The 141,826-nt window shown below is 47.0% G+C and overlaps 3 protein-coding genes across 10 annotated transcripts in view; 2 read left to right on the top strand and 1 right to left on the bottom strand.

The window, feature by feature from the left end:
- Nucleotides 1-5,043: 5,043 nt before the first annotated feature.
- Podn (podocan) lies at nt 5,044-44,730 on the top strand. 4 transcript variants are annotated; one of them, XM_013358951.4, is made up of 11 exons: nt 5,044-5,364; nt 12,134-12,450; nt 13,324-13,417; nt 14,729-14,793; nt 16,021-16,130; nt 16,705-16,861; nt 17,211-17,326; nt 17,862-18,519; nt 21,801-21,949; nt 22,996-23,215; nt 44,431-44,730. In XM_013358951.4, exons 2-10 carry the CDS (start codon nt 12,139-12,141, stop codon nt 23,186-23,188), a joined length of 1,854 nt encoding a protein of 617 aa, XP_013214405.2. In that variant the 5' UTR covers nt 5,044-5,364; nt 12,134-12,138; the 3' UTR covers nt 23,189-23,215; nt 44,431-44,730. The 4 variants fall into 4 exon arrangements, with proteins under 4 accessions (XP_013214405.2, XP_040144619.2, XP_013214404.2 ...); XM_040288685.2 differs by lacking the exon at nt 44,431-44,730 and adding an exon at nt 25,312-26,276; XM_013358950.4 differs by lacking the exon at nt 44,431-44,730 and adding an exon at nt 25,326-26,276.
- Nucleotides 27,718-71,471, bottom strand: Slc1a7 (solute carrier family 1 member 7). Of its 4 annotated transcripts, none has more exons than XM_005326050.5 (11): nt 71,134-71,470; nt 63,698-63,777; nt 46,875-47,090; nt 38,594-38,636; nt 35,983-36,205; nt 32,976-33,075; nt 32,086-32,319; nt 30,560-30,754; nt 29,859-29,993; nt 29,274-29,379; nt 27,718-28,782 (listed from the first exon to the last, which is right to left on the bottom strand). In XM_005326050.5, exons 1-11 carry the CDS (start codon nt 71,308-71,310, stop codon nt 28,564-28,566), a joined length of 1,728 nt encoding a protein of 575 aa, XP_005326107.1. In that variant the 5' UTR covers nt 71,311-71,470; the 3' UTR covers nt 27,718-28,563. The 4 variants fall into 4 exon arrangements, with proteins under 4 accessions (XP_005326107.1, XP_077882394.1, XP_077882395.1 ...); XM_078026268.1 differs by lacking the exon at nt 71,134-71,470 and adding an exon at nt 70,725-70,787; XM_078026269.1 differs by lacking the exon at nt 46,875-47,090 and having other exon boundaries at nt 71,134-71,471.
- A 52,624-nt stretch (nt 71,472-124,095) lies between these two features.
- The window catches only part of Cpt2 (carnitine palmitoyltransferase 2), a 17,764-nt gene continuing 33 nt past the window's right edge, over nt 124,096-141,826 (top strand). The window contains exons 1-5 of one of the 2 annotated variants that reach the window (XM_078026291.1): nt 124,096-124,391; nt 130,132-130,212; nt 132,237-132,343; nt 138,560-139,875; nt 141,222-141,457. In XM_078026291.1, the coding sequence (XP_077882417.1) occupies nt 124,240-124,391; nt 130,132-130,212; nt 132,237-132,343; nt 138,560-139,875; nt 141,222-141,323 (1,758 nt within the window). In that variant the 5' untranslated portion in view covers nt 124,096-124,239 and the 3' untranslated portion in view covers nt 141,324-141,457. Of the gene's footprint in view, nt 124,392-130,131; nt 130,213-132,236; nt 132,344-138,559; nt 139,876-141,221 lie in introns of both variants that reach the window. The other variant, XM_013358943.3, reaches the window with a different exon arrangement.

Below are 141,826 nucleotides of genomic sequence, written 5' to 3' on the forward strand. Positions count from 1 at the left end.
AAAAGATCATCTGAGTGGGAGGAAGTGCTATCTCATCGACAGCCACTTGAGGATTTCTCTTTTTGCTTTATCAAAATATTTGTTTGGTTTTTACTTGTTTATACCCTGACTTGTTCATAATTTACTTTGGAGCAATATTCAAAAGCTTTTACATTTTCATAATGTGAAAAAGGCTTGAGGTGTGTTTCTGTTTTTTTTTTTTTTTTGGGGGGGGGGTGTTGGCTTGGTTTTGTCCTTTTTTGTAGTTGGTTTTTATTTGGCCTAACGTATTATAATCTTCAAGCCATAGAACCCTAGCTGAAGCATTGAAGACCATGCTCAATGGAGTTGGAATGTGAAGACAAGTTTGAACCCTGCCCCAAGCACTCACCAGCCAGGCCACCAAAGCAGGTTTTGAATCCTCCCTGAGCATGCTTCCTAAAATAAGGGGCAGGAATAGCACCAGGCTTAGAAGTCTGATGGTATTCACTTGGTTTCTGTGTTCTGGCTCTTTCTCAAAGGCTGAAGTGGAGATATTGCTACCCTGGGCTCCCATCTGGAGGCTGTGGAGGAAAACCTGCTCCTGTGCTTATTTGGGATGTGGGCAGAACTCAGTTCCATGCTCCAAAGGACTGAAGTCCCTGCAGGCAGCCTGAGAATGTTGCAGCTTCTAGAGCTGCCTCATTCCCTGGCTCATGGTCCCTTCATTAAAGCTAGTCAAGTATGTCTTAATTTCAAATTTCTCTGACCGACCATTCCTCTTCAGCTCTCCTACCTCCAGCCACAGACATGCCTCTGTTTTTAATAGCTCACATGATTAGACTAGGCAAATCTGGAAAATCCATGACAAACTCCCTATTTTCAGGTCCATAACCTTGGATTGGTAGAATGCTTGCTTAGCATGTCTGAGACCCTTGGTTTGATGCTTAGCACTAGGGAGGGGGCTCTGTAGTCTTTAACTATAGCTCCTAAGTCCTTGGTGTCATGTAACATATTCCCAGATTCTAGAATTAAGTTGTGGACATCTTAGGGGGCATCTTGTGATCTACCTATCACAATGATGTTTTTTAGGCTAGAAAGGAGACCCCACATGAAATGAGGTTCTTGCCCTGGAAGGCTCATAACCCAGTGGAACAAAGTTGAAAAATATAATAATATGGCAAGAAAAGTTCAATAATGAAGAGTCTTCATAAGATGTTGTCAGAGTCCAGAGACTTTGTGTACCTGATGGCACAAAGTGGCTTTTCCATCATTCTCTGCTTGTTCCTTGGTGAGTCTTATCAAGATCCTTCAGATGGAATCATACACCCCAAATGACACCATGTGATTTCATGAAGCCGCTGCTGTAGCTCTCAGTATTAATAAGGAAAGGTCTTGGGCCCTCAGCTCAAGGTGAGACAAGTAATCTTCTCTGATGATGAAATATAACAGCTCATTGCTCCTTTCTCCCTTTTCTTCATCAGACCCTCTTGAGAGCTTTCCTGTTCTTCGGCCCCAGTTATCTCTACAGTGTCTGTCTTTCCTCCCTTCTGAGTGTTCTTTGTTTCTGTTTTGTTAGAAAGCCCTTGTCCCAGGTAGTGGCAAAGTTCTGTTTGATTCTTACTACTTAACATTACTGTTTTAGTATCTCCTGAATGCTTGTTAGGTGTGGATGATAGTTATGTAATTATTACAGCTGCCATTTATGGAATACTTATCATGTACCAGGTGCTTTACAGAATCCCATACTTGCAACATCCCATTTAATGTAGACATTCTGTGATGTGTAGGTACTATTTTTATTTTCATTTGAACCCAGGTCTACATTCAAGGCTTGCATGATACTATGTGCCATTGTAATATCAAAAAGGACCTGAAATTGGGGAGCAGCATGAAGGAGTTGAAGTAGCAGGTAGAGTAGGAAACCCAAATTTCAAACTCAACTGTCTTTACAACTTATTTATTTATTTATTTTTGGACCAGGGATTGAACCCAGGGGCACTTAGCCATTGAGACACATCCCGAGCCCTTTCTCTCTCTCTCTCTCTCTCTCTCTCTCTCTCTCTCTCTCTCTCTCTCTGTGTGTGTGTGTGTGTATTTTTAAATTTTGAGACAGAATGGCAGTTATCAAGAATGCAAGCAATAATAAGGATGTGGGGGAAAAGGTATCCTCATATATTGTTGATAGGATTGCAAATTGGTGTAATCACGTTGGAAAGCAGTATGGAGATGCCTCAGAAAACTCAGAATGGAACCACCGTTTGACTCAGCTATCCCACTCCTCGTTCTATACCCAAAGGACTTAAAATCAACACACTATAGTGAGGCAGCCATATCAATGTTCATAGCAGCACAATTCACAATAATTAACTGTGGAACAACCTAGATGTCCATCAATAGATGAATGGATAAAGAAACTATGGTATCAAAGGTCTTAAAAACAGCATACTACAGGGACACAGCCACATCAATGTTTATTGCAGCACAATTCACAATAGCTAAACTGAGGAACCAACCTAGATGCCCTTCAGTAGATGAACAGATAAAGAAAATGTGGTATATATATACACAATGGAATATTATTCAGCAGTAAAAGAGAATAAAATCATGGTATTTGCAGGTAAATGGATGGAGTTGGAGAATATAATGCTAAATGAAGTTAGCCAATTCCAAAAAAAAACAAATGCCAAATGTTTTCTCTGATATAAGGAGGCTGATTCATAGTGGGGTAGGGAGGGGGAGCATGGGAAGATTAGATGAACTCTAGATGGGGCAAAGGGGAGAGAGGGGAAAAGAGGGAGCAAGGGGATAAAAAAAGAAGGTAGAATGAGATGGACATCATTACCCTAAGCACATGTATGAAGACACAAATGGTGTGAATATACTTTATATACAACCAGAGATATGAAAAATATGCTCTATATGTGTAGTGTGAATTGTAATGTGTTCTGCTATCATATATAACAAATTAGAAATTTTTTTAAAAAAATAAAATAGTACTCAGCATTGAAAGAGAATAAAACCATGGCATTTTCAGGTACATGGATAGAGTTGGAGAATATCATGCTAAGCGAAGTAAGCCAAACCCAAAAAACAAAAGGCCGAATGTTTTCTCTGATTCGTGGATGGTGATCCATAATGGGGGAGGGGCAGAATGGAGCAACTTTGGATTGGGTAAAAGGGAGGGTGGGGAGGGGAGGGGGCATGGGTCAGGAAAGATGGTGGAATGAGACAGCCATCATTACCGTAGGTACATATATGATTGCATGAATGGTGCAACTCTGCATAATGTACAACCAGAGAACTGAGATATTGTGCTCTATTTATGTACAACAAATTGAAATGGATTCTCCTGTCATGTATAACTAAGTAGAACCAAAACAAAACAAAACAAAAATTTGAGGCAGGGTCTTGCTACATTGTTCAAGGCCTCACTAAGATTCTGAGGCTGGCTTCGAACTTGTGATCTTCCTGCTTCAGACTTCTGATCTGCTGGGATCTTTACAACTCTTCTAAAAGCTAGAAGACTTGTTTCTGGAGCACCAGGATTGCCTCCATTTTCCCACCAGAGACCCTCAAAGGGTCTGTGCCTCAGACAAATGATTGTGTCCATAGCATCAGGCAGCCATAAAGCATGCATGGACATTGGCTTGGCAGTGCCTTTTTCAGTCAGTGGGTGATGGAGAACAGTGAGTGGTGTGCCAAGGGGCTGGCCCTGGCAATTACAAATGTAGAGCCTACTTTCCCCTGGGTTGGGATGACAGGATACTTAAGATTTAGGACAGTGCCTGTGGGCACTCAGTATATGCTGGCTCTCACTGTCCTAGATTTTAGTTCATGGATATTCAAGCTAATAGAATCCTGTTCTTTTAGCTGCACATGAATCTAGGCTCATTGTTCAGAAGACACCAGATGTATCTCTCTGATGGCCCCAGTCCAATCCTGTGAGTCACACCAACTCCTAAGTTTGGACCCAGAGATGACTGGAACTTGAGGCCAAAGAAGGCAAAGTATTTCCTTTTCCCATTCTGCTAAGTTCTTGAGTTAGTGGTGTAATGGAAACAGACAGCTGTGGGTTCAAATCCAGGCTCTACACTTGCCTCTCATGTGTCTGTTTCCACCCGGAGAGGGCAGTGAAGAGGGGTAGATTTGGGCTCTTCTCCAGTTCTGCCAGTTAATGGTCTTTTTACTCTGCCACTCACCCGTTTGGAAGGATGCCGCAGGTGGTGGTCTTCATAAGCTTGTGAAAAACGGAGTGATGCACTTAATGCACGGGGTGTATAAACAGGATGTCCTGGTGGGCAGCGGCAGGAGTGAAAGGTCTGGAGCATCTTTACATGAGCTATTCATTTTTCAGGGCCTACGAAATTTAGGTGAATAAATGGTCCCACGATTGACTTATTTATCCAAGCGCCAAATGAAGCAGCTATGGGTGCCCTGCCTGTGGGCCAGAGTAGGTATGAGGGAGAGGCTTGTTCCGCAGCAGAGGTGCCAAGTACCACCTCAACCAGCCCCACTGCCCTCCACCACCGAAGTCCCTGGCTCCAACAGTGTTGCTTCAGCTGCTAGTAGTTAATGCTCCTTTACTTGGAAACGTTTTCGAGCTCCTGGGAGCAATGTGATGCCGCGAGGGCTCACTGTTCACCACCCGCCCGCCTTGTCTTCTTGCTGCGACCGGGATCTGCAGGCATCCTCTTCCCAGCCCAATTTACCGTCTTTCAAGGTTCACCAGGTTGTGGGCCCAGGATCATTGGAGGATGGGGGCGGCGGATGGGGTAGAGAGCTGGGAACTTTTCCGGGAAGGGGCCCAGCAGGATCTTGGTTGGCGGCCGCGTTAGCCACGGCCGGAGACCCCAGGATAGGAGAGTGAATGGAAAGGTAGTCATGCCTGGAGTGGTCGCAAATCCTCCGTCATGAGGAAGAAGCTGCGATGGGAGCCCCTGAGTGGAAGGAGCCCTGTCCCCCGCCCTACTTTCAGGTGCGAGGGCCTAAAGAGGGTCGAGTTCCAAGGTGGAAGGCTGGGAACTAGGAAGCGTTGCGGGCTAGACACCCCGCCTTCCCGGTCTGGGGGGGCGTGGTGCGGCGGCCCGCGGGGCGGAGGGGACGGTGAGGCGGCTCTGCCTCCCCGGGAAGTAAGGCCCCGCCAAGCACAGCGCCGGAGGGTGCAGGCCCTCCCCTCCCGCGCCCGGGGGGACCCTACGCCTGTGTCCAGAGGAGGCCGGCGTCCAGCTGATGCACGCGGGGTGGGGGCGGGGAGAGGCGGGGAGAAGAAAACTCACAACAAAACTTGCGTCGCGGCGCGCACGGCTCGACTTGAATGGAAGGAGCCCGCGTCCGCGGAGCGCAGCCGAGACACGGGAGAGAGTGTTCAGCCGGCGGGACGCGGCACCGCGCGGGGCGCAGCAGGTACCAGGCGCCGGCAGCCGGGTGGGCCAGGGGCCGGGGGTCGAGACTGGGCAGCAGACGCAGACTTCCCTTCCTTCTCCCGACACCTCAACAGCTGCCTGGGGCGGAGCCGCCGCACTCGCCCCCCGGTCGGAGCCTGCAGGAGAGCAGAGCCGCAGATCTTCCCCTCGGGTGCGACTCCTGAGCCATCCCGACCTGGGCAGGGAGGGGCCTTTTCTCTGGTCAGGCTAGTCCTAGACCCCAGGCCCCTCCTGCTGCGCACATCTGGAAAGAATCTGTGAGCGGATGGGGCGGAGGGAGATAGTGGAAGGACGCAGGAGGAGACTGGGAATGTGGGGGCAGGTGGAACTCGAGAGGGATGCGGACCCCTATATTTAAAGCCCGGGCCCAGAATATCCCGGCGTCTTTTCTTCAGGTTCCGCTGGGCCCAGACTCCAGCCTCATTACTGACCGAGAAACTGAGGCCCAGAAAGATGCAGAAATATGCCCCTAGGGCAAGTCGACAGGTGGGGCGCACCCCGCGCGCCTGCCTCGGGGTCCTGTGGGGCTCGGCTCTGCGCCCCTGTGCCGCACCAGCCCAGCGCCGCGCACTAGGGGAGCCTGGACTCAATCTGTCTAGGCGGCTGATTCCCGGTCAGGACAGCGGGACAGAGGTAGGAGCAGGAAGAAGGGAAAGCAAGGAGCAAGGTCCGCACTTTACAGCGAATGCAGCGGAAGCCCCAGGTTGTGGGTCCCCGAGCCACAAGCATGGCCTGAGAGCGAGGCGTTGGAATACCTGACGCACCGTCAGGTGTAAGAGGAGGTGGTGGCGGCAGCAAGCTCCCGGCTGCGTCCAGGGCTGGAGCTGGGAGGTAGCGGCAGCCTGAAGGAGGTACTGCAGCAGGGGCGATCTCTCGGGCCCGTGCTGCTGCGGCACCGACCGCTGATGGTCAGCAGTCTGAAAGTACATAGGGACCAGTATACCAGACCTGAGCATTGGCCCTTTGGCTTTGGGCCGGCTAGGGAAGATGAAGTTGCGCTCTGCCTTTGGAAGGCCAAAGCCAGGTAGGAGGGGGCCCATCCAGATCCCGGGCTCACAGCACTCCAAGGTAGAAAAGCCCACCACTCAAAATAGTCTGTGGGCTGTCCTGGCAAGGATCTGTGGCTGGTCTGAGTGTTCCTGTCCACGCTGGGGTTCAGTCTACTCCTAGTCTAGAGTGGAAGTTAAGAAGTGTCAGATTAACATGACTGTTTTCATAATGATATTGCATACTTTGTCCATTCTGTCTGAATCTTGGGAAGGGAAGAAGTTGCTAATGGTGGAGCCTTTAGGCCTGGTGGAATCATGTATAAGATCGCTGATCACCATCTGTTTGGAACCCATGATAGCTCCCTATCACCATAATCTTTGCATAGTGGCCGATGCTCTTGGCAACCTGCCCCTAGCCCCAACTTCTATTCCTATGGATTCTCCTTAAACACACCTCCCTCTTCCTCCATCCCCACTCCTTGCCTTTGCTCATGCCCTTTCATCTGCCTGGAGTGCCTTCCCTTTAATTACTTGGAGAACTCCTACTCAACCTTTAAGAAAAATTTTAGCCCTGGCCTTGTTTTATTTACTTATCTATCTATCTATCTATTTATTTATTTTTGTAGTTGTAGATAGACAGAATGTCTTTGTTTTATTTTTTAATGTGGTACTGAGGATGAAATCCAGTGCCTTACGCATGCTAGGCAAGTGCTGTGCTACTGAGCTACAGCCACTGAGCTACAACCCCAGCCCCCTGGCTTTGTTTTTAACATACTAATCTGTAAACTGAGGAGTCAGACCAGATAATATTGCAAATCTTTTCCAGTTCTGCCCTTCACAAATTCATTCATTCAACAAACATATTCCTGAGTACCCACTCCATGTCTGGGGAGTCACAGGAGGCTTCACTGAGCTTCCAAGGACCAAGCTGGCAGGGTGCTGTGAGAGCACCCAGGGAGCACCCTAACCTAGAGGAGGGAGCAAAAGAGGCTATCCAGAGTAGGGGAATTTGAGGAGGAGATTTCCGGGGATGGGCAGCAGTGGGGTCCCCTTTGTGTTTGAGTTCTGAACCTGCAAACTAGGAAGGTAGCATCAGTAAGATGTTGCTGTCTGGCTCAGAACAGAGCAGGTAGGTGATCACTGAGTATTTACTTCACTGACCTTGAATGGAGGAAAAAGGTGGTTCTGGGGGCCCAGGATCTGCCCCCTGGCCTTTCCCTCTTCTTTTCTAGTTCTGCCTTAACCCCACCCCCACTTCTGGCCTTGAGGTTTGGTTGGCAGCATGTGCCAGTTACTTACTCAGTAATAGTGACCCTGTGTATGGAAGACCTACTTGGTGCCAGCATCAGGCAGGGCCCATCCTGTCATTTAATCCTGGGGAGTAGCTCCTTCTGTTTCCTCGGCTTGTAAATGGAGGCTCAGAGCAGTGAAGTGAGTCCTCTGGGCTCACACAGCAGTCAGGTTAGGACCTGTGTTCCCCTATGTCTAATGTTCTCCACCCAAGGAAGAGATTGCCATAGACTAAGCTGCTTTAAGGGTTTGAGTTGTCCCTCCCCAGGTAGACTTGAAGCTCTTGGAGACCCGGGGTCTGCTTCTCTACTGCTCTTCCAATGTGGCCAGGCACTCAGAAGGAGCCTTGGGGGCTTACCTTGCTCAACATTCTTATAAGAACAGATGGGAAAATTGAAGCTCAGATGGGTCATGGTATGCCCAAGGTCACACAGCAAATCAAGTAGTAGAGCTGGAGCTGCCCAGGCTTCCATAGTCCTGAGGGTGGCTTGGAAAGTGGAGGACAAGGAGGTGCCACTGCAGCCACCACTCTTCAAGACATGACTATTCTTCCTACCTCTCCATGGAATCCAGTTCCTCCTCTCCATCCCTGAAGCCCAGCACCTCCCTCTCTACCCAGGGTAAGCTTGTTTTCTCTCCCCTGTGCCATTCACAGCCTCACAAGCCACCCCTAGCCTGCCTGCCACACCCCTGTCCCTCCACAGCCCATCTTCCAGAGATAAGGCTCATACTCCCTGGCCTTACCTGGCCTAGACCTGTGTCCACTGCCTCCACCCATATCACTCCCAGTCCCCACCTGTCACCAGACAGTCTAGTGAGCTTTGTAGATCTAGTGCACAGCATGGACTCTCTTGCTCCAGGCCTTCACACACACTGGCCCCACCCTTGCCTTATTTTCCATTGGCCTGATATTCATCCTTCAGAATGGCTAGACCAGGCTTCAATTCTGGGAAGCCACCTCTAGCAATATTAGGCTTCCCCTGGTCCCCTATGTTCTCTTAAGCGTCCCTCCATCCTATCCCTGAAGATACTGGGATCATCAGACTCAGTTTACACATAAAGCTCTAGGTCAGCACTATCTAATAGAATTGCAAGCCACAAATGCAATGCAACATAGAAGCCATGTTAAAGAAGTAAAATGAAATAGGCAAGTTTAATTTTGTTTAATATGTCCAAAGTATTATCCTGTAATAGGTATAAAAATAAATGTGAAATTATATATATTTACATTCTTTTTTTTTACTACATCTTTGAAATCCACATATACTACATTTTATACTTACAGCGCAGCTCACTTTGGACTAGCCACATTTTAAGTGCCACATGTGGCAAGTGGCTACTAGAGGGGACAGTGTGAGCCTCTAAGGGGAGGAGGCTGCACCCAGCTGGGCTTGTCCCAGGCAGAGCAGCACAAGACAGCCCTGAAGACATAGGCTGGGAGCTCAGCTTGACCACTTAACAGCTATTATAATGGCTGACCCCCATGGACTTCAGCTCCCCTATCTGTGAAGTGATGGAAACATTTTCAGTATGGTTCAGAATGCTAATATAAATTAAATATTTGTATAGATGTAATTTACAGATTTTTTTTAGACACAAACAGAAGATAAGGGAGAAAGACCAGACTATCCAGTCAGTGTACAAGGTATGAGGCACCTGAGCTCCTTCCCCTAGACCCTTTGTCCCTGGTCTCCTGCCCTGAGTGAATTTAGGGCCCAGGCTTGGACCCGCACCCCTCTCCCAGGGACCTTGTCTGTGGTGGGGTCAGACAGCAGGGAGGGGAGGCTTGCCTCAGTCTAGTGCTGGCAGCTCCTGGGCTGAAGGCTCTGGAGCCAGCTGTAGGGTTCATAGTGAGCCATGGGAGTGGCAGTCTGTGGACTGGCATTTGGTGAAGGCACTGAGGCAGCAGAGAGGAGGCAGGGTGAGCATGGGTCCAGACAGGTGTCACTCACTGCTGCCAACTGAGCCCAGGAGCTGGGTATGTGCTGGGCTCCCTTGTTCTCTGCCTGACTGTGGGGCTGGGACCCAAGTCTGCCTGGACAAGTGGACCTATGGGTGAAGGAGTCCCGGCTCTTCTCTCTCCTCATGTTTTTTCCTTCTAGGACTTGTCATCCAAGGGATCCCTTTGCACTGCCATCCCAATATGGGTAGGAAGTGGTTATTGGTACTGGGGTCCATTGCTTCCTGCAAAAGAAGGCAGGACTTTATCTACCTTCACCTGTGTCTCCAGCACCCAGTGTCAGGCTGGGTGCAGACAAGCCTCACCTTGGAGAATTGGCTGAGCCAATGAGGATTGCAAAGCTGTATCTGAAATCCATAGCAGCCAGCTGCAGGGCTGGATTTTGTAGATGGCCAGCATGTTGGCAACATCTTCTGAGAGCAGGTGGGCTTCTCTGACCAAAAAGCCCAGGTGAGGTCTAGACAAGGGGAGGGAGGAGCAGGGGATTCTGGAGTGGGCAGTGGTGTGGCTGGGAACAAACCACACCATGGAGCATATGAATAGTGACAGGGAGGACTGAACTTTATTGAGCATTTACCGTGTGCAGTGTGTGCATCTCGCTGACACTCTCAGTCTCCCATGATGGCAGTTCTGGTATCATTCCAAAGACAGATGAGAAGCTAAGGTTTAGACTGTTTCAAAACTTTCCTGAAGCTGGATGTGGTGGCACATGCCTGTAATCCCAGTGGCTTGGGAGGCTGAGACGAGAGAGAATTGCAGATTCAAAGCCAGCCTTAGCAAAGGTGAGGCACTAAACAACTCAGTGAGACTCTAAATAAAAAATAGGGCTGGGGATGTGGTTCAGAGGTCAAGTGTCCCTGAATTTAATCCCTGATACCAAAAAAAAAAAAAAAAAAAAAAAGTTGCCTGACGTCACACAACAGTTAAGGACCAGAGCTGAGATGACAGCCCTGGTTGTGTGCCTGCAAAGCCCACTCGGCCATCTGTGTGATTGTATCCCCATTTCCCAAACTCTCCCAGGCCCAAATTCTGGTCATAACCTTATAACCCTGATGTTGCCATGGGAGCGTTTTACTGGGCCATGTGCTTGTGGCTACCCTGCTCCAGACTGGGATGGGAGCATAAAGGGGCCCCAAGGAAGATGAGGCCGAGGAGGTATGAGGAAAGTGGGGCAGCCAGGCCTCCTTGACTACCCACTGGTCCATGTGACCTAAGCAGACTTGGGCCCCAGCCCTTGGCTTGGATGTGCTGAGGCCTAGACACTTGTTCCTGCACCCCCTGCCCATTTATTGGGGCAAGTCGCTGTGCCACTCGGTACGTAGCAATGGCAGCTCTTCATCACCTGACAAGTGCAGGGCTCTGTGTTTAGACATATCGTCTGCACGGTACAGATAAGGAAGTGGTGGCTCAGTGAGGTCCAAGCCCCTAAATGGTGCAGATGGGACTCAAACTGGGGTCTGTGTTCCCTATCACCTGACAGAGCTTACCATATCCCAGTGACATTGACATTTCTGAGTTCCTGTCACAGTGACTCAGAAACCCAGATCTAAGTCAAGCCCAGGTCTCGGCACTGCTGGGACAGTGGCACTCCAGCTTCTTCCTTAGTCTGCACCCTCTCCTTTCTGCAACAGGGGACCATGCTGGGGAGGGACCTCCTGAGTATGGCAACGGCTCTGTGAGCCCATTAGGCTCTGGTGAGGGCAGCCGAGCGTGTGAACACTGGAATGGGATGGGGTCACAGGGCAGCAGCAGCTCCCCTCACTGAGGCCTCCTCTGTGCTAGGCTTTGTGCTCCGTCTACAACAGACACTGGGAGTTGCTCACAGCCCCATGTGTGACAAAGACACAACCCAAGTCAACCAAGCCCTGGACCATCTTGGAATCTCCCCCTCATCATAGCATTTAGAGTTGGTTCTTAGAAAAGAAACTACTGATTGGACAAGAGAGGGGAAGGGCATTCGGGGTAGAAGGAACAGCAATGTACAAAGGTTGGAGTTTGTGTAACTGGGATGGTTGTGGGAGAGGCAGGGTCAAGTCCCAAAGATCCTGAATGGCTAGCTGAAGCTCTGGGATGCAACTGCTGATCCTGGACCACCATGGCTTGCAGCTGTTGGAGGAGGGACAGTGGCTCCCTACACTACTGGTGCCAGGGCAGCAGGGGCTTAGCAAAGTTCAGATCCTGCTTCATCTTCTTTTCTGTGAGATGGGGATACAATTCCTTAGGACCCAACCTGCTGAGGGTTGAAGAAGCTTTTGCAGAACTGCCTGGGGACAGGGTCTCGTCTCTTCACCTCACCCCACCCCTCCAGAGGGCAGCCCCGATGGAGGTTAGGTGGGGAGGGAAGGGTGGCAGGACAGCAGGGTGCCGAGGACGGGAACCAGAGTGGGTCCTGCCTTGTGCCACAGCAGGCCCTGTCATGTCTTTTGAGGGCCCAGGCCTTGTGCCCAGTGCATCTCACAGGCCAAGTCAGCCCTGACACCAAGGAAAGCCTGACTCAGCACCTCCCCCAGGTACCATGGCCCAGAGCAGGGCACTGCTGCTCCTGCTGCTGTTGCCACCACAGCTACACCTGGGACCTGTGCTCGCAGTGAGGGCCCCGATGTTTGGCCGAAGCAGCACCCACAGTCTGAGCCCTGAGGAGAATGAATTTGTGGAGGAGGAGCCTGTGCTGGTCCTAAGCCCCGAGGAGCCAGGGCCTGGCCCAGCTACTGTTGACTGTCCCCGAGACTGTGCCTGCTCCCAGGAGGGTGTTGTGGACTGTGGTGGCATCGACCTGCGTGAGTTCCCTGGGGACCTGCCTGAGCACACGAACCATCTGTCCCTGCAGGTGAGGCTGATGTGCCAGTGATCATGAGGGATGCTCCCTGTCTCTAGATTCAGGGTACAAGGCAGATTAGACTTGTAGAGTCCTGGCAGCTGTGAGTCCTGGGCCAGGGTGGCCAGTAATAAGAAGAGACAAGTAGAGGACAACTCTTACATAGGTTCGCTTACTCATTCACATATAGACTATCTTTTGGGTTCCTGCTCTACACTTCCGGTCATGCGTGGGATGGTGGGCACAGAGGACTTGGACATGCCCTGCCCTTTAGGAGCTCACAGTCCATGGGCAAGGTAGAGACCAAAACAGAGAAACCGCACAAAAAGGACTCCCACTGTGGTGCCCAGAGCAGGCTCCTAATCCAGCCCCAGTTCAACCTAGGAAGGCTGGGGAAGGTGGAAAATGACCCAGGTTTTATAATGTTCTAAGAGGAGAGGGGTCCATGGGGCTTAGAAAGGAAAGCAAAGTGGTTTCTGCTTGGGGAACAGCTATGGATGCCTGTCACCAAGTAGAAATACCCAGGGGGTGGGTCTAGAGGGCAGATAGCCCACTAAGCATGAACAGCTGTCTGTAGATGTCTACATGTGGGTTCCTTCTCCCCCACCCCTGTTCTTGGGATTGGAGTCTCAGTGCATGCTAGACACGTGCTCTACCACTGAGCTACATCCCTACCCATACCTGTGGGTCCTTTGAAAGGCTCATACATCTCTGTGGTCACTGTTGTGCCCCCAGTACCCATATGAGCCAAAGATTCTGTTTGCCAAGACAGATGCCCAAGAAAGGAACTGGCTCCCAGGACTGGGACTAAGGATAAGTACAGGAGTCCCATGCAGCACCCCTCCAGACTGATGCTGCTTCCTCACTGCCCCCTTCCACTTCTAGAACAATCAGCTGGAGAAGATCTATCCTGAGGAGCTTTCTCGGCTCCAGCGGCTGGAGACTCTGAACCTCCAGAACAATCGCCTGACTTCCAGAGGTGAGGGGTCACCAGAGCCATGGGACACCAGGTGGGGACTCAGGGGCCTGGGCATTGCTGAGTATCCATGGGGAAAGCTTGGTCCTGCAGATCCTGGGGTGTGGAGGAGTAGGGCTGGGCTGGGTTGGTAGTGAGGCTGGTGAGGATGGGCTCCACATGTTCCAGGGGCTCCGTGATGCTGCCTGAAAGCCAGCTGTAGGTCTTTCTGAGACCTGGGACATGGGTTGGGGTGGGGCTTTGGAGTAGCCAAGCTTCCCAGGACCTTATCATAGACTCTTCCATTCACAGGGGCCTTTAGAATCTAAGAGCAGTCAAAAACAAAACAAAGAGCCATAACTCAAGCTTTGTTTTTTTTTCTGATGACAAAAATTGTATGTGATTAGGATAGAAAACTTAGAAAATAAAAGTGGAAAGAAAAAATCACGTACAGTTCTGCCACTTTGAATTAATCACTATCGACATTTTGGTATATTTCTTTCCAATTTTAAAACAGCCTTATTGAGGTGTGATTTATATACCATAAGGTGAACCCAACTTAATGGTACAATTTGATGAGTTCTAGTAAGTTTATGCAGATGTCCAACCATCTCACAATCCAGTCATTTTTTTCCCTAGTGTTTTTCAATTCATCGCTGAATCCTACTTCAGATGTGATAATCAGCCTCTCTGAGCAGTCTGCCTGGTGGTGTTCCCCATGTTGCTGCAGCTCTTGCTGGCCGGCCTTTTACACCAGCCGGGTATCCGTGGAGGGACACTCCAGGGTTTATGTAACTGTTCCCTCTCATTAAAAACTTGGGCAAGTCCCAGCATCTGGGGGTCCTGGAGCTTAGAACTGAGTGTCGGAGTCTGGCCTTAGGGCTGGAGAGGGGCCAGCCTGGCTGGGCTCCCAGCAACACAACATCTGTCAGAGGGGCAGGGGCAAGCCAGGTGGCTGGAAGATCCAGAAGTGGTAGCCCTGCCCTACACGGAGCTGTCCCAGCTTGTCCCCCCACCAGTGGAGGGGTCTGGGTGTTAAGAGAGGCTCTGACATCTGTGGCCATCCCAAGGGGAACATTCCTTCCTGGCTGAAAGGGTCAGGCTACTTCATCCTTCAGTCCCTCAGCACGCACTTAACTGCTTGCTCCTGTGCTTGGGCCACGTGAGCAAGGAGAAAGGAAGTGGGGCTGGGCAGGCCTGTTGGGACTGACCAGGAAGGGATCTGAGTGGCCTGTCTCCCCGTCCAGGCAAGTGGTGGGTAGGGTGAGGGTCGGGTGGCTCGCGTGCTTCCCTGCAGCGTCTCCTTCATCCAGGGCTCTGACCTGTCCTTTGAAGGGCTCCCGGAGGAGGCATTTGAGCATCTGACCAACCTCAACTACCTGTACCTGGCCAACAACAAGGTGAGAGCCTCGGAGGGCGGGGTGTACTGCCCTGCCCTCCAGACGCTGTCTTCTGCTAAGTTCCATGAACTTCTACCAGGCCATTTCCTGGCTGGCTGCTGGGTCTAGCTTGCTGTTCACACATGACCCTGGAGGAGGGGAGGGAGACAGATCCCACCTAAGATATCAGAGTGTCAGATAATGAAGATAAGCTCAGGCCTCCAGGAAATAGAAGAAAGAGACCCACTGCAGGGTGCCTGGAGGGCTTGTTGTGGAGATGAAGTGAGGCAATAAAGGGTAGTCAGATTCCAGTGACCGGCCTGAGGAGGGCACTGCAGAAGAAGGGTCAACAGCTGGTGTGGAGGTGTGTACCTGTGGTACCAGCACTCAGGAAGCCGGACACGGGTATCACTTGAGTCCAGGAGTTCGAGACTAGCCTGAGCAACATAGTGAGACCCCCATTTCAAAACAGAAGAAATAAAGGACCAGCATGAGCCAAGCTCAAAATACACAGGGCCTATCCTAGCCTCTTCTCCCTGAACACTCTGGAGGCACCTTGTCTCCTCCAAGGCTCTGACTTCCATCTGCAATCTGGCCATGTCCGATGGCAATCTCCAGCCCTTTCCACTCCTGAGGCTTGAGACTCAAGGTCTGCCTGCCACCTCGACATCTCCCTCAGGTATCTAATGGAAGTGGAACTACTGCTTCTTGCCCCCAGCCCCAAAATTAATCCTCTATCTTTCCATCTGGGTGAAGGACATCTCTAATCACCACAGCAGCACTGGTGTGACCACAGATCAGGAGTCTTCTAGAGCCTGGGCATCCCTCACCCACGTCCAACCCTCTGTAGGCCCTCCACCTCTCTCAGGCACCAGTCTACCACCCCTCCCTGGATGCTCCTCTGCCTCATTTGCTTCTCTCCTTTCTCCTCAGGGCAGCCAGAGCAACATTTAAAATCTTGTCCACTTCTACCCCTCCATCTACCTAGGATGAGCCCAGGAGGATGTGGGGTGGGGGCAGATTAGAAATTGCTAGCAGACAGGCAGAGCCTTGACCATCAAGCTCTCTGGGGAGCCAGAGATACTTTGGTTCTGCTCTTTTGGGGAAGGGTAGAGGTTTCCACTCTAGAAAGGTGGCGCTGGTTGTAGAGAGGAGACTTTTGAAGGGACCCAGATGAATAGCTGGCCATGGGCCCAGAGCTGGCCTCTGCTCTCTATTGGTCTTTCCGACGGACTCTTCCCTTTTCAGCTGACATTGGCACCTCGATTCCTGCCAAATGCCCTGATCAGCGTGGACTTTGCTGCCAACTATCTCACCAAGATCTATGGGCTCACCTTTGGCCAGAAGCCAAATTTGAGGTCAGAGGGTGATGGTCCTGGACTTGGCAGGGGCAAAGGGAAGGGCTGAGGTAGAGCTGCCTCTTCTGTGTGAGGCACAGACAAGACCCTGAGAGGGATGTGCTATGTAGTGGGGCATCAAGGGCCATGCTCAGAGCTGTGGTGGAGGGACACCCAAGGCCTGGAGGAGCTCAGGGTCCAAAAGGATGGACCTAGAGGATAAGGAAGATGTGTCCAGGGGGTGAGAACACTGTGTTCGGGAATAGTGGGGACAGGATGAAGGGCAGCCCCTTCCAGCAGGCAGAATGGCCCTGTACTGGAGCTGCTTTGGGAGGAGCAAATACCTCCAGCACAGGTGTAGTGTGGAGGGGGTCAGGAAATCCTATTTCTTCCTGGTGGGGTGCTGACCCTTTTGGTGCCTGGTCCAGAAGCTGTGTAGGTGAGGTCTGAGGCTCTTTAACTGCATCCTTGGGTTAATATGGGAGGAGGAGAGCACTCTGGACACTGGTCCCAGCCTCAGCAAAGGTTTGAAGCCTCATTGGGAAGTTGGCCTCGGGCCCCTCAGGTTGGGTGAAGACTATGCCTTGACCCCCAGGTCTGTGTATCTGCACAACAACAAGCTAGCAGATGCCGGGCTGCCGGACAGCATGTTCAACGGCTCCAGCAATGTCGAGATCCTCATCCTGTCCAGCAACTTCCTGCGCCATGTGCCCAAGCACCTGCCACCTGCCCTGTACAAGCTGCACCTCAAGGTAAGGAGGGGAGAGAACAGGGAGGGGGAAGAGCAGACCCCTAGCTGGGGCATGAGAGTAGGGACTGCAGGAGAAGAGCTGGCCCAGTGGGCACAGCACTGCCAGCAGAGGCTATGGTGCTGTGGGCACATGATGGAGATCAACAAGTCACTGTAGGAAAGCAGGGAGACACCTGGGCACCTGACCTTTGGTGTGGGTTATGTGGGGGGCTGTCAGCTCACACCCAGATGCTCTGAGTTTCCTCTTGGTGGTCCCCTCTCCACAGTCCCCTCTCTACACCTTATCCTGGGCCCTGTCCCTGTCCCTTGCATCTCCCTCATTCTTCCCTCCCTACTTTCCCACTCTCTAGAACAACAAGCTGGAAAAGATCCCCCTTGGGGCCTTCAGTGAGCTGAGCAACCTGCGAGAGCTGTATCTGCAGAACAACTACCTGACTGATGAGGGCCTGGACAACGAGACCTTCTGGTGGGTCCTCCTCTCACACATCCTCAGCCTCACTGTTGTACCCAGCAAGCTCCTCCCAGGGCCCACCCCCAGCCACACACTTTCAGGCATCCCTTGCAGATCTCCCCTGGCCACTTTCCCTGTAAGGCTTGTGCCTCAGTTGACAATGCTGTCCCCAAGAAGAGTTGATGTGTATAACTAAGGGCTGCCAAGATGGCAGGGAGTCCAGGAAATGTTGGTGGAGGCTGGCTTATTGGTACCAAATACATACTTGAACATTATTGTTGAAGACCAATATATTTTCATTTTGGGGGACCCAGGGTAGCCACAAAAGGCTAATATAAGTTTCCACTGTGGCCCTCAAAGCTCTCATATATCAAAAACTTTGCACTGATCCTTCCCACACTGAGCTGTCTCCCAACCCCCATGCTTGGGTGAATTAGAGACAGCAAGCCCCCCCCACACACACACACACACATACACACTCCCTTGGGAATAATGGTGGGATCAAGCAGATGTGGGTTCCTGCCAAGTTCTAATTCCTTCCTTCCCCCAGGAAGCTCTCCAGCCTAGAGTACCTGGATCTGTCTAGCAACAACTTGACGCGGGTCCCTGCAGGACTGCCGCGGAGCCTGGTCCTGTTGCACCTGGAGAAGAATGTCATCCGGAGTGTGGACGCCGACGTGCTGACCCCCATCCGCAGCCTTGAGTACCTGCTGCTGCACAGCAACCAGCTGCAGGCAGACGGTATCCACCCGCTGGCGTTCCAGGGCCTCAAGCGGCTGCACACCGTGCACCTGTATAACAACGCCCTGGAGCGCGTGCCCAGTGGCCTGCCCCGGCGCGTGCGCACCCTCATGATCCTGCACAACCAGATCACGGGCATCGGCCGTGAGGACTTCGCTACCACCTACTTCCTGGAGGAGCTCAACCTCAGCTACAACCGCATCACCAGCCCTCAGATACACCGCGACGCCTTCCGCAAGCTGCGCCTCCTGCGCTCACTTGACCTTTCCGGCAATCGCTTGCACACGCTGCCACCGGGCCTGCCACGCAATGTGCACGTGCTGAAGGTCAAGCGCAATGAGCTGGCTGCTCTGGCACGCGGGGCGCTGGCAGGCATGGCCCAACTGCGGGAGCTCTACCTCACTGGCAACCGACTCCGCAGCCGGGCCCTGGGTCCCCGCGCTTGGGTGGACCTCGCCTATCTGCAGGTGAGGAGGGCTGGGCCATGCCTGTGGGGTGCTATTGGTATGGCTGCCCTACTCCATTCGTCTATGGGACATGGTAAGGGCTGGGCCATGAGGGAGGATCCTCTGCTATAGCCAGACTGAGCTCATTTACTTTCAGGTATCCATTGGGGAGAATAGGGAGGCAGAGGCTGGGCCTTAAGGTAACAGGGAGGTGGCCATGCAGAGGACATGACTAGCGTGCCTGGGTTAGCCCAGCCCACTTTAGGCAGAGTACAGAAGTGTTTGTCTGGAAGGGCCAGGTCAGGCTCACCACAGGTAGTTAGAGGTTTAAGGGCTGTGGAAGTAGGAGCTCATGCCTGCAGGTGGGAGGCCCACAGGACCACTTGGAGGCAGTTCAGGTAGCTTGGGAAAGTCCAGCTCACCCCACTGCAGGTACAGTGGTGGTTCTTAGAGAAGGCTGGGCCTTGGGTTGGGAGGGTATTGCTCATGTCATGGGCTCATGTCACCATACTGCAGAGTGCTAGGGGTGGGGAGTCTGCCCAAGGCATTCTGAGGTTGGCCAGTGAGTGTGACTGCTGTGGCCACATGGTCAGAGTCAGTGATGTCTGGGCACATGCACTGAGCTTTTTTGAGTAACAGGTGGAACCTCCCAACTTAACAAGTATAGGCAAACATGAAACTTTACCGCAGAAGCAGGAGGGTGCTGCTGAAATGCTGGGTGGTTTCCCCCTGAACTGGCCACAGCCCCCCTACTGCCATACCAGAGCCCCTTCACAACCAGACCTCAACCTGGAGGCTCTGGGCCTCCACATTGCTGACCCCTCACCCCAAGACAGGGTTCTGCTCAAGTGCTATCTCCTTGAGAGGCCTTCCTTTGTTTTGTTTTTCTTCATACGCCTGGTCCCCCGAGACCTCAGGTCCTCTGCTTGCTCTCCTTGACTGCCCTTCCAGCCTGAATAAGCAGCAAGCGTGGGCTTCTGGTCACTTCCTCGGGAGGGATGACTAGATAATTGATCCAACTTTATAGAACTTGCTATCTGGACTAGGGTGTCTGAACAGAGTGCAAGGGAGAGGTTGGGGGAGCCCTGAGGCAGAGCAGGGTGGGGTGTGCCAGGCAGCTGATCTTGCAGGTCAGCTGGGGTCTCACCTCATCCAGACTGCCCTGCTGAGTACCAGACCCCAGCATCTAGTCCTCTGTGCTGCCCCTCTTGACTGTCCCTCGGGAGCTTGTTCTTGAGGACCCAGAGCCCATATCTTCTCCTCCATGCCCATTCTTCCTGCTGCATTTTCCAACTCACTGAAGGGACAAGACAGCATCCATCGGGGGAGACCTAGAAGCTGTCCTTAGCATCCCCTTCTGCCCTACTGACTTCCCTAGAAGCCTAGCAGCACCTGACTCTGCTGTGCTACCACCATATCTCTGTCTGTCCACTTCTCTCCAGCCCCACTACCCACACTCCAGACCAGGCCATTGTACTTTTTGCCTGGGACCCAGCTCCCCAGGAGCTCATCACTTCAGTACTCCATATGCAATCAAGGGTATCTTTAAAAACATGTCCTCTCGTACTCCTGCCCTGATTCCATAGCTCCCCCTAGTCTTTTGGGGGCCCAGGACAGACTCCTGGCCATGGCCTTCAAGGCCTGCTCTGCCCTGTTACCAATGCACATTGGCTCCTCTGCTTGAAGTACCTCTCCATGCTGCCCACCAGTGATAGCTACTCAGTCATGACTTTCATCTGTTCCACCAGCCTACGTGCAGTCCCTACTGTGTGTCAGACTGTTTCAGAACTGGGGACCTGTGGGGGCTAAGACAGATAGAGGGCCACTACTACCTGGAGCACACACCTAGGACTCAACTAGGACATTGCCTCCTCTAGGAGGCCCCTTCCTCCTCTACTACTCATGGCAGGTCAGCTGCCTCCCTGAGCCTGGGCGAGCTCAGCCAGGGATGTCTGGTGGACAGAGGACTTTTCCTCACACTGTGATCTTTCTACAGGCAGTTGCTCCTGCCATGAGTGGTAGAGGCTCTGCCTCAGAGCCTACCCTGGAGAGCTTTCCCTGGCCCGAGGCTGGTCCACGCTCCCCCCACCACCACCTCAGCATAGCCAATTCCACTGACTTGTCCTTCTCAGTTTGGGTCCATCTGTACAGCTGGTCTGGCTTCCTGAAGGTGGACACAGTGTCTCAGTGGAGTCCGTGTCCCCTGAACCCATAGGCACAGGATGTTTGGGATGCATGAGGAAATGGATGAAGTGGAGACACATGGAGGGCACTGAGTACTGTGGGGACAGCAGAAAGCAGGAGCCCTGTGTGTAGGGGTGATCCGTGAAGCTCTAGCTTCCCTGGAATCCTGATGCCAATGTGCCTGGCTGTCTGGATTCATAGCACCAGTTTTTGACCCTGAGGTTGGCCTCAGGGTAAGGAAGGGAACTTATTGATCTTGGGGTCCTGCCCTGTGGCTGTACAGTGTCCCTCATAACAACCTGAGGGACAGTGAAGGTGGCCACAACAGCACATGCCACAGCCTCCTGCCCACTGCAGGTGTGTTCCTCTTCTGGGCAAACCCATTCCCACTTCCCTGGCTATGGGCTTCTGGCACTTGATGACTAAGTCTGACCAGCCTGGTATAATCCTGGCTATTGTACCAGGATCACTGTAGGCCTCACACCCTTGCTCAGGACCCCTGTGCATGTGGCCCTTGAGGTCCACAAATAAACACCCCACTTGTGTGCCCTCTAGGGCCAGTGGAGCAAAATTCAAAGACTGGAGGACCCTTGGCCCCTGCCTGTCCTAGGTCTTTAATCTGATAGGAGAAGTGTGTTAAGAATTAAGGACTGTAGGGGCTGGGATTGTGGCTCAGCGGTAGAGCGCTCGCCTAGCACATGTGAGGCCCTGGGTTTGATCCTTAGCACCACATAATAATGAAATAAACATAATGTGTCTAACTAAACTAAAAAACAATAAATATTTTTAAAAAAGAATTAAGGACTGTGAAACCCAAATATCTTGGCTATGACTTCATGTGTGAAGGCAGAGGTGCTGGGTAGGGCCTATATCAATTAGAACAAGGGCTTGGAGTCAGGCACAACAGGTTTCAGCCTCTTACAGGCTGTGTGTCCTTAAATCACCTACCCTCTTTGAATTTCTGTTTTCCCACCTGGAAAATGGAGATAATCATAGACCCCCTCTCCTCAACAGGATTATCATTAGATTTAGATAGGCTGGGGTTTGGTGGGAGTTTTGTAAGCTGTTAAGTGCTTTGCACAGGTGGGAGTCCCTGACTCCCATGGTCACCTCTGCAGCTGCTGGACATTGCTGGGAATCAGCTCACGGAGATCCCCGAGGGGCTTCCCAAGTCTCTCGAGTACCTGTACCTGCAGAACAACAAGATTAGCACCGTGCCTGCCAATGCCTTCGACTCCACACCCAACCTCAAGGGGATCTTTCTCAGGTAGTAAGTCCCCCATGCCCTGCATACAACCCTTGGCACTTGCCCAACTCCAGCCAGACAATTGAGACCCAGGAGTATCTCATATGAAGAGACCAGTGTTCAGAGCCTGGTTCCACTACTGCCTGGCTGTGGGACCCTGGAGACATTAAAGAACCCCATGAGCCTCTGCTGTCTCAGCCCTGAAGGGTGAGGACAGTTCTGGCCAGGTCTGATATGCCTCATAAATGGACTTTGGAAACTTTAAAACCAATGCACCATAGTGTTTTTGATGTTAATGTAATGGGAAGGAAACCCAAAAAACATCTTCCTGATTTATAGTTGGAAAAACTAAGGCCCAGACAGCACAGGTGACTGCTTTATCCACAGTCAGCCAGACTGAGCCTGGGCCATAGAGCCACGATGTGAACATCCAGGTCCTCACTGGGCTCTAGGGATGTGGGACTGGAGTTTGCAGTGATTCCGAGGACCTAGCTCCTGGAGGATATGGCACTTCCATCCAGAGCCAGTGTAGTTCTTCCCAACACCCCCACACCCCAATCCCAACCCTCAAATCAGATTTGAAACAGAAGAGAGTAGAGCAGAAAGCCAAGAGCTTGGTGACATTGGGGTGGAGTGACATATGTTTAGGCTTCTACAGTGAAGCTGAGGTGCAGAGAGTAGGGGAGCCTGAGAGTAGTGCGTCTGGCTCATTTCAGCAATGGCCTTGCCTGTGTGCCTGCTCAGGCTTTGGGGTTAGTGCAGGTGGGCAGGCAGAGAGGCATTCCCAGGTCTTCCACTCCCAAAGTCGTAGTGAACGTGTGTGCAGAGGGAGAATTCTTGCTTTATGGATGACCAGCCCAGTGCCATTCCCTGCCCCCAAGCCATTGTTACCCTGAACAACTGAGACTTCCCACTGTGCACCATGCTTCTCCACCCCAGGCCTTTTCAACTTGATGTATCATCTCCTGGAGGGCCCACTCCCTCCTCTTTTACCTTCCAAGGTAGATAATGGGGAGGGACCCCAGAAGTGGGCGCCTCTGCTGACCCCCATGTGGATGACTTCCTAGGTTTAACAAGCTGGCCGTGGGCTCTGTGGTGGAAAGTGCTTTCCGGAGGCTGAAGCACCTACAGGTCTTGGACATCGAAGGCAACTTTGAGTTTGGTGACGTTTCCAAGAACCGTGGCCACTTAGAGAAGGAAGAAGAGGAGGAGGAAGAGGAGGAAGAGGAGGAGGATGAGGAGGAAGAGGACAGGAGATAGGGACAGGATGACACAGCTCTGGCCTAGGTAGGTGGCCTCTCCTAACCTTGCTTTCCTGTTCCTACCCCAGTCTAGGCTGTCTCTGTCCATTCTTCATTCTCTGGCCTCTGTTTCATCCCTTCATTTTGTAAACCTACATGCTCATTTTGCAGATAGGGATGCAGCAGGCCCTGGGTTGGGGTATGACATCAAGCCAAGGAGACCAGTCAGTGCCAGGGGATTCTAGTCCAAAGTGATAGGCACTGTGATGGCAGCAGCCCAGAAGTGGACTGGACTTAGGGCCTGAGGCTTGGGAATAAGGTCTAGGCTGGAGATGGGGATCCAGGCATTTTGAGCTTTGAGACAGGCACTGAAGCTGCAGATGGCTGATGCTTCCCTAGGGTGAGCAAGTAGGGGGCCTGCAGAGGAGGCTGAGATGGAGCAGTCAGGAGAAGAGGTGGGAACCACAGACTAGCAAGCACTGGGGGGGGTGCCTAGCTGACCATGGGGCATGGAGAAGATGGACAATTGGATCATCCATGTCTGGGTTTTGCACACGCATGTAACACAGGTACCTGCACCCATGCACATGCACAAAAACGCACACCTGTGTTTCAGCATACATATACCAATGGACACACCCATGTCTAAGCATGTACACACATTCACAAAGCACACACAGAACATGCATGCCATTCACGTGCATACAGAAACACACATATTCCATGACACATTCATAGGCACAGGCCATGTAGTAATAGCATTCACAAGTGTGCCTGCATGTGAGCACACACATGTACCCACACACTCACGCCCTTGCATGTGGACACACATGTGCATGCATGATTCATACAGACAGGCTTCTCCAGAAGTGGGGTACCCAGCCGGGTCAATACTGCCGAGAGGCTGAAGGAGCTAGTGGACTTATCCACATGGAGTCATCTATGACTTTGTAGCAAGTGACTACAGGGAAAAATGGGAGTGAAGAAGTGGATCCAGGAGTGTAGATACCCTCAGGACGTCTGGTTTGAAGAGATGCAGGGGCAGTAGTGGGCGCATGTGAGCTCAGGAAGGGCTCATTTCATTTGCTGCTCCTTTAGGGATGAAATTGGTTTGGCTGCTGGTGGTGGCCATGAGGAGTGTGGTGCAGTCATAGGCAGGCTGATAGTGGTGGCTGGATCTGAAGTCACATCAGCCAATGAGTTCAGCCTTTCACCTTCTCCATGCAGTAGGGGGTGCTTAGCTGACAACGGGGCACAGAGAAGAGGGACAGTTGGATGGGTTTTGACCAAGGGTATGGGACCAAGAGGACAGGGAACAAGGAAATAGAGTATATTAACAAGAGGATGACTGAAGTCATGGGTCCTGAGGGCCAGCCTAGGTAGGGAAGGCAGTAGAGACCCTGAGGAATCATTATGCATAGACATTGGGGAGGGTGTTAGAACTTGGGCACAGTGACAGTGGGTGGTTGGAAGGAGAGGCAGGTAGTCGGGGAGATGTCAGAAGTTAGTTAGGAGTTGGGAGTGAGTCATGCAGGGGTCACAGGGCCAGGGTATAGACATGGGTGGGGGCTGCTGGGCCACTTAAGGATGTTGACCTGAAGCAGGGTCTGGGGCAGAGAGGAGCCTGCAGGGCTGTTGATGGATGGCTTCAGCCCGGTGGGTAGACAGAAGGAGTGGGGAAAGGGGTGGGTCCCTGTTGATAGAAGCAGGACTGGCAGGGCTGTCTGAATGTGAAGGTGCAGACCCAGAGCCAGTGCCCCAGAGTCCCTGGCCCTACTTTTTGGGCCAGGTGTGAAGGTGGAAACCCTTCTCCTGAAGCACTGTCTTCATGTGGAGCCAGCAGCCAGCAACAGGGGTGACTGGCCATTCAGTGAGGACTTTGTGGCCCTCATAAGGAGGGTTGTGAAATCCTGAAGTAGGGGATTGTCACCTTAGAAGACATTGGACATAGTCAGCATTTGAGGACAACCCTGGGAAAAATCTTAGGGAGTGGCCAATGGGACCCAAAGGCTCTCCTGCCCCACATTGGCCTGGACACTTCCCTCTGGCTCCAGGCTTCCAGGGGTGACTCCCCCTCCTCATTCAGAGGAGCCTGGCCTACCCAGAGACCCCCTAATCAGGGTCATCTAACCTAACCTCTAGTCCATCTCTCCCAGGATGGTTGTGGCTGGTAGCTCTGTCCTGGGCTGGCCCCTGACCTCTCCTACATGTTCTGCAGGACGATGGACCACCGGACTCCTTTCTGCAGCACATGCCTGTGCCCTGTGAGCCCCCATCTGCCACGGTCACATGGACACAGCCAGCGCTAAACCACGGGGCATCCCTCACACCACAGGCTAAACGCAGTCTCATATCCCTGCCCCTTCCTGCAGTGTGCCTCACAACCAGACACGTGCAGACACCACGTCACACCCCCACACACAGCTCGGCCACACACACAGCCAGCTGCTGCACATCACCCTCCAAACCATCCCACTCTGCCCAGGCCCGCCACTGCTGCCTTGCCTGCTCCCTGAGTCATGCAGACTTGGGGAAGGATCTGGCCTATGAGAGAGCCCACTCCCTCCTGTTGACACACACACACACACACACACACACACACACACACACAAGCAAATATACAAATCACTTGCCATCTGCCCCATCCTCTGTCCATCAGTCCCCTGGAGAAGACACAGCTCAGCTCCTAGTTCTGTGGTGGTGGGGTACTTTCCACTCTCTGGAACTCACAAAAGCTGGCTTTTGTTCCTATTCCTCCCTTTGCGGACAGGAACCTTTTGGACTTCTGCCCTGGCTCTGCCCCTGCCCCCAGGTGCTAGAGCAGTCACCCTGCTGAGAGCCCCATCCTGCCTTGCCCTGTCAGGCTGCAGGCACTTTCTGATAGACAAGCCCCACTGAGGGAGCTTTGGGGCAGGAGGGAGGCAAGGCCCAGAGGATCCAGAAAAGGCCCAGCTGTGCCTCTAAGACACTCTTGAATCTTTGGGCCTGCAGGGAAGTTCTGGGTGCTTTGGGTGTTGTTTTTCAAGGAAAAAAAATGATAAAAATCTCAAAGTTGATTTTTCTTGTTACAGAAAATCTAATATAAAAGCATTATCCCTGTCCTTGCAGCCGTGTCTGCGTCTGTGTGCTTCCAGCCATGTGCTGGGCTGGCGTCAGCGTAGGGTTGGCAGCCTACATGCAAATCTGCACTTTGGCCAGGCCAGAAGGAATCAGGGCAAAGTTCAGGTCTCGGGCTCCCAAAGGAGTCACACAGGCAGAGAGCCAGAGAGATGGGCTTAGAGGTAGGTGAAGAGGCCTGGGGATTCCCACAGCTGGGTGGGAATCAGCAGGTAGGCCCACACTGCCTGCTCTGCATTCTCAGGAGCTGAACTTCAAGCAAAGGACCTGTTGGGCTTCGGGCTACTCAGGGCTCACCTGGAGGGTTGCCTTTATACTGAGGGGCTATTATTGATGGGGTCAGTCCCACAGAGGTGGGAAGGGAATAGGACGCAAGCCTAGGAATGGGAGTAGACCTGACTTGGGGGCCCGGTCTCTGCAGACCTTCCCAGGGAAGAGGTAATAGACATGCCTTCCCACGGGGACAGAGTTAGTCCCACAGTGGGAAGCTGCAGAGAGGTGGCTGTGAGCAAAGAAAAGCTCTGACAGGCAGTGCTACCCACTCGGTGGATTTAGATGTCCAGGAAGTAGTGACTTCCCTCCTTCTAGAGGTGTGTACGACATTTCTATCAAGCTTGCGAAAGAGCAGACTCCTGCCTTGCGGGTGGGGGCAGACTCCATTACTCAAAGGGTCTTAGAAGTGTGCCCCAGGGAAGGGGCAAATAACCCTGTCCACATGAAGGTAGGAGTGACCAACAGCTTGACAACTGACTTCTCCTAGGTGGCTAGGGTCTGACAGAGGATGGTGGCCCTAAACCTCTAGCCCTGCAGTGGGAAGAGTTCTGGGGTGGAGGCCCTTCCACCTCTAGCTGTGACCCTGGGAGAAGAATGGAAGTAGTTCAGGAGCTGGAGGTGGAAGCAGGTGCCCTCCCAACTCTCCAGGTGACCTTGGGCAATTTTGTCCCCTTTCTGGATTTCAGTGTCTTTGTGAGCATCCCGGTGTAAGACCTTCGTAGACCACAGAGCCATATCTTCTCCCTGTCACACATCTACAACAGGTTATGTGGCCAGGGCCCTTTTGTGTGCCCTGCAGGTCTCCTGGAATCATCCTGTGACAAGAGAATGAGGAACTCACTAGAAGTGTCCTCAAGCATGTCCCCTCTCTAAGGCAAAGCATTCACCAAAGGGAGCAATAGGGACTGATCTCGTTGCCCTGCCTTCGGTCAGGGTAGAGAGGTCTGTCTGCACTATAGATCCCTGAACAAGGCCCAGCCACAGACAGGCCTATTGAGGTAGGCCCCCTGGGCAGGCTGATTTGCACCGTTTTCTGCATGTGACAGCTCAGACAAGCCTGTTTTCACTCTGGCCACCAAGACAGGCTTATCTGCATTCTGATAGCCTGTGTTAGCCCAGCAAAGAAGTGCTGCTCAGAATGTGTTCTCTAAGCTGTAGGACTTGAAAAACCAAACATCTTTATTTAGTTATCACTGAATTTACAAACACAGACAGGGTATGAACTCTGACTCCACTTTCCCACATAGGCCTTTGTGGAGTTCTGACCCAAGGGAGCCACTGGCACCTCGGCCCAAGCACTTCCCTTCTGGAGGCCTGGCCTGGCCCACCCATCCCATGGGAGTCTGGCCTGGATGTGTCCATGAGGCCGTCCAACCCTGCTGAAGACATCTGTCTCCACATCAGATGAGCTTTTTGTGACATGTGGGCAGAGACAGGGCAGGCTGTGGCCCATGGAAGGCGGTGGGTCTGGCCCTGTGATGGGCCCGCCCTTGAGGAGAGCCGATTAACTGAGGCCACATGCTCTAGGGTGGGATAGGGGGCTGGCCTGGACCTGGACACAGCTGGGGCAGAAACCAGGACATTGTTATTTTGTCTTCATATATTGGAAGCGGGCCACCCTCTCCTTCAAGAGGTGGTGGCCAAGCCCCGAAAGACTTAAGTTAGTATCTTGGCGCTAGTATTGCTTGTTTTAGATCTTGAGCAAGTGTTTTCAGCTCTCAAACCTGTCATCCAGAAGGTGGGGACAATAACCCCTGCCTGGTGCTCTTTCAGGGCAGAAGTGGTCACAGCTAGGGCTTGGGCTTTGCAGGCCATTGCTCCCTGACTGGGGTTCCTGTATACACCTTCCCTTTTGAAGACCCCATTTTCCACCCATAGAGCCAATTCCAGCCCCTCAGCAAGGGGAAGAATGTGTGAGCATGTTCTCTGTGAGCTGTGAGTTAAGATCCTGCCCCTGGCTCCTGGCCCCAGGGGTCTTGCCTGGTCCCTGCAGCCCCTGCATGCTCAGACATTAGTCTCAAGCTCACTGATCTCAATGGTGCAATGGTCCAGACTGGTGATGGCTGGCTCCTCATCCTGCTCCACCTGTACAGGGACATGGTGGGGGCAGGCAGGACCCAAGGTCAGCTCGGAGGGCTCAGCCACACTCTTCACACAGCCGTTCTGCTGGGTTGCCACAATCTCCTGGAGGCTCATGGGCTTGGTCTCGCAGGGTAGCAGTTTCTGGGGGAGGGAAAGAGGCCTGGTATCAGCAGGAGGGACTGAGGGTAGGTGGAACAGTGCAAACACAGGGCTGAGGACCGTGATGGGGACTTTTCTACAGACATGAGTGGACCAAGCAGGTCACTGGACACCGGTTCCCAAGCTGCCTATAGCACACATGCGTTAGGGAGCTCTGAAGACCCTGCAGCCCCACACAAAGCCACAGGTGTCAAGGTTGTTGAGCAGGACAGCCCCATCCTGTCCTGGGATATGAGTCTCCCAGGGCAGGGATTGTTATATTCTATTCCCACTGTCTCTCTTCTGTCTAGATCAGTGTTGGCCCTGGCAGGTGCTCAATAAATAAATATTAGAGGAATTAGTCACCCTCTGTAACAGACAAGGAGACCAAGGGCCAGAGTCAAGGGGAGACTGCTTGAAGGCTGCCCAGCTGGAAGGCCTGTTGCTCTGCCCGCCCCTCCCAGCTTCACCCTGCTAGTGGTCTCTGTTCTCACCTCGGTAGTGCCTGTATCCCGAGCAAAGTCCTTCCGGCAGATGTGGGCCATGATCCCTGCAGCCAATGCATCACCCAGCACGTTAATCATGGTGCGGAATCGGTCCCTGGGAAACCAAGGTGGGCGGTGAGTGGTGGGCGTCTTGAGGGAAGCTGGAGAAGGGCCATGTTTAATTCACAGGCATAAGGCCATTGCAGCAGCGGCCCAGGCAGTGCTGGGAGGCAGGGCAGAGCGCCCAAGCCCGCTCCTTGTGGGTGTTGAAGTGAGTTGGTGCAGGGTGGCTCCTGGGCATGTGGCTGTGTGCTGCACAGGACCCGGTGCTTAGGTGGGCCCAACTTAGCTTAATGCTCTGCAGTCACTTTCTTGAAGTTCTTGATAATTTTTGAACAAGGGGCCTCCTGTTTTCATTTTCGAACTCTGCCCCCTCCTCCCAAATTATGCAGCCAGCCTGCAGGCGAGTAAGGCACTCCTACTGTGCTGAGCACAGCAGCTCCCTGGCTCTCTGCCCTGGGGAAGGGACTTGGCTCCCTGTCCTGCTGCCTGCTGCCCTTGCCAAGGGGTGGGACTGAGGTTGGGTGAACTCACAGAGCCCAGTCCACAGCGATGATGAGGTTGATGTCGTCGGTGGGCAGTCCCACAGAGGTAAGCACGATGACCATGGTGACAAGCCCAGCCTGGGGGATTCCAGCTGCCCCGATGCTGGCTGCAGTGGCTGTGATACTGCAGGGGGAGCAGTGAGAGGAAGAGGAGGAGCAATAGGTGGGTATGGGGGGCTCATGTCTGGGCCTAGCTCCAAGAAGGAGGCCAGAAGGCTGGGCCTCTGAGACAGCCACGTGGGGCCAAGGTTGCTAGGAATGCCACATTAGGTTGTTCTCATGTCCCTGCTCATGGTCCTATGACCCAGGGTCCAATCTGAGGCAAGTGTGGAAACTAGGGTGTGGCCCTGCACAGATCCTGTAGGTTCCAGAACTACCCACAGGTTCTGATCCTCCATCAGCATAGCTCTGCCCAGCTTTGCTGTGGCATCTGGTCTCCAGGGTGAGGCCTGCCCCACCCAGTGCCTGCCCTTGGCTCCAGCTACACCAGTGCTCAGTCCTGTCCCTGGCCCACCTGCAGTGTCTGCCCCTCCCTCCTGTCTAGGCCCAGGCCCTCTTCCTTGCCATACTCGGGCACCCTGAGTCCCAGAGACCAGCTCACTCCCAGAGCCAGTGCTGTGTGGCTTGGTGTGAGTCCTTCACTCTTGCTGAGCTCAGAGACCCCTCCAGGGTGTGGGTGTCAGGACGCACCTGATGGTGATGATTTGGCCAAAGTCCAGCTCATAGTTGTTGACCTGGGCAATGAAGATGGCAGCCACGGCCTCGTAGAGCGCAGTGCCGTCCATGTTGATGGTGGCGCCTACAGGCAGCACAAAGCGGGCAATGCGCCGGTCGATGTGGTTGTTCTCCAGCAGGCACTTGAAGGTGATGGGTAGTGTGGCTGAGCTACGGGCAGAGGGGCCAGAGTCTGCCCACTGCCCTTCTCCAGGGGCAAAGACAGGCAGCTCATGAGAGGGGAGAACAGGTGCCCTGACAGGAGTGTGCAGGCACCCATGTGGGGCCTCCTTGGGACAAGAGGAGGAGCCACCACAATAGGGCACCCACTGCACCAAGGCACCCACCGTCCTCTTACTTGCTTCCTCCTGGGGCTGCAGGGAGGAGGGCTGGTGCAATGCCACACTGCTGGGCCTAGAGATTCTGAAGTGGCGAACCATACAGGCTCTGCGCCAGACTTTGGGCCTGGAGTCAGCCTCCTGCCAGGGCCCTGGCGAGTGCCTCAACCTGGGTGCCTTGGATTCCTTCTCCCACCCAATACTCAGAGCTCAGAACTATTGGGAGGATCAAGTCACTTGGGGCCCAGAAGAGTGCTTGGCACTGAGTCTGTAGGAGGTGCTTTGTCCAGGGTTGGGGTTGTGTGTCTGCCAGGGAAAGAGGCCTGTGGGCTTCTTGCAGACTGAGGAGCTGAGGCCTAAGGAAGAGAAGACAGCAAGGGCTCCAGAGAAGAGTGAGGCCTTTGGGACAGGAAGATGGGCTTGGTTCCGAGCCTCCTCCATGGAGGGCATGGACACGTGCTGTGGGGAGCATGCCCTTTTCTATAGGGTAAGTGGCTCAGCAGTGGCTGTCACCTTCCAACCCAGCAGCCTGGGTTGCACAGCACTCTCTCTCCCTGGGGTCCCCCTCACTCGCCAGCCCCTGAGTGGATTATCTCACTCTCCACACCAGCCCTGGGAGGGAGAGCCTCAAATGATCCCAGTCTTGAGTATGAGGACACTGAGGCCCAGGGAAGTCAAGGGGCAACCCATCACCAGCCAGTGTGAGAAAGGACTGTGATTTGAATCCCCCTGCCTAGCCTCACTGCCAAGGTTGAAGCAGGACATCCAGCCAGGACATCCCAGCAACAGTGGACAGGCAGAGCCCCTAGGACAGTGTGGGGCCTGACTCCGGCAGAAGTACCCGGGGACTGGTAAGCCACTGGTGATTTTCTTCAGACTCTACAGCTCTTTTTCCCCTGAGATGTGGAAGCAACCCCCATTTGCATCGAGAGAGTGTTAGAGACCGTGGGCAGGGGAAGGCCAGATGAGTGATTCGGTGAAGCCTCAACCTTGAAATCTCTATCCTGGGTCTTGATACCGCAGCACCATTGCCATCCCTAGGTTGTGAAGTGGGCCATATTAGCACTTTCTATGATTCTGTGGCTGTAGACAAATGATGGCTGGACAGATGGACAGAGCTGTATTCCATCCACCCCACCTGCCCTGCTCATTCCGTGTGGCTACCTGGAGGAGGTGGCCAGTGCGATGAGCAGGGCCTGGAGGACACCGCGGATGAAGACGATGGGGTTCTTCCTGGTGATGAGGAAGTAGAGCAGGGGCAGGATGAAGAGGCCGTGGACCACGAGCCCGCACACCACAGTGATGGCGTAGAAACCCAGCTTCTTCCTAACAGCCTTGGGGTCATCCATCTCCAGGATCTTGCCAGCGATGAGGAACACAATGCCAAAGGGGAAGTACCTGGGGGTGGGCAGCCCTGGGCTCAGGCAGGCAGGCCATCCCGGCCAGGCACCATGTCACTGTGTGACCTGATCTGTGAGCCTGCCAGGGCTCACAGGTGACTGAATGAGACCCAGCCTTGGACCAGGCGCCCGGCATCCCCAGTGTCCTTTCCCTCAACCACCCCACCCTGGGCAAGCTCTTGCCTCTGAGAAGTATCCCTGCCCTCAGGAGGCCCCCATTTCAGCCCCAGCAATGGTACAGCTCCTTGGGGGACGCTGGGCAGGCCTCTGCATTTCCCCTCTCATTATAGGATTCCTAATATCTGAATTCTGAACCAAGGATTGGCAGCTGGTTCTCACTTCCAGTGTGTTCTCTCTCCAAAAGTAGAGCTAAGGAGGCTCCAGGGTGAGGGGAAACTGAGGTGAGCAGCAGAGCCAGGCTAGATCTCCTCCATGCCATGCCAGAAGTAGCATGCCCAGGGCTGGAACCAGGCCTGGTCAGAGCTGGGGGTCCAGGCCTACATGATTAGCTCTGGAGGCTGAGCCTCCCGTGTAGCCTCTGCTGTGCTCCTAAGAGACCACAGGATGGGATGGACTGTGGTGACCCTCCATCTGCCCAGGACTGGAGAGGGTTGGGGGGAAGGTTGAAGAGGACCCTCCCTGGAGGAAGCTTACCACACAGCCAAAGCCACAATCTTCATGACAGACTCATTGAGGCACTGGCAGAAGCTGACCAGTGGAGCCCCGCTGTCACCCATGCGGCCCAGCATGATGCCTGTGGGGACACACAGCATATCACAAGTGTGCCAGCCAGGGCACAGGCATGTCAGTGGCGCACGCACGTACACGTACACACACACACACACACACACACACACACACACACACACACACACACACACGTCCCAGCCCTGGCTGCCTCTCCAGCAGCTTTGACCAGCCAGAACTGCCCCCAACTCCCTTTCCCTTTGGCCTCCACCACTGGACCCGACAGGGTGCCCCCCCACCCCGTCTCACCCCTCTCTAACCTGTCTCCACATGGCAGATGGCATCCTCTCAAGATAAAAATGCTCCTGCCAAACACCCTTGACATCCCTGTCCCTGCACTTAGACCATAACCAAGTTCCCACAACTTCCACTCCGTATCTGACCCTGTTGTGCCACCCTCTTCTGCCCACCCTGATCTTCCCTTCCTCACTATCCCCCAGCCTTGCTGGCCTTCTTCAGGCTTCTAGAATACATGGAGGTCTGCTCTGCCTCAGGGCCTTTGTTCATCCCTTCCCCTCTCATCTCTAGCTGTGTTCTTTCTGTTGCTTATTACAACTGATAACTTTGTTCCCCATTTGTCTGCTTTTTCTCCTTGTCCCTTCTGGTCGGTTAGCTCCATGGGGGTGAGAACTGGCTTCTCAGCTGGCACACAGGAGACACCTGACAAAAACTACTGAATGACTGATGCTGAAGCCATCCCTGAAGCCCCGGTGCCCCTGGGGTATTCTGGGTTTCCCTTCAGTGCTCGAAACACACTTGGAAATCACACAGGGGCAGACTGTACCATGGGGTCAGGTCCATGACACTGGGCATCACCATGCCCGTCTTGAAAAAGTGGCTGATGGTTGCTTTCCTGGTAAGACCAAGATGGGGCACAGAGCACACTCCCAGGCTGCCCTGGGGAAGCTTATGTCACATGCTCAGAAATCAGTGACTGGCTCAGCCAGTGGGGGACAGAGTGGCATTACCATCCTGGCCTGTGGGACTCTCCCTACAGTCCACAGAGCAGCTGCCCTGTGGTGAAAAAGGGGCCCTGCCTGGTTGGGCAGGAGAGGCTAGAGTTGGAGGTGACACTGGGCCTAGCCCTGCCCAGCTGGCCTGTCACAGCGTGGCTGATGTGGACCCAGGTTCCTTCTGCCAGCTCCATCCCTCCCCAGGCTACTCTTGCCCCTCCCAGCCTCCACCTGGATTTCTCTGGGGACATCCAAGGACTCTGGCTGGATGGGAGCTAGTGTGCAGGGATCTGGGGGTGTGGCGGTGGGGCGCCCCTGCAGGCAAGGCCAAGGAGACCTCAGCACTAGCTATATCCCAGCACTAGGGAGGGTCAGAGAAGGCTCAATTGAGGAGTCAAAGAAAACCCATTCAGAGCACAGTATTAGCACTGACAAACACGGGCACCAGCAGATGTGGGCACGGACAGAGGTGGGCACACACTAACGCTGGTTCACACTGACTTGATACACACACACAAACATTGATATGTAGACAGTTACACCTGTTCAGTAATCACCAGGTGACTGGAGTCACAAGGGGTTTTTTTTTGGCTTTGCTAATAGATTCCTTCTTCCATGTCCCCATCCCTAAGAGAGACTCCAGGTGGGGAAGGGAAGAATGTCCAGGACTGAGGACTGAGTGCCAGGGATGCTGAAGGGTCCTTCCAGCACCAGCCTGCCCCACGCTCACCAGCCTGTCCTGGCCCCTTCACATGCCAGATGTTATGACCCAGATGATCAGAGCCTTGTCTGTCATCGTCCATTCATTTGGTCATCTGTCACTCATCTCTCCAACAGGTTGACTATGCCCAAGGACCAGGTCATAGGGAGCTCTGCAGCTGGCTTGGCTTCTTTCTAAGTGCAAAGCATGTCCAGCTTTGTGACCCTCTGAGGAGGACACACCAAGAAGGGACAAGAGAGGAGGATGTGGGGGACTCTTTAGGCAGCATTTGCAGGAACCAGGTGGCCTTGAACCAGGGTGGTGGTGGTGGGAAAGGGAAATGCATGAGTAGAGGGAGAATCTAGAGGCAGACTTGACAGGATTCAAACGTGGGGCTAAGGCAAAAGTGAGGGAGAAAGTGAGCCCAGATGTCTTGCATGAGCAGCCAGGAGGATAAGGAGGCTGGTTACTTGAGAAGAAACCCTGGTGGAGACATGGGGAGCAGGAGACGGCTGCCCAGGCCCCACAGTGCAGGTCAGTGCTGAAGGACTGGGAGTTGTCCTAAGAAGGAAAAGGGTGTTGTGGGGGCACCGCAGGCAGAGGCACAGCCATAGGTTTTGTGGAGACTGAAGCTATACACCTTGGGGGCTCTCTTTAAGTACAAAAAATTTAAAAATAAAAAGGTCTAGGCCTGGGAAGGCTCCTATACAAATGAGGGGTCCTGAGCCTTGAACTTTATGGCTTCATGGTGATTAGGGGCCTTGGGGACCCAGAGAAGAGTAGCTGGAGATGAGTGTGGTCAGGGAGGACACTGTGTGGCCTAAGAAATGGCACAGACAAGAAATGGCTCTGAAGAGAGAAGTGGCCAGTGAGAAGCCCTGGGGGTGGGGTGGGGTGATAGACCTTAAGTAAACAGTGGCACCCCTCTCCCCCTCCCCATCCTCTCCAGGCCTTAGTGAAAGGTCCAGGGACAAGCTGCTGGTCGGGACTGGGGACACAAAAGAAGAGGGAGAGCCAGTGTCCCTGGAAGAAAACCGGCCCTCAGGGATGGGGATTCTGAGCGAGGACCCCCTGGCTCGCTGTGGGGGTGGGCGGGTGGACACCCTCAGTGAGGGAATGGGGGCTCGAGCCACTCTTTGCCTAGGAAAAGGAGGAAGGGCCTGGAGGGCTAGAGGGCTCCAGGTTACTTAGAGAGCTGGATGGCAGGATGCCGGGAGGGGACGGCTGCTGGGCACTGTGGGGGTGGGCAGGTAGCACCTACCCATGGTGGCAGAGAAGATGACGATGCCCAGCACGTTCATGCCATCGCTGGTGCCTGGCTCTGACTTGTAAACCACCTCAGGTGCCGGGGTCAGGTCCAGGGCGAAGTTCTGCACACGAGAGCCATTCTCTTCCTGGACTCCATAGATGAGGATCCTCCGAGGAGAGGCTTCCTCTGGGGTCACCTTGGGGGACTTGATAACTGGAGTGCTCTTGGTGCGGTACTGGTGGGTGACATTCCAGCCAAGAAGGAGTCAGGGCCCAGTATTATGATATCAGCCACAAGAAGAATGTCTCAAAAGCACATTTGCATCTCCTTATATCCTATCCAATTGACGTAAGTAGCCTTGTGAGGTAGGCAGGGCAGGGGTTATTATTAATACTTTATCCAAAAGAAACTGAGATTCCTTCATTCATTCACTACCTGGAGTGCCTGCCTCCAGCTTTCCGGCCTCTTCTGATATGCATCAGAACCCCACCTGGTTCCCTGTCTAACCATCTGTCCATCTACTGAGATACGTCTCCCCACAGTAGCCATCCACCTACCCACCAGCCAGCCTGCTTCCCACCTGGTGGGAGTGGGGGCTTCCCTCCAAGACAGCTCCACTTGCCTTGAACCTGCCTCTGGTCCTCCTCTGTCCCTAGAGCATTCCTGGATCTCTCCCCCTCAGGCCTCAGGGGCTGGGAACCCAAACAGGGAAGCCCTCATCCTCTTGAACATCACAGTATCAATAAGATAATCCTTCTATGGGGTAAAAAGAACCAGGCAGGAAATATATGGGACCTAGGTCTCTGAGCTTCCTTTTACCTCATCTACTTAACAGCATCGATCTTGCTGGTTAAATAAAACTGTACACACATATATAGTGTCAACAGCAGTTCTGGGCACATGGCAAGGCCAATGTACACTTTACTGCTACCCTCAGCAGCAGTGAAAACAGCACCCAAGGCTGAACACTCTGTGCTGGGTGCTGAGATACAAAAATGAACCAAATATGAGTTCTGCCCTGAGAGTTTGGGAGAGGGAGTGACTAATATGACTAGCTCTGCCTGGAGGAGTCACACTGCCTTACAGAGAAGGGACTTTTTGGTTTAAGTCTTGAAGCATGAGTAGGGGTTTGTTAAAAGAAAAAGATTACTCCAAGAAGGCATAAGGTACAGTGATATTCTCTTTCTCTGTTACCTTTAATAATTTCCTACCATAGTTGGCAGCGAGACCCTGCATAATCTGGCTAATTCTGAAGGCAAAGACCCAAGATGTTAGTGACTTATGCAAACTCCTCATTTGGAGCTCCCTTCCCAATCCTCAGCCATCTCCTTTGTGTCCCCAGCCCAACACAGGGCCCAGCCCCAGGAAGGGGCTAAGGACACACCTGCTGGATTGAGTCAACCAACCAGCTGACATGAGGAAGGAGAGGAGAGCTGTTAAAAGTGCAGACAAAGATGGAGGTGCAAAGAACTTTACCACAATTTCTAAAAGAGGCAAAACTTTGAAAGCAACGTAAAGGAACACTGAAAGAGGCATGGGTCAGTAAATGACAGTCCAGCCTTCCCATGGGCTCCTATATTACCACTCAGTGTTGTGCTTTTAAGGATCAGTTAGTAGCCAGGGAAAATACTCATGTATGATGAAAGGAGGTCGGGGAATGGGACATAAACCATGCATGTAATACAATCCTTATTTAATTAAAAAAATATAGATAGATATAGATATAGATACAGATATAGATATAGACATACATGGACTAGAAACATACTGTCTGCTACCTCTCCTGCTGGTACTGCCAGGACACACTTTCTAGATGAGTCAACCATCTAGAATTTTTTTTTTACTTTAATATTTTCCTAATTTTCTACAGTGAACATTATAACTATTCTTATTAGGGAGTAAAAGGATTATTTAAGAAAAAAAAAAAGGAAGAAGTGGGCTGGGGTTGTGGCTCAGAGGGAGAGCACTCTGCCTAGCTTGTGTGAGGCACTGGGTTAGATCCTCAGCACCACATAAATAAAATAAAGACATTGTGTCCACCTATAATTAAAAATAAATATTAAAAAGAAGAAGAAGAAGAGGAGGAGGAGGAGGAGGAAAGAGACTTAGCAGGGCTGGCGTGTGGCTCAGTGGTGGAGCACTTGCCTCGAACATGTGAGGCCCTGGGTTCCATCCTCAGCACCACATAAAAATAAATAAACAAAATAAAGATGTTGCGTCCATGTATAACTAAAATATATATATTTAAAAAACAAAAGACTTAGCAGACAGCTGAGCCTGAGTCTGTCCAGCAGCTTTTCACCTACTGGTGGCCTAATTTGGGGCAAAATCATCAAATCCTTCTGAGCTTCAGTCTCCTCAGCCAGAAAATGGGGCTGATCTGACCTCAGTGTGGGTTCCTGTGAGGACAGTGAGGAGGTGTGTGAGCCTCTGTGTGCACCGAGGGCCTCACAGGCACTCAGCCAGGCTCCCCTCCACCCAGTAATTGTTCTTCGTGGGGTACAGACATGGAGGCTCCGAGGACCTAGGTCCCCCCCACCTCTCCTCTGGCATCCTGCCTCCTTAGGAGCCTGGGAGGTTCGTAGGGCCTCCCCCTCCATCACCCAAGGACCCACTTGCTCACCTGTTTGAATGTGGCTTCCACCAGGTTGGCTGGGAACATGTTCCTGGGAAGAGAGTCAGCGAATGAAGAATTGCAGAGCCCAGGTCTGGAGAGCCCTTGAGGTCAGGACCTTGGGGTCACCTCAAACCTCCCTTGGCAGCCCAGGTCCTCCAGGAGCCAGCCCCTCTCCCTGCAGTCTCCTCTCCCCACACGGCTGGCCCTGCCGCCATCACCCACAGCAACCTGACCAGGCCTTTGCACTTTTCCAGCCCCAGGCCTTGCTCACGCCGTTCCCTCTGCCTGGAATGGCCTCCTGCTTCTCTGCCTGACCAACTCCTGCTCCCATCAATCATAGTCAAGCGCCACTTCCTCTGCCCAGGCCTGTCTGACTCACTACCTCTGTCTGCCTCTCTTTGAAGGAAAGTCTCGGTTGTTCACATCCTATCTGTGGGGCCCGACAGAGGACCTGGCTCAACCGTGGGATAATCACATCATCCCGTGGGATAGGGATTGGTCCCAGGACCGCCCCACATGTGTCAAAATCCGAGGTTGTTCAAGTCCCTTGTATAAAATGATTTAGTATTATAACCTACACAATCCTCCTGTATAAAGCATCTCTAGGTTACTTATAATAGTTAATATGATTTAAATGTGGTGTAAATAGTTATTGTATTGTCTGGGGAATGATGACAAGGGGGAGAAATGACACAAGTGCAGTTTTCCTCCAAATAGTTTTGACCTTCACTTGGTTGAGTCTGTGGATATGGAACTCATAGATATAGAGTTGATTGTGTTTTCATTAATGTTTTATTATAAAGCTTAAAATGAAGCCAGTCTTGTCCTGCCAGCTTTAAAGAAGTAACTGTCAAAACACGTGTGACACAGACAGCCATCAGTGGAAGGAAAAAGATGGCAGAACCTCAGCCCAGAAATAGAACCCAGGACCTTTCACATTTCACATCACAAATCAGTGAGGAATGGGAGGGCTCATCATGGATTGCTGCATAGCTGGCCAACTATTTGGGAAAATAAACGTTAGATCCTTGTTTAACACCTTTTACCAAAATAAATTACAGATGGTTTCAAAACATACATAATTGGAAAAAAGAAAGAAAGAAAGAAACCAAGACTTTATCTTAAATAAAAAATTAAAAAGGACTAGGGATGTAACTCAACACTGCTGTGTTCAATCCCCAGTACTAATGAATAAATAGTTAGAAGAAACAAAAGTTAATATTTTATCATCTCTCAGATTATGAAAGGACTCTCTAAAAACAAATGAAGCAATTGAGGGGAAAAAAGTTACTACACTAAAAATAAGAAATTCCTAAGTGCACTCTGGTATCCTGGATTACATCCTGGAACAGAAAAAACAAATGACATTAATGGAAGCTGATGAAATCCAAATGAGATCTGTAACTTAGTTAATGGTGTTGCACTCACTTAATTCCTTAGTTTTGATTAAAGGACCTTTCTTTCTTTCTTTTTTTTTTTAAAGGACCATTTTTATATAAAACACTAACTAACATCCAGGGTGGGGTAGGGGATCTTTTCTTTGCAATCTTTTTTTTTTTTTGACAAAATGAAAAGCTAAAAAAAAAAAGCAGGTCTATAAGAAGGATTACAATACAAATGAGATTATAAGGCAAATGACCAACTAAGGAGACTAGATGACCAAGCGTTATTTAAAAGGTTCACAAATCTTGTCCTTATTCCTGTGCTCCCAGTCAGTCTCCTCTCACCAGAGTACCAGCTCCCTGGAGGGCAGAGACCTCTGTTTTGATTCTGGTGGTGTCCCCAAGATGTGGAAGAGGGCCTGGCACACATCAGGGACTCAGCAACTATTTGCTGCATAGACAAACAAACAAAAGGACCCCCAAAACAGTAATGCCTCCACAGGCAAATGATTGGAAGATAGGCCCAGGCAATTTACTTCCCAAAAGAGATGCACATGGGCAAAAACACTTTTAAAAAATGTTTGGCTTTATCAATGCATGAAAGACATTTTTATCTATGAAAATGACCATGTGTTTTTAAAAATGAAGTCCACATGCTGGGGAGATGGGCACCCTCAGGTGGATCTGGGAGTGACCTTTTCTTTCCCAAAGCAGTTTAGCAATTCATGTCCAGAGTCTTAAAAGAGTTTATATCCTTGTCTTTATAGGAATTCCCCTTCTAGGAATCGATTTGAAATCAGAGATGCTAAAAAGACTCTTGTTCCAGCTTGTACATGCTGGAACAGTCCATGTGCAACACACTCACACTGCTCTCCTCCTAGATCACCCTCCCACTCACTTTTGTTCTTGGCAAATCTCTTCTCTCTCAAGACTCAGTTCACACATGCCTGGAATTAGACACGTGGACGTGAGTGTGCACGCTTTCTAAACCCTACTCCCAAGCAGCCACCGCTGGAGGCAGACACTGTCATGTTTTCACTGCTGCCAAGACTCTGGTTCAGTGTACATATTGGCCAGAGGAAGAGGGTCAGAAGGAGCTAGCAAAGCAGAAGGCTAGTCATGGGTATGTTGTGACCCAACCATCATTTACCCATTCCCCAGGAGTTTCAGCTTTGTCACAAGGGAGAGAAGAAGCAAAGGTCAGGAACTGGGATCTCAGAGGTTTGAAGAATTTTTTTTTTCCCCATGAGAGATAAGCAGATCTCTGCCACCAGTATGGGAGCAGCCCGCAAAAATCTTTCTGACATCAAGCAGACCAGAAGCACAGTACCTGCATTTGTGCCAGGAACATGCATGTACAACCTGCTGGGGTACATGGTCCACCTGTCCTGGGCATCTGGGCATCAATAGTTTGAAAATCTCTCCCAGGTTTAGCTCCAGGAGATTCAAGTGACTTAATCAGAGGTTGTTTTCTAATGAAATTTGAAGGGAAGTCTGCTTTTAGCTTGAGCAGAAACTAAAGAACATGTGAAAGATCAGGAAAAACCAAATGGAATTTGTACCTGGTATGTACATTCCTTTGAACCTTCCTTTAATGTCAGCACAACGTCATCATCACGCTGATGATGAAAGCCAAATGCTAAGCATGGCAGTACACACACATGAGCAAGCATGAGATCCTGATGCGTGAGAGTTGCCCGCCTCTGGACCACTCATTTAGGAGAAAATGCAGGGCTTTATCCCGCCCCCCCCCCCTCGGAATCAATCGCCTAACCTCTGCTGTTGCAGGTTTCTCTTAACTAGCAGCCAGGAGCAGTTCCTGACTGACATGTTTGCTCATACTAACATCAGGGAACTGCAGATTTAATCAAGAATTTTGCTTTGGATTATTATTTGGGGAAATGTAGAACATTTTCTTTTGGCTTTGAATATCCATGGGAGTCGTTCCTGCATGTCTGGTGAGGCCTGTGCTTCTGGTGGCAGCTACAATGTGCCTGGAGACAATTGCCATGCCTACAAATACCCACACACTCCCTGTGCATTTCTGTGGGCAGGGCCAAGGTCCATCTCCAGACTTTGTCCTCATTTATTATTTGAGTTCTCACTGTGACAGTTTCAAACTAGCCCCTAGTCACTTGTCTCCAATCCAGGCCCCAAAGGTGGAGATTATTTCTTTTCAAACACAGCTTCTGAGAGTTTTGTCCAGTTCCTGAGATGGTAACTAGGAGCTATAGAGCCAAGTCATTACTCAACCTCTGTGGTGTTTTAATAAGATTGGGGGGGGGGGAGAAAAAAAATAAGAAAAAGAAAGAATAAGGGGCCAACTCTGATTAGTGTTCCGCATGGGTTTTTTCTGTGAGCCTGCACAGGGATCAGACGTCAGTTTTCTGGAGCCCCCACTTGGAGCCTTGGGAAATGAATTCATGACTTGGCAGGTCATCCAGGGACACAGCCTGTTGCATTCCTCTGGAATCATCTTGACACATGAACACAAATCTTTGCACCCCTGGAGGTGAGCTGTGTGGCTTCTTTTCCCCTGGGTAGTCAGCCCCTGCATCTTTCTGGCTTTTCATTTGTCATATCTGCCCCCACATCCCAGTTCCCTGTCCCAGTTATACATTTTCTTGTTCTGTCAAAAACATTTGCAGGCACCTGCTCTGGACCAGAGCAAAGGGAAGGAGACCCCAACTACCTTCAGTGCCAGTGTCCCCATTGTCCTCACATCCTCTCAGAGGATGACAGTGGCATCCCTCATACCCTTCTTATCTATAGATGGGGAACAGTCCTATTGCAGAGCCTTGTATTTACTGCCCCACACCCAGTTCCCATTACGATGCCTTTTCTCAGAGCCGGTTCTTAGTAAAGGTGGGCTGCTTTTGGTGTAAGTGACCACACCTGCTCCCTAGGCATCCCTACACCAAATTCTGTCCACTCCTTCCTTCTCCAGCTCATTCTTCCCAACCTCACCAGCTTCTCCTCCCTCTCTTTTTAATTTATTTTGCTGTGCTGGGGATCAAACCCAGAGTGTCAAGAATGCTAGGCAGGCCCTCTACCACGGAGCTGCCCTCTAGCCCCAGCTTCCCTTTCTAAGGCCAAACAGCTAACTGCACCCTGGGGACATGCAAGGTCCAGGAGGTTGGGCTGTCCTGTTGCTCTAGAATCTGCTTCCAGAAGCTTCAGCTCATTCTCTGCAGCTTGTTCACTGGCTCGTGGGCCTTGGTTCGTAGAACCACAGAACCGGAGGCATCGTGAGAATCACTGGGAACTGAACTGTGGAGAGAGGGCCTGGCCTGGTCAGGGTCACACAGTGGCTTATTGCTGGCAATGCTGAGATGAGACCGCAGGTCTCTCAGGTTCTGGTACTCCACCCCAGAAAGCATGTGACCCCCTCCCCGCAGCCCCACTCTCTGACCAAGAAATAGTGACAGTGATGCCCAACCACCCAGTTTTGCAAAAGCCTCAAAGCAGAAAGATCAGTTTTCACCATGTGAGAAGCAGCTCTGGAACATTTGACTTTGACATGTGTGTCTGATCCAAAGCTCTGCAGCCCCTGATCAGGGCAGGCTATGCAGGGGGACGAGAGGTCTGCTCCAGCACCCACCACTTCTTCTACCACGTGGAAAAGCTGTTTGGAATCATAGAATCCAAGAAATGATGAGTCATAGGCACCAGATCCTAGAAATAATGATCTTAGAAATGAGGCTTCTCCAAATTCTTTCTGCCTTGGCTGCCAGGACACTCGATCTCCTCCTGTCCCCACTTGTGTTCCATTTGCTCCCACAGCCTCCAGCATGGCTGTGCACCAAGGCTAGTCCTGAGCCTCTGTGGCTGGCACACAGGGTGTTTCTCCTGGGTGATTCCAGCTCCTCCCATGGCTTCAGACCCCAACTCCACTGAAGACTCTGTGTCCCATGTATGCATTCAGCAGACACCTAATACCTGCTCTGTGCTGTTCCAGGCTCCATGAAAGAGCAGGGAACAGATATGTAGAGATCTGGCTACAAGGGGCATATAACTGTTTATTCCAGTGGAGGCCACAGAAGAAGAAATAAAGAAGTTCATGCATGTGATAGTGTCTGTAGTCATGAAGGCTGTGACAAGAAGCCAAGATAAGGGAGGGAGAGAGAGAATGGGGTGGGGAAGGGACCATGAGGACCTTCTGAAGGTGATACTGAGCAGAGACATTGACAGAGTGAGCGAAGGGGCCATGTGCTCCCCCATCAAGGCCATTCAGAGAGGCACCAATGTCACCAAGACAGGAGCACACTTGACATGGAGGAACAGCCGAGGCCAGTGTGGCCAGGGTCAGGGGAAGGAGGGAGAGTTGCCTCTCCCACTCTGAGTCTGGGCTTGGCCGTGTGATTTTCTTTGGCCAAGAGGATGCTCGTAGACTTGCCAAAAGAAGAGACTTGAAAACATACTCACAAGCTTCTATTTCCTCTCTTTCTTCTCTACCTTCAGCATAAAAGGATGCCCAGACAAGCTCTCTCCTAGAATCCTGTTGCCACCCTGAATGAAGCTGGACTGGCCTGCCAGAGTAAAGACCACACACAGCCCTGCTGAGCCATGTCAGCCAAGCCATCCATTCCACAGTGGGGCCATTGGCCTCCTGCAGGCCATGACTGAGCTCAGCCAAATCAGCAGATCCTCCCAGCTGACTGTAGACTCCTGGTGGTCATTTCAAACACAAAAATCTTAGGTAGTTTGTTACACAGCAGTAACTGACTGACACAGAGGGTGAGAGTTTTTTTTAAAGAGGGGGAGAGAAGCTGTGCTAGGCATGTATCCCCATGGGGGATGAGAGGAATGCTTCTCCCTAAACTGAAGTCAGGAGAACTATTCAGAGATCTTGGCTCATGTTCCCCAGGGTTTGAGGAATGTAGGGGCTGGTGCCTGACTCATGTCCAAAGGCCCTGGGAAAGACCTGCACTTCTAACAAGAATATGTATTCTTTCCCATGGGCCAGTCACAGAAGGGACTCTGCCCAAGAGCATCACCTAGAGGGGTGAGTTGACCACAGCAGAGGGAAAAGCTGAGATTAACCAGAGATCAGGCCTGAGGAGGGTGCTTGAAGCAGACAGATGGAAGAGATATAAAGATGTAGATCAAATGAACCCACAAAATTATCCCTAAAGAATCTCAACCAGGGAGCCCCACTGCAGCTTACTCATCCCGGTAAGGGAGGATCTTGCAGTGCCCCCAGCCTCCCCTCTCTCCTTGCTGCTCCAACCCCAGTGCTGGCAGTAGAGGAGCAGACAGAAGAAGAGAAACACTGGCGATCCCCTTCCCACTGCAGCTTCCTGAGCTTGATCAGATCCTCAAGGCTAGGACAGGATTAGTTTTAAATTGAATGAGTCTGGAGTTTTAATATTAGACAGGCCGAGACTCCTTATATCCTAAATTGGCTGGAAAATGAGAGGGACAAGGAGGACTCCACAGGGCAAGTTTAACGGGGTAGCAGGTCAAGTCCACCAGGCCATTCCCAGGTGTGTGTGCTTCTGCAGGCACCATCTAGTCCCTCGTCCACACTCACATGGTCCTGGGAAAGACACCATCAGGGCCACCTACTGCCTCTACTCTGGTACTTTCCAAACCTCCATCTCAAGCTCACTCTCTCCCACAAGATTGAGATCCATTGGGCAAACACCAGCTGGCATCTACCCTGGGAGGTCTGTCCCTGCACTGGTACCTCCTGTGTCTTGGTGTCCACACTGCTGTCCACTTGGATTATCAGGCCAGAAACATGCATGTCAGCGCCATCCACCTCCTCCAGCCTCACTTCCATTTCTTCTTCCCCCTGCTGATGCTACCCCCTGAGCTGCTGCACAGTCCCCATCCCACCCCCAAAACCATGGCCGCCAGTCCCTGGATCTGCCTTCTCCTCCCACCCTACCCCTGCTCCCACCCAGAGCCACTCTCACAGCCAAAGCCTTCTGAATTGGATCATGCCACTCCTCTGCTTAAAACCAATTTCCTGGGACCCTTACGGGCCTCCACCCAATTGCCCAGCAACACCTTCCATGTCTCTCCTCACATAAATGCTGCAGTCAGGCTGGATGGCTGCGGGCCCTCCCTCCCACACCATTCCCTCCCATCTCTGGACCTGCATCCACCACTGCCCTCCATCCACCTCCCTGCCCTCCACCACCTCCCCATCCCCTTCTTTAGACTTCTTTTTGCTCCTGCCCCATCACAGCACCCATCCCTGATATAGTCTCTACCTATTTCTGTATCTTTCTCTCCTAGAAGGCAGGGTGAGGGCCAGGAGAGGTGCTGCCTGCAGGGAGTCTGTGGGGAGGTGTCCCTTGTGGCTCTATGGCTGAGTCTGCAGTATTTTCCTGGGGACAAGGGCTCAGGTCCATGGCACATGGTCAGCAGAGCTGATGCAGCACCATAATGGAGGCCAAGAGCAACATCCTGGGAGTTAGACAGGACTGGCTGGAATCCTGGTCCTACAATCTACCTGCTGGATACCCCTGGAAAAGTCACACCACCTCTTGGAGCTACATGTCTTCATCTGTGATAAGGGAACCTTTTCTTTGTTAGAAGAGGAGGAGACCCATCCCTTCAGGCCTCCAACCTCATAGGTTAGGTGCTCACAGCTGCTTATGGAATCAGCAAGGGCTCACTGACCCTGCTCTGACCAAAAAGCAGGCATGGGAGCAGGCCTGTCCTGCCCTCCTGCTTCTGGACTGATGGGGCAGGTAGCAGCAAGAGCTCATTGACTTCAGGGTCCCAGGAGCTCAGGGCTTCGGCAGGACCTCCATGCCTACTTCTTGTTACCACACATAATAGAGCAGCTCCCAGTAGCCCCCCAGCATCTACCCTATCCTGCCCTGCGGAGGCCATGCAGGACACCCCTGGCCGGGTGTGCACTCCTAAGCAGGGCATCAGTAGCAAGTTACCGGATGAGGTCCAGCAGGGCGTCCGCCGAGCTCATGACAGGCTTCCCACTCTGCTCTGTTATCTCCTTCTGGGCTGCACCACCTGGGTGGATGATGGAGACCATGATGATGCCCACGATAACGGCCAAGAAGGTGGTCCATAGGTAGTATGCCACGGTGAGGATGCCCAGGCGGCTAGAGGTCTTGGCATCCAAGGAGGCAAGGCCAGACATCAAGCTGGGAGGAAGAGATAGGTCAGGTCTATGGGGGGCACACACCCCCTGGCAGGCACTCGGGTGTGACCACCCTAGCCCCCTCCTGGCCGTGCTCAGCCCTCTGCTCCCAACCACCCCGCATGCTCCAGGGAACCCTCTTCTCAGTAATACAGTCCTGTGGCTCCTGCTAACCTCTTTCCATTCTGCTCTCCTCTTGACACCCAGGGTCACCAGCCCAGCTGTTCACACCTTTGCCGGTGCTGTTCCCTTGGTGTTGTACCCTTCTTCTCAGAAGCTTCTCTAGCCTAACTCCTACCCACCAGGCTCAGTGTCATCTCTTCAGCAAAGTCTTTTTAGACTACCTGCCTGTCTCCCACAGTTAGGAGCCCATTCTGGGGCTCTCCCAACCCCCCAGCCTCCTCTATCACGACCCTGGTTATCACCGTCTGTTGACTTGTCTCTGTCTCTGGATTGAGTGATATGAGAGGGACAGGTCTATTATCTGTGAGACCCCAGTCCCCAGCACTAGCCAAGTCTCAGCTTTGCTGAGTGAATCAATGAGTGAGAAGCCAGTGAGCCCACTGGTGAGAAGTCGGTGACCTGGGCCTAGCTAGAGTCCTGCCAACGTGTTACGTGACCTCTGGAAGCAAGTCATCCTTCCATGTGGGGGCCTCAGGAGTCCCATCTCCAAAATGAGAACAAGAGTGGTCCCCCTCTCAGAGAAGAGCCAGTCTGGGCCATCGTGGGTTGGTGCCTAGACCAGATCTCCCTCGTGGGAGGCCGTGTGGAGGGCACTTGCGGATCGCTCGCCGCTCAGTTCTTCCCCATTGCTGACCACCCCCATCTGACCCCTCTGTCCACTAGTGCAGGTCAGACCCAGAGAGTCTGTGGCTGGTGCAGGGGTGTGGAGAGGGTGGGGAGGGGGAGGGACAGAGATTAATTAAGGAAATGCTTGTGCTTTGTTTTGCTGCCAAAAGGATTTTTTCCCCAAAGCCCTTTCATTCTCTCAGATAAAGGAAATATTTGTCTGGTTTTAATCATGTAAACAAGAGCAGATAATCCCTCCCCATCCATCCACGCTCTTCTTATCAGACTACACACACAGCAGCATCCAGTGCCAGGCCAAGGCTAGGACAACAGGCCCATTCCCTGGCCTGAGCCCTGCTGTCCTGCTCACTGCCACATGGCTGGCCTGCCATATGAAGACACAGGGCGTGTGCATGGACTAATATGTGACAACAATCCCACCATTATGTACAACTGGAATGCGCCAGTACAAAATGTGGAGAAAAAGAAGTAGTTGTTATTAGTTTTCTTAACATAATTATAAGATCTTTCTAGGCTATTCTTAGCAGTCAATAAACTGTCTAAATGTTCAAACAAGAATAAACTGGAAAAGTTTGGCGGGGCGGAAACAAAAGAGGCAAGGGTCCCTCCTCCTGGAAGCCCTTCCTGATCACCCTGCTGAAAGGAACCCCTTATCTGAGCTCCCACAGTCCCCACCTCACTGAATTACTGACTGTTTTCTAGAAGCACCTTCCAGGCCAGGTTGGTATCCGCTGAGTCCACCCAGAGCCAGCCCCAGCCTGGTCCAGTAGCTTGTTGCTTAATGAATGAGTGATTGAATGAATGAGTCAATGTTTAGAATTGCTGTCATCTTCCTTTGCCAGGATGCCATATGTTAGTGATGGGCTTAGGGTGGGGCTCAGACATAAATCCTGAAGGGCTCATAATGGGATTGTGTAGCTGGAGGAGCAGGGCTGCTGTAATCATTATCCAAGAGATTACCCCAGGCCAGAGCCAGCACATTGACTCCAAACCAAGCAGTCCTCTCTCCCTACAGAACACCACAGTCAAGTCCAACCACCTCAGTTTTTAGGGAAGCTGTGGCCTTGAGAGAAGGATCAGACCAACTGGATCAGAACTCGAGCCCCAAATCCATACCTGTCTTTTTAAAATTTGTGCCCACTCTGTGTCATGCCCTGTGCCCACAGAGAGAAGTCAGCACCCGTTCCTGACTTTAGGGAGCTTCTACTCCTGCAGTGAGTAGGGATGGAGACAAAAATCTGGGACAGAAGGGGACATGAAATAACCACAGGACAAGGTGGATACATCAGTATGGCAAGGAAAGAGACAAGAAGGACTATCTATCTCTCTAGGGGATGAGGGTTAACTCCAGCTAGGGCTTAGAAGAGGTTCTTAGAAGATAAGGAAGAGTTGGAGGTGGGGCTGATGTGCCAGGGAAGGGGATAACAGAAGGTAACGGGGAGGCTGAAAGTGTGGGGCCACTGTGCTGTTCAGTGTGGACAGAGTTCAGGTCATATTTGAAGTATGGTGATGGGACAGAAAAGACCAATTGAATGCAGGAGTGGGTGGCCTTGAATGTCAGACAGGGGGCACTGAGAGCCACCAAAGTGGTGCACAGAGTGGGGAGCAAGGGCCTGGCAGCACTTCAGCATAATTCATCTAGCAGAATTTGCTGGATGTTTGAGGAGGAGAACTAAACACTCCTTACATTTGAGAATATCAGAGGAAAGTGTACCTGGAGGGTACCGGAATGGTCCCTTTAAGGGCAAAGACCTTAGATCAAAAGGTACAGCAAGTCCGTGTGCCAGAGTTCTAAGCAGCCTTTACAATGAATGGTATCACTGAGAAGATGCTCCTAATCTAATGCAATGGAGAAAAGCAATTTACCAACTTGTTATAGCCCTGCAGGAAGCCCTAGAGGTAAGTGAGCCCTCTCTAGCTTACTGGGCAGAATGTAGAGAGACATGATTGAGAGATTGTGCTGTAGAGGGGTACAGATAAAATCCAGATTTCAGAAAGGGGTAAAGAGCCCTGAAGGAAAAAACAGCCCTACACAGGGATGGTGCCAGCTCAGAGACAAGCAGCTATGGGAGGCAGGAATTACAGGCTCTGGACAGAACAGGACCTCCACCCCCAGCCCTGTGGGTCCCTCATTCCTCTGTAAAGGAGAGAGAGGGCTGCTGCAGAAAATGGAAGGAATTCCATTTCCTGGGACCCAAGCAATTCTTCTCTGGAACCTCCCTCCCTCTACCCCCAAAAGGGAAATGCTTTCCTACTTCCCGAAGGGAGGGGGTGCAGAAATAGGACCAGGGGAGTGGGAGCTGCTGGCAAGAGCTGACCCAGAGGCTGCTCCCCAGGCAGGTGCAGGTGGTGCCAGGGTGGCCGCAGGCAATGGCAGCAGCCAAGAGCAGGGAGAAGTACTAGGGGGGGCACTGATCCCAATGTGTGACCCATGCCACTCCTGGAAATCACAGTAACAAGAAAGGAGGTGGAAAATTCTGCAGTGTGTCCTTTAGGAGGCTCTTTCCAGAGCAGGGCTCCTCAAGGTCCAAGAGTTATCTGTTAAAGTGACTTTTCTAAGAAATCTACAAGCTGGGACACAGTAGTGGTTGGGGGCGCTTTAGGCCATATGGACATGGTATGTATGTATACACACAAACTCTAGAAAGAAAAGTTAATAGTAATTTTCTTTGGGTGGTGGGCTCACAGGTAATTTGTATTTTGTTTTTCATTTTTGTCCATGTTTTCTAGAATCTCTAGAAAGAGCATCTTTTATGTGCTACAGAACACATGAGCACCTGGCAGAGGCATAAACCACAATTTGCTTTAAGATTTGCTGTTCCTCTAGCCCTGAACATCTAATCTACCTCATTCAATCCTTAAATAACTTGCTAAATCAGTGCTGCCCTATAGAGTCATAAAGCCAGCCAAAGCAGTCATTTAAAATGTTCCAGCCAGCCAAAGTAGTCATTTAAAATGTTCTAATAGTCACGTTGAAAAAATAAAAAGGAACAGGTAAAATGCATTTTTTGCAAAATTAATTTTAATAATACTTGAACTGAAATATTCCCTCTTCAAAGCATAGTCCATGTAAAATTTTTACATTGCTCATGTTTTATATTTAATTAAAATTAATTTTTTAAAATTTAGGATTTAGCTCCTTGATTGCACTCACAGCGTTTCAATTGCTCATTAGCTGCTTCTGCCTAGTGTCTGTTGTAGTGGACGCCCAGGTCTGAGTGAGTCACAGATAAGGAAAACAGACCTCTGGAAGGTGAAGGCAAATGGACCAGGCTAGTAAGTTCTAGAGTCAAAACTAGAACAGGGATTTCAGATTCAGAACCCTGGGAGGTTTCCTATCTTCCACAAGGCTTCTTGGCGGTACAGACCTGGTTTAACACCCCCACCCCCATGTTCTGGTTTGGACTGACCATGACTGTAATGATCCAACCTTTTTAGTTGAATTATCAGAGTTCTTGATTCGCCCATGGCTGTGGCCCCAGTGTTTGTGGTGGGGAGCTCCCCATATTGGGAGATGTCCAAGTGGAGCCTAGATGACCACCTTGGTATGCTAAACCCAGATAGAGTGGGAGGTCCCATAAAGATGACCTCAAATGTTCCTCCTGGCTCTGTGATTTATGGTGGGAGTGGGGAACAATAGGTAACCTTTTTTTTTATCCTACTCCAATCTTGGTGGGTGCTCCTGGGAGCCCTCAAGGCCCATGAGGGTCCCAGAGAAGAGCTCCAGGAGCCTAGAGGCCTGCAACTGCCTCCTAAGCCATCTGGCCACCACTCAGAGCCCAGGGATTGGGGATCAAGAGATTGTGGTAATGAGAGGCACCGACTCGCAGAGGCAGTAGGGAGCTGGCCAGGCTCCCAGGGCCCCGCCCGCCCGATGCAATCTGGTAATTGTTCCACTTGCAGGGGCTGGGGGAAGGGAGGCAGCCGCTGCCGGCTCCTGGTAAAGAGAGAAAAAAGCTGCTTACTGGCCTCACCTGGTTCTTACACCAACCCCCAGGTGGGAATTATGACCCCCTCTTACACCAGGTAGCTCTGGGCAGCTCAGCCATCTGCCTGAGGGCTGGTTACCGAGCAGTGCTGCCCCTATGTCCCCAGCCCAGACATTTCCATGGGCCTTTTCCAAGGTCAGCTTAGACATCACTTTTTCGGGGAGGCCTTCCCTGACTGCCACCATCTTGGTCACTTCTCAGGCACCCTGTGCTTCCTGTTTGTCTCAGAAAGCTCTTCCCTTCCTGTCCTCTCCTGCTGCTCACCTCTCAGGTTGCAGCACCTCTTTTCTCTGAAGGCCTGCCTGACTTAGGCTAGAAAGCTCCTGGGCATGTCTTACTAGCCAGAGCCCTTGGGCAAGTTCCAGAGCCTCTGCCTACCTCTGTTCCCAGTGGAGGATTAATGGCTGGTTTGTCATGAGAGCCAATCCTGGTTTAGAATAGTAAACACACATTATATTTCAATTCTTTGTGCTCCTGTGTTGTCAATGTCCTCTGACCGCCTGGCCCATAGATTGGGAGCTCCTCAGTACAGGGTTGGATCTAGTTCAATTTTAGGGCCTCAGAATCCCAGACCCTGGCATAGGCAGGCCTCGGGGCAGGTATGTGATAGATGTGATGTTAAACCAGGGGACGTTTGGGATCAGAGGATACCTTGTGAGTTCTGGTGACTGAGCATCCATTGTAGCTTCCCTAAGAACAGTCATCTGAACCAGCTTTGGTCCCCTGGCCAAGTTTAGGGAGTGCCCTGGCACTGAGTCTGTGTGATATTGAGGGAGTTGGCCCCAGGACTTCCAGAAACAGATGGTGAGTTGGTAAAGGGACAGAAGTTGAATGACTATTGCAGACAGTAGACATGGCCTCTAGAGGAAGGCTCTACTTTCAGACCTCTTCTTTCTGGTCATTTTTATCAATGGCTTGGCCAAGGCTGCTGACAGCATGTGGATCAGATTTATAGAGCACAGGAAGCCGGGAGGAGCCTCTCATGTGTCAGATGAGGGACCCCAGCAGGCTGGGACCATGGGCCAATTCTGACACGATGCAAGTGAACACAGACATGCTGGGCTGGAGTCGGCTTCAACAGCCTGGAGAATACAAACTCTGTGGGGGAGAGGGAGCCTGAGCCACAATAGCAGCCCATGAAGAGGAGACAGTGGGGTTTTGTTGGTTGCCAGCCTGGTGAGTCACCTGGCATATGGAGCCACCAAAGGGCTGATGGACCCTCAGCCTGTGGGGCCAGAAGCCTGGGGACTCATAAAGGATGCCACGGATCTGCTCTAAGACTGAGACCCTCTACCAAAGAGACCGGGGAGGGGGCTGTGTCCCACAGAGGGTGGCTGTGGTAGGCAGCAGATGACAGAGACATAGACCTGGGGGAGCTGCTGGGGACAGCACCACGGAACCCAGAGCGCAGTAGCCTGGGGACACCGGGAATGATGGGGAAGCCTTGGGGACCTTGGCTTGGCACTAGGAGTGACTATCCAGCAGAGTTGTCCTGCCCTGGAAGGAGCTGCTTTGAGAAGGAGTGAAGTTCCAGTCACTGGAGGTATGCAAATAACTTGCTAAAGCCACGTGAGAACACAGGTACCCTGGTCTGCCAGCACAGCCAGTCCCAACATCTTGCCTCTGGGAGACCTGAGGGACAGGGAGGAGCCTGAGCCCTTGGACCAGACCCATGGCTTCTGACCTCAGCTGGCCTAGTCACAGAGGCCTTCCCACACTGGCCCCTGGGACACTGCTGCAGACTCCACCCCACAGAGAAGGAGGCATCTGGGGCGGGGGAGGGTATCTCTGGGTGAGAAGGGTCCCTCCAGCCCTTCCAAGCATCTTGGGTTACTTTTTTGCCTTGGGCAGATGACAGGCCCAGCTGACGACTGCAAGTGCCATGTTAGCACAAAGGACTTACACTTCCCAGATGGCTCTGCCACACCCTTCCCCAAAGCCAAATCCTTCGAAGACCTGAGGCAGGATGCCCTGACTCCAGCTTGCTAAAATTTGGGCTTCCCAGACCTGGCACACCCTCCTGAAGACAGAAATTTCTCTACAACCTGTGCATATACACCTCAGAGGACAAAGACCCAGCACCTCCAGAGTCAGCCCTGCCATTGTGGGCTGATTTGGCTTCCTAAAAAGCCCTTCTGGTGCCAGGATGACGTCCACCTCCCGTGAGGAGAGCGCCCCCCACTGGGCCCAGCAGCCCTCTGCAGCCACACAGGCCACGCCTCTCCAGCTCCACTGTGATTCCAGGGAGCAAAGATGGCTCCCAGTGGGCAGGGGCCACTGCTGCCCTGGCATCCTTGCTGCCCTCTGAAACTCCCTCCTTCCCAGGCCCCCAGGCCCCCAGAGGAAGCTCCACTAGGACTTGTGCAACTGATAAACTTGAACCTAATCGCAAGCCACGGGGGCCACGGCTGCAGCCCTCATGTCTGACCACCATCATTCTCAGCTGTATCCTGCCGTGAAGGGTCAGGTCCAGTTCCACACTGTGTGAGCTGGCCTCCTACCTGTTTCTCTCTCATGTGGCAAAGAACATCAGGGCAGTGTCTCTAAGGAGGACCACCACACTGTTGTCCACCATGCGCAGGGATTTCCTAGGCCCACCTGTCAGGTTGGTCACCACCAGGCCATGGACAGGGAAGCCACTCCCAAGGAAAGGGAAGGCCAGGCCCATGCACATGGGAACACAGCTCTCTGCCCTTCCCTTCACCAGCGGGGTATCTAGTATCTGTCCCACCTGCTCAGGCAGGACCTGCATGAATGAGGTTCTCCCAGGGCAGTTGTTCTCCGTAGAAGAGCAGCAAGAGCTTTTTCAAAAACCCACTCATCTCCCCAGACCCTGGCACATGTTCCCATCCCACCCCTGATGAGCTTCTGCTCTGGGTGCCTTGGGGTCCTGGAAATGAATGAGATGAGTTTGTGGTCCTTGGGAGCTCCATCCAGGGGCTGGTGACACCTGCAGCTGGACAACACAAAGCTCTGGGTGGTAGCTGTAACTGAGAGAGACCAGAGCAGGGGCTGGCTCACCCGGGAACTGGGCCAGAGGTGAACGGATCTTCTGAGGAAGAGGAGGTCTCTAACTGGAAGGGAGAAGGGGCATAGGCATCTGGGACCTTGGAGATTTTCAGAGTCACCAGACTGAAGGTCTGACCCACCCACAGCCCACAGCTGGGCCATGTTTCCCTTTTGATGAGTAAGATTCTCAGCTGACTGGGCAAGAGGACCAAAGGCAGCTCCCTAGGGCTCCCATCAGAAGACTCCACAGAGCTCTGCTAGGAATGGCTGCCCATGACTTGAGAGTAGAGTTCAGAAGCACAGGCCATACCAGATTTGGCCCCCTGGCTGCCCACAGCTCCTGCCTCCCTTCCACCCACAGCCTGTCCTAGGGAACCCAGGGCAGCTGCCCCTGTACCCTGGCTTCCAGACCAGACTTTAGAGGTTGCTTGGCCCAGGACCATCTCCAAGAAGTCAGAACGTGGGTGTTTGGGAGTTTTCTGCCAAACTAGAGTTCCTCAGCAAGGGGGAGAGGGAGTGGGGGAGATTCTTTGGCCAAACAAGATTTCCTGACTCTAAGACAAGTAAGTTTTAAAAGTCTACAAGAAATAGGAAGAAAAACAACACACACAAGCACACACACACACACACACACACACACACACAGAGAACACACATTCAGCCCACACACATGTACAGACACACACCACAGATTCCCACACAAACCCACACACAACACACTTGGATTTCTTTGCTGTGATGTGGAGCTTACAAAACACTGCCATGCTCGGTCTCAGTGAATTATAAACACATGGATTGAGTTTTGCTTGAATGATGCCTGGTTTAAGAAATTGAAGAATGAGGGGAGAGGAGGGTTTGGCAAAAAGCAAGTGGAGAATTGGAGGCTCTAGCTGGATCCAGATGCTGGTTTAGCCACCCCTGGTTCCTTGTGTGGCTCTTGTCTGGGGATGTGTGAAAACAAGGCTCAGTTGAATTCTAAAGGTTAGACAAAATCTCCAGCCCCAGAGGGGCCATAATGGGACACACACATGCACACATGCACACACACCACCTGCTAAGACCTGCCTTGTAAATGTGCAGATGATATTGTGTCTGTTTTATGGTAGAGGCTGAAAGTGTTGTGAATCACAGAACCCGAGGTAACTCCAGAGGCCGGGGGTGCAGTGGTACCCCAGCAGTCTCTGCAGTAGCACCCCATGTGTCTAGTGAGGGGAAAAGGGCTTTGCAAATTCTGCTCTAGCCCTGAGCGGAAGAGTAAAATAGGATTCCCCAGGCAGAGGTGCTGTGTGGAAAGTCTTATGACATGTTGAATGAAAACCAAAAAAAGCAGGAGGCAGATTTATTTTTGTGGAAGTTAACTTAGTAAGGTAGTCTCCAAGAACTTAAAGGAGGAGAAAGTTATCGATATATGGGGAGAGAGTTAGGCTATAAATTAAAAGCAAAAGGAATTGAAGCAGTGGGAAGTGTCCTAATGGAAGGGACTGAGAAAAGAGGGTTGCTCGATCCCAAAGGCTGGACTTTTCTAGATGCAGAAGGTGTGATGATCATGGGATCGGTCAGAGAGGAGGTGCAGAGAACACAGCTGGGGGCAAACCACTTGGTGCCCATCTGAGCACGCCCATGGGAGAGCACCCCTGACTTAGGTACATGATGGCGCTGTAACACGTCCTATCCATCAGACTATTTGTTCCTTTGCCAGTGTCACGTGATAGAGAATTTTCTGAATTTTATCCTAGGTTTCTAAGCTTAGAAGTAGAGAGACAGCAAATCCTCCTATAGCCAATTTCATTTTGAGAAGAATCTCTGGAAGGGCAGGTGTGAGGTGAGAAGGCACACGGTGTCCAGGAGAAGAGAGACCCTTTTATGGTTTGATGGCAGATCTGCAGAGTAATAGAAAGGTGCACCAATGTCCAGGAGACCCAGGGGCCCTGAGAGAAATCAGGTCAAGGCCCAATCCCTGCTTTCTGAGGTTTGAAGTTAGTGTTGTGGTGCACCACAACACCCAAGACCAAGGCCTGTGGGCATAAAAGGCCCTCAGAGTGAACCCACAGGATGGAAAGGAGGTTGGGTCTCAACTCCCAGGGAGCTAATCTCCAGGCATGTCTGGGGTGCTTTGATAAACAATGATGGAGCATGGGGGTGTGATCTAGGACCAAAGAACCAAAGAGCGGGAGTCCCTGTGGTCTGAGCAGAGATGTGCATCTCAGAGGAGCTGTGTGCAGACTCCTGTCAGTCCTACAGGACCTGAGATCCACAGTAAATGCTGTGCATAAGGAACCAGAGCTGCAGGGTGGCAGGGCAGCCATTTTACTTCTCTTAGCTACTGAGCACTGGAAGGAAGCTTCCCTGAACAAAATAAGCTGACCTTGGCCAATGTGGAAGAGGCCTCAAGAGCAAGACACTGGACTTCCTGTTTGTATGAGGAGTTGGACTATACTAGACATACACAGTTTTCCAGTGTCAGTAACAAAGCAATAACCAAGCACAATTAAACGTGCCTTTGAAGATAGCTGGAGCTGCTGGTGACAGTCAGTAGGCATTGTGTCAGAGTGCCCTCCAGATGCTTATCCTCCCAGTCTTGGAATGGCTACTCTCTAATTAGATGACTACCAGATGAAGCAGTCAGTCTACATTCAGAGGCTACTAGCTAAAAATGTACTTCTCTCCAGAATCCCCAGGGAAGCTGGGAGCTGCTTGTACCTGGAGGGACATGTGGATGTAATCTAGGAGCACAGAGCTGAGTCCCCAAGAGACAGGCTGAGGACAAAGCAGTCCCTCCCCTGCAGGTCCGCTCCATCTGGGCACCACCCTTTGAAGGAGTCTCCTGCCTCATTGAAATAATATTCTCTCTTTTTCAGAGCACCTGTAACTGAATTCACAGAAATACACATATGATGAGGTCGGGGCCTCAGACAAGAACAGAGCTGGCAAACCTGGAGTCACACTGGTTCCACAATTAAATAATGAAATTGTCTCACCAGCAAACAGATCTAACCAGACGGTTCCCATGTGGTGAGCCTACAGGGAGAATGCTCTGGCCAGAGATTGTATGTATCTGTCCTCTTTGGCAAGTATATTTATCTCTGTGAATGAATAAATTAGCATTTGGTTTATTTGGTCATCTCTTGGCAGCATCAGAGAATTGGCTGACCAGCTCTGGGGACCAGGCAAGGTTGAGCCTCTGAACTAATCACCAAGGACACCCTGGATCTATGAACTCACTACTAAAAATGAGAGCAAACATTTAAAATAATAACAACAACAACAACAACAATAATACAAGAAGCAGAATTTGAATTGTGGAATGATGTTTTTTTTCCTCTGTTTTCCAAAATGTTTGTAATTTGTTTATGTATTTTTTAAAATGACAAACACATCTTTAAATGTACAAAAATAATCTTTAAAAGATGACTCCTCACCATGTCACAAAGGTTCAAATGTTGGACAGGAAACTTTCCTCTGCTCCAACTGAGCTCCTACTGCTCTTTATTCATTTAATAAACACTATTGGGTACCTCCTAATCCCTAGGCTAGATAATAAGGAATCCGATGAAAGAGATAAAGTGCATTTTTCAGAGTTCTTTCCACGGTAAGGGAGCTGTGCTTGTTCAAAAATTTCTTGATGAGCCACTTGGACTAGAAGCCAAGCAGCAGCAGCCCCCAACCCAGCCCTGTGCTCCAGGGACAGAGCATGAGTAGAAGTGATCCTGGAAGACAAAGGCAGGATTTCTGGCTTGTCTAGGGGCAAAATTAGAAGGAAGGTGAAGGGAGAGAAAGAAGTAGATATCCCATGAGGAGACCTCCAAGAGTCTGTGCCCAGGGTAGGCCTCTTCCTGAGTGCCGGCAGGTCTGTCACTTGCTTCTAATAGGCTATGATGGGATGTCACTCATATGATCATACTGTATAAGACTTGGTCTAAGAGGACTGGAGAGTGAGAGCCTCCCCAGCCCTGGGGAAGTGTGGGACCCTTGCTGCGAACTGCCTGTGAAGGGAGTCAGAAGTCAGGAACTGCAGGTGGCCTCTAGGAACCCAGAGTGACCTCCAGCTGACAGCCATTAAGAAGCCACAAGGAAATGACTCTGCCTGCAACCTCAAGGAGTTTGGAAATGGGTTCTTCCATGGCAGGGCCACCAGATGAGAACAAAGGCCTGCCGACACCTTGGCTGAGATCCTGTGAGACACTGAAGTGAAGGGCGTGGGCTTCCAAGCCACAAAAACCCTAGGTTTGTTTTACATCAAGTCTGTGGTAGTTACATAGCAATAGATAACTGGGGGACAGTCAGGAGAAAGCCGACAGCCTGTGATCTTTGTGAGTGAACCTTGTGAGGGAGCAATGTCCACATGACTGGGGAAATGAGAAACTGCTGGGTTATAGGAGTGTGAGGGCCAAAAGCAAGATATAGTGAGCACAGAGTTCATGGAAAAGGCGGAGGCTTTGGGGGACTGCCCTGGGCAGTAGGTGAGCACATCATGGTGAAATGGGAGAGAGTTTGTCCATACCTCTGCAAAAGGCCACCAGAGACATGGTGTATGTGACACAGGTGCTACATGCAGGTCTATATTGGTGTCGAGGGAGCACCTCGTGGGGCTCAGTTGGGGGGACTTCCCAGGAGAGGTGTCAGGTAAGCTCTAGTGGCCAAACCCCATAGAAGAAAGGGGCCATGCAAGGGGGCGGCCTGCTGAGAGCAGAAACAGAAGTGCAGGGTTTCATGAATCACCTGGGCCTTGGGGAAGCTTTAAATAATTAGCAGCATTTAAATAATCTGTAGCATTTGTAATGTCCTCAGAGGTATGCCGGGTCTTCGGGTATATCACTTTCTCATTTGGGAGAAATGTGTCTCTCCTATTTTACAGATGACACTGAGGCTCAGGTGGTCAGAGACTTGGTTAAGTGGGCACATCTAGTGATAAGAACAGAGCTCCTGTCCTGGACCTCCTGTAGGTCCTTGGCATCCTGCCTGTGCTGCTGGTCCCCTCCCTCACTGTGACTTACACAGCCACAGCTAGCAGGCATAGGTGGCATCCTGCAGGACAGTAGCATATCTGAGGGGCTCAGGCTAGGGGCTGGATTAGAATAGATTCTAGAAAGAGGCCCCAGAGTTAGAAGATGCTGGGAACAGTGACTGAGCTGGGCTCCAACTCAGCCCTGTGAGTCCTGCCTCACTCCCCAGGGACCTCCCTTCCCTTCTCTGGAAGAAAGAATCTCTGTGATGGTCTCCCTACCAGATGGCGAGGTCCTCTAAGGCAGAACCATCTCTCCTGTCAACCTCACTGCTAATGCCACAGCTCTTTACATCTCATCATCTTTTTATATCTGCTGGTCATGCTGACCACCAAAAGGGGATCAGGTTCTCCCCATCTTGTGAAACCAAGATGGGGAGAACCTGATCCCCTTCCAGCACACACCACCCTACCATGTGGGATCATGCCAACTGGGCCTGGCCCTTGGCAGGGCTACTTCTTGTCCAGCCAGAAGAGTGGTTACTCCAGATAGGAATGCTATTTCATTTACTCAAATAGATGCCACTACCCCCAAAGGATGCCCGTACCCCATAATGAGATCCATCAACTATGACCACAGATTCATTTACCTAACAACATCGGGCACATCCAGGGTTATAGTATTATCAGGAGGTGGACACAGGCTGTCCTCAGTGGCTATCAACAAACAAGGAGCTGGGTGGGTGGATTTCACAGATAGGAATGAGCTAGTAAATCGGTCATGAGCACAGGGTGAGAACTCAATAGAAGACAGGGCATTGGAGGGAGGCAGGGGCTCAGCAGGAGTGACAGTGTGCAGACGCAAAAGCTTAGAGGCAGATGAGGTGGCAGTTTATCTCCAGGGCTTGGTGTAGGGAGGAGGCAAAGGCTGTTATGAGATGAGATGGGAGCAGACATGGGTGCCAGTCTTTGAGCCCAGACTTGCCGCTTGTTGGAACCAGAAGCAAAGGAGCCTGAATCTGAACCCTCCCCACTGCCTGTGACCTATATACCCCCAAAGCCCCTGATTTCTGGGGCGCAGTGTGGAGCTACTGGGGATGGAAGAGTAGCCAAACTTATGCTGGGCTCTAGCTGCCCAGCCAGAGGACAGACCCCAAGACCATCTGTTTTTTTTTTTGTCGTTGTTGTTTGTTTGTTTTTTAATCATAATATTTGTGGGGCTTTAAAAACACAGTCCTACTCAGCCCCTTGGCAGTTTTGGTGCAGTAAGCCCTAGGTGAGGTCTAACACAAATTTGTCAAAGGGGCTCTGGAGATTCGTCTTTCCCTGAATGACAGCCACACCAGTGTGGGTGTTCTTTAGGAGCAGGGACACTCAGCCCTGGGGCAGCAGGAACAAAGCTCAGGAAACATTAGTGGATGCATGACGGGTTATAGATCCATTTGAGAACCAAGGAAGGAGGGTTCGGGAGATTTGGGGCCCAGAAATGCGTCATTCTTCCCCCAAGAAGGTTTAATTCTCCCTTGGTTGGAAAATGTTAGAGCATTTCCATTTTTCAGTGACGTGGTTGCTTTGCATCAGCCCAAACTGTATAATAAACAAAAGAAATGTATGAATACACTGGCTTTTCTCAAGTTAATACTCCATTCCTGTTCCAGCCAAGAGAAAGCACTCTAGCCCAGTGGAGGGGACCAGGGGCGAGAGCCAGGGCTCAGGGGAGCTGGATCAGCCCTTAGCCACAGGGAGCACAGGAGCCCATGGCGGGTGCCTCATCCCAGATCACACAACAGTGAGGGGCAGGTTGAGCACCCAGGCCTTGGACTTCTGAACTTGCTTTTTCCTCTTAAGCTGAGTAACTCGCACCAAGGCACATAGCTATCAAATGGCAGAGCAGGACAGGAACTCCAGTCTGACTCCAGGGTCCATGCTCTGTCTTTGCAGTATCTTCTGAGTAGAACAGAATGCCCAGGCAGCAAGGAGAGTCAACAGCAATGGAGCCCATCACAGCCTGGCGGGAGTCCTGGGCTCCCTCCTTTCATCTCCTTGCCAGTCTCCCCCACAGCCTGCAAGTTCCTTGAGGTCAGACAAGTGCCTGGTCATCTCTGTATCTGCAGCGCCCACCACAGGGAAAAGTACTCAAGAAGCATAGTGCATGGTTGTTGATTCATTCATTAGTTCATTAGACAAGTGTTATTGAGTATCTACTATGTGACAGGCACTTGGCTAGATGCTGACAACCCGGAATTGAATGTCAACAGAGTGCTGATGCTGCTTTACCATCCATTGGAAAATAAAGAGACAATGAATATGTGCAGAATGACAATACAGTGAGCACCAGAGGGAGAAAGGGCAGAGCAAGGGAGAGCAAGGGAGAGCAAGGTGGTGTGCTGGGATGGGCGGGGATGGGCTGGGTTGGGCAGGAGGGCCTTTCTAAGGGGGTGACATGTAAGTTTTGAGATCCGCAGAAAGAGGAGGAGGAAGAGGCGTAAGATACAGGGGAAGCATGTTCCAGGTGGAAGGGACAGCAGGTGTGGAGGTCCTGAGCTGAGGGAGGGTCTGGCCTGCCTAGGGGACCAAGGCCCTCAGAACTGGAATGAATGTGACATGAAATGGGGGTGAAGTGGATAGGAAGCAACAGATCATATGGGGCTTCCTAGACCAGGTAAATGATTTTAGGGTTTATTTTATTTTTATTGGTATTGGGGATTGAACTCAGGGGCACTTGACCACTGAGCCACATCCCCAGCCCTATTTTGTATTTTATTTAGAGACAGGGTCTCACTGAGTTGCTTAGCGCCTTTCCATTGTGAGGTTATCTTTAAACTTGTGATCCTCCTGTCTCAGCCTCCTAAGCTGTTGGGATTATAGGCATGGACCACTGCACCCAGCTTAGGGTTTATTTTAAATACATGGAAGCTATTGAAGGCAAATACTGAGCTCATTCTGCCACTGGGTGGAGAATAGATGGGGCAGAGTAGTGGGGGACAAGATCCTAGGTGAGATGACTGTGGAGTCAGGACATGAAAGAGAGAGCCCTGGACCCATGGGGAGGGATGAGCTGAGCTGAAGTTGCTATTGCCTGACTGTGGGGTACAGAGAGGGGTGACCAAGGGCCTGGGCACAGGGAGCTGCCTTTAGTGACAGTAAAAAACAGAAGGAACTGGTCTGCTGGGTAAAATCTCAAGTTGGTGACACTAAACTTAAAATGCTTGTGAAACATCCATGTGGAGATGTCAAATAGGTAGCTGGTTAATCAAGTGTGGAGCTCACATTCCTAACCTAAGAGCCCTGGGTCAGGGGTGGCATATTGAAGCCATGAGGTTAGAGCAGGAAAGGCCTGAGAGGCTGCAACATGTCAAGGCTGGGCAGAGGAAGAGAAGCTGAGGGGCAGAAGAAGCCAGGGGAGGGCAAGGCCACTGGCAAAATATCCCAGGAGGGTAAGAGGGACCAACAATATGAACTGCTGATGGAGAAATCATGCAGAACAGGAACTGAAATTGTCCTTTGGAATTAGCAACATGGAGGTCACTGATGACCTTGACAAATTCACCAGCTCCATGAATGACTCCAAGGATGCACAAAGAGGAGACAATAACCAGAGCAGGATGAGGAGTCAGAGGAGGAGTCCTGAAGGAGGTGGCTTTCAGCAGAGTTTAGAAGACTCGGTCAGAGATCTGAATGCTGCCTACAAGAGCGTCCCAGTAGGAGCACGAGGTACCACTGAGGAGCCCCTAGCCTGGGAGCTTCATTCCCACCTTACAAGAGAGGGCGGAGGAGCTGGCTCACTACTCAACAGCAAGGGAGCCCGGAGGCTGTCCTCGGGGGACAGAGCCGCCTCCCCCCACCCCACCTGCTTCTCACCTGGAGACCACCAGTGGTAGGATCAGCATCTTCAACATCCTCATCAAGAGCTCTCCAGGGAACTGGAAGTAACTAATTTCCTGAAAACACAGCAAGAGCTGGAGTTATAGCAGGTGGCACAGACTTCTTGGTCGCTCAGTTCTTTGCCATCTGCAAAGCGCTATCACATCTGCACCCTCCTATCTTGCACGCGGGCTGCAGAGTCCAGGGAGAAAGAATGGGTTTTGGAGCCAAACAGACCTGGGTTCCAATTCCAGCAACTCCCCCTTCATAACCAGCTGTGTGACCTTAAGCAGGTGACCTCACCCAAGTTTTCCCCTGTAACATGAAGATGATAACTGTTAGTTGCTGAGCAGGCTGAATGAATGTTAGCTGCAGGGTAGCCTGGACACTCGACCCCCATCCGTCTGGTTCCTTATCACTTGTTTGCCTCAAGGCTGGACACTCAACCCCACTCGAGGCTGAACACTTGACCCCCACCTGTCTGGTCCAATGGAAATCCACATCTGGCCCCTGCCCGGTCTGCCTGAAGGCAGAAGATGACACTCTTAGCAACTACTGCATGATCCAATCACTGTATGACAATAAGGCAGCTTGCAGACCCAGAGACCCCATTAGATTTTGGCTGCAGGGCTCCCCCAACTCGCTTTGCTCTCTTCCTCCCTCTCTCTCTCTCTCTTTCTCTTTCTCTTTCTCTTTCTCTTTCTCTTCTCTTCTCTTCTCTTCTCTTCTCTTCTCTTCTCTTCTCTTCTCTTCTCTCTCTCTTCTCTTCCTTCCCTGTTAATCAGACACAACTGCAATAAAGATCTCTTGGTTGCTCCGAGTGTAGTGGTCACTTTCCTTTCAATAACTACCTCAGACGGTTACTGGGAGGCTCAGTGAGAGAATGCACATAAGTACTTAGCACAGCACCTGGATGAGCAAATGTTCAGTACTACCAGTAAACAACATCTCTCCCCATTGACTCTGTTCACCAGCCTATCTGATCCATGGTGTAGAATCCATCTTCAACAGCAGACGTAAGTGGCAAGAGGGCAGGGCTGAGCATTGTTCCTGCAACCCACACTGTGATGGGAATCATACTAGGGACCCCAAAATAAATTAGGAATGGTTCCTGCCCAAGTCCCCAGTTTCATTTATGAGAAGAAGGACTTATAAGCAGACCACTGCCCTCTTGAGAGAAAGATTCTCCACTTGTGCTGGTCCACTCTCTAGCCTTTCCCTCCAAATGCAGAGAAAGGACCTGATTGGATGGTGAGACACCAATCAGCATCAAAGGTCCCTACTAGGCAGAGTTCTAGCATCCGCCCCTTCATCAGCTGTGGGCTCAGGCCTATCCCCCGATCTTTCCAGGGTCTCAAATCTTTGCCCCCTCTGCTCTCCTGATGACAAGTCACAGGAGTAAATCCCTGAAGCAGATGCAGAAGGGACCACCAAGCCCAGATAAATTTGACTTTGAGATAATAATAATCCATTCTTTACTTGTTCTAAAACATGATTTATTGTTTCTCTAAAAGTCTAACTTAATGGGGTGTGCTGTTTCTCAGGTTTAAATTTAATTCAGTTTTGCTATTTCTGGCAACCCTGGCTTGGGGCCCCTTTCTCCAGCGGGTGAGGCTGTGGGTGAGGCAGACAAATGGACTTTCAAACACCGTCCAAGTTACATTTTTATGCTTGCAACCATTTCTAAAATCTCAGTGCCAAACATGAGGATCTGTTAATGGTCTGATGCTTTTTAAAGCCTCAAATCATAGGATTTTGATGCTCCAAGGGGCTTTAAAGATCTCGTCCAGGCCACTCATTCTGTAGAGGAAGAAACTGAACCAGGAGGGGGAGGTGACTTGTTCATGGAGTGACAGAGAGGACAGAGAATCAGGCTTCCTAGTTTCATTCTATTATTTCCAATGCACCTGGAAAATTGGCTTTGTAAAGAAGTATACTCATATGCATCTATATATTTTAGATTAATTATAATCCACATGTGCATTTTTTCTATAAATTGAATAGTGCTGTAATTATAAAAGGTAGCCTCTTCCTCCCCTCTCTATCTCCACCCCTCAACTTCCCAGGAAGGAACACCTTCAACTTCTCTGTTTCCCCTAGTATGACTATTTCTAGCTAATGTGGTCACAATGCTATTTCTCATGTTACCAGTTTGACATCTATTAACTTCCCTGCCATGATGATGAGGACTTTGTCCCCACCTGCTCTGTTCCTCTTCCCATTTCACCATTATTTGTATGTCAATTTTCAGGTGAATCAGTAGTCGAGATTTACAAAATTTTGACCATCAAATATGTTCACTGCTGAGCCAAGTAATGTGCTCCAGCCTGGCCTTCTCATTTGTTAGACCTTTATTTTCCTCCTGAAGTTAGTAATTCACTGATGTTTCATTTGCTTTGAAATGAAAAATTTCAAAATGATTTTTCATTTGATGAACTACTCATCAATTTCTTCCAAATGTTCGAACTTGTCTATTAAAATGTCTGGTAGTAGGGGCTGGGGCTGGGGCTCAGTGATAGGGCACTTGCCTGGCATGTGTGAGGCACTGGGTTTGATTCTCAGCATCACATATGAATAAATAAATAAGTTAATTAATTAAGGTCTATTAGCAACTAAAAATATTTTTTTAAATATCTAATAATAGCATTTTCTATGCACGCATTACCTTGGTTTCCTTTACCCCTCCGACAGCTCTCTGCCTTCCCATCCCAGTTTGGACAGCCTGCTGTCTAGGCCCAGAGGCTGTCATGGGACTCTTCTGGCTGTCATTCTGGGACTTTATCCTGCATAGGATCCCTGTTTCCTGGGTCCCTTGTTTAGTTTACTTTCTTGTTTTTATGGAACATCTCCTTTGGTAGCTGAGAAAGACTGGGAGGAAGGGAAACTTGTGAATCTTTACGTGCAGCCTGGCCATTGGTAAGGTTCTCAGTTGAAAATAATCTCTGCTCCCAACATTGAAGGCATTTCTCCTTTGTCTTTAACTTCCAGTGTTGCTTAAGATGTTCAAAGCCATTCTTATGTCTCCTGCTCCTTACATGAGAACTGTTCTTATTTCCTTGGAACTGTTTAAAGACTATCTGTTTATCTTCACTTTTCAGTAATTTCATGGTGACGTGTGATAGTATGTGATGGAATTTTCTTTTCTTCTCTTTCTTGTGCTATGCCTCCTTGACACTGAGAAACTTGGAGTATTCTCTGCAATTTTTTTTTTCTTTCCTCCATTTTTACTGTTAACACTCTTTAAAATTGGCATGTTGGGCATTCCACTTTGCTTCTATTTTCTTTTTCTATTTTCATCTTTTTGTTTTACTCTGAGTGATTTCTACATCTGTGTCCCAACTATTGACATTTTTATCTTGGTTCTTCTATTTTTTGATTTCCCAAAGCTCTTTCTTATTCTCTGATGAATTGTTTCTTCTTTTTAGCATCCCATTCTGCTTTCTGCCTATTTGTTTTTGTGGTGTGGGGGGCTGAACCATGAGCCCTACTCCCAGCCCCCATATTCTGTTCTGTTTTATGGTAACTATATCTTCTCTCAGGTCACCAAAGATCTTAAGAAAAGATTTCAAAAGTTATATTCTACTCCCTGCATTGTCTTTGCTTCTTTTTTGAGAAAAGAAGATTTATTTTTCTCTTTGTTTAGTTTCTTGTACATTTGCAGCTGCTTTCCTTAAAGTTCTGGTGACTTTGGCTTTCTGCTCACATTAAGAGTAAAGCATTGGCAGGAAAGATGATGGAATGAGATGTATGACTGCACATAGGATGTGATGCTACATCGTGTACAATCAGAGAAATGTAAAGATGTGCTGCGGTTGTGTACAGTGAATCAAAATGCATTCTGCTGTCATATATACCTAATTAAAATAAATAAATAAATTTAACAATAAAAAAGAGTAAAGCACTGAACTTAGATGTATGTATGGGGCTTGTCAACTGATTGCCCTGTGGGCAGGCTAATGGGTGCAACCTGGCTTTTTAACTGGAGATGGGTAGAGTGGAAATTCTTTTCTATCAGGATTTGGAGATCTTTGCTCCAAGCCTTCAGTGAGTTCTCTTCCTCCCATTGTAGAAGGAGACTATGGACAGAAATCTAGTGCAGGTGTCTGTTAATTTGTTTGAAGCCTGTGCCTTACCACTGTCCCTTTCCCCAACACATGCAAGTGGGTCTGATATCCCTAAGTCAAGCTTCTGTTTCTTTGGACAGGCAGGAGGTAGAGGCAGGAGGATGGAGAGTCCTCTGGCCACCATGAACTGGAGGAGCCCTTGGGGTCTCATTACTCTAATTACAAAATTCTAGCCAATGTCCCTACTTTCAACTCCATACCTCACCTGGGCCTAGAACACACTGTGCACCTCCAAATCCAGAGCACTTCTGGAGTTCTGCAGGACAAGCTGCTTGGTCTCCACTTCTATAGACATTAAGATGTTGGCTTTCTGCGCATTACTAAACGAGATCATTCAACTCCATCCTCTTCCCACATGGCCGAATTTGATGCAGTCTCTCTGCTTCCTTTCTCAGCTATCTGCTTTTATATCCCCTTTGTTTGGGGTGGTTCATAGCCTCTAAAAATTCCATTATTATAATTTCCAGGAAGGAGAGGAAAATGAATGTAATTGTAATTCCCCGTTAACTGGTTTAACTGGAAGTCTCAAAACAGTCCATATTTTTTTTTTTACTAGCTATTCATATCCAAAGGTAAAAATCATATAATTTTGTAAGTTTCTTTTCACAAATAGAACATTCTACCATGTTCTAAATTGTTTATGATTTTTGCCTGTTGCATAAGCTTACAAAATTAGACGGGCTTAGTTTCTGAGTCACAAGCAAAGAGATCAAACAGAGAAATCCTGGATTTCAAAGTAAGATGCTAAGAAAGCCAATTCCTGCCAAGTAATTGTTCTAAGACTTCACATCCTTCCTTCAGTTTATCTGGCAGGTTAATATAGACGGGAACACATTTGCATGTCCAAACAGATGGGAAAGGCAGCTCTAGCATAGGAGGCCCCAGATGGGTTTGGCTTTTAATAATAGACATTCCAATTTGTTTTCACAAAATGATCTTCCTTCAGGAAATGTGTATTTGTTGCTGGAGAAAATCAAAAGAGAGCAGATTGCAAATTGTGCCATCGCTGGTTTAACACTGACAAAACCTCTACTCCCCACGCCTAGCACTGCGTGTGGCTCACATTTAGTTCAAGAGAACCCATGAGTTGTTCGGTTATTGCAGTCTATTGGGGGAAACAGACACTGATGGCTCTGAGCAAGCAACCAGCAGCTGGCCTGCCGAGGACAAGGCTGCAAGGTGTGATCCCAGGATGGACTGTACTACAGACAGAGACAGTTCTAGAAGACTTTCTAGAAGATACAGAATATGGGGTGGGGTTCCTGATGTAGGCAGGACTTTGACAGGTAGATGAGGAAAGGAAGGTAAAGTAAAATTCAGTCTGCACTTTCTATACGCTGGATGCTGGTGAATCCTCTTCACTCTTTACAGTAATTCAGTTCTAGAAGATATAGACCTCCTCCCACTCCATTTACAGATAGGGAATCAAGACAGAGAGGAGAGGATTTGATTTTTTTTTTATTGTAGATGGACACCATACCTTAATTTTATTAGTTTATTTTTATGTGGTGCTGAGGATCAAACCCAGTGCCTCACGTGTGCTAGGAAAGTGCTCTGCCATGGAGCCATAACCCCATCCCTAAGAGGAGAAAGAATTTTTTCCCAGCCATTTATTAGCAGAGTTAGAGTTCAAGTTCCTCTGTCTCCTGAGTGCATGGCTTTCCTTAGTCACTTCTTGAGGTTGACCAGGTTGTTCTAGTGACAGAGGCCCAGTGCCTGGAGAGAGGGCATTTTCTTCTTTCTTTCCTTTTTTTTTTTGGACTGGGGATTGAACCCAGGGGTGCTTAAATGCTGAGCTACATCCCCAGCCCTTTTCATTTTTTTTGACACAGAGTCTCACTAAGTTGCTGAGGATGAACTTGAACTTGGGATCTTCCTGCCTCAGCCTCCTGGGTCACCACTACATAGGTGTGCCACTGCACCCTGATGGCATTTACTTGTTAATGGAAAACAAAATCTGATGCCTGGATCCCAGTTGTAGAGAGAGTATTAGTATCAGTGAGCTGCAGGAAGAGGAATCTTATCAGGACTCTTCCAGGAGACCCTTGACCATAACTCTCTCATTGGCCAAACAGTTGACAGCTCCCTCTAGGCCCTCTATTCACTGAAGCCTTGTTCTTGGGCCTTTTCTTCCATTTGCATAGCACAGTTTTAACCCAAATTCTGGCAACTCAGCTTAGTGAAAATCCCTCATCCCTCAAATCCACCCTCACTCTGGGTATCTGGTCACCCTGGCCTGCCTTCAGGCACACTTCCCCACCTTTGATGTCTCCTCTTAGTAATTTCGCGGGGTGGGGGGGTGTCCCTTTGCTAGCTATTTGGCTATAAATCCCCAGATGTCTTTGTGGTATTTGGAGTTGAGTCCTTTCTGTCCCTCCAGGAAGTCTTGACGTCTGTCACAACAGTATTCAGTCTTCCTTACTATTTGAACAAATGTCAGAATAATTCCTTCTCTAAAACCATGTGAGTGTCCTCCCTTCTCTCACAAGAGCTGGAGCTTGAGAGGGAAGGAAGGAGTCAATGCATCTTCCCCAAGGCCGTTATCCAGGCTGGAAACCTGGGGCCCCCCTTGCTTCCGTCTCCCAACCCCATCTCTAAGCAGCCACTGCTCCCTGAAACCTCCTCTGTTAGGAACAGTTCTCATATCTACCCCCTTTCATCCAAATATCAGACCCCACCCCTACAACTGCCCCCTGCCCCCTGCCCCCTGCCCCCTGTGATCCCTGCCTATTTCTTTACCCCCCCCCCTCCTCTTCCTGGCACCCGGGCATTTCTCCAAAGCTCAGAACTATCTGCTTCATTTTTCTGTTCATAGTCTTCTTATGCTTGCCCCAAGTCCTGATCCAGCGCCAGCCCTCTGACCCTGCGGACCCTGCCTCCCACTGTACGTTGCTGCTCACCTGAAGTCTTCCACAGCCCGGTGCGTGGCTCCTGCTGTGACTGCTGCCTACAAATCCCTTCCTGGACCTCTAGTCATTGGGCTGCCTGTAGGAGCTGAGTGCTGAGCTCTTAAGAGACTCCTCTGTCTCCTCCACCAGAGTGCTAAGGCCCCCCAGTCATCCCAACAGGGCGTCCTCGCCTCCTAGTCACCCGGCTGTGCCAGATTTTTTGTTATTTTCTCTCTCCTCAACCATTTTTCTGTGTCTCCTCTAGTCCTGCCAGGCATTTATCACACCCATGTTACAGAGGAGAAAACGGGGACCCAGACAGGCAGAGTGACTCACTGGCAATCATGTCACTGGGAGCCCCAGATCCCTCCAGCCTGCACACTCCTCCTACAGGGACCCTGAGGTGCTCTGGGCGGCTCACCTGTGGGGAGAGGCGTTGGGTCCTCAGAAAGAAGCCAAGGAGGCAGCCCACGATGACAGACAGCACAGATAAGATGAGCAGCCCATTCCGCCTGCACACGTCTCTCCCTCGCGCCAGGAAGGCACTCAGCACCATGGTGAGCGGGGCCTTCTGGCACGGGGCACAGCACCATTCCATGCATGTGAGACTGGCCAGGGCACGGGGTCCGGGCTGCACACCGGCTCCTTGGCACACAGGTTGTCGGAGTTGCTAAGCACCAGTTGCTGGCCCCACAGCCATGGCCTGGGTGGCCGCTCGGGAGGGAAGCCACAATCCTATTACCAGCCGCATCATTAGGAACAAGGGATCAGATTAGGGCCTGGGAAATTAGAGCAGGCCACGTGGTCTGGGAGTTCAGCCTCAAAGCCGAGAGCTCCTCTAGAACTGCGGAGTGATGGGAGGAGGAAGAAGAGGAACATCTGCTTGGCTGGTTTGATTTTTACCCATTACTTCATTCCAGAAGGAACCGAAAGCAAGGCCATAAGATACCAGCAGTCACCAACATTAATTAGACATTTACTGGACACTGGGTGTCATTCTGGAAGCACACTACTCATATTGACATATTTAATCCTAATACCAGTCCCAAGGGAAAAGAACTATTAATATACCATTTAATACATGAAGAGCCAGAGGGGATGAGGAGCCAGTGAGCACTGGGAGCCAGGCCTGTTCTGCTGCTTTATCTACACTAATCATGGGAACTCCTCCCAATTACCCTCAGATCCCTACCTTCGCGTCACTGAAAAGGGAGACTGGGACTCCAGGAGCCAGAGTGCCCTGGTCATGGTCACAGAGCTAGCACGTGATGAAATGAAGTTCAGTTTCTACCCATGAACAGGTAGATGGGGCTCCAGGCACTTAGTACTGTGAGAAATGTAGCTTTGAGTTCAAGGGACCCGACTTCAACTCTGAGCCCGGGGCCACCACCCACTGCAAAGCCAAGGAAGGATGCACCTTCTTCAGGGCCCTTTAACCTAGAGCTGCTCCCACTGTGGGATTTGCGTACCTGTTAATTTTAAAGATGACAGAGCTAGGAGGTCTGTATGCAAGACCCAGTTCTGCCACTTACTAGCTGTTAGCCCTGGATGAGGCATTTCCTCCCACCCATAGAAATGAATTTTCCTAGGGCTGGTGCAAAATTCTGTACCGAGAGTATCCGGAAAAGCCGTGGTGAACGCCTGCGTGCTGAACAGGGGCCAGGGGGGTTAGGATCATCGTTATCACACCGCGTTCTAAAGAAAGATTTTCTTTGTAAAGTTTCTTGTGGTCTGTCATGTCATTAAAACCAGAGGAATTAATCCTCTGGCTAATTTCATCAGGAATCTGCAATCCCATTAGGGGCAGTCAGGTGGCAGCAGTGGAGGAGGGGATGTGACAGGCTTGAGTGTGGAGTGTGAGCAGGGCCTGTCTCTTGCTGACAAGGGGGTGGGGCCAAGGGTCTGCAGCAGAAGGACAGAGGGGTCTGGGGCACAGGCTCCCAGGCCACAGGAAGGAGACAAGAAGGAGACACTAGAACTCTGCCGATTGCCATCAGCTTATGGTCTTGCCCTCTCTGGGCTCAGTCTTGCCCTTTTGAGAATGAGGGAAATGGGCTACAGGCCTCCTAAGGAGCTTCAGTCCAGTAGACCAACCTTCTGAAGTCCCTGCTCTTTGCAGTCACTGGAGGTGGGGGATGGAGAGAGGAGTGGGGGACCAGAGGATTCAAGTCTGAGGGACCCCAACCAACTGCAAGACCCCAATCCTCCAAGGCCACCTCCTTTCCCAGCCTTCCACACATTGCCCATGCTATTCCCTCTACCTAGAATGTCCTTCATGAAAGAAAAGTGACCACAACACTTGGAGCAACCAAAAGATCTTTATTGCAGCAGTGCAACAAAGAGAAAAGAAAGAAGGAAAGAAGGAGAGAGAGAGAGAGAGAGAGAAGAGGAGAGGAGAGGAGAGGAGAGGAGAGATGAAGAGGGAGAGAGCAAGAGCAAGAGAGAGACAGTGCACGCAAGAAAGACAAAGAGAGCAAGAGAGAGAGAGAGCAAGAGAGAGAGAGAGCAAGAGAGAGAGAGAGAGAGCAAGAGAGAGGGGGGCCTGGCAGGAGGGAGTTTTTATAGCCCAAATCTAATGGGGCCTCTGGGTCTGCAAGCTGCCTTGTTGGCCCAAGGGAGGGTTAAGTGTTCAGCCTTGAGTGGGGTTGAATGTTCAGACTTGAGGCAAACAGGTGATAAAGGACCAGATAGAGGGGGGTTTGAGTGCATGGGCTATCTTGCAGCCAACATCTGTTCAGCCTGCCCTGCAGACAACACAGTTCAGCCTGCTCTGCACCCAACACTTCACTGTTAAGAAAGTCACAAGTCAGATGTGCCCTTCCTCGAAGCCTTCCCTGACTACCCTGGATCCACACCCCTCTCTTTCCTCCATTTCAGGCCTTTCCACAGTCACCAGCCAGGGATTAGCCCCAGATCCTCGTTAAGTGGTTCTGACATCAGAATAATAATCAACGAGAATAAAACCAGTCTGTGGGGAGCCATTTCTGACACGTGATTGGGTGGCTCCCGTTAAGGGTCTGAGGCATTCTGGCTGTGTCGGAACTTTCCCGGCCCTTTCCTGATGAGAGAGCCCATCCGTGTGGGGGTGTGCCTGACCACTGACCCCGGGGGCCCAATTACTGACCCTGACCTTGGAGTGCAGTCCCCCCTCAACCTTCATTGGATGGAATTCTCCCCTGAATCTCTTGTTCCCCAATAAAAAGCTACTCCAGGCGTGTTCACACTCTCTCTCTCCTGCTAGCCCTGAGTAATCCTTGCTGTCCTTCTGGGCAGTTAGAGGAGGGAACCAGAGAGGGGAGCCGTCTCGGACCTGGCAATATAAATAAGGTAACTGAGTCTGTGTGTTTTATTTTGATCTCTTCTAGCTAACTTTTATGCCAAGAACCTCATTAATGAAACCATTGCACTGGCCGTATGGTGGACCCATCTATATGTGTCACCATGTCATTTGAAAACCCCTTGGTGGAGAATCCCCAAAGCTGGAGGGTGTGTTGGTAGTTGGGTGTTTGGAGGCATCCCAGGGAGCAGGGGGTTGTCCTTCAGAGCAGCCAACACTGACGGGCAGCAGTACACCTGAGCTGCGGACATGTGTATGAGTGGGCAGGAGATAAGCAGTGCTGTCAAAAGTGAGGCCCTCCCCCCAAAAAATAAAAAAGTGAGGCCCAGTCACAAAGCATTAGGGGCAGCTGCCCAGCGAGAAGCTAGGGCTCCCAGGCCTGCCACCCTGAGCGGAGTGCTGTGGGAGAGAGCAGGGTGCCTGGTCAGCTAATGATTAATGACTGACGGTTCCCCAGGGCCCATAGAGGGTGGCAACTCTGTCTGGGGAGGAGGGTGCAGGAAGGCTTCCCAGAGAGAGGTCATTTAGTGGGAGACTCAGGGAGTCTGCGGCAGGTTGGAGGATGCTGGCCAAGGTCTGGTGAGAGGAGAGGGATCCAGGCTGGAGGTAGGAGAGCAGAGCCCTCTGGGACCAGCAAGAGATCAGGGAGCTGGAGTGGCCAGCAGGTCCTGGGACCTCACCCCTGCCACTGTGTGTCACAATGTGTTTGGGTCGAGCCATCTGAGCTCCCAGCTGGTTTGTAGAGAGCTCCAGGTTTATTGGCTGCTTTCCAGAGACATCCCAGAGGCGCCTTAATCTCCATGACATGTCTCCCCAGCACAGAGAGGCTGGGCCCTTCTGGGAAGGCTTTCTGTGGGCAGTTAATCCAGCTGGGTGTGGATTCTTGTTAGCCTTACTCACCCTGGGGCTGATCTGACCCCTGCAGAGGGCTGGTCCTTTCCCAGATTGGTCTTTGAGGATGGAGCAAGTGACTTTCACACATACTGCCTTCCTCCTTCCCCTCCCCGCCCCTCCTGTCCAGATGTATCACTTATGGAAGTCAGGCCCGAGCACCCAAGGAACCACTCAGCTTCTGTGTGCAGAGCACTCACCTTGGGCCAGGCTGAGTATCGAACACTTTCACACACGCACCAGTGCCAGGGAGCCACACGAGTCACAGCCACAAGTGTTCACTGGATCCGTCAAGGGTCAGGGTTACAGAATTCAGGGCACAGGTTCTGGATCCGTGAGATTTATCTCAAATTAAGTAAGAGTTTAGAAAGTTTAAAATTAACTTCCTCAGTTGCACTAGTCACAATTTCAAGGGCTCAATAGACACTGTAACTAGTAGTGGTCACCATACTATATGGTGCAGTTACACAACATTTCTATGGTTACAGAAAGTTCTACTGAACCTTCTATGGTGGCACTGAGCTAAATTCAAATCACAGCTCCTCTTGGAAATTGTGTGACTTTTCCCAAACTAGTGAACCTCTCTGAACCCTTTCTTGCATCTATAAAAGCCCATATTTTTTACATTGTATCATACTCCCTCCTGCTTGAGGAGCAAAGTGTAATGTTGAAACCCCCAGGGAGTTCAAATTAAGTTTCCAAATTTGTTAGGACTCTTGTTAGCAAGTTACAGGAAATTAAACCAGGTGGAGCAGGTGAAAAGGGAATTTATAAGCAGGGCTGACTACATGCCCAGATGGACATGTGCAGGCACGGCCCAGGGTGTCTTTGTTCACAAAGCAGGAAAAAGTGCATTAAGCTACCACAGCTTCTTAACTTATCATGTTTTTTTTAAATTTGCTATTTAATGTCATCCTTAAGTAAATAAAAGTAATATGTTAAATTGTTAGTATGAATTATTAGCATGAATTTTGCTGTTCATCTTTATATTATGCAATGTCAGTTTTAACCCAATTGTTATGGTTTGTGGGATGCCACCATGAATTATTTGAGCTCATTTAAGCGTCTTCACTCAGCCTTGAGCCGCGGAGATTTAGGTTGGCACTGCAAACTATTTTGTGACTCCTCCCACTTAATGGATTGCATCATGCCCATGACCACAGAGGTCTTTGTTTGGCTAGGGAGACACTCTGGTAGCTCCGGAGTTGGGGTTACTTATTGGAAACTGTACAGCCCACCTCCTACCTTATTTGGCAAAGAACATTCCATGGAAAACCTTTGATGCTTCCCCTGTAAAAATAAAGCAAGTGCGGGCTCTCTTGCTCTTTCCAATGTGAAACTTGGCCCCTAAGATCGGAGCCATCCTGCCCCCTGCTTTCTAAAGTTACTTCCTGTGTCCTGTGGTTTCTTTGCCATTTTCTCTTCTTAGCTTTATTTCACAACCAGCCTGTTACACGCAGAGGAAACCCAAATTTCACCGCCCACACGGGACGTGGGTGAGAATGGTTTAGATATGAGGTATCCCCCAAATCTCCTGTGTTCATGCAGGAATGTTCAGACGTGAAATGACTGGATTGTGAGTGCTGGAACCTAACCAGTCCATACTGGTGTGAATGTACTGACTTGGTGATCACCATAGGCAGATGGCATATGGCTAGAGGAGGTGGGTCCCATGGACGTGCCCTGGAAGGGTGCATCTTCCTTGTGGCCCCTTCCCTGCTTCCTCTCCCCCTCCCCCTTTCCCTGATCCCACCATGAACGGAGCAGCTTTCCTCTGCCGGGCCCTTCTCCCAAGATGTGCTGCCTCATCTTGGGCCCAGAGCAATGGAGTCAGCCATCCAAGGACTGAGACCTCTGAAACCATGAGTCCGAAATAAAATTTCCCTCCTCTAAGTTGTTCCTGTTGGGGATTTTGGTCACATTGATGGAAAAGCTAACTAAAACAACAGTTGACCAGAATCCTAGGGCTGTGGTGTATGGCACAGAGTGAGTATGAGATGGCAAGGACCAATGGCGGATGTGTATGGGGCATGTACTTCTGCTGCTCCCAGGCGTGCTCCATGGTGCCACCACACTTTGCTTGTAAGACACAAAGATAAAATTATTGAGAATTTAAAGATGGTGAACATTAAGCCAAGCCTGGGGCCCTGAGTGACTGCACTGGTCACATGCCATGAAAGCAGTCCTGTTTAGGAGGCTGGGTGCATGAGGGTTTCACAGAGCCCAAGGGCAAGAGTGGGTGGTAACTGAGCTGCAAAGACCCTCTGAGCCAGGTGCTGGATGGTTAGAATTCTCCCTCCCACCAGCTCTTCCTTCTGCATGCCTGATCCATTCATTCATCTTCATTCAACACATGCATACTAAGCCGCGGTAGTGGTTAGTGACTCTGCAACCAAATGACTTGTGCTTGAATCCTGTCTCCTTCAGGAGTGATTTTAGGCAAGTGACTCCAAGCCTCAGTTATAGTTTTCTCACATGGAATATGGGGGTAACAACATTCTACCATTGAAGGTTGTCGTGGGGACTAAATTAATTACATGTGTTGAGCTTAGGAAACTTGTCTGATCACAGTAAGCACCATCTATGTCCATGTTACTGTTATCATTATTACTATGCGTCAGGCACATTCCAGACATGGGAGACACTGTAATATAATTTTTCAACCTTACTATGGGCTTATCAGGGTGTAGTCCCATTGTAAATAAAAGAGCATTTGGACTTACCAGGGTTCAGCTTATAATTTTTCAAATTGACAATGGATTTATTGAGTTATTATGTGCATTTCCAACTTTTGATGGTTTTATTAGGATGTAACCAGTACTTTCTATCATTGGCTTACTGAGAGTAAGGAAGGACAGAAATGGATTCAATCCCAGCACCAAAAAAAAGAAAAAAGAAAAAAGAAAAAAAAAGGAAAAGGAATTTTCGGAAGTTTAATGGTTCCAATCAAGAGGCATTTGTAAGTAGAAGTAGACAATAGTCCCTGCTCTCAAAGAGCTTACTTTTGATGGTGACAGTTGAGTTACATTATTCTTTCTCTAATGGATTCACTTCCACTACTGCTGGGGACAACATGGAAGGAACGTGGCCCTCAGCAGCTATTTCACTCCAGTTCCAAAATCTTCAGGAAAAGGTTCTGATTGGCTGCGCTTAGACCGAGGTTGGGAGGGCAGAGGCAGGGTTCCATTGTTTTAAAGTGTTGCTTCCACTAAGCAGATGTGTGTAGCAGCAGTTTGGAAAGTGGGTGCTCTAAGAAGAGAGGACAAGGCCTAGTGCATCGTCCTAGTCACTCTGGTCTTGTTCAGTTAAGCCTTCACTTTCCTCTCTTTCTCGTGCAAAACACCCAACATCTTGTTCCCTGTAAATCTGCCCCATCACCGGGGCCCAATGCTGCTGTCTTCTTGACATCTGCCTCTCCCCTTCCAGGTGGCTGGTCCTGAGGTCCTACTCACAGTGAGCCCCCAGCAGACTTTGGTCCAGGTGATCCCTCACCCCTTCTCAGCCCACTGCTTCTCACTTGTTTGGGAGACACAGCCACCAACCAGATTAGGGAGCCAAAGTTTAATAACCAGGTCTAAAGCCCACAGGGAACCTTGGAGCCATTTGGCTCATTGTCTGAGGTCCCTAGAGGGGAAGGACTTGGAGATTAGCTGCCAGAACAGGAACAGAAGGTCTTCTCCTCCCTACTCAGTCCTGCCAAGCCTGGGAACACAGCTGAAAGAACCATTCCTGCAGCCCTGTCTCCTTTATGATGTAGAATAAGCCTCTCCCTCCCACCCAGCATGGCAATCACCAGGTGAACCAGGTACTGCCTGGGCCAAGGCACCTGCTCCCCTGGCTTCCAGGTGCTCATTTTCCTTAAGGTACTGAGGTAGGTGGTTACTGAATGCAGAGGTAGGCTGAGGGCCCCAGGACAGCTGTCTTCAGGGTCACAGTGGCCAGTGGCTAGGGAAAGACAGATACTGGGGAATTATGATCATATGTTAAGGAATCATATTAAGGAATTGAACAGGCAATATTCTCTAATGGATTCATTTCCATTAGAGATATATTCAGCATTGGTTTCTGGAAAATGTAAAATTGAGAGTGGGCCAGAGCACCTGAGGCTCTGGGCAGAGGGTAGAACAATCAGGACAAGATAAAAATTAAGGGTCTTGCCAGGCATGGTGGCCCACACCTGTAATCCCAGGCTCAGAAGCCTGAGGCAGGAGTATAGCAAGTTCAAATCCAGGCCTGCAACTTAGCAAGGCCCTAAGCAACTCATGGAGACCTGTCTGTAAATAAAAATTAAAAAGGGCTGGGGATGTGGCTCAGTGGTAAAGCACCTCTGGGTTCAGTCCTGGTACAAAAAAAAAAACAACCAAAAAACCAACAACTAAGGGTCTTGTTTTGATGCTACAGAAGGATCTCAGTATCTCATCTGACCTCCCTGAACCTCAGCTACCTCAGCTTCCTCAGCTCAAAGGAGACTCCTTACACGACACAATCTATGGCAAGGCTGCAGGTCAGGGTACATGGTGTCAAGAGCATGGGCTCTGGTCTCAGACAGACCAGGATGGAAGTCCCAGCCCTGCCATTAACCAGCGGTGTGACCTTTATGCCTCAATGCTCTAAGTCTCATTTTCCTTATCTCTGAAATGAGGACATTACCTGTACCCAATTCAAGGGTTTAGGGAAGTTTCAATAGAATATTACATGAAAAATAATACGAGCTTGGCATGTACTGTGTAATAAATGGTTGCAAGACGTGTAGATCCCTATCAAGAAAGCTTTAGCCAATTTACTGAAAGTTCTTTCACCCTCCCTTCTTCCTACCATTTCTCTCTCTTTCTGTGTGTGTGCCCCCCCCCCCGCGCGCAGTGTGTGTGTGTGTGTGTGTGTGTGTGTGTGTGTGCACGCACGCGCGCAAGAGTGCATTATGTGTTGCTGTGGATCAAATCCAGGACCTTACACAGGCTAGGTAAATGCTCTAGCAGTGAGCCAAACCCCCAGTTCCATGTCAGTATTCTTCTTTTCTTTCCTTATTTTATTTTATTTTTACAGTACTAGGGATTGACCTTTTAATTTTTTTTATTTTGAGACAGGGTCTTGCCAAATAGCTGAGGCTGGCCTTGAACTTGTGATCCTCCTGCCTCAGCCTCCAGAGTTGCTGGAATTATAGGTGTGTGCCACTACACCCAGCTCCATGTTGCTATTTCTAGTGCCTAACACTACCATATTTTGGAATATGAAAGTCAGAGAAGGTTAAGAATTGAATGGGAATTTCTGGAGGTGGTATTCACAGAGAACCAACAAAAGGTATATAACATCCTGGGTCACACAGCAAAAGGGATCAAACAATTGATGGGATACAGCAAGGGAGGAGGGCACTAGGCAGTAGGCCCTCCATGACCTTTTCCAGACCTTCCCTCTCACTATACCTTCTCACTCCCAGGTCTAGGGAAGGAAGGTGACCACACAACTCTCATCTGGGCAGTGCTAAGGAAAATCCTGCAGAGGACCAGCCACCAGGAAAGCCCACGACACACAGGTCCCTCCACGTATGTGCATGTAGGCCTGTGTCTGGATGTTTCCCCTCACACAGCCCAAGGTTTGGTCCTGCAAGAAGAATGTGCTAACTGCTGGCTAGTGGAACCCCTCAGTCAGAACCTGCTGCAGTCCGGCTACAGCAAAATAACCTGGGGGTGACGATCAACGTGTGTACATTGATACAGCAGGAGTGGGATATTGTAGTGTTTATTGTAGGACTGGAGGGGTATTTATACATTCCACACAGCTTATCTAATTAACATAAACTAGATACAGCAGTCAACCAATAAGAAATCTCCACACTTAATGGCTCCCTGGTGCCACCTCACAAACCACTCCCCCTGGCAAAATGCCAGGTGCCATCCTGACTTGTTTACAGACTCTAACAAGAACCCAGCTAAAAAAGGATGGCAGCGATCGTGAAGAATCTCCAGGTCATGTCTGAACCTTCACAGGGCAAGAGGGCCCCCCTGAGCAGCCACCTAAATTTCCCTCCTGGGCTTCCTCAGATAACCCAGATCAGAGATCAGCACAACCACAGATTGTTCATTTAATGAAAGGATTCTCAGCTTTGGAAGGCAGGGGGTCAGCATAAGCCCTGAGGGTCATTGGAAGAACCTTTGAGGGAGGTTTTGCTTCAAAAAGTAATTCATCTGGGCTCCTGGGGTATACCTATAGTCCCAGCCACTTGGGAGGCTAAGGCATGAAGACTCTCCAGTTTGAGACCAGCCTCAGCAACTTATCAAGACCCTGTATCAAGGTAAAAAAATAAAAAGGAGTGGTGATATAGCTCAGTGATAAAAGCACAACTGGGTTTGATTCCCAGTCTCAAATAAACAAATACTCAATATCATAATTTTATTTCTTGAAAATAAGCAATAATCCTCTCTTCTTTTACTCCATGAACACAGAATAAAGCCAATTAAAGCTTCAGGGCTAAAGTAGCTGTTTCCACCAAATTCTACCCACTGAGAAAATTCTCAGTGTCAGGGTAGGGGAGAATGTTCCTGGACAGAGTCCACATCAGAATCTCTGGGGAATGGGATACCTTTCTGTTCCTTCAAAAAGATCATGTATTCCAGAGGATGAAATACCTTGGATGGAGGCAAGAGGAGGGGGAAGATGCCAGCAAAGGAAAGGGACTTGTCTAACCCAAGGTCAGAAGTGAGCTGGCACTGAGCTGTAATTAGGTCCAGGACTTATTAATGTGTTGGCTGATTGACTGTTGGTGAATACAGCACTTGAGAAAGACCATTTGGGAAATAGTGTTAAGAATCTGTAGTTATTAGCTTAGGAGTCAAGAGGTCAAGGTCAGGGGTTAGTACCTGTTGGGACTTGGTAAGGCTGGTCTAGTTCCTTGGCTCCTGGCAGCATCCAAACTCTTGGAAGGAGGTGTAGGTCCAGATAATTGGCTGTGGCAGAGGGCTGATGTGCTTCCCTTGGCCCAAAACTATGATCAATAGGATCTAGCAATGCCACAATGAAGAACGTAGGTCTTAAGCCTCTCATGTGCTGATTATTTCAAAGAGAAGTTTTAATTATGTTTCTTTTCTTCCCCAAAGCAACCACTGTCCAAAGTCTTGTGTTTTATCATTCCAATTCTTCTCTATATTTTAATATATTATTTCATTTTGTGTATTTTTGAACTTAGGTCAATTGAATCACACTGAATTTTTTCATTCAATATCATGTTCTTGAAATTCATCAATGTCATTGGATGTAATTAATTTTTTTCCTGTGATATAGCCTTCTGTAATATGAATGGAATATTATTTATCATCTTTCTTCTGATTTTTGACGATAATGAATAATGTTGCTTTAAACACTACGGAATACTCACGTATATGTGGAAGAGTCTCTAGGTTATATACATAGCAACAGAATTCCCAGGTCACAGGTTATGCAGATGTTCAGCTTTATTAGGTAGAGCCAACTAAATTAAATTTACCAGTTGACACATTTATTCACAATGTTTGAAAATCCTGATGGCTCCACATACCTGCCAATAATGGTACAGATTAATTATTAACTCTGGTCAATCTTGTATAGGTGGAATGGTAGCCCACTGTAGTTTACATTTACATTTTCCTGATTACTAAGATTGAATATATTTTAATATACTTGTGAATCATCTCTGTCTCTTCATTGGTGAAATTGCTATTCATTTATTTTGCTTATTTAATTGGGTTGTTTGTCTTAGGGATTTGGAGATAGTCTTTATGTAATCTGGGTATTAACTCAATAATTTACACATATGAGTTTCATGTTTATGATGACTTTAGATAAACAGAAGTTATAACTTTTAATGTAAAGTGACTGAATCAATCTTTTTCTTTATGTTTTACTTCTGGGTCTTCTTTTAAAAACCAGTACTATGGTGGTAGCTTAGTGGTAGAGCACTTGTCTTGCACATGTGAGGCACTGGGTTTGATTCTCAGCACCACATAAAAATAAATAAATAAAATAAATTTATTGTGTCCATCTACAACTAAAAAAGAAATTAAAAAACAACAGTATCAGTGTGTAGTTCAGTGGCCATCTGCTTACCTAGAGGCCCTGGAGTTGATCCCCAGCAAGGAAAAACCAAAGCAAAAAAAAAAAAAAAAAACTTATCCAACCTGAATGAAGTTACTCTTCTATGTTAATTTCTAAGAATTGTAAACTTTTACTTTTCTTAGATAGTCTTTGGCCAACCTGGTTAAAGACTGATATAAGAGTCTAATATATTTTATTTAAGGTTAACTAATTGTTCCAGTACCACATATTGAAAAATCTATCCATTCACCTTGAACTATAAGGCTGCTCTGAAATAAGACCAAGTTCTGCACATGTTCAGATCTGTTTCTAGTTACCACTGATTGGTTGTCTCTACCTTTTCTGAGGTCATTCTGTCTTGATTACAATAAATTTATGGTAATTTTTAATGATTTTGTAAGACAAGTCCCTACATCTTAGTTAGGAATATATTGGTCTTCAGTAAGGCTAAAAAACATTTTGAGAAAAAAAAACTATTAAAACCAGAAAAAATGTGATTTTTATGTAATCTCATGGAATTTATCAATTTAAGAGTTTGGACATCTTTATGATATTGAATCTTCCAATTCATAAATATGGTACATCTTTCCATATTTAGATCTTGTTTGCATAGTTTTCTCGTTTTTATCCATAAAAGTATTGAATGTCTTTTAAAAAATCTATTCATATATATATATATATATATATATATATATATATATATATATACGTGTTTTGAACTCAGGGGCACCCAATCACTGAACCACATCCCCAGCCCTATTTTGTATTTTATTTAGAGACAGGGTCTCACTGAGTTCCTTAGAACTTCACCATTGCTGAGGCTGGCTTTGAACTCTTGATCATCTTACCTAAGCCTCCTGAGCTGCTGGGATTTCAGGTGTGCACCACCATGCCCAGCTATCTATATTATTTTTATGCTATTATAAGTAGTATCCTGTTTTATTGCAGTTTCTGATTATTAGTAGTATATAGAAATAAAATTTATTTTTGCACCTTGATTTTGCATCCTGTTGACTCACTAGATTCTCTTATACTTTGGGCTTTTCTATGTAAATGAGCATATCACCATCAAATAACAATAACTATGCTTCTTTCACTTTAATTCTTTCACCGTAGATTCATTAACTATTGAGGGATTGATTTTTCTGCTCTGGCTAAAGCTTTCAGTACAAAAATGAATGAAAAATCATGATTTGTGGCATTTGTGTCTTGGTTTTTTATCTTAATAGGAATGTTTTCAGCATTTTACTATTAGTATTGTTATTGTTACAAGTCTTCTTTTTTGGAGATAACTTTTGTCACATTAAAGAAATTCTCTTTTAGTCTTAGTTAAAAATATTTTTGCTTTCATTGAACCCAGGGGGCACTTAACCACTGAGCCACATTCCCAGCCCCTTTTTATATTTTATTTTGAGACAGAGTCTCACTAAGTTGCTTAGGGCCTTACTGAAATGCTGAGACTGGCTTTGAATTTGCAATCCTCTGGCCTCAGCCTCCTGAGCAGCTGGGATTACGGGTGTGTGCCACCATACCTGGTGATTTTTGCCTTTTTTAATGTTGAATTTTATCAAATTATTTTTTCTTTTTTCACTTGTTGAATTACATTAAAGCTGTCAAACATTTAATAATGTTGTATAATTGGAATAAACAAAACCTGGCCATGATATTTTTTTTATTTGTATACATTATATGTAAACATGTACATTTCTTAACTTCGCAACATGGGTTTTCTAATTATCTTTTTATTTAAAAAGAAGTTGTAGTGAGCCACTTTATTTTCATGTCATACAGTTCATTAATTTTAACTGTATGATTCAATAGTATTTAGTAAGTTCATTGGACTGTGTGATCATCACAACAATCCAATTTAAGAACATGTCCATCATCCTCCAAAGACTTCTCATGCCCATTTCTAATCAATTCCATTTCCACTTACAATCCCAGGAAAATACTAAGTGCTTTCTGACTCTATAGACTTGTCTTTTGTAACATTTTACATAAATGAAATTGTATAAAGGAGGTGAGAACCTCTCCCAGCCCAGACATCACCTCACCTCCTGAGAACAGCCTCCTCCTCCTCCCTGGTTGATGCTGAGTAACTCTTGGGCTTGGAGAGGAGACAAGCATGTACTGAGAGAAATACCCCCCCCTCCCGTGTGGAGGAGGTTGGCCTTGGTCTCACCAACACACAAGAGAAAAACCCTCATTCAGTGCTAAGAGCCACAGCCAAGTAATATGATGCATGGCATTTTTGGTTGAAAGGTGACGCCAGCTAGCCATTGAGATGATATGATTATGTCATATGGATATTGGACTCCTGCTGTCCACCTCGGCCTGCTACAGGACTCCTGGAGAGTTCCCATTGGTTGTGGAAGTGTGGTAGGAGGGATTTCCGGAGGAGGAACTTCCTCTTAGGATCCAGGAGAACGCTGCGTGTGTGTCGATCGGCATTCTTCCCGGAGGGTGTACAGAGCATTGGCGGCAGTTTCAAAAAATAAAGTTTGTTTCTGCTTGAGTGGCTCGTGATTTTGTGCCTAGCCAGACTGCAGCAATTGGTAGCCTGTGGGGGGGATGCCTGAAGCTTGGAGGTGAGTAAAATTGCTCGCCCCTGAGGGAAGGCGACAGAATGGGTGTCGCCTTCCCTCAGGGATGAATGAACACATTTTGAAAAACAATGTGTTCTTGTTTTGATTTATTTTGTTTTTGTTTCAAGCTGCCTATCCCTAGAATTTTCTCAGGCAAACTGGGAAAAATGGTTGGCTCAAGGTTTGAAGTTGTTTGACCCTGAGAAAGAGAAAATTGATACAACTATTTTTTGTTCCATTTTTGTTTCATTCTGTTTGGTTTTGTTTTATGCTATCTTATTGGGTTGCGTTACCTTTACAGTAGATTAGAAACTAGTAAAAAACAAACCGAAAGACTGTTAAGTAAATTGTTAGAGGTCCAGACTATGGTAGAAAACATGTTAGGTCAAGCAAAAGAGAAGGTCTCTCCAGCTAGTCAGACAGAGGAAAATTTGAAGGAAAGAAATCTTAGAGGAAAAACAACCATCAGGCGGGGAATTACAACAGGAGGCTGCTACTAACTCCATTCTATCACCAGAGGGCGTAATTCAACCAACAGCTCCATCTACAGTTGAGCGGCCCTCAACTCCTGTAGTTGATGAACGGAATCCTGAGGCATGACCTCAAAGATTAGCATGCCCTGTACTTGAGCAGGCAGGAGGGCAATGAATTCACCGTGTTTTAGATTTTAAAACAGTGAAGCAATTAAAGGAGGCTGTAACAACCTATGGTCTGCAAGCACCCTTCACCATAAGTATGGTCGAATCTATTACCAACTTGGACATGATACCAGCAGATTGGGCTAACATGTGTCGATCTGTGCTAAATGGAGGACAATATTTGTTATGGAAGGTTGCCAATGAGGAATTTTGCACGGAGACAGCTAGGCGAAATGCAGCAGCCAGTTATGCTCAAAGAAATCTAGAAATGTTGTTAGGAAAAGGACCTTATGAGGGTCAACGGCAACAAATTGAATATGATCCTGGTGTATACACACAAATCGCTGTAGATGCGGTTAGGGCATGGAAAACTTTATAGGGGCATGGAGATTTACAAGGACAATTATCTAAGGTAATACAAGGAACTAATAAACCTTACACTGAATTTGTAGATAGGCTTATTCAAACAGCTTCTAGAATATTTGGAGATACAGAACAGGCAATGCCATTTATAAAACAACTGGCTTATGACCAAGCAAATCGTTGCTGCAGAGAGGTCATTAGACCATGGAGACATGAAGATTTAAACACATATATTAAATTATGTAGAGACATTAATAAACAAGGGCAAGTCTTAGTAGCAGTACAACAGGCTTTAGATGCCAGGCCAAAAACATGCTATAATTGTGATCAAACAGGACATTTTAAAAGGAGTTGTCCCATAGGAGGGGTGTTTAACAAAGCTAGGTATCAAAGGAATAGAATACTGGGTATTTGCCCACAATGCCATACAGGGAGACATTGGGCTAATGAATGCCATTCTCAAACCACCATAGAGGGTATTCCGTTATCAAAAAATGGACAAGGATCAAGTGTTTACCCACGATATCCTGGAGAAAGGCATCAGGCTCCATTGCCAAAAAACGGACTGGAGGGCCCAATGCTCCGAGGCCCAAAACCACAATGGAGGAACCCAGCAGCACCATCAAGGTAGTACCCAGGACACATTATCCATTAAATCCCTCATCAGACAAACTAGAGGGAGCGCAGGGTTGGACATCTGCACCTCTGCCAGAGCAGTACTAACTCCAGAGATGGGAGTTCAAATCATTCCCACAGGAGTAAAAGGACCTCTTCCCCAAGGAACAGTAGGCTTATTATTGGGATGCAGTTCTTCTACACTAAAAGGACTTATGATAAGTCCTGGGGTAATTGATCCTGATTATGAAGGTGAAATAAAAATTATAGCTAGTTCTCCAAGAGGTATATCAGTAATTTCACCAGGAGATAGAATAGCACAGTTATTAATAATATCCAGCCTGCATGATAAATTTTCCAGTCGTACTGTAGAAAGAGGTTCCAGGGGATTGGGCTCCACAGGTGTAGATTGGGATATGCTGTCTTTAAATTTAGATTCTCGCCCCATGCTAAAACTAAATATTCAAGGACATGAATTTAATGGGCTACTGGACACAGGTGCTGACCTTAGCATCATCTCTCGTCAAGAATGGCCAAAACATTGGCCATTACAACAAGCCACTCAAACACTTTGAGGCCTAGGAGTGGCAACTAATCCCCATAGAAGTGCAATAGTATTAGATTGGAAAGATCCTGAAGGATGTGAAGGAACTATACAGCCCTATGTATTGGATCATCTTCCTATAAATTTATGGGGACAAGATGTCCTAGATCAATTAGGATTGACATTAACAAATAACATCAGTCTTAACGCTCCCACTACTAGGGCTAGACAAGGCTTTAGGAAAGAAAAAAGATTAAGAGAACAAGAACAAGGTATGACAGCACCAATTCAAATAGATCAAGAAATAATTAGACATGGATTGGGTTTTCAGAAAGGGCCACTGAGACAATCAAAATTACTTGGAAATCAGAAAGACCAGTGTGGGTTCCTCAGTGGCCCCTGACTAAAGAAAAGATACAAGTATCCCATGACCTGGTCAAACAACAATTAGCAGAGGGACATATACAACCTTCCATATCTCCCCAAAATACTCCCATTTTTGTCATTAAAAAAAAATCTGGTAAATGGAGATTATTGCAAGATTTAAGAGCCATTAATAATGAGATGGCTATTATGGGACCTGCTCAATCAGGGATTCCCCAATTGTCTGCTTCACCAAAAACCTGGAATGTTCTAGCTATAGATATTAAAGATTGTTTTTCTTCAATTCCAATTCATCCTGAGGATAGTCCACATTTTGCATTTACTATCCCTACACTAAATCATGAAGGTCCTGATCAGAGATATGAATGGAAAGTACTCCCTCAAGGGATGGCTAATAGTCCAACTATGTGTCAAATTTGTGTTAACAAAGCAATCCGGCCACTTAGAAATCAAAATCCTGAACTACAAATATTTCACTATATGGATGATGTGTTATTGGCACATAAAGATAAAAACACACTGCTAGAATGTTATGCCACACTTACAAATTTATTAAAAAATTATAATCTAGAGATAGCAATAGATAAAGTACAATTAAATCTTCCAATTAATTATTTAAGAGTTCTATTATCCTCAACCATGGTCCGTCCACCAAAAATTCAAATACGAGTAGATCAACTCAAATCACTTAATGACTTTCAAAAGTTATTGGGAGACATAAATTGGATAAGGCCTTATCTAGGCATACCAACAGGAGAGCTAGGACCTTTATTTGATATCTAAAAGGTCCATCAGATCCAAATTCACCCCACATGTTAATGCCTGAAGCAAGAAAGGCATTAAAAATCATTGAAACATATATGGAAAATATGCATTTGGATAGAATTGATATAAGTTTGCCTTTATTATTTATTGTACTACCAACAAAAATATTCCTACAGGAGTATTTTAGCAAGAAGGTCCATTATTGTGGATACATTTATCTTATTCTCCTAACACTATTCTTACTAGATATCCTGAGGCTGTAGGACAATAAATACTCAAAGGAATAAAAGCAGCAAAGGGAGTGTTTGGGATTTCTCCCAATAAAATTATTACTCCATATACTATGGATCAAATTGATGAGTTAGCTAATGAGTTAAATACTTGGGCAATAATCATGTGTAAATCTAATGTTTCATTTGATAATCACTTACCATCTAATCCTTTGTTGTCTTTTTGGTCTAAGCATCCTGTAGTTTTTCCAAAAATGATAAGAAAAACCCCTATCATGAATGCTCCAAATATATTCACTGATGGGTCAAATAATGGTACAGCAGCAGTAGTTACCCCTGATCAAACTTTTACATTTTTAGTACCCAAACAATCAGCTCAAAAGGTAGAGCTTAATGCAGTATTACAAGCTTTTGTGATGTTTAAAGATTCTGTATTTAATTTATTTTCTGATAGTACGTAGTTAATGCTATAGTATCCCTTGAAGATGCTGGTAGGATTTCCCCTTCTTCTACTGTTTTCTCTTTGTTTTCCACTATACAAAGTCTAATCTGGGACAGAAAAGATCCATTCTTTATAGGACATATCAGGGCACATACAGGGTTGCCTGGAGCCCTTAGTTTGGGTAATGAACTAGCAGATAAATCTACACATGACATACATATACATACAATTGCAGTGGTATCAACCTAAGACAGGAGGCTGACGCCTAGAGGTCAGTTTTCAGATAACGGGTAAGAACCATATGTTGAATTGGACAAACCTAACAGGTACAGTCCCTAGCCACATTGCTTGTTGCTTAATTAAACAGAACGGGGGAGATACTAAGAGCCACAGCCAAGTAATATGATGCATGGCATTTTTGGTTGAAAAGTGACGCCAGCTAGCCATTGAGATGGTATGATTATGTTAAGATTTACATTCATATGGATATTGGACTCCTGTTGTCCACCTCAGCCTGCTATAGGACTCCTGGAGAGTTCCCATTGGTTGGGGAAGTGCGGTAGGAGGGATTTCCGGAGGAGGAACTTCCTTTTAGGATCCGGGAGAACGCTGTGTGTGCCGATCGGCATTCTTCCCGGGGGCGTGTGGGGCATTGGTGGCAGTTTCAAAAAATAAAGTTTGTTTCTGCTTGAGTGGCTCGTGATTTTGTGCCTAGCCAGACTGCAGCAATTCAGTACTTATTCTGGGCCAGCTGTGTGACATCCCTGATTACATCCAATCTATGCAATAACTCCAAGAGGATGATATTGTCCTGAGAACACTTAAACAGGCTTTCCCAAGGGACTCAGCTAGCAAGTAGCAGAGCCAGGATCTGGACTAACCTCTTAAAGCTCCTCATTTGAAGGAGAACCCAGAGAACCTGACTTCTGTAGGAAACAATTTCTGATCCATTCAGAGCAGCCAGGAAAGCCAGTGGAGTTAGAGGAGGAAGTGTGGACGTCCTTTCTCCCACACCCTTCTGAGTTCTGGTTCTTGGTGCAGGGGACAACCAGGTAGCACAGTGGGACTGGGAACAGAAAGAGCTGGTTGTGAATCCTTCTCCACCATTCTTCCAATGGAGTGCTGTTGGGGGAAGTCACTTGACCTCTAGTCACTTGACCTCTAAGAAGTTCAATGTCTCCATCAGCAATTCATGGACTCTCACAGGGTGACAATGAACATCAAATAACATCCTGCATGAAAAACACGAAGTAGTTTCTGACCTACAGCAAACTTTTGGTAATTTCTAGTTATTCCTGTTGCTACTACTGCTGCTATTCTATACCTGGATTCCTACTAATTACATGACCATAACCAAATACCTTTTTCTTTCTGGACCTCAGTTTCCTCATTCTTCTGATGGGGATTAATGTAACTCCACCTTCTTTGGGGTGGGTTTAAAGATCAAACATTGAAATGCAAATATTAGTTTATTTTTTCTTTTCCCCCTCTGTCTTCTAGAAGTTCCTAACAGAGGAGGACTATCTTGAGCTCATGGTGGGTCTTGTGGTCATGGGGCACTCCTAACTGAAAGAGTTGAGCTGGCTCAGATGTGATGAACTCTGGACCACTCAGCACAACAGTGTAGAGGGGCTATGATCTGAAAGTGACAAGGTTCCTTTCTGGGGCCCTTCCCAGGGAGCTAGCTGAGGACCTAGAAGTCCCAGAACAGAGAGACACAGAGAGAGAGAGCTTCCAGGTCACAGGACCAGCACATGGGCACTTTAAGACACCATATGTTTGACTGGCCACCTTCTCTGTGATTCATTGATTGATAAAGTATTCTCAGTAGTATTTAGTGTGATCTTTGTGTGACTTGGATTTTTTGCCTCCTCAGAACCTAGCATTGAAGTGCAGATGTAAGATAAGCCAAGTCATTTAAGATTTTACAAATAGACCACATTCCAAAATTTCACTTATAAATTTATGCTTGGTTCTCAGAATCATTTGTTCTTTGGGGGGATAGAAAAAGACTTATACCATCCTATACATGGACTCCTATTCCATTCATGGAAAATATTAAGTCCAATATATATAACTATCTATAGATACATACATTTGTATTGAAAAATTGTAGGTTTTAGCAAGAGGGCACACTCACTGTGGTTAGTAAGTTGTTGACTTTGTAAAAGGGTAAAATAAAAAATAAAAATGGAAAAATGAAATTGCATATTTAATGAATGAACCTATACAATTTGCCACTGGGAAGGAGTCACTTTTTATTGGGTGGGTCTGCAAGTGAATATGACTGATGTTGAAACTCACTGTAATGTGTAGCTTTATTTTAGCCTCCACCTCATTTTGGAGCTAATGCCAGCTGTATGTCTAGTTTTGAGTGAAGTAAACAGAATCAGAAAATCACATTTATTTTTTCTCCTTTGTTTTTCCTGTAGCTGCAAGGTACATCAGCTCTTTCCATATATTGTCCTTTTGCTGGAAAACATTTTGTGTTGAATAACATTTTCTATAAAAATTTTTTTAAGAAGAAAAATTGGCCAGATGCAGTGGCACATGCCTGTAATCCCAGAATAAGAGGGGGGGGGGAGAAGAAATTGTAACAAAACAAAAACCAATAATATCAAAAATTAAAAATCAAATGAAAAGCCAAAAAGAACATCCACAAGCAAAATAAAAAATATATATATAGCTCAAAAAAACTCTTTGTATCTGACACAAGGTGAATAGTGCATAATCACTTGTGTACACATATTGTAGACAAAATTTTTTAAAATTCCATTGCCTTATTTAATTTTGGAATTTGATGCTTGAGTTGGGTTAAAGAAGAAAGCGTGGTTGATGGTAACATTTGCCCCCAGCACATAGAGGATCCCTGACAAGGAAGCTGAATGCCTCCCTCATGCCAAGTGGGGAGCTCAGATCAGAGAGCAGAGATGAGTTGAAAGGTGTGGGGGACCATGGAAGAGAGCAGGCCCATCTGGATGCCTCCTGAGCAGGGCAGAGCCCCAGCACAGTGGCTGGCAGTTCCCTGTTGTGGGACCTGGCCTAGGCCAAGGCCCAGAGTCAGAATCTAACTTGTAAAGGTGAGAAGGCACCCGGCCCTCAGCTGTTTGCTCACACAGCGTGGTGGTGGCACGTTCCCTCGGGCTCCACAGGGAAGGAGTCACAACCAAAGGCCACAAAGCCAATGTGGGGAGTCTCCGCTCGCCCAGCCTTCTGGGCTTGGCTCCAGTTGCCTGGATCTTTTCACTCCCTGTGACTGGTCCTTAGGTGACCTGTTACCCTGGTGAACTGATGCCATCCAGAGAGCAGAGGAGGGGAAACAGGGTGCCTTCCTCTTGAAGGGAAAGGCTCCATCTTTTGCTTCTGATAAGCCAAGTGAGCCCTGTAATAGATTTTGGATGAATTATTGAATTCAAGTTGTTTCAAGAACTAAGTTTTAGGTAAAAATAAACCAAAACCAATAATATCAAAAATTTAAAATCAAATGAAAAGCCAAAAAGAACATCCACAAGCAAAATCAAAAGACAAAAGATAAGTTGAGAAGCATAAAATGCAGCTCATAGCACGAAGGATTAATCCTCTTAATCTATAAAAAGCTTCTAGAAACAGAGGAAGAAGAGACAATCAATCTAATGGAAAAAGAGAGAGAGAGAAAAGATACAAAAGGGCAGTTTACAATTCACTTCATTCAAAATAAGGTAAATTTAGATTAAAATTATCCTTGGCTACAGTTTTTACCTAACAGATTGGCAAAATCCAAACACATTCTGTTGGTGAATTTGGGGTGATGCAAAACATTCTCACCCATTGCTGATGGAAAAGCAAAACTCTGTGAGCAGCTATTTGACATCTATGAAATTTGCAGTCATTGACCCTTTGATCCCACACCTGCTTGTAGGAATTCATCCTTTGACTTGCACAAGCTTGAAATAACACAAACACAAGGTTAGTTTTGCTATCACCCACAGGGTGATAGCAAAAGATGAAAATAACCTGCAATCGTTAAGTGGGAACTGGTTAACTATTCTGTGGGACAGGCAAGGAAAATAGTGATCTTAATACTTCCATGGAAAGGTCTCTCACATATAGTAATAAAACTAAGGTGTAAACTAGTAATTGCATAAGAAAGGAAAACCCAAGAATAAATATTTATGTTGCCATTATTTACAAGAGAGGCAGGAAGGATGCATAAGAAACCAAGAGAAATGTTTATGCATTAGATGAGAGCAGTGGTTCTCCAGATTCAGCGTGGGTTGTCATCACCTGCAGGGCTTGTTGAAACACATTGCCAGCTCCTGCCCTACAGCTGCAGATCCAGGAGGTCTGTGCTAGATCCTCAAACATGGATTTTTTTTTTTTTTTTTTTTTGGTACGGGAGGGAGTGGAGTGGGGGAGGGTTGAACTCAGGGGGGGTTTAACCACTGACCTACATTCTCATCCTTTTTTATTTACTTTGAAACAGGTTCTCACTAAGTTGCTTAGGGCCTTGCTAAATTGCTGAGGCTGGCTTTGAACTCGAGATCCTCCTGCCTCAGCTTCCCAAATCACTGGGATTACAGGAGTGGGCCACCATGCCTGGCTCAAATGTGCATTTCTAACAAGTTCCCAGTGGTGTTGATGCTGCTGGTTAGGGAATAAGATGGATAGGGATATAGGTGCTTGTGAAATTGTCACCCACTAAAAAATAAATATTAATTTTTAAAACAAACATTATTTTAAAAAAGACAAATATTCAATAAAATAACCTGCTCTTCAATCACTCTCAACCTTCCTACCCAGGTCTATTTTTCTTTATCACAATTATTATTGTGCCTAAAGTTACTTTGTTTTGTGTGCTTTCTGCCCCCTCTCCACTGTGTTCCTAATACTGATATTGTGACTGGCACATAGTAAGTACTCAAGAAATAATTGTGGAATAAATTAAGTGGATGAATGAATTCTGTAAGTATTCACTGGATTGGTGATTCTCAGTCATCTGGGAAGCTTTTGAAACAATATCCCCACTAGGTCCCTAGGTTTTAATTGTTTGGAGGTGAGGCCCAGCATTGGGTTGAGGGTGATGGGAGCTGCTGACCTAAAAACCACAGCAACTAGAGACTTAGGGTTTGGATTATGCACATAAACTGTATTAGAATTAAGACCTTGCTACGTGTGTGTGTGTGTGTGTGTGTGTGTGTGTGTGGCAAGCGCACTCATACGCACGCACATGCACATGGTGCTGAGGATGGAAACCAGGCTCCCCCCTCCACATGCCAGGAAAACCCAGCCCCATTGTTGTTTTTTGTACATTGCTTTGGGGCCTGGTTCTGAGGTCCTTTCTGATCTGGAGGCCCCAGAACCCTGCCTTCTCTCTTTTCTCTTTAGTTTGCCTAAAGATCTAGAAGCCTAACTGAAAAGCTAAGTGGCCAAGGCCTCTGTTAAGTGGGGAGCAGTCCAGGTGTCTCATGATGGAACTCAAAAGTCCACGGAGGCATCAAGCCTTAACAATCTTCATGAAGGCTTTCCTCACCTTGGGGCAAGGCAGGCAGTGAGCCCGCAGGCTGGGCCCCCTGCTTAGCTCTGCAGTGAGGCTGTGGGGTCCGGGGCTCAGGAGAGTCTGTGCTGTCATCTCACCGCACCATCAGAATGGGACTCACGGTCCCAGCTGCTGCCCCACTGGCCACTCACCAGCTCTGTGGCCTTCTGTCTCCCACCTCGGTTTCCTCACTTGAAGATTGGGAGGTAATACTGTCTCTTGGGGCTCCTGGAAGACTCACATGACACTGGGCACAATATGTAGTCCCCAGTGCACATTCATTACTTCTTGGATTTTCAGTTTAGTTATTTCATCTGCTGTTTCCATAGCCCTCCCCCCCCCACTTGATTTATTAAGTAATAGTTGTAAAAGTTTATAACGGGTCACGAATTGGCGGCCCGCACCCTTGTTTTGATTGGCCTTCAAAGTGACTTACAAAAACCTGACTTAGTTGCCAACATTTAAAAATTGTGGATCTTACATAAAAACCTGGATTTGTGGCTTCATTAGAAACATCTGCGTGACCACAAGTGCCGGGGCTGAGTCAGCTTCACGTTCCCACGGCTCCCTGCCACCTTCGGCCTCCTTAGCCCTGTCCCCAGGGTCCCCAGGCCCCCAGCATGGACAGCGGCTAAGGGCTTTGCATCCCTAGGTTAGAGCCCTGGTTTGTAAAATGCTTTCATCTACTTCAGGCCATCTGGTTCTTACCCATGACAGAGGTGTTAATATTGTCCCCAATTTATAGGGGAAGAAACGAACTCTGAAATGTTTCGTGACATACTTAGGGTTATTCAGGGTGAAAGTCACAGCAACAGTAATAAATAACTCATATTTGTTGGGTATTCATATGTGCCAGGCCTATTTTAAATACTTTGCAGGTTTTCATTAATTTAATCATCACAACAATTTTATTATATATTTTCATTATCCCTAGTTTACAGATGAAGAAATTGAGGTACAGAGAGGTTAAGTAACTTCCTCAAGGTTAAACAGCTAGAACGCTCTCAGCTCAAGCCTTCTGAATCCTAATCTACACTTGTCCCAATCTCTTTCCTTCTTTCCTGCCCCTTTCTTTTCTTTCTTATTAAAATTTATTTTTATGTTTGTAGTTGAATCAGTTTCGGGAAAGGAGACTGCATCTCTCTGGGGACCATGAGGCTTCTCAGTAAGAGGTCGTTAGAAAAGAATTTACAGGATTTAAGTTCATATTAGATGTTTGGGTAGGGATTTTAGGAAGCAGGACTTTTTTTCTGGATTGGATATTGTCAAGGAGAATTCTATGATTAGACATTCTTAACAAATTTCATCTAGAAAACAGGAAGATTAGAACAGGCTAGACCTGTTGCTGGTAAGCTGCCACCGTCACCCCATTAGCCAGGATTCTAATGCCCAGTGACCTTGCTTTTTTTTTAGTACTTACACAAGCTCACTGAACGGTCTGGTTTTCTGTCTCACTCCATCAGGTATGGAGTGGCCTTGTGTGACACTGGTGTTGACAACCCTGCTGGGGGCATCAGACTACTTTCTAGACGTCAGGGCCTGCTGTCTCTCTCTCAAAGTGTCCTAGCATTGAGTCCAGTGTCAGCACAGAAAGAAGAAACAACATTTCTTTTGTACTTCTGGCTGTTGTATCACCCTCTGCCCCGCCATTTCCAGATCTGAATCAAGTAAACACTGAACGGAGCTAGTCAAGGCCAAGGTGGAGAAGCAGCAGTTCTGTGAGGCAGTTTATCAGCTTTGTCCAGGAATTAATTACCCTCTCAGCCCTCGGCCAGGTGATCCTCATTTTCACACGGAAGACTGCATCATTTGTATTCTGAATGTCAGGTTTACCCAGCGCTCGCCACCACCTCAATAGTCATATTTTTAAAAATCCACCAGGGTCTTGGTCCTGGTTCAAATTTTTCTCTAAACACCATGGTATAGTTTGAAAATCTTTTGATCTGTATCCCAGTGTCCTTTGGGCTTCCATAGCACCCAGTTTGTGCTGTGTAGAACTATTCGTAACATATGTATACTTCAAAACATCATGTGTGCATGATAAATATGTACAGTTTTACTTGTCAACTAAAAAATAAGCTATTTCCCAGCTTCTTCATGTTAACCTATTTCATCTTAAAATAGGTGTCTTCTGTGATTTCCATAATCCAGATTCAAGACCTTTGCTCTGATTTGGTAATAGACTATGAGTAGGCAGGATACCTTTCAATCTACTAGTTATGCAAGTGTTATAAAAGTCAGGGACAGTCTCTGCTCAGCCCTTTAATAGGTCTGTGGCCTTGAGAAAGTCACATAACCCATTAGAGTGTTCACTGTTTCACCTGTAAAATGGCCCTGACAACTGGGGGTACTGTGAGGCCCTCCATGGTGCCTGGTCCTTGTAAAGTGAAGCTTCTGCCACCATCATTCTTAAATCCTGTAGGGGTAAATGCAAACATCTTGAAGGTAAGGCCCACCTGAGGTTTCACAGGGTCTTCCTGGCTCTTAAGACAGACTCAGTGGTTTGTGGGATGACTTCAAGCCAGGAACTGCATCTCTGTTTGAAATTCACTTAATGTTTACAGGATCCCAGCCTGTGCCAAGTTCCAGGGATGCAAACATGTGGGGGACAGCTTCACAGGGAGACAGAGTATAAACAAAGTAATTGCTATATAGCAGGGACATCAACGGAGGAATGCAGAGGGCAGAGGGTGCTGAGAGGACCTCTCTCTTTTCCAAAATAGGCAAATCTGTGGACCCCAGCTTCCAGTTAGATTTTGTATTTTTGTAAATTTGTTCCCTGCCATATCTCCCACACTGAGAATGGTGCCTGACATGTAGCATAAGCCCAAGGAATATTGAAAGAATATAGCAAAAGAGGCCTATTGCCAGCTGTCAGAACCCCCAGAGTCTGTAAATAAGTTAATTGATTAATTAATTAGCATAAAGATGAGGACCTACTATGCAGGCACATGAGAGGGTTCCTGCTTTTAAACAGCTCATGTTCAGTAAGAAATATTGACTGACAAAATTCAAATACAGGATATGTGCAGACACAAGTCACTTGCCAAGAAAATTACTTTTCCCTTAGAAATTATCAATGATCTAAATATTTACAATATAGACTAAAAATCAAATCAAGCCAGTTTAGAAACATTATTATTTTATTATTATTTATATTTCAACAATGAAACTGGGTTTATAGGCAGGAAGATTTGGAGTCTCCAGAAATTTGATGATGAAAACCCAAGACAAACTGCAGTTTGGAAGAATTCCCTGATAAAATATTTCCATTTTTCTAGGACAGGCTCACTGGGATCCAGAAATGATGAAGTTTAACATGTTTCTCCTTTTTTTTGTAGCAGGGATTGAGTCCAGGGGCACTTAACCAGAGCCACATCCCTAGCCCTTTTTATATTTTATTTAGAGACAGGATCTCACTAAGTTGCTCCGAGCCTCGCTAAGTTGCTGAGATTGGCTTTGAATTTGCAATCCTCTTCCCTCAATCTCCTGAGCTGCTGGAGTTACAGGCATAGACCACTGTGTTTGGCTATTTTAAAAAAAAGAAAAAGAAAAAAAAGGAAATCCAGACAGGGTCTAACTGTGCTGCTTAGGGCCTTGCTAAGTTGCTGAGGCTGTCCTCAAGCTAGTGATCCTCCTCCCTCAGCCTCCTGAGTCACTGGGATTACAGGCATGGGCCACAGTGTCAGGCTAATCCTACTATCTGACAAATAAAATTCTACATATTTATTTAAGAATGTTTCATAATTCTATTATTAATTACTAAGTGCTACTATTAACTATTTCCATCAATGTTTTATGTGACATTTATGTGGCAGAGAAAATATTAAAGCAGAATATTTCAAGTAAATATATTTTATATATATCTTTTTCTTTTTCATATATACATATGTATATATGTATATATATGTATATATACATACACACATAATATATATATACACATAAATATATATATATATATATATATGTATATTTGGTGGGTACTGGGGATTGAACCCAGGGGCCCTTTACCACTGAGCTGCATCCCAGCCCTTTTTAGTATTTTATTTTGAAACAGGGTCTTCCTAAGTTGCTTAGGGCCTCACAACGTTGCTGAGGCTGGCCTGCAGCTTGCAATCCTCTTGCCTCAGCCTCGGATTATAGGCATGTGCTACCACACCTGGCTTTTTCATAGTTTCATGTTAAAGTAAGTATGTATATGTGTGTGTGTGTGTGTGTGTGTGTATACATATATATGAATATAAACACATATATATGTATATGTACACATAAGTGTGTGTGTGTGTGTGTGTGTGTGTGTCTTGAGAGAGGGAAATTCTTAGTACACATTAACAGCATACAGTCAACAAAGGAATGAATATCTGACAGTGGTCCTATGATTATAAAGGAACTGAAAAATTCCTATCACCTAATGAAGATATGATGTCATACTGTCATAGCACATGTGACTCACATGGCTATGGTGATGCTGGTTGTATATGCACCCATTGTGTTGGTATTGGTATAAAATAGAACCTATCCAATTACATACAGTGCAAAATGCTTGATAAAGATACCAAAGGGCTGTGTTCCTGGGTTATGCTTTTGCTATACAGGACTAGACTTCGTACCACTATTTTAGGTCGAGACATGAGGCCACTGCTTCAGTGTGACATAGCATATTGTTTTACATTGGACTGAGTTTGGGGGAGCAGAAGGAATACATTTTAATGAGGAATTTGATTTGCTGAGAATTGAGGTCACTCTCTTTGGGATGATCCTCCAACACCAGGCTGTGTGCCTCCTGCCACCCCACTCCTTAATTTACCAGCAAGAGCATCATCAGGATCTCTCTGCTCTTACCATTCATGATTAAAGAAACAAGGCCAAAACCCAAAATGAAACAAAAACTACCTGGATTCATGATTCTGCCCCTTTTGGTTTTAGGAAGACAAATTTCTTGCCATCATTTTCAGAATGCAGCTGGAAGTTGAGTTGTACATCTAGCCGCTGGCCCTGGATGACCTCAAGCAAGAAGCCAGCTGCGCCTCAGCATGGAGATTGTTCCGTTCAGCTCAACTCCCTGATCCCCTCTGCCACTTGGGCATCTGACTGGGCCCCAGGACTGCAGAGCTGCGGAGCTGCAGAGTTCCTGCTTCCAAACAGCTTCTTGGAGGAGGTGTCAGCTGAGCTGGGCCTTAACTGATGAAGGTGACCAGGTGCAGAAGGGAGAGACAAGGTACCGTATGAACCAAATAATGGAAACATTGCAAGGCACTGGTGAGCAAGATTCAAGAGCAGTCTGGGAACTCTTCCTGTCTTCTGTGGTTCTCCATGGTGTGCTGTCTGCCTGTGCGTCCACAAGCATAAAGGGTGGAAGAACAGGCCTGGGCTCTATGGGCTGGTTGGGATCCCACCAACATCAGTGTCTGACACCTGCAGGTGGCATTGCACCCTTCCTCCCACCAGTGCACAGGCCCAGCCAGTTTGTACCAGACTTGCCCTGTCTCTTTCCTCTTTTATCTAAAAAAAGAAGATACTGCAAATAATAGGTTAATTGTCAAAAACTAAGAAAAACCTAAATAGAAAGTCTCTGCAATTCAATACCAAGAAATATCTTTCGGTTTGTACTCCCATTTTTCTTTTTTGCTGTTGTTGTTATTTTGAGGGAGAGGCACTCAACTACAGAGCCACATCCCCAGCCCTATTTTGTATTTTATTTAGAGACAGAGTCTCACTGAGTTGCTTAGCACCTCGCCATTGTTGAGGCTGGCTTTGAACTTTTGATCCTCCTAACTCAGCCTCCTGAGCTGCTGGAATTAAAAGCATGTGCCACCACACCTGACTGTACTCCCATTTTTCTAGGTCTACATTTTTTTTCTTTTTCTTTTCTTTCTTTTTTTTTCTTTCTTTATTCCTTCCTTCCTTCCTTTCTTCCTCCCTCCCTTTCTTTCCTTTCTTTTCTTTTTTTGCAAAAGCCTATATATTACTTTTTCTTCTTGTTATAAAATTTGCCATTGTAACCAATTTTAGGCAGACAATTTTGCGGCATTAGGAACATTGACATTATTATGCCACCATCACCCCCATCCATCTCCAGAACTTTTTCATCTTCTCCAGCTGAAACTCGGGACCCATGAAGCACTGGCTTCCCACTCTCCACCCCCAGCCCTTGGCGACCACCACTCTGTTTTGTCTCGATGAATCTCACCACTCTAGGAACCTCCTCTGAGTGGAGTCATAACAATATTTGTTCTTTGCTTCTAGTCTATTTCACTTGGGAAAATGTCCTCAAATTTCATCCACGTTGTCAGAGTCTCCTCCCTTGTTCTGGTTTAATATGCCATCATAGGTATAGGTCACATCTTACCCATTATCTGTCCAAGGGCACATGAGTTGCTTCCACCTGTAGCTAGCTATTGTGCATATATTGCTTTTTAACTTATGGACATCTTTTCAGAATAACTAATTTCCCCTAAGGCCTTAATAATGCATGACATACCGGTTCCACAATTTACTTGGTTAATCCCTGAGGGTCAGAAATTGGTTTTCTTTTTTCTTTTCTTCTCTCTCTCTCTCTCTCTCTCCCTCCCTCCCTCCCTCCCTCTTTCTCTCTCTCTCTTTGGTTTTTTTTTTTTTGCTATTATATACATTGCAAGTATACTTTCTCTCCCTTGCATGAGCCAGACTATTTTTCTCCAACATGTCATGGTGGACCCCAGATCCCAGACCCAGAGGTTCCTGATCTCTCAGCTCAAGCACCATCATAGAGGTATAGTGATATATAGGTCCCAAGTTCAAATTCCTGTGAGAGAGCTGTCCTATCTAGGTGCAGCCTCTGCCAGGGGCAAGAGGGGTTACATGGAGAGCAAGTCTACTCCTCATAAGGAAACCACAACTGGAGGACTGACTAGGAAACTCCAGAAAAATCTAATTCCAGAGGGATCCCATACCTGCCTGGCAACTCTTTCTTGCACTTCCAGGTCTCAGGCCTTGATGGGATCCTTCAGTTCTTTGCAAACTTGTGAATTAGTATGACTATTCTGCAGGAAGGAAACAGTGCCCTCAAAGGGGGCTGTTCCCTTTCGAGGTGAAGGGAAGGTCCACTGCTGGAGCCAGAGAAGCAGTCAGGAGTCAGAGGGGAAGTCGAAGCTGATCAGGCAAGCAAGCCAAGCAGTAAATCCCTGACTGTTCTCTCCTACCACCAAACCAGAAGCCAGAAGACAAGGGTACCTAGTGATGAAGTCCACTGGGCTCAGCCTCTTGGGTCCCAGAGCAAGGCAGGGCAGGATAGAGAGAGGATGCAGAGGTAGGGATGTCTTAGTGGAAAATAACCAGTCCAGGTGGTGTGACCGTATGTGTTTAGGACACAGTAAGTGCTTGACCCCTGACTTTGTCATCTCACTCTGAGACTGAGGATATGATGCAAACTAAAACTTTTATTTGCAGACTTTGGGAAGGCAGTGTGGTCCTGTGACAAAGTGTCGATTTTAGAGTGACATCTAGTTACAATCCAAGCCTCCCGGCTTCCCAGCTTTATGCCTCGGGCATGTTGGTTTACTTCTCAGATACCCAATTTCTTCATCTCTGACACTCCCACTCCAAATGTTCTTTTGCTTCAGAGATTTATTGATTGACAGGCTTAAATAAAATCGCATAAAGTGAAGTTTTGAGCCTGCGATATAATAGGTGCACCATGGATGGTGATTGCTATAACTATTGTTCTTCCTTGCAGAATTATCTTTAACACAAAACATCTGGAAACAGCCTAGAATCTAACAATAGGGGAATTATTAGTAATTAATGCTTGCAGTTCCACCCCTCAAAAAATACAATCTGAATACAATGGTGAGACAGTGTATCTACAAGGGACAATGTCTCCCACATAAAGTTAAATGAAAACAAGAAATCCAAAGTCTAGTTTTACTATCTTCTTAAGTATAATGAATAGAAATTTTTTTAATAGAAATAAACAACATGCCTGGTGGGTGAAAGAAACCTGGGATATGAAATGGGTTTATTGTCAGGAGCCTGACAAGGCTACTCTGCACAAAGAGAGGGATAGCAGCAGCAAGGAGGGAGAGCAGCAGCAACTCCCCCTTGAGCGTTACCTTATAGGCTAGCATCATGGCTGCATTCTAGGGGTGGGTTTAGTCTTGACTGACACGGTAAGCAACCCCTGAGCTTGTGGAAGGCAAGTTTGTTTCTTGGGAACAGGGACAAGCAGTTTTCCTCTCTCTCAAAGCGGAAACAGGGAAACTGGAATGTCCTTTTATCTTCTCAAGGAGAGAATAGGGAAACTAGCACATCCTCAGGATTTACCTCAGACTACTTTCTATTTCTTGGGAATAAGTATTCATAAAGGGCGGGGGTGGGGGAGGAAGATGGTTGCAGTTATGCTAACAATGGGGATCATGGGTATTTTTTTTTAGTTGGTTTATTTCTTTTAATAATTTTTAGGTGGTTTTAATAGAGCTTCTAGAAATATAGTATTCAAAATTATCTAACTATTTGGCCTTACCAAAAATAATTGCTTTCTAGGGTGACTGTATCCATTTTCTGTGGCTACTGTCATAAATAACCAGAGATTTGGTGAATTAAAACAACATACATGGGTTCCCTCACGGTTCTGAAGGCCAGAGTTTAAAATTAATGTGTCTGGAGGCCACGCTCCCTCCAGAGGCTCCGGGGGACGGTGCATTCCAGTCTCCCCTCCCAGTGCCTGGTGGCCGCCAGCAGTGCTAGCCTTATGGCGGTACCACTCAGTCCTCTCCTCTGTCCTCATGTTGCCTTCTCTTTTGCCTCTCTGGTCTCCCTCTGCCTGGCTTTTGTAAGAACCCCTGTTGTTAGATTTAGGGCCCACCCAGAGAGTCCAGGATGACCTTCATTTAATGACACCTGCATAAATTCTTGACTGAATGGAATCTGCAAAGACTCCTACCAAATAGGGCAACATTCACAGGTTCCAGGGATTAGGATGTGGATGGAACTTTTTCTTGGGGGTGGGGGACACCATTTGACCCAGAACACACTCACTTAAGAGAATTCAGAAAAGTGAAATCAGAATTCAGATAAAAACGGCACAACAAACAGATGGTGGTGGTTGAGGGAAACACAACACTAAGACATAGAAATATGTCTTGAATGAATAGAATGAGTTGAAAGGAATTGAGAAGGAGCTATAATAGAAGTCTGGACTCCTAGATCAGTTTCCCAGCCTCACCAATAAGACCATGGACTTATTAAACGACTGCTATCTTCTCATCATGGTGCTGAGCATTCCTCTTCATTTCCTGATCCAGTTTTGCCCCAAGCTTGTGTCCTATTTGATAAATCAGGGATGTGTAAGTATGAAGAGATGGAATTTGTAAACAGACCCCAGCTGGACCCCGTGACAGTGGAACTCTGACCCTCAGTCTCTGCAGCTCCCAGCCTGGGGAGCCACAGCCTCTGCAATACCGGTCTGGAACAGCCAGATCTTGGTCAATGACGATCTGCTTTCCTTTTTTCTTCTTCTTCTTCTTCTTCTTCTTCTTCTTCTTCTTCTTCTTCTTCCACTTACAACTCAAGACCAGCCAGAGAGAAATAAATATTTTGATTGTGTAAAGATCTAGGCAGCCCACCTCCAGCTCCCCAACTCTAACAGCCTCCATTCACTTAGGGTCCTAAACCGCTTTTCATTTCTACTGTAAAGTTTTCCTGCTCCTTTACCTACCTCTGAATCCCCCTAAGAGTTGTTGGCTGACTCTTGCTAAAGCAAATTCTGAATCAACAATCTGTCTATTCTCAATCAGACCTATTGCTGCAGTGCAGATGCTCCCTCCCATTCTGCTCTGAATGCACATAGACTCACTACCTCTTGGTCGTACCCATCGCCTATGAAGTTGAGCCATGGAAAACCAATGCAGCACTTGGCATGTAGTAGATGCTGAATAAATCTTCATCAGGTGAATGAAGAGCCCTCTAAGGTTTAGGTGAAGTGTGCTGTTGCAGATCCAAGCTTTTAGAGCAAGTCCATGGGGATGAATCCAGAAGAATTGTTTTTAGGGAGATTACAATGAACTCTTAAGTTATTCTGATTTTTTTTTTTTTTTTTTTTTAGAAAATGGAGGTTTCTGGTTAATTGAACTTCCTGGCTGACCAAATTGGGTGGTCTGAATGCGCTCATAGATGCCACTCACTGAACAATCCTTAATGCTTCTTAAAGAGCCAGATGATGTTAAAATTTCAAAATACTGTTGTGAAAGTTGTGGGTGCCCAAGAGCAAGGCTAGTCACATCAACTGTGCTGAAGCTGGATGGTGCTGGCTGTGGGGGCTACGCTCAGCCTGGGGGTGGCTGGTGAACAACATGCCCAGCAGGAGCTTGTTCTCTTATTATTTGTTGCTCATAAGATTGAAGGTAAACTGTTCTTATCTCCTGTAGAGTTTCTTGATCTCTCGGTTGTTAAGATTGTGCATAAGGCAGGAGGATTGTGAGTTCAAAGCAGCTTCAGCAACTTAGCAAGGCCCTAAGCAACTCAGTGAGACCCTGTCTCTAAATAAAACACAAAAAAAGAACGGGGATGTGACTTAGTGGTTGAGTGCCCCTGTGTTCAATCCCTAGTATCAAAAGGAGGAGGAAGAGGAGGAGGAGGAGGAGGAGGGAGAAGGTGGATAAGTTCACAGTTGGGTGGTTAAGGGAAGAAAGGTCTGAGGTGGCTGATGAGGAAGGCAGCGGGCCACAGAAAGGAGACTTAGAGGACAACCCCTGAGAAGCTGCTCTGCCCACGGGCTGCTGGACCACCAGAGTCCTCCAACCACCCAAAGTGTGCACTGCTTCCAAAGCATGGAGACGTTGATCTTCCTGAGCATTGCAAACGGTTTTTTTTTTTTTAAATTCAAAACGTCCTTTCCAAGTTCTCTTTAGCTCTTTTTATAGCCATGTTTGGACAAGCTGAGCAAATGAAATTTACTTACCACTTCCCATGCAGGGCCTTTGGTTGATCACTGAGTGTTCTATGTTTTGAGTAAAATTTGAATTAGTGCTTCAGCAAGAATTCTGCCATGGGAATTCACTTTACCACAAAGGCCAAAGACTGTCCTCCCTGCCTCTCCCCCTCGCTCCACCCACGGTGGATTCCCCTTCTCCAGCCCACCTGGCCTTTCTCTCAGTCTCTGCACATGCCATTCCCATTGCTTGGAAAGTCCTCTTCTCTCAGTCCATCTAATGGTCTAGTCTTTTAAAACTCAGCAGGAATTCACAGATATCCCAGAGTGTAAATCCCTGTCTGCTCTGTGTGCCCACACTGCCACACTGACTGCACTGCATATCTGCTCAAGTCTCCCCACCCACCAAATTGGGTGGCCTGAATGCCCTCATAGATGCCCAGTCACATCAACTGTGCTGAAGCTGGATGGTGCTGGCTGTGGGAGCTACGCTCAGCCTGGGGGCGGCTGGTGAACAACATGCCCAGCAGGAGCTTGTTCTCTTATTATTTGTTACTCATAAGATTGAAGGTAAACTGTTCTCATTATCTCCTGTGGAGTTCATGTGGCAAGTCCCGTGGGCTCTTTTTTTTAAAAATATTTTTTAGTTGTAGATGGACACAATATCTTTTTATTTATTTATTTATTTGTTTGTTTATTTATTTATTTATTATATGGTGCTAAGGATTGAACCCAGTGCCTTACACATGCAAGGCAAGCGCTCAACCACTGAGCTATGATCCCAGCCCCCCATGGGCTCTTGAAGTCTCAGTTTCCTCATCTGCAAAGTAGGGGAAACACCACTATGGAGTCATGGGAGAGGATGACACAAGCAGGGCAGTGTTTGGCACATAGTAAACATGAACTATTGTGAAGGATTGTCTTAGACATTTACCAGAATGTTCTTTATTCTCCTGATTTCCCCCTACACACACACACACACACACACACACACACACACACACACACACACTTTACATGGTTGCCCTGGGGTCCTCTGTTTGCCCCAGCAAATAGTTGCCAGAAATGGGTCCATTCAAAAAAGATGGTAAACCCTCAGTTTAAGCACAAACTGCCATGGTCTAGAGTCTAGATCTATAGTGTGAGACAGAAGCTGTTTTTTTGTTGCTGTTGTTGGGGTTTTATGGGGGGGGGGTGCTTGGGATTGAACCCAAGGCCTTGTGCATGGAAGGCAGGCACTCTACCAACTGAGCTATATCCCCAGCAGAGACAAAAGCTGTTTTTTAAAGAGAGAATGAAAAGGCAGAAGGAGTTTCCCATCTCCTGTCACCACCCCGAGCTCTGAGCTGGAGACAAGGAGAGAGGGTCTGGAGAAGGAAGGGATCTCTAGCCTACCCAGCCAGAGAGCACCAGAGTCCCTTCCAGATTACCTCCTTTCCCTTCTTCCTCTTGCTCTCTGCCCCAGAAAACTGGCCTATGAATATATATACCTGTGGGCCCCTTTGACCTGTTTCTAGTTGGCTTCAGACAGGACAAGGAAGGCAGGAGGAGAGTGGGGTGGGCTCATTTTCTCCCCTGCTCCCTTCCTGCAGGGTCACCACAGGTTGGGAGTATTCTGATCAAGGTTGTGTGTCTAGTCAAGGTGGCCTCTCCACAGGAGTAAATACGCCAGCCCCATCAGACAATAGTGACGCCTGTGTTACTAGGTGGCTCAGGGATGCTGCGTTAGCCGTGGGTCTCCCACACCCTGCCCTCACCTTTGTCAATGGTCCCTTTATCAGCTCTCCACAAATTACACGACTTGAGCATGGCCTCTGTTCCCTGCCCCTGTCTCTCCACATCTAGCCAGGAAGAAACACATTAGTGTTCTTCCTTAAACTTGGGGGAACCCAAGAGTACAGAAAACTTGTTCCCTGCTTGCTCTTAGGAGATTTTAATGAGCTGCTGCTTTACAGATGTGACGGGTTACAGGGATGCGGGGGTAACAATAGATGCTGGGAGACTGTGTGGGCAAAACAGGGCTAGAGATGGGCCCCTAAATTTTCCCCCAAGGTGACCTTAGTTGAGAGAGAGAGAGAGAGAGAGAGAGAGAGAGAGAGAGAGAGAGAGAGAGAGAAGAGGAGGGGAGGGGAGGGGAGGGGAGGGGAGGGGAGGGGAGGGGAGGGGAGGGGAGGGGAGGGACAGACCCAGCAGATACACTGCTGGTGGGCTGTCCATCAGGAAGTGGCTGAAGTCTTAGAGTGCTATGAGAATTAATTTTATGCATTAACTTGGCTGGGCCACAGTACCCAGATACTTGGTTAAATATTATTCTGGATGTTTCTGTGAAAGTGTTTTGTGGGTGAGCTTAACATTGAAATGGATGGACTCTGGGTAGTAGCTTGCCTTCTATGACGTGGTGGCCTCCTCTAGTTAGTGGAAGGCCTTAATGGAACAGAGACAGGTACCCCTGAGCAAGAGGGAGCTCTGCCAGTAGACTGCAGGTCTCCAGCCTGCTGGTCTTTCCCGACAGATTTTGGACTTGAATCTCCAGAATCACATAAGTCAATTCCTTACAATACGCATCTCTCTGTCTCCATACACACACACACACACACACACACACACCTCCTCCTGCTCACCATTGGTCCTGTGGCTCTGGAGAACCCTGAGTAATACAAGTACCTTCCCTGCCAGAGAGTCACGACCAGAGCCAATCAACCTCAGCAGACTGTCTGGGGCCTGGTTTGATTGTGTGTTTGTCGCCTCTTGGCAGACATGGTAAATTATTCAACAGTGGGAAGGCAGTTCAACACACAGCGGAATGTCAGCCCTGATTGCTTCCACCAGCCCCTGCCGCCACGGAGCCATCTAGTGACATCCTCTCTACTCCGCGTACTTCCCCTCTCACTGCTGCCACCTTAGTCTGAACCATCACAGAAATTCCCAGCCAGTCATACAAGACCCTTAATGGTCTGACTGCCCCTAATCCCCAGCTTCCCTCCTCCCATTCCAGCTCTCGCCCCACCTGCCAGATGCGCAGAACTCTTGCCTGCCACTCATATAGTCCATGCCCCTTCATGCCTCTGGGTTTTTCATTCACCTAATGAATCTCTAATGAGAGCCTTCTGTGTGGCTCCCTGTGTCAGGCCAATCATGCAGTCCCAGGCCTGGAGGAGCTCAGAGTGTGTGTGTGTGTGGGAGGGGGTAGGCTTGGAGACAGATAAGTGCAATCACAGGTCAGCAGTGTCCTGAGGAGACCAGTATGGACCACAGAGGGGAGGAGAGCAGTGCATGAGGGGAGGAGAAGCAGTGCAGCTTGCAGAAGGACATCATGAAGTTCCCTTCCCCAATGTTTTCCCACAGATTTCAAACTGGCAAAGAACCGAATAGCACATTGATTCTCTCGGACAAGCATAGTCAGCACACTGGCTAGGTCAGGAGGCAAGATGGGGGATGCTCTCAGTGATGGTCCTGGGGCTTCGGCACTCACTCACCCCCCAGACACTGTGCTAACCTTAATAGATTGTCTCCAATTGGTTCTTACACAGCACCCCTATGAGCTGGGTACTGTTATGTGCCCATTTTACAGAAAAGGAAGTAAGATGCAGAGAGGTGATGACTTGCTCAAGATCACTGTTGGCAAATGGCAGAATCAGGATTTGAACCCATAAAGTCTCACCCACAGCCCATGCACCTAATTGCTAAATAAAACAGCAGCTAAGCCAGAGTCTGGGTGTTAGGAATCTCCAAGGAGGGGCTGAGAAAGCAAGAAACACAAGTCCTCACACACAGAGCAGGAGTCACGGCATCATCTCTCAGTGCTCCTGTTCTCTAGGGATATTTCCCATGGAAGGCACTCTAGGAAAACAGCCACCTGTAATCTCTGTAGCACATTTTTGCTTTCTGCTTCACCACATTCAGCTTCCCTTCCATTGTAACCCATGACTTTTTTTTTTTTTTTTTTTTTTTTTTTTTGGTGCTGGGAATTTAACCCAGGGCCTCATGCTTTCCAGGCAAGCACTCCAATACCAAGCCACATCCCCAGCCCCCAGTGACATTTGTTGTTGTTGTTGTTGTTTCATTTAATTGTTTTTGCAGTACTGGGGATGAAACCCAGGAAGCCAGGGCCTTGTACATGCTAGGCAAGAACTCTACCACTGAGCTACATCCCCGGCCATTTTTAATATGAGAAACAGGTTTTCACTAATATGTTCAGGCTGGCCTCAAACTTGGCAATCCTCTTGCTGGAATTACAAGCATGCACCACCTCGCTCTGAATGAATGACATTATTATAAGATATCTAAAGATATTTTAAGGCACAAAACCTGAATTAAGCTGCCACAATCACTCACAGAAATTTTGGTGTGTGTCAAGAGCCTAGTGAGACAAGGCTGGCAGTTCCTGTCCTGGATTTCTGTTTAACCAGCTAAAGTGGCGCCACCGTGTGGCTAGACTGTAATCAACATTTGTGATTGGCTACACAGCTTTGAAATCACACTAGCCCGGATTAACTTTCATTTAAATTGGGGAGAGTTGCATTATTATTGGTTGTTGTTGTTGTTGTTGCTGTTGTTTTGCAAGTGTATTTTTCTGGGAGAGTTCTGGAAGAATTAAACCCAGGCCACTTTACTACAGAGAACAACCTCAGTCCTGGGTTGTTTTTTTTTTTTATATATATATTTACTTTTTAGTTTTTGGTGGACACAACATCTTTATTTTATTTTTATGTGGTGCTGAGGATCGAACCCAGCGCTCCGCGCATGCAAGGTGAGCGCATTACCACTTGAGCCACATCCCCAGCCCCAGTCCTGGGTTTTTTGTTTTTTTGTTTTTTTGGTTGACAGTCTTGCATGCTGGCCTCACTCTTGTGATCCTCTTGCCTCAGCCTCCCACGTCACTGGGATCATAGGCATGTGTCATCACATTCAGTGAGTTGCATTATTTTAAATGTGTAGAAATGGAATCAGACTTCATTAATATTTTCTATCACATGATATCATATTCCCATATTTTAAATGTGGGCTAAATGTGACTCCTCCATGCCATGTGGTAAGGGCCATGATCTAGGTGAGCTCTGGGCCTGGGAGTTTAACAGGACCCTGAAAAAAAGGATCTGTGGAGACTTCTCAAAGCAGGTACCATGTGATCTGGGTTTAGGGGGAGGTTCTTAAAGGAACACACACAGGGAACAGCAGAGACAAGGGGAGAAGGTCCAGGAATATGGAGCAGGACATGACATGCCAGAGTCCTAAAGGGACATCAAAGATTCAAAGACTAGACCCTGAAAGGGGCGTAGAAGCAGAGATGGGGCTTTAGGGGAGGGTCAAGACCAGGTCAGGAAGGGCCACGTGTGCCCATGGGAAGGGGCCCTTGTGCTATAGGAGTGGAGGTCACTGAGGGACAGAAGTCCTGTGTTTAGTAGCAGTGTGAATAGTGAACCAGAAGAGAGAAGAAATCACAAGAGCCTGGGGAATCGTTAGAAGACTACTGTGGAAGTATCATATTCATTAATTCCACAAATATTTACTGAATCCCTACTCTGTGCCAGTCACTGTTTTAGGAACATATAGGACAACAAAACAAAGACTGCTGCTTTGTTTTATAATAGAGTCTGCGCACTATTGCAGGGAGACAGGCAAAAAACCCAGAAATAATAAACTATATAATAGCTCAGTGTTCAGAGCAGTGGGAAAAAATGAGGCAGGGAAAGAGGACAGAAAATGCAGATGGGGGGCTGGGGATGTGGCTCGAGCGGTGGCGCGCTCACCTGGCATGCGTGCGGCCCGGGTTCGATCCTCAGCACCACATACCAACAAAGATGTTGTGTCCGCCGAGAACTAAAAAATAAATATTAAAAATTCTCTCTCTCTCCCTCTCCCTCCTCTCTCACTCTCTCTAAAAAAAAAAAAAAAAATGCAGATGGGGTTGCCATGTTTGATAAGGTGATCAGGGAAGGCCTCAGTGAGGAGTTGAGGGAGAGGCCTAAGGGAGCAAGAGAGGGAAATATCCCAAGTCCTACGGCATTCCAGGCAGAGACTGCAACAAGGTCAGAGGCTGAGGTCACCTCATACCTGGTGGGATCTAGGACAAGCAAGGAGGCCAATGTGACTGGAGCAGAATCAAGTCAGGTAAGGTATGGATGTGTGTGAGTGTGTGTGTGTTGTGTCTGTGAGAATGAGTGTGTGTGTGTGTGTGTGTGTTGTCAGAGAAATTACAGGGGTCAAATTGTATAGGACATAGGTTGGTGAACTTTTTCTGTAAAGGGCCAGGAGTAAATATTCCAGGCTTTGTGAGCTATGAGGATCTTTGTTGAAACTACTCAACTTTCTTGAAACTAGACACTAACAGGAAAGCAGTCAACAATTACATGCAAAAAATGAGCATGATTGTGTTCCAATAAAACTTTATTTACAAAAAAAAGGGGGGCAATGGGCCAGAACTGCCTACGAATTGTAGTTTATTGACCCCAGTGTAGAAGATTGGAGGTCATTATAAGGTTTTAATTTTACTTTGAGTGAGATGGAGAGCTGTTGACTGTTGTGAATTTAAGTGAAGAAGAAACACACTCTAATCTCATTAGGGTCACTCTGGGTGCTATGTGGGAACAGATTGTAGGGAGCCATGAGTGGGAGAGAGACCAGCTCCATTACTCACTCCAGGGAGATATTGGGCAAGTCACTCAACCTCTCTGGGCTTCATTTCTGACTTTGTAAATTGGGGTAATAGTAATACCTCCCTCATGGAGCTGTTGTGAAGAGTAAATAAATAAGTATATATAAAGCATATAGAAAGTGCCTGGCACATAGTAAACATTATGTGCCTGCTTACCACCTTTATTTTTTATTTATTTTTTAAATATTTATTTATTTATTTATTTTGTTTTGCTGAGAGCCATAGCCAAGTAGGAATGACGCATGGCATTTTTGGTTGAAAGGTGAAGGCCAGCAAGCCATTGAGATGATAATGATTATGTTAAGATATGCATTCAATTGGAGATTAGACCCCTGCTGTCCGCCTCTGCCTGCTACTTTGGAGCTCTTGTGGACTCCCAGGAGAGTTCCCATTGGTTGGGGAAGTGCGGTAGGAGGGAATTCCGGAGGAGGAATTTCCTGTTGGTGTAATGTGTCCCAGGAGAAGGCCGCATGCGTGGCATATTCGCAGGAGTTTTGGAAATAAAGTTTGTTCCTGCTTGAGTGGCTCGTGATTTTGTGTCCAGCCAGACTGCGGCATTGTTTTAGGTGGACACAATATCTTTATTTTTATGTGGTGCTGAGGATCGAATCCAGTGCCTCGCGCATGCCAGGCCAGCGCGCTACCACTTGAGTCACATCCCCAGCCCCTTACCACCTTCATTAATGCAATAATTTAAACAAAATATAGTGATGACTTGAATCAGGTTATGCTGGTAGAAGTAATAAAAAGTGACCTGATTCTGAGCCTATTTTCAAGGTAAATAAATAAAATTCCCAAATGGATAGTATATGGTGTGGAGAGAAATAAAGGAATTCAGGAAGAGTAACTTTTTTTTGTCTGAGTAACTGAAAAAAATGGAGTTTCTCTTTACTGGAAAGAGAAAGGTTGTGGGAAGATCAAGTCTGCTTGAGGTTAGGTCAGAAGAGAGCACACTGAGTCCAAGGAGGTAAAAAAGAACCATCAAAGATGACTGAGATGGAGTGGCCAGCAAGGAAGACAGAAAAATAGAAGGTGTAGTATCCTGGAGTTCAAGTGAAGAAGGTACTGTAAGGAGAAAGGTGTGGTCGGGAATACCAAACTTGGATAGGTCAAGTAATTAGAGGATAAGAAATAATCATTTGAGAGCCAGGCATGCCTGTAATCCCAGCAGCTCAGGAGGCTAAGACAGGAGGAATGTGAGTTTAAAGCTAACCTTAGCAATTTAGCAAGGGCCTAAGCAACTTAATGAGAAACTATCTCAAGATAAAACGGGGTGGGGATGTGGCAGTGGTTAAGTGCCCCTGGGTTCAATCCCTGGTAGAAGGAAGGAAGGAAGGAAGGAAGGAAGGAAGGAAGAAAGAAAGGAAGGAAAGAAAGAAAAGTAGAGGGTGAAAGGTGAGTGGGAGCAGACTTAATATAGAGTGGATACAGCCAGGTACTGTGGCACATGCCTATAATCCCAGCAGCTTGGGAGGCCGAGGCAGGAGGATTGCGAGTTCAAAGCCAGCCTCAGCAAAAGTGAGGCACCAAGCAGCTCAGTGAGATTTTGTCTCTAAATAAAATACAACAAAGGGCTGGGGATGTGGCTCAGTGGTTAACCCTGAGTTCAATCCCCACTACCAAACCAACAGCAACAACGACAAATAAAGAGTGGGTACAAAGTATTGCGGACATAGAGTAGAGGCAATTGTTTAGGGGAAAGATGAGAAATGAGACCACAACCAAGGTGAGATATGAGGTCCAGACAGAATTGACAAATGATATCAAAGCAATCAATGTTAAGGGCCTACACTAGGCCCTTGGAAGCAGGGTGGAGAGGAGAGTAATCCAAAGGCATTTTCAGTGAAAAGGACCTGGAGACCGTTGAGTTCTGTGGAGTAAGGGAGAAATCAAGGCTGCCTCCCAGGTTCCTAGTCTCCATAACTGAGAGGTTGGTGGGGAACAGCATCCCTTCTGTATACTTTGGTGGCATCTTGGGCACGCTGTGCTTGCTGCATGCCTCCCACTGTGGTGTGATTATTTGTTTATGAGTCTACCTGCTATTTGCAGGCTGTTGTATTTCATATTTATTTCTGTAAGACTGGCACAGTAAGTGCTTGGAAATATTCACAGAATTGAATGAAGCACCAGCTACTGGAAGGCAGAAATTCAATTGTTTTAATAAGACAGCAATTTTGTCCTTTGCCACACTCTTGAGCAGGTTCCCTCTGTTCTATCTCTTTATATCTCTGCTTTCTTTCTGGAGATGTGGATGGATTCTTGTCTGAGATGCCATAACTCAACCATATTTAATACAAAGACATGGTTGGCATTCCATCAGGATTCTGGAGCTGAATGTAACCACCAGTTCACCAGGGCCACAAACAGCTCTTTCAAGTTTACTGAAGTCTTTTAGATATAGTTGTCCATAACCTGATGTCTTACAAAGCTATTCCCATATAACTGAATCTGAATTCTTTAAGAAGTTTTATTCAATGGTCACAAAACTTTGGTGTGTGCAGCTGCCTCCACATTCAGAATCTACTCCATAGACTCCCCATTTTTTTGCTTTTTAATACAAATGAGTCACCCAAGCTCCAGAAAGGCAAAACTTTACACTGATGAAAGGAACATCCCAGAAGAGACTTTTTTTTTTTTTTGGCATTTTGAATGCTTTATGGACAAATGTAACCATTGTGAAGCCTCCAAAATCCAGGTCCATCTGAAGTATATTTTCTCAGACAGTAGCTCCACCCCAGAATTCCCCGCATCCTGCTTGCCCATGGAAAGATAAGGTATGTGGATGAGGTAGTGGAAGAAGCTAGTAGAGTAGTGAAGAGGGTAGACTTGTGAAAGCAGCAGTGAAAGTCTGCCTGTGCCCCCAGGGTGTGTGTTCAAGGGACCTAGACATCCGCTCCAGATTGTGCTCTATGGCATAGGTGTGCCCTGCTTCCATAGTCCTGTCCACCTGACCCTAACACAGGCTGAGCCTGCAGTTGTCCATGTGAGCAGTCATGGGGTGACCCAAGACACTGCTCAGCATCATAAGTGAGGTGCTGAGAGATCATGTTTGGTCCCCTGCCATCTCCTCCAGAATCGAGCCATCCAATATGGTCCCGTTGAGTGCTGCTAAGAAGTTTAGCATCAGGGGTTGGGGTGTAGCTCAGTGACAGTGCCTGCCTGGCATGCAGAACTGCTTAGGATCTGATCTGCAGCATCACCAAAATAAAATTAATTCAAGTTAATAGTTAGGATTGCCAAAGTCAGAGGACATTTTGATGACTCAGTGAAAGCGTCTCTATCTACTCCCTAAGTCCAGTTTTAGAAAGGAGGCAAGAGTTTTCCCAAAAAGTGTAGCCTGACCCTCAGCTTGATGACTCTGTTTTCCCCAGATGGCCTTCCTCTGGCTCTGTGACCAGGTGATGACCCTCCATGAATCATGCAGCACTGCAGGCTTCAAACACAGCCACGTGGAGACCATCCCACTGCCAACCACACCAAGTGCTCTGAAGGCATTACTAGGGAGAGTCTAAGGCAGTGACCTGCCAATCACAGTTCAGACCTGCTCTTACCACGTTCTGCTGAATGAAGAAGGCATGTGAAGTAGATGGAAATCTTGAGCCCCTGATGTCACACTGGGGCTCTGATTGCATGCCTTCTGGCAAATCCTCAAAAATATGGTGATAGATTGACTCTGATTTAATCAAAGAACCTCAGGGCCCTGGTCTTAAAAGAATGTAAATGACTTTAGGGTGACCCGTTAGAAAAGAATATGTCAATAATGTGAAATTATTCACAACTTTTCTCTGGCTTTGCAGGATGGCTCTACACATAGGTGTCTGATTTGAGAACCATCTTGGGTGGATTTCACCTGTCAAACTCTTGGAGTTCTGGGAAGCCCTCTTGTGACCCATGTCTATTTCAAGTGATTGCTGTGAAGTCTAAATTAAATAGTGTAGGTACACAGTACCTAGCAGAATTGGACAGTTAATAAATTTTAGCTGCTTTTCCTTTTACTATTTGAACTATGTTTTTAAATCGCAAATGAGGCAGTCAAAGGAAATAGATCAACCATCTCTTGAACTTTTAAATCTTCTGGGGATCTGGTTAAAATGTTGATTCTGCATCAGCAGGTCTGTAGTGGTGCTTAAGATTCTGCACTTTTAGCAAGCTTCAAGTTAGTGGATTGGAATTATTAATTCCAATTCACTAACTACATTTTGAATAGCAAAGATGTATTTAACAGTGATCTTAACTGTGCATTAGAATGTTCTAGAGAGATTTATAAAGTATGCAGATTTATATAAAGTATGAGATTTATAAAGTATGGAATCAGCATTTCCAGTGATGGATCTTGGGCATTTATACTTATAATAAGCAACCCAGATGATTCTAGTACTCAGCCAAGGCTGAGACGCTCTGGCCTAGAATTATCTTTAATTCTGATCTCCAGATAATTCCAATTCATTCATCAGTTATTTGTTGAGCTTTTACTGTCTGCCAGGCATTGACCTTGCTGAGGAGGAAAAACAAAAGAACCAGTGGTGAGAGAGCATATGATAAAGGCTGGGCAGAGAGGGCTTTGTGTGTGATCCCAGGAAGGGGGAATGGGATCAGCTAGCTTGCTTGGTCAAGAGCAGGAAGGCTCCCCTGTATGAGAGGACAGTGGGATAGGACCAAGTAGGAGCAACAGGAAGTGAAAAAAAAAATTGCATAGCATTCTATATGTTGGGAATGACTTTAGTTCAGCCAGGGAGGGCAGAGTAAACTACGCTAGGGAAGAAATCAGAAACAAGTCCATAAAGGGGAGCTAAGCTAAGGAGTTTGACCCCTCGTTCTCAGTGCTAGGATTTTAAGAAGACAGAATGTTGGCAAATAGCAAACACAATAAATCTTGGCTCTCATCATTAACACTATTACGTTACTATTCTTATTATTGTCATGTTTGTGTTCTAGAAATATTATACCAATGTGATGGAAAATGGGCTAGAGGGAACCCAGACTGGAAACAGGGAATGTGATTTTAAAAAAGAATTAATTAAATAAATTCAGTTAAGGAATAGGAAAGATAGGGAAGAGGTGGATTTTAAAGGACTCAGAGGACTTGGTTCCCTCAATAATTTAAAAACTCACATCTTGCCAGGCTATAATCTTAGCTACTTGGGAGGATGAGGCAGGAAGATCTCGAGTTCAAGGCCAGCCTGGGCAACATAACAAGACCTCCATCTCATAAAACAAACAAAGCTAAGACCACCAAAAACAAAACAACGAAAGCAACAAAACCCTCACATCTTCATGTACCAATTTGCAAATTTCTTTCATGCAACAATTTTGAGACAGTGTAGAAGGATTAGTCTGATTTTATAAATAAGGGAAACTAAGGTTCAGAGGTAAACTGACTTATTTAAGGTCATGTGACACATCCATGGAGAAACACTGTCTATCCGACTTCCCAAGGCACTCCTGCTACATCCGGATCCCACCCATACGGTGCAGAAGATGGAATACCTGTATGAACACTGGGAAGGTTGGGGTCCCTCCTCCTGGTTAGTGTGTGGAGTGGACTGATCTGAACTTAAAGGGACTCAGAGGTCAATCCTTGCTACTGTTAGCTCCATATCCCCAGGTATGAAAATTTTGAAAAGCTGGAGTCCCCAACATTAGGATTCTCAGACAATTTTGAGAAGGACCCATATCTGGTTCCCTGCTTTCCCCAACATGGTCTTGGAGCTGGCTGGGTATAAAAGCAACAGCAGAAGGACAGATATTGAAGCCAATGGCAGAGAGGGGTGGTGACCTTATCTTGAACCACCTCTACTTTCTTTCATCTCTGTTTTAAAGACATGTCCCCTTCTCCAACCCTCCCCCATTTCCTCCAAGACACTCTCAATCAATTAATTTAATCTCTGCCTTCATATGGGCTCCCTCTTGGAAGACTTCAAATTTGCTCCAGTCTCACCCATTCTTAAAGAGCCACCCCATCTCAGTCCTGTCATTTTCTCAAGCTATGCCCTGTAGAGTTGACCAACAATTCCACTAATGCTTCACAGAGGAATGAGATAGTTTCGAGCTAATTTTTGCCTGTCATCTGACTAGGCTCTCTGATTATCTTGAGTTCAAAGTTGGCTGCCTAATTTATTATGACTCCCATGACGAATAATGGCTTACCAATGGGTCCCGATGGCCACACTTTCTTCGTCTGAGATTTCATGGACCATTTCTATGTAAATGTAGTCATTTAATGCTACTTACTCCAAGAGATAGTGCATCAATTAAGTGTGTCAACTGTTATTAATGGAACAACCCAAGTCCACTGGCTTAAACATATGATACAATATGAACAGAGGTGATATTTTATTAACCTATTTCCTCAGAGGCAAGAAATCCAGGAGAAAGTATTTGAGGGCTGCAGCAGGTCCTCTACAAAAGTCTCCAATATTCTAGTCTCCTGTCTTTTCATGTTGCCACCCTTGATATGTTGATATGATGGCCCACGGTGGCAATGTGTCTACAGGTATCTTCCATATAGGAAAAAGCAGGAAGAAGCAAACAGGTAAAAATAGGGCCTTGTTAGCCAAATCTTTCACTCTTTATCATGAACACAAAAGCTTTACTGGAGTCCACACCCTGAAGACTTCTGCTTCTACCACAGTTCACATTACCACCTTGGCTGGATATAGCTAAGGAGCAGAATGTTCAGGATGGACTGTGTCCATCAACCAAGGTCTGTCAATAGACAGCTTCACATTTCCCCCATAAATATGGGGAAGATTTTGCTAGCAGATTAGTTGAGTAGAAGAGAATTTACAGTTACTAATGTTTCAGGTGTGAGAACCTGTATTAAGAGTACTTTTTTTGGTACCACGGATTGAACCCAGGGGCACTTAACCACTGAGCCATATCCTTAGCCCCTTTTATTTTTTATTTAGAGACAAGGTTTAAGTTAAGTTAAACTTTGTTAAGTGTCTTAGGGCTTCTCTAAATTGTTGAGGCTGGCTTTGATCGTCCTGCCTCAGCCTCCCGAGCTGCTGGGATTATAGGCATGTGCCACCATGCCCGGCTTTAAGTATTTTAATACAGCATACATCCTGTGAAATAGGGATTATTATCTCCCTTAACAGATAAGGAAACTGAGGCCCAAAGAGGTGGAATAACTTATTCAAGCCTATACAACCTGGAGAAAAATATTTTTATGTTAAAACATAGATATTGCTATGACCCAGAACGAAAAATCTTCACTAATTTCAGAGATTAAAATTGGTGACTGCATAGAAATCCCATGTGAGCTGTGCCTTGAACCTCCCAAAGGAACACTTCCCTCACTCACTAGGGGTACTTCAGTGTGAAAGTAAGAGCAGCCCCATCTGCCAACATGAAGTTGGGATAACAAGATCTACACCAATAAAATGAGCTTCTGATACAAGACTCCAGTCATGATGCCATCAGGAATGTGAGTGACAATGTCTCAAGGTGCCAAATGGCAGATGAAGGGGAACGATGGGAAGTGCTCTGTGTTGACAGGAAAGAGCCGTTATGAGTGAGCTGCAAGGGTTGGTGGATAGAATGGGTTTTGAAAGGAAGGAAAAAGTTGTACAAGAAAGGAGGGGATAGTAAGCATGTTCTAGCTGATGAGAAATACATGTCCAGACTACAGAAGCCAGAACACATTTGGGGAATTTCAGGGTGGAAGAAGAGAGAGCCTGGCTAGAGAAAAGGGTCCTGAAGGAGAGAAACCAGAAGCTGTTCTAAGAAGGAAGTCTAGGCTGTTCCTCAGGGATGTCCTCTGAGATCCAATCTCTCTTCTGTTCCTTTCACCCACAGGTCAGGGATTACCCAGATGTTTGCTGGGCAGACCTGAGCTGCCTCCAAAGGGATCTGATTACTTGATGTCTTCTTCAACCCAATCTACTTCCAGATGAATCCCAACATCCTCACCCAAGTGTGCTGCCCAGCCCAGCCTTGACTTTAAAGTCACATGTTACTCCAGGAGGAACATCCAACAATTGACTAAGGGATGTAATCGAATGATTGGGAAAGGAGCTTGGTGTTTTAAACAAAAAGACTATTATCAGTTAGGCCCTGGTCAAATGGGCCAGGGCACCTAAGAAGGGGTGGGGATGAGGAAAATAGTGCAGCCACTTCAGCCCAACTCCTCATCCCACAGCTGGGCTCACAACTGGACTGATCTCTTCTCCAAAGGATCCTTTCCAGGAGTGGATAAAAAGGCATCTTTGGGCTCCGGAGTCAGGGCAAGCTTTTCCATCCTTTTCCAATATTCAAAGAGGCTAAATAGCATCTTCCCTTTATCCTACCTACCCAAGCCTTCACCTCCTCCCCTATTCCCATTCTCCATTGCACCCTTGTAAACAGGGACACAGAACTCTGCCAGCTCAAATGACCACTGTCCATGTCTGAGATGCATAAATTTGGTTCTGTGGGTCCCTAGATAGGGTGTGTGGAGAGAGAGAGAGAGAGTACACTATGCTGGATATATAGCATTTATTTATTTTTTCTTTTTTCCCCCTGTTCTGGAGATTGAACTCCGATCTTTGATTATGCCAGGCAGGCATTCTACCACTGAGCCCTAGCCTTAGCCCAAATGTCTATTGCATTTTCCATTACCCACAGAACCGCATGTCATGTAATAAGCTCCTTATGCCCTTGTCTTTGGTTGTCTCCAATAGTTCCAACCAATGTCATATTAGTTGTAAAGTTAAAAGGAACAATTTTTTCACACATCACTAATTCCTCATTGATTGGTTTAATCAAATATCTAGTGTATCCACAGGTAAGTTTTAAAAGTTTCTTTTTGGAGCACAGAAAGTAATTGTACACTTTGGTTTTACATACTTTCTTACAATTACTTTTTAAGGGTTTATAATTCATTATAATAAATCCCATTAAATCAGGCAGTGCTTTTCAGAGTCTGGACTATAAATTTTTTATTTTAAGCAATATTTGGTCAAGGTAAAATCCAGTAAAACCTGAGAACATCAGACTCAAGCCATGTCAACTCTAGGTACTAGCAGTTCCTGTCATTTCTTTAAATATTTGAGGATTGCCATATCTTTTTTTTCTCTCTTTCTTTCTTTTTTCTTTTTTTTTTTTTTTTTTACTGGGGATTGAACTCAGGAGCACTCAACCACTGAGCCACATCCCCAGCCCTATTTTGTATTTTATTTTCACTGAATTGCTTAGTGCCTCACTTTTGCTGAGGCCAGCTTTGAACTCGAGTTTCTCCTGCCTTAGTCTCCTGAGCCGCTGGGATTATGTGAGCCACTGTACCCAGCAAAGGGTTGCCATTTCTTATCTTTGTACATACTTAACCAACTGGATCTTTTTTTGTTGAATGTGAACTCTCCTGCTATCCAGTTAAAGTTCATTGTTTTTAAGAACTTTTTTTAAAAATATGAATATTAATTTAACCTGGCCACTGTGTTCTGCTTTTTCATAGTTGATTAAAACAGAGCTAAACCCTGGGGATTACTATAATACAAACAATTTATTCTTCAGGACGTTTCTCTAAGCAGATTAACTTTCTTGACCCTTGCACAGCAAGATATGGTCTCTCTAAACTCCTAGCTCATGTTATCCTTAATGTGGTACAGTCCCCAGGGCCATCTCTAGGGAAGCACTTAACTACACCAGGACCCAGGTCAAATACTTGGGCACATAAATGAAAACAAAGTCCCTGCCTTAGAGGACCTCAAAATTCATGGTGAGAAGTGTATAAACAATTAAATAGCTCATCATTAACTCACAATACAGCTGTACATACAAAACAGTAAAGGAGTGTGAAGAGTGCTATGGAATCAGAGGAATTTGTTCTCTTGGGGAAGAATGCTGAGAACTGAGGAAGACTTCATAGAGGTGGTTCATTTTGAAATGGGGTTTTCGGGAGGAGGAAGTGTTTACTAGGCAGAGTCAGGCTTGGTGATGCATACCTGTAATCCCAGCAGCTCTGGAGGCTGAGACAGGAGGGTTGCAAGTTCAAGGCCAGCCTCAGCCTCAGTAACTTAGTGAGAGACCCTGACTCAAAAAAAAAAAAAAAAAAGAGTTTACTAGGTAGAGATGCATGAAAAGAATATTCTAGGCAGTGAGATAGCTCTTTTAAAGAAATGGAATGGAGTAAGAACAAGAGATGGGGATGGGATGATGAGTAGTTCAGTGTCACTACAGCACGGAGTGCTTCAGGTGACATGATGGGAGATGGAGAAATAGGTGGGAGCCAGAATTCAGAAGGCTGTGGACACTAGCCTGGTGGATAGATTTGTTCCTATTGGCCACATACCACAGAAGACTTTTGAGCCCCTTTTAACCATTTGATTGGTCCACTGTCTTTAGAACTGACTAGTGCTCTTCTACTAGTCCAAAATTTCTTCCTCTGATCCCCCAAGCTCTACCCAGATCCAGATATCTGCCTTAAGTTTCAAGGCTCTGAAAACTGTTAGGGTTTCGGGAGGGGGTAATTGATCTTTTTTTCAGAAAGGATTTTACATGCTCTTTCTGACACTATACTCAACACGCAAATGGCACTGGTGTTTTGGACTTGAGCCAGTTGGATCTGTTCTCTCCTCAAGGGAGAAGGATTAGATAATCAGTATATTCTAGTTTCTTGCTTAGTTCTTCAGCATTTGTAATCACTATTTTTTTATTGGTTGTTCAAAACATTACAAAGCTCATGACATATCATCTTCCATACATTTGATTCAAGCGGGTTATGAACTCCCATTTTTTACCCCAAATACAAGTTGCAGAATCACATCGGTTACACATCCACATTTTTACATAAGATAGAAGAAAAAGTTGGCTGTAATCACTATTGAATGAGTGTCAGAACTGGTTTATGATCTTCCGGTTCAACTGGTGGTCACCTAAATAGATAAGGACAGAGCTCAGACCAAACTTCAGGTCTCTTGACTCCCAATCCAGTGCTCTTTTGGATGCACTCCAGCCCGACTCTGCCTGGCCCTTATGAAAGGAACAGAATGTACTTGGCTGCCTCAAACCCACAGGGTCCTGATTGAGAGTTGGAGCTAAAGGAAGGTCGTGTTCCCAGAATGGAATTCTGTTGTGCCTCAGGCCAGACAGCATAATTCTATGTCTTTTGATACCTTCCTTCTTCCGTAAAATGGGAGCAGAGCCTGAAGACATAGTTAAATGGAGATCCTGATCAAATGTCCACAGTCGTCCAGGGACCAGCGTTGGTCAATGTAGGCTTATCGAATTGCAAAAATGAATTTCGGCGGTTCTTTTTCTCCAGCTCTTATTTCTAGCTTGCTCCATAAAAGGAGAAGGGGAGGACTTCGGCTAGGTCCAACGCCTCCGCCTCCCGGATAGGAAGACCAGCTGTCTCCAGGCATCAGCCGGGCCGGCGGGAATCGGCCGTGGGCGGGGCCTTCTGTGGGCGGGGCCTTCTGTGGGCTGGGCTCTGTGGGCGGGGCGCTCTGTGGGCGGGGCCTTCTGTGGGCTGGGCCGTAGACGGGAAGTAGGCCCCGGGCGAGGACGAATTGGACGCGGAGTCCCTGACGCTGCGTCTCCGGCCTTGAGGGCAGCGGCCTTTTTCTTGGACTAGATTTCTTTCACCTCTGCCTTCTCGCCGCCCGGGACGATGGTGCCCCGCCTGCTGCTGCGCGCCTGGCCCCGGGGCCCTGCCATTGGCCCTGGAGCCCCCTGTCGGTCCCTCAGTGCTGACAGTAGGCCTGGCCAGTACCTGCAGCACAGCATCGTGCCCACCATGCACTACCAGGACAGTCTGCCCAGGTGAGCCCGACCTCCCCGACCCCGCCAGCCCAGGATTGACCCCATCGCGACTCCATTCACTCAGGACTTCTGAAACTGAACTGGCTTACACCCCCAAACCCCGACCTTGGAGGCAGCCATATTCCTCATTCTCTAACTCCTGTGACTTCCCAGCTTCCAGTTTCTCCAGCCCAGGAACCCCAGAACCTTCAAATTCTCCAAAATCCTTCCATGCACAATTCTCCGATTCTCCATCTTGAGCCCTTCTCAAATTCCCTCTACATTACCCTAACTTCCAACTGGATGGATGGATGGATGGAGTGCCTCAGGATTGAGGCCCTCATATTTTCCCTTGAAATATGTCCTGCCTGAATATCTCCAAAACCATCAGAATCCTTCCAAACTAGGGGTATCTAATGAATGCCGAGCATTCCTGCCTGGAATATTTAGGTTGCCAGTTTCTGATATTAATAGTACTGTGGTACCTCAAGTTCTCCCAGTGCTCCCCCTTCTTCACCCATTACTCAGAACTTTCAGTGCCACTCCTCATTCTTCCAGTACCCTGCTCTTTTAGCACCCCACTAGTCTCCACAAGCACTGTCGCATGTTCACTCTTACCTTCAACCATACTCCCACCATGCACATCCTAACTTCTAAGTCCAGTCTTAACCTGGAAACGTTTCACGTGCCACCAGACCCTCCTCAGCATCCCTCCCTTCAAGTTCCTCTCTCTAAAATATCCTCCCTCACAGACATTGCTCCCTGCAACTTCAGCCCACCCTCATAGAATTCTTGAAACTGCCCTCATGCCCCTTGAGGACTTCATCTCTTTCAAATTAGATCCAGGACTCTCCCAAATTTTCAATGCTCTTCATCATAGGCTACCATCCCCACCTTCTGAAACATGAAGCACCCTATAAGAATAGCAGAAGTCTTTCTCTCCCCCACCCTTACCCAGCACTTCCCAGCATCCAGTTTTTCCAGTCTTTGAACTCCCAGCCTTCATCTGAATTGCCAGCTCTCCTTGTCCAGAAAGAAATTAGAAATTTCCTTCACTCTCTTGAAACTGAACCTAAATTGTCATCTCTACTCACTCACCATTTAGTTCCTGGAGCCAAGTTTTCAATTTGTTTCAGAAATCCTTCTCTCTTTCTCACTAAACTGTCATCAGGAATCCTCCAAGCTAGGGGCCAGTACTCCTTCTCTAGGAAAAGAACAGCATTATATCACAGGCAGTGCCCTCAGCCACAAAGTTGCTGTTTTTCTTTATATCCAAGAGTTATGTTTAACCCAACATCAGTGCCCACCCTCCCCTCTCAGGAAGATCATCCAAAGGCAATTCTTCTGAAATAATGGTGTGCAAACCTCTAAGACAGACTAAAATGAGATTATCTGAACTAGTAGGAGAGAGAAAGAAAACAAGGTCTGTGTGCCTGAGGGATAAGCCTGGGACCTGCCTCCTCCTTGTCAGCTTGTGTGTCTGAGCTGTGCTTGTATGTGGGGGAAAGGTCAGGACTGACAAACCTGTCTTCAATTGCCAAATCCAGAGTCATGATCATTGACTTTCAGGCAGGCCCAGGCCCCACCCAGGTTTAAGATCAAAAGGAGTTTCTGTATTTCAGACTTGGAAAGCTAGAAAGAATATTTAAGATCATTTACTCCAGAGCCATCCACAGCACAAAAATCTGTAGAAATCTGCAAGAACAAACCATAATGCTCACCGCCCATTAAGCAACCATAAAATGGAGTTAGCTGGGGGATAAAATTCCTTCTAAATTCTGGGTTAGTAAAATGTATTATCTTTGACATTTATCTTGATGTCAGACTTGGTAAAGAGCCCTTACTTTGAAGTCTAGTAGAACTTAGTTTCAGATTCTATCAGATTCTATATCTGCAACTGTAGCTATAATTTGGGGCAATTCAGTTAACTTAGTGACAGTCCCCTGTGAGTGAGTTCTCTGTTGTAGCATAATACTGAGATAAGATACAAGAGATAGGGAAGTATCATAATTAGTCACTCCCTCCACCTTATCTGTCAGTTTTCTTATTACCTTTGCCTTTTAACTTGGTAGACTTGGATGCTCTTTCTACTAGGATCCCTCCCACTATGATTTGCCTGTTGTTTGTTTGTTTGTTTTTATGAGTGTGGTAAAATATGCTTAACATAAAATTTACTATTTTAACCACTTTTAGCTGTATAGTTCAGGGATATAGAGAGAGTGTGTGTGTGTGGTGTTGGGCATTGAACCCGGGGCCTTGTGTATGGGAGGCAGGTACTCTACCAACTGAGCTATATCCCCAGCCCAGGGTGTATATTTTTTAAGAGGTATATTTATATAACTTGGGACTATGAAACTGAAAGTCCTGAGGAAACCAAGGATGGATCTGACTGGCCTCTAATCCACATCAATAAATATTTGATAAATATTCATTGATGTGGATTAGAGGCCCATCAGGGATGGGGAGGCACTTGTGGTTCAGTGGAAGAGATAAAACAGTGACAGGTAAACAATGTTATAATGTGGATAAGAGGGAAATGACATCTTGCTGTCCTTAAAATAATGAGATAGGAGTCAGACCTGATTTATTTATTTATTTACTTACTTATTTATCTATCTATCACTTTATGGTCCCAGAGATTGAACAAGTCACATCCCTAGCCTGCCCCACTTTTTATTTTGAGACAGGGTCTCACTAAATTGCTGAGGCTGACTTTGAACTTTCAATATTCCTATCTCAGCCTCCCGAGTTTCTGGGATTACAGGTGTGTGCCACTCACACCTGACTTTTAACCCCAGCTCTACTTTTTATTGGTTGCATGGCCAGGAGCAAGCTGTGTTACCTAAAAATGGGAGTGTTAATATTACCTTCCTCTCTGAGTAGTTAGAACCAAACCCTGTGATAGAAAGCACTTGGCTGGATCTTGTGGCACATGCCTGTAATCTCAGCAATTTGGAAGGCTGAGACAGGAGGATGGAAAACTTGAGACCAGCCTCAGCAACTTAATGAGCCCTGTCTCAAAATTAAAAAAAGAAAAAAAATTTTTAAAGAGCTGGAGCTCTTAAAAAAAAAAAAGCTGAATCTGGCACATAGTAAGTACATGGTGTCATTCACAAGTACTGTGTAAATAATCACTAAAAGAAAGCCATTGTGTTGAGTGAGCGTAGAGGTTCAAGTGACTTATAGCCTGGGTGAGTGAGGGAAGTTTCACAGAGAAAGTGGCACTTGAGCTGGAATCTGAAATTCACCAAGTGAGCAGTAATGAATAAAGGACAGAGAGGCACATGCCAAGGAACAGATAACTGCAATCTGTGATGTGACCAGAAATTTTGAAAGGTTTATGATAGGCCCAGCCCAAGAAAAGAATCACTATGTAGGCCTTAAGTTATTGGAGTTGGTGTGGGGTGTGTGGGGGGAGAAGAGCCCATTATTAGGCACTATGTTAGGTCTATAATTGATGCACAATAAATGTCAATCATCTGTTGTTTTTCTTTTAATCTCTAATAACTTTTGGTGATGACTGGTGTGGAGACATAATAGGCAGGTTCTCTAGAATTCCTGCAGGAGGCAGAAGAGTCTGAGATTCCAGGGTGTGGAGAATAACAGGGGAAACAGTAATGTTTCAGGCCCCTCAGGCATGTCTTTCAGACCTATCTTCTTGTCTTCTAGAATAAATTTTATTCCCTAGCAACTCTGTGAACACTATCCCAAGTGTAACTAGAACCTGTAGATACAGAGAAGGCTTTTTAGCTGTGTTCTTGCAGGAGAAATCCCAAAGTGCCTACTTCTCAGAGGAGTACTGGGGAATGAGTAAGTGACCGAGAGGAACTTAAACAGGAGATAAATCAGTGTAGCACTTACTTCCATCTTTATTACAGCAAATGACTTTTCAATGGGAGTGGGTGGGGAAGGAAAACCCAGGTAGTTAAGATGGAACTGCCATGTACCTCCCTTAATACCTGCGCTCTACCTCTTTCAAGGCCTGTTGAATTATATCACAGGGAACTCCAGGAACTGTGGTGCACATGTTCAATCACTTGTGGTGTTCTTTGAAGAATGTGAAGGAAGCAGAGTTGTGCATAGAGACTGGACTTGCTCTCACATCTCAGTTTTTCAAGAGAATGAATGTTAACTGGAAGAATGGCTTCTGAACACTTACTGAAAAAGAAATTGTTATGGTACATACCTTTGTGGTAGCAAGTTATAGAAATTTCAAGTCAAACTGGCTTTAGCAAATGAATTCACAGACCTGAAAAATAGCCAGTGGATCAAGAGGATCAAATGATGTCATTTAGACCCTGTTTCGGCTTCCTGATGAACTCTTCATTTATAGAACTCTGTTCTCAAACAGGTTTTCTTCCCCTGGTGACAGAGTGGTAGCCAGCACATAAGATGTAGCTTACACCCTGATCTTTTAGTGATGCAAGCTAATAGAGATTGCCCTTCCTGGAGTTCCAAAGGAAAAAAAATCCTATAATTAAGTCTGATTGGTTCTTACTGGTCTCATCTGTCCTATACTAGTAATCTGTAAGCCCACCCCTGGGAGTTTGGGGTAGTCGGTTCCACAAGCACCACTGGTACTGAGTAGGAAAGGTTAGTTCTTCCACAAAAATAGGGCACTATTACTAGAAACCTGGGAGAATGGATGTCAGGTGGCCCAAAAGCAGAAATGAGAAAATTCTATGCTAGGTACTGAGGAGAGGTGATGATGAGCTGTTTTCCTAGAGAAGTGAAAAGACTAGGGGCAGAGTTTGGAGCTACAGGACTTGAGGACTGACTAGTATGTTGAGTGTTTACTATGTGCTAGGCCTTCTTCTAAATCATTGATAAGCATTGCGGCATTTAACCAGTATAGGACCCTAAACAGGTACAAATGCATATTACCCCCATTTTATAGATGAGGACACGTGGGTACAAGACAGTTGTATGCCCACAGTCACACAGCTGTGAGGGATGCAGCCAGAGTCAGCTCTCTGAACTTCCTTGCAAGGGTAGGAGTCAATATGACTCCTAAAGTTGTAGTCACAGAGGAGAGGGCCTTTAGAGACCGTTTCTTTCAGTTTCTTCCTCTTACTGAGAAAAAAATTACCAGAGATGAAAAGTAACTTTTTAAAAAAATTATAACAGCAGGGTGCAGTGGCACTTGCCTGTAATCCCAGAGACTTGGGAGGCTGGGAGGAGGAGACTTGGGAGGAGGATCTCAAGTTCGAGGCCAGCCTCAGCAACTTAGTGAGGCCCTAGCAACTTAGCAAAACCCTGTCTCAAAATAAAAAAAATTTTTTTTAAAAGGGCTGGGATATGGCTCAATGGTTAAGTGTTCCTGGGGTCAATCGCTATCAAAATAGATAGGTAGACAGACAGATAGATAAATTAACAGCTTTATGGGGAGGCTGAGACAGGAGGATCTCAAGTTAGAAGCCTGCTTGGGCAATTTAACAAGGTCCTGTCTCAAAAAATAAAGCTGGGTACGGTGGTGCACACCTATAGTCTCAGCTACTTGGGAATCTGGACAGGAGGATTGCAAGTTTGAGGTCAGTCTGGGCAACTTAGCAAAATCCTGACTCAAAAAATAAAGGAATTGGGGGGTGTGGCTCATATAAAACACCAGTGAGTTCAATCCCTAGTATGAAAAAAAAAATTTTTTTACTAAAATGTGGAGTTACCATTGATACATTAATGATCAATTTTCTCATTTGCCTTGTGAAGCTAATTAATCTCTTTAACATATTGTCTGCTTATGCTGACTTTGCTTTCTCTCCAGGCTGCCTATTCCCAAACTTGAAGACACCATTAGGAGATACCTCAGTGCACAGAAACCTCTCTTGGATGATAGCCAGTTCAGGTAAACGCTGACTACTCCGAATGACCATGGTTGGGTGGTTCCAGAGAGGCTGGCAAGTAATGGTGGACCAAGCTTCAGGGAATGTCTGTGACTTGATTGGATCTCCAGAACCTGGAACCTAGTTTATACATGTGCAAGTTCAGGAAAAGATTTTCATTCCCAAAGGACTGAGCAGTCCCTGAGGTGAGAGTCCTTCTAACCTGACTCAACAGATGGTTTATGAGCCAGAATGCCATACTTTTTCAGGGGAGGGGTTACTGGGGATTGAATTCGGGAGCACTCAACCACTGAGCCGCATCCCCTGCCCTAATTTGTATTTTATTTAGAGACAGGGTCTCACTGAGTTATTTAATGCCTCCCTGTTGCTGAGGCTGGCTTTGAACTTGTGATCCTTCTGCCTCAGCCTCCCGCTGGGATTCTAGGCCACTGTGCCCAGCCAGAGAACCATACTTGTACTTTATCTTGGCAGCTGGTACTGGTCATTTGCAGAGGGCATGTATTCTTGGTAGAGAGGTCCATTGAGAACCATATGGCTCACCAGAAGTTTGCTTGTTGAGCATATTTATAGTGCTGGATAGTATGACTTCCAAATCCATGCCCTTTTCAGAATCTCAGAATGTGATCTTATTTGGAAATAGGGTTGTTATAGATGTAATTAGTTAAGATGCGGTCCTACATCTTACTGGAGTAGAGGAGTAGAATAGGGTTTTTTTTGTTTTTGTTTTTTTTTTTTTTTGGTATGGGGATTGAACCTAGAGGGCCTTATCCACTGAGCTATATCCCCAGACCTTATTTTTTATTTTGAGATATGAAGTTGCTTAAGTCCTTGATGAATCGCTAAGGCTGGCCTTAAACTTGCTATCCTCCTATCTCAGCCTCCCAAATCACTGGGATTACAGGCATGTGCTATTGTGCCTAGCAGGGTAGGTCCTTAATCCAATAGAACTCATGTTCTTATAAAAGAGTAAAAGAGACACAAACAGCCATGTGAGGGTGAGGACAGAGATTAGAGTGTTGTATCAACAACCCAAGGAGAGTCAAGATTGCTGGTATCATCAGAAGCTAAGAATGGAATATATTTTCCTAGAGCCTTCAGAGAGATGCAGTCCTGTTGATGCCTGGATTTTGAACTATAGCCTCCAGAACTGTGAGAGAATAAATTTCTGTTCCTTTAAGCCCCACCCAGTTTGTGATAGTTATGGCAGTCTTAGGAAACTAATACAGCAAAGAATTCAAAAATGATATCAGATATTGCCAAAAAGTGGATTGCATTAAGCTCTGTTAGCCTTGTGTGGTTTGGTACTTTGGTACTTTTTCCATAATGAGAATTTTTTGTTTCCATAACTGGCATTGCTATTTGAATCAGAATCCTTCATTGGGCAGTGACAGAGAAACAGAAACTATTTATAATCTAGGTTCCTGATTTTAAATATTCCTTGTTCAGGAGCTGTTAGTGTTCTCTTCAGATGGATGAACCACTTAATTTACCCATATTATCTCAAACAGTGAAATTGCATTAAAATAACCAAACTTTGAATTTAAAAAAAAATTCTTGATAGTCACTAGAAGTTTCTTTTAATATAGTAATGAATTAACAGCTATCAGTTACAAAGTGAGTATTATGTTTTAGACTATATATTTTTAACCTTGTAGGGTGGTCTCTTTTACATCAAGAAACTGAGACTCAAGAGAGAATGTATAATTTGTCAAGTCACACAGTTTAAAAGTGACAGAACCAAAAATTAAACTCAGTTATTTTTTACTCAAAAGCTTATATCCTTTTCTTCATGCCAAACTGCTTCCTAGAGATTAGAGTGTCCTATGAAATGTTGCTTAAGCTTCCTGATATCCTAGATTTTTCTGTTTTAGATTGATTCCTTTTCTGTTGATTTCAGAGGTACCTTCTTACCTCCTTCCCAGTTTGTAGGGATATGCTGTTGGGGGATCCACAGACCCCTCTGAGTTCTTCTTGACCATGAACCTAAAGGTATTAGGTTTAATTCTGTCTTTTTTGATCATTTCAGGAAGACAGAACAATTTTGTAAGAGTTTTGAGAACGGAATTGGAAAAGAACTACACAAGCAGCTGGTGGCTCGGGACAAACAGAATAAACACACAAGCTACATTTCTGGTAGGTGGGCTGGCCTGTGGGCAGGACTTTTCCCAGAGCCATCTATAATGAAAAATAAGGAATCCTCTCTGCCATTTTGGTCTCAGAAATATTTTCAGTGAGACCAGCATTGAAGTTATGGCCCCCCTACTTCCTGAAGCAGATGTTAAGGCTGCGGGAGCGCCTCCCCTAGGTGCTGACTGGGGGGCCTCCTCTCTAGCAGTGGCTTGCCTTCTCCGTTAGTGGAGTCCAATCAAGGACTGTCTGAAAAGGATGCAGGATTAGGTCCTGTGGCTTCTTCCTGTGGTTCTAGGTCCTCCACAGGCTGACCTAACTGCCCTTTCATGACTCTTCCTGATACACTCCATGCTTCAACAAGTATGAACTCTGTTTTCCCCTGAACCTGTGAGTCTTTCACCTTCAATGCCTTTTATCCATATTCTTTCCCTTCTGTTCTGCTTCTTTTTTCTTTTCTTTTTGGTACTGGGCACTGAACCCAGGAGCATTCTGCCTCTGAGCTACATCCATTTTTATTTTTATTTTGTTTTATTTTTAAAATATTTTTTAATTGTTGGTGGACCTTTATTTTATTTATTTGTATGTGGTGCTAAGAATCGAACCCAGTGCCTCATGCGTGCTAGGTAAGCACGCTACCACTGAGCCACAACCCCAGCCCACACAGCCATTTTTTAAGAAATTTATTTTAGAGAGAGTTGCATTAAATTGCCTAGGCTGTCCTTGAATCTGCATTGCAGACCTTCTGTTCTGCCTTAGCTTCCCAGGTCTCTGGAATTACACATCACTGTGCCTAGCTCCATTTTCTTTTTTTTCCTGGAAAATTCCTCCTTTGAGATCTGGGTAGGGTAGCTTTTTTGTTTTGTTTTTCTTTTTAATATTTATTTTTTAGTTGTATTTGGACATAATACCTTTATTTCTTTTTATGTGGTGCTGAGGATCGAACCCAGGGCCCCCCATGCACTAGGTGAGTGCTCTACTGCTGAGCCACAACCCCAGCCCTGGATAGGGTAGTTTTTCTATAAATCTTCTCAGTCCTTTCCCCTCTCATTCAAAATTGGTTACTTCCACCTCTGTTCCTTCAGTACTTCTTTAACTTTTCCTTTGTATCAGGTTATACATACACATAGATTAAAGAATCAAATATTTCCATAAGGCTTATTAGGAGAAATAGCAATTGCCTGACCTTCCCTTATTTTCACACTTCACACCTTCTTTCATTTTCTGTTTAATTCCCTTGATATGTACCCACACATCCCTAAATGATATACTTATATTACTGCATCTTAATTTTAATTTCTTTCTTTCTTTTAATTTTAGGCATTATCTGTTAACATCTAACTACAAAGATTAGAATTTAGCAAACTTTTACATCCTCTCCCACATATATAAGTGTAGATATTTCTCAGACCCACATTTTCCCAGTATAATTATTTATAATTTTGGTTAATTCAATATTTCTTGTTTGTACTGTTATGATCATACAAATGCTATTATTAGCTGAGTCATGTAGTATATTGGATTGTTTTTCCTTTCCTATAGAATCTTATTTTTTTCTCTGAAGTTTTTAAAATATTTTTTGGCACTGAAGATTAAACTCAGGAGTGCTTAAACACTGAGTCACATACTCGGCCCTTGTTATTTTTTATTTTGAGATAGTTTCTCTCTGAGTTGCTTAGGGTCTCACTGAGTTGCTAAGGCTAACTTTGAGCTTGTGATCCTGCTTCCTCAACCTCCTGAGTCGCTGGGATTACAGCTATGCATCACCATACCTGGCTTCTCTAAAGTTAATAATGATCCTGCTGGGCGCTGTGGCACATACCTGTAATCCCAGTGGTTCTGGAGGCTGAGACAGGATGATGCCAAGTTGAAAGACAGCCTCAGCAATGGTGAGGCACTAGGCAACTCAGTGAGACCCTGTCTCTAAATAAAATACAAAACAGGGCTAGGGATGTGGCTCAGTGATTGGGCACCCCTGAGTTCAATCCCTGGTACCAAAAAAGAAAAAGAAAAAAAAAAAAAAAGAATAGATGAGATCTTTTCTTTTTTCTTTTCTTTTTTTTTTTTTTTGGTACCAGGGATTGAACTCAGGGGCACTTGCCCACTAAGCCACATCCCCAGCCCTATTTTGTATATTATTTAGAGACAGGGTCTCACTGAGTTGCTTAGCACCTCAACTTTGCTGACGCTGGCTTTGAAACTTGTGATCCTCTGTCTTAGCCTCCCAAGCTGCTGGGATTACAGGTGTGTGCCACCCCTTCTGGCTCATCTTTTCTTTTGATTAATAATTTATGCCCACACTTCTCCTAAACTGTCTGAATCTCCTCTGAGTACATGAGAGAACATTACATAGTCTATTAATTTTGTTCTTTTTAAAATATATATTCATATATGTATGTGTGTGTATATCTATCTATCTATCTATGTATATATATATATATATTTTTTTTTTAATTTTAAGTGGACACAATATCTTTATTTTACATTTATGTGATGCTAAGGATCAAACCCAGCACCTCAAGCATGCTAGGCAAGTGCTCTACCACTGAGCCACAACCCCATCTCCTAATTTTTTTTTTCTTGACAAAGTCTCTTCTAGAACTTCTGACTCACCTTGGACTGGGTCTGTGAAACCATTCCTCACGCCACGCCCCCCACACCTTTTTTTTGGTACTGGGGATTGAATCCAGGATGCTTTACCATTGAGCCACATCCCCAGTCCTTTTTATTTTTTATTTTTAGACAGGATCTCACAAAAGTTGCTTAAGGCCTTGCTAAGTTGCTGAGGTTGGCTCTGAACTTGTAATCCTCCTGCCTGAACCTCCTGAGTCACTAGAATTTCAGGTGTGTACCACCACCTGGCATCTGTGAACTCTTGGCCTAGGATCTTTTTTGGGATTTTTTTTTTCAGCCGAGGTTTCTCTTATTCTTTTTCATGCTGGGACTCTGTTTCTTGGATTTCACATTTTCCTTTCTTAATGTCTCCCTTGTTTTCTTAGAACACAAGATTCCCTTTGCTCTCTGGAAGCAGAACACAGAGAGCAAAAGTTTTGAAAACTGTTCTCATACTTCAGTGATAATTTGTTTGACTAGCTTGAAAATAATTTTTCCACAGATTTTGAAGTCTATACTCCATTATCTTTTATTTTATTTATTTTTTATAGGAAGAAAGGTTTATTTTGGCTATGGTTTCCATCCACAATCAGCTGGTTCCATTCCTTTTAAAAAGCTTTTGTGGAGGCAGAAACATCATGACCGAAAGGTGTGGTCAGGAAAGCTGCTTACCTCATGGTATCCAGAAATCAGAGAGCCAGCGAGTGCTCCATTGTCTTTTACTTTCAGTGTTGCTAAGTTATTTTGTTATTTTGAGTCTTGATCCTTTGCTCCTCTGTCTCTGGAAGCTTTTAGAAATTTCTCTTTTCCCGGGTGTTCTGAAATTCAGATAATGTGTTTTGGAATGGGTTTATTTATACCCTTTTGCTGGGTCACTCAGTGAGTTCTTTGACCCTTCAAACTCATGTTTATCCCAGCTCTAGCATATTCTCATTTTATTTCTTTGATTTTTCTCCCTAAATTCTATCTTTCAGTCTTTGAGTTTCTAAATTTCTCCTTTCCTGTTTTTCATTTCCAAGGGCTCTTCTTTCTTTTTCTTAGGATGTTCTTTTCTTTTTAAACAATTTTATCTCTGGAATATTTAAAACATTTTTCTTCTTCCTTCATAGTCAGTCTCCTTCAAGTTGCCTTTTTCTCCTGTTTGTTTTGCCTCTTTTCTTTCTGCTGATGCTTCTTAATCCTTCCGTGCTGCCTTAGATATGAGTGACATACTAAAAAGTTGTTGGAAGCTCTGTGGATGCGGGTGAGGCTTGTTGGTTACAGGTGTCACTGTGATGTGATCTGGCTAAACTGTTTCTTTGAGGTTCTCCTAATGGTAGGGTCTTTGAGTTAGATTCCTCAGGGGAGGTTTTTCCAGTAAACTGCTAGGAAGTTGCTAGTGTGGTAGAAATAGGGCAAGGGAAGCAAGTTTGAGAGCTCAACTGTGACTTAGGTCTTCTAGTTTCACTTTAACCAGAGAATACAAAAAGCCTTCTATCGAAGTAAGGAGGAAACACTGGGGTTAAGAGTAGTGATCTAATTAAACAGTTGTTCAACCAGAGATCTAAACAGCCCGTTACTGAGCTGTCTGGAAGTTCTGCTGTGTAAAACAGATTATTTTTTTATCTGTCATGCAGTTTAAGATTGGCTTTCTTTTTTTTTATTAGTTTTTCAAAACATTACATAGCTCTTGACATATCATATTTCATACATTTGATTCAAGTGGGTTATGAACTCCCATTTTTCCCCCTATACAGATTGCAGAATCACATCGATTACACATCCACGGTTTTACATACTGCCATACTAGTGTCTGTTGTATTCTGCTGTCTTTCCTATCCTCTACTATCCCCCCTCCCATCCCCTCCCCTCCCATCTTATCTTCTCTCTCTACCCCATCTACTGTACTTCATTTCTCTGGTGAAGGAAAAGGGGGAAAAAATAAGATTGGCTTTCTTGAATCTGTTTTTGGTTATTACCCATTACCTAAATACTTTCAAGTTTTGAATATTTGCTCTTTTCTTATTCTCTTGGCCTTATTTTGGTGTGTGTGTGTGTGTGTGTGTGTGTGTGTGTGTGTGTTGGGGGAAGGTACCAGGGATTGAACTCAGGGGCACTCAGCCACTGAACCACATCCCCAACCCTATTTTGTATATTAAATTCTTTTACTCAAGGTTGGAGTGGGAGTCATAGGCATGAATTTATGTTTTCTTTAATAAAATATGTCTTATCCACCAGTACTTCTTTTCTCTCATCATTTTAGTGTATTGCATCACATTTTAATTTTGTTTGTCTACTTCACTAGAATTTTTCAGAATTAAAGAATATATTCTATTCTTCTCTAAATCCCCTGGACCAGGACCTGGCACTGACTCCCAAGGAATGGAATGGAATGAATGGGCCAATGAAGAAGTCATGGTTAAATTGGATCTATTGGTCCTTTCCCAGTACTACCTGTGAAAATTATTTCCTCCAAAGTCATAGAGAGTCCTTTTTTGTTGATTTTATCCATGTGTACTAACCTCAGCAGGAATTCCCTTGAAGACACATTTTTCTGATAAAATATTGCTTCTGGAAGTTTTGTAGGCAAAACATCCAGCATGTGATCCACATGCACTTATGGTTATTTCTAATTGATTTTTTGAGTACTTCCTAAAAGAGAGTTCATAAATATCTACTGTACACCGAAGGACAGTGAAGGCTGCCCTCTGTGCCCCTGTCCCATTAAGGAAATAATCAAAGATGAATATTGTCCCTGAAAGTAGATGAATCAAGAGAAACCTAAGGAAATGGGGTAGGAATTAGCTGTTCTATTCTAGCATGGAATCTTACTGTATGTTTTCCCTTTAGGAACCCCCCCCCAAAAAAAAAAGAGAAACAGAATAAAGAAGAAAAAGCAATTAATAAACATTAGGGGAATACATATCAGATCCATAATGATATGCTACTTCATACCCACCAGAATGGCCCCAGTCAAAAAGACATATAGTAACAAGTGTTGATGAGGATTTGGGGGAAATTGGAAGTCTCATGTGCAACTGGTAGGCCGGCTGCAGCTACTTTAGAAAATGCCCTGGCTATTCCTCAAAAGGCTTAAAAGAAACTTAGATGACCTGCCAGTTCCACTCCTAACTATATGCTCAAGAGAATTAGTAACATGTCCAACCAAAAACTCATATATGAAAGTTCAAGGCAGTATATTTCATAATAGCTAAGAAATGGTAACAACCTAAATAGCTATTAAACAAAATGTAGTATACCCATAAAATGGAATATAGTTCCACAATAATAACAAAATTAAACAACAGTAAAAATGAAATGAAGAACTAATATACTCTCCAACATGGATGGACCTCAAAAGCATTATCAAAAATGATAGCCCAGAGGAAGGGAGGGGGCATGGGGTTATTAATGATGGTGGAATGTGATGATCATTATTATCCAAAGTACATGTATGAAGACATGAATTGGTGTGACTATACTTTGTATACAACCAGAGATATGAAATATTGTGCTCTATATGTGTAATAAGAATTGTAATGCATTCCGCTGTCATATATAAATTAAAAAAATGACAGCCCAGATGCAAAAGACCACACATTGTATAATCCCTTTTATTTTGCTTTTTAGGCCCCTGGTTTGATATGTATTTAACTGCTCGAGACTCAGTTGTTCTGAACTTTAATCCATTTATGGCGTTCAATCCTGATCCAAAATCTGAATATAATGACCAGCTCACCCGGGCGACCAACATGACTGTTTCTGCCATCCGATTTCTGAAGACACTCCGGGCTGGCCTTTTGGAGCCAGAAGTATTCCACTTGAACCCTGCCAAAAGTGACACAAATACCTTTAAGAGACTCATACGCTTTGTGCCTTCCTCTCTGTCTTGGTATGGGGCCTACTTGGTCAATGCATATCCCTTGGATATGTCTCAGTATTTTCGGCTTTTCAATTCAACTCGTTTACCCAAACCCAGGCGGGATGAACTCTTTACTGATGACAAGGCCCGACACCTCCTGGTCCTAAGAAAAGGACATTTCTATGTCTTTGATGTCCTGGATCAAGATGGGAACATCGTGAGCCCCTCAGAAATCCAGGCACATCTGAAGTACATTCTTGAAGACAATAGCCCTGTGCCTGAGTTTCCTCTGACATATCTGACCAGTGAGAACCGAGATGTCTGGGCAGAGCTCAGGCAGAAGCTGATACATGGGGGCAATGAGGAGACCCTGAGGAAAGTGGACTCCGCTGCCTTCTGCCTCTGCTTAGATGACTTCCCCATTAAGGACCTTGTCCATTTGTCCCACACCATGCTACACGGTGATGGTACAAATCGCTGGTTTGATAAATCCTTTAACCTCATTGTGGCCAAGGATGGTACTGCCGCTGTCCACTTTGAGCATGCTTGGGGTGACGGGGTTGCAGTACTCAGGTTTTTCAATGAAGTGTTTAAAGATAGCACTAACACTCCTGCCATCACTCCCCAGAGCCAGCCAGCCAATACGGACTCTTCCTTCACTGTGCAAAAACTCAGCTTCAAATTGGATGATGCCTTAAAGGCTGGAATCACTGCTGCAAAGGAAAAGTTTGATGCTACCACAAAAACCCTCACCATTGACTGTATGCAGTTTCAGAGAGGAGGCAAAGAATTCTTGAAGAAGCAGAAGTTGAGCCCTGACGCAGTGGCACAGCTGGCCTTCCAGATGGCCTTCCTGCGACAGTATGGGCAGACAGTGGCCACCTACGAGTCCTGCAGCACTGCAGCATTCAAACATGGCCGCACTGAGACCATCCGCCCAGCCTCCATCTTCACAAAGAGGTGCTCTGAAGCCTTCGTCAGGGAGCCCTCTAAGCATAGTGCTGGCGAGCTTCAGCAGCTGATGGCCGAGTGCTCCAAGTACCATGGCCAGCTGACCAAAGAAGCAGCAATGGGTGAGGCAGGGGTGGGGAGCATGCCCTCTATGCCTGGGTTAGACTCAGTAACATCCCCCCACATCTGATGTCTACCCTGTCCCTAGATTTAATTCACCTGCTTATTCCCAAAATGATGATTTTTTCCCCCCTATCCTAGTAGTCTGAAGAGCCAGCCCAGCCACTAGGGATCAGAATGTTCTCATGTCCTAAGTAGGGATGGGGAAATGCATCTAACTTTCTTCTCATTTAAAAGTAATTTTCAACTGTGAGTCATGATTCTCCTTTTTCTATTGCTTGTTAGTTATCAGACTTCCTTTCAACAATTGAGAATTTCTAAGCCCACAGCTCCCCCTCACTTTACCTCAGATGTAGTGTGTTGGCTCCCTGGAAATAGATCATCTCAGAAGTACTTTCCAAATTGAAGTGTCATCTTTTCATCTCTTTGTGATAAAATTGAAAACCTGGAAAGGATGTGGAGGATATCCAATCTTTTCACATAGCTTCAAAGTCCTAGAACTGAAAGGGTCCTCCAAGACCTAGTTTTTTTTCCTTCTCCATTTTATAGGCAGGAAACTGAGGCCACTGGCTTAGTGTTACACAGAAAATATGTAGTAAGGCTGAAATTAGAACCCTGGGCAAAAAAACTTTTTTTTTTTTTTCCTAGTGACTTAATCTTGTCTTTTACATGTGAATTAGACTTTGAGTTTTGTCTTATTTTTGGTTTATGTGGGTGATGGAGGAGGGGCGATTGCTGGGAATTGAACCTAAGGCCTTGTGTATGCTAACACATACTTTACTACTGAGCTGCGTATACCTCTTGCCCCATATCTTAAGTTTTTGAGTCTATGGCTTTCTTCACATACTATCTTGACTGACTAAATTGATTCACAATTTTTAAAACCATGCTTTCATTCTAGGCTCATTTTTAGCTCAACTATTGACAGCTGAAAATATTTTTAAAATAATTTAAGGTAGGTGCAGTGGCACACACCTATAATTCCATTGACTTGGGAGGCTGAGGCAGGAGGATTGTAAGTTCAAGGCCAGCCTCAGCAACTTAGTGAGGCCCTAAGCAACTTAGAGATTCTGCACCCAAATAAAAAAAAATTTAAAATGCCTAGAGATGTGGCTCAGTGTTTAAACACCTCTGGGTTCAATTCCTGGTTTAAAAAAAATAATTTTTTAAAAAATATTCTGGAATAAGCTTCTGCAAAGTTTAGTGAGCTGGAGATATACAAACAAAGGTAGAGAGACCCTTCTCCTACTTTACAGACTGCTCTTAAGGGGGATTCCCATCATGGCTAGGAGGTTTGCCTAAGATCCTTTCCAGTTCTGAGATTCTGAGACTCCTGTTTTTCCATTTTGTCTCTGACAGGCCAGGGCTTTGACAGACACTTGTTTGCTTTGCGGTACCTGGTGGCAGCCAAAGGAATTGTCCTTCCCGAGCTCTACCTGGACCCTGCATATGAACGGATAAACCACAACATCCTGTCCACCAGCACGCTGAGCAGCCCAGCAGTGAACCTTGGTGGCTTTGCCCCTGTTGTCCCTGATGGCTTTGGCATTGGTTATGCTGTTCATGACGACTGGATAGGCTGCAATGTCTCCTCCTACCCAGGGCGCAATGCCCGGGAGTTTCTTCACTGTGTCGAGAAATCCTTAGAAGATATATTTGATATCTTAGAAGGCAAATCCATCAAAGCTTAGCTTCCAGGTAGATGGAAAGTCCTCCATTACTTCCTCATGAAAATGGAGGGCCGTGTAGCCAATAAGTGCTATTCTGTGCCTAATAAAACTAATCACGGGCCCAAGCAGCCAGTGCTGCAGGCTTGAGCTCAAAGATTATTTTTTTAAAGCTAAATGTGTTATTTCTGAATGGGACTAGATCACAAGAGACAATGAGAAATCTCAGTTTCAAGACCCTCTGATCAAGATATTGGGTTTAAAGAACTAACTCAGGTCTATTTATTGTTTAAACAG

Source organism: Ictidomys tridecemlineatus, chromosome 11 (genome assembly GCF_052094955.1).
Source record: "Ictidomys tridecemlineatus isolate mIctTri1 chromosome 11, mIctTri1.hap1, whole genome shotgun sequence".
Classification (NCBI taxonomy): domain Eukaryota; kingdom Metazoa; phylum Chordata; class Mammalia; order Rodentia; family Sciuridae; genus Ictidomys; species Ictidomys tridecemlineatus.

Bases quoted from the DNA above. Each gene is read 5' to 3' on its own strand.
- Podn (XM_013358951.4), top strand. From the start codon at position 12,139: ATGGCCCAGAGCAGGGCACTGCTGCTCCTGCTGCTGTTGCCACCACAG. The intron at 12,451-13,323 runs GTGAGGCTGATG...TTCCACTTCTAG, and splicing joins CGAACCATCTGTCCCTGCAG to AACAATCAGCTGGAGAAGAT. The intron at 16,862-17,210 runs GTAAGGAGGGGA...CCCACTCTCTAG, and splicing joins TGTACAAGCTGCACCTCAAG to AACAACAAGCTGGAAAAGAT.
- Slc1a7 (XM_005326050.5), bottom strand. From the start codon at position 71,310: ATGGAATGGTGCTGTGCCCCGTGCCAGAAGGCCCCGCTCACCATGGTG. The intron at 63,778-71,133 runs GTGAGCCGCCCA...CTGTGTTTTCAG, and splicing joins CCCAACGCCTCTCCCCACAG to GAAATTAGTTACTTCCAGTT. The intron at 36,206-38,593 runs GTGAGCAAGTGG...GTCACCCACCAG, and splicing joins TGGAAGCCACATTCAAACAG to TACCGCACCAAGAGCACTCC.